This window comes from Ixodes scapularis, unplaced genomic scaffold (assembly GCF_016920785.2).
Source record: "Ixodes scapularis isolate PalLabHiFi unplaced genomic scaffold, ASM1692078v2 PGA_scaffold0__279_contigs__length_252992795, whole genome shotgun sequence".
NCBI lineage: Eukaryota > Metazoa > Arthropoda > Arachnida > Ixodida > Ixodidae > Ixodes > Ixodes scapularis.
In genome coordinates, this window is record NW_024609835.1 from 192,195,654 (window position 1) to 192,339,832 (window position 144,179).

At 45.7% G+C, this 144,179-nt stretch overlaps 1 protein-coding gene and 1 pseudogene across 1 annotated transcript; one reads left to right on the top strand and one right to left on the bottom strand.

The window, feature by feature from the left end:
* Window positions 1–5,049: 5,049 nt before the first annotated feature.
* LOC115328614 lies at window positions 5,050–115,356 on the top strand (annotated as a pseudogene).
* Window positions 115,357–115,927: 571 nt separating this feature from the next.
* Window positions 115,928–118,607, bottom strand: LOC120842923. Its single transcript, XM_040214140.1, has 4 exons — window positions 118,553–118,607; window positions 117,375–117,547; window positions 116,189–116,281; window positions 115,928–116,083 (listed from the first exon to the last, which is right to left on the bottom strand). The coding sequence occupies exons 1-4, from the start codon at window positions 118,605–118,607 to the stop codon at window positions 115,928–115,930; spliced, it is 477 nt and encodes a 158-aa protein (XP_040070074.1).
* Window positions 118,608–144,179: the final 25,572 nt, after the last annotated feature.

A 144,179-nucleotide genomic window follows, 5' to 3' on the forward strand; every position in this document is an offset into this window, starting at 1 on the left:
TTGACACCGCCCTATTCGGAGCACAAGTTTGTCTGCTTCTTGCACAGACATTACGGTGATGTCAGAAGGGTGACGATCTCTCATTGGCTTTGATTGGAAGGATATAGTGGGTAGACCACAATGCTAGACACCATGAGGTCTACGCACTATTTTTTTGTTCAATCAGCCAATAAGAGCTCGGCCTTCTGACATTACCGCAACCCCTGTGCAAGAAGCAGACAAACTTGTGCTCCGCATAGGATTACGGATACTCAAGAGTGCTTTCCGTAATATAAGTTACGGAAAGCCTACTCTGTTTGCCCTTTTACCGACAACGTTTAAGCACTTTTACGTATACTAGAGCGATTTCCGTAATAGGTTTTACGGAATACATGTTCCAGTCCGTTGTTTTATGGACAGCTCTTGAATAGCGTTAAGGATAGTAGAGCACTTTCCGTAATCTGTTTTGCGGAATGTCCTTTTATTTACGGATTGTGTATATGTTTAAAAGGATTTTTCCGTTATTAGAATTACGGGTGACCTTTCCGGCAGCATAGGTGCCAGAGAATTTCTCCGTAAAAGAGGCAAATTTTTTTACAGATGGGCTATTGGCATTACCGCTATGTCGCAGCTCATTATTATTGTTTCATGAAGAGTGCAGACAAAAAGCATCCGTGAGCATAGTTCAGATATGTCTGCTGCTCGTGTTCATCCGTGGAAGCAAGGGACTGCCTGTCGTAGCATGCATGCTTGCTCTCTAGCTTCAGCTGAGTCGCATACGTTTTGTGAATTAAAGTATACAGTCGTCCCGAAAGGTTCAGACATCGAGGGCGTTTCTCTGAAACATGCTTTGGGTGCACGTGGGCCCGTTTGTGAAGGAATGTCCCTGTTGCCTAAAAAATCAAATTTCAAAAGTGAAAGAAAAAAACAAGAAATAAGGACGGGTACACACTTATTCCCTTGTTCGTTTTCAATATGAGCAGCTGTCACCGTTGCTGAGAAACCCTCAGCTCCGGCATTAGGTTCCAAGTTGTTATAGCATTTTTGAACTTCTGCATTGGAAATGACGCAATAACATTGGTAAAATGTTTGCTCCAAAAGTGAGAATGTCTGCCCCAAAACCTGTTTTTGCCTGCTACAAGAGCTCCAAATCACCATTTGTCAGTTTCACCATTGCAGTTACCACTTGCTTTAACTTAATTTATTCTAACTGGGCTGTTTGTTTTACCTTTTCAGATTGAGCATCGCTCAAGGCAGGCGTTTTCTGTGACCTAATAAAGATACAACAGGTTTGATTTTGCATTTTACTTGTCATTTTATTGGCTGTTCTCCTTGAAGTTAACTTGCAGTGATCCTATGGCAGTCAAAAGTATGTAATAGTTTCTCTGGCAACGCTGCAATTTGGTTAGGCTATCCTATCAGCTCAGCAGTGATCACAATCACACCTTCCATCAAATATGTTCCATCAAAGATGACCGCAATACGTTCCATCAAAGATTACCACAATACGTTCCATCAAAGACCACCACAGTATGTTCCATCAAAGACCACCACATACGTAATTTGGGACATTCCATCAGTGGCAGTCAGACGTCATCTGATGGACCATCAGGGCACGTTCCACCAGGGCTGCTGACTGGCAGTCAGTGTCCCAAATTACGTACCTTGATGGAATTTTCAATAGGGATGTTAGGGAATCGGACATATATTGCTGGATATACATATGAGGGACATATATGTAACCTACATGCGTATCTGGTAATGTCTGCCGAATTTGTTATATGCTCATATCCGAATTCTTACTATAAGTCTAGATATGAACTTTTTGTAATGGGTGCAACATCACAGAACACTCCATTTTCTCGTGTTTATTTTAGTTTCATTAGGAAAAGATTTCGCCCAGTAATAATTTATTGCGAAGAATGCAAGCGAAAACATGAATGTTGACGTCAACATCGACTAGAAGTGGAGAAGAAAGCTATGAAAGGGAGTTTGGGAAAGATCTTGCACTTCAAGCGCCCAGCCGCTGAAGGTGGATATTATCTGCCGCCTTTCCAAGTAATCAGACAGATGCCTGATGTGTACGATGATATTTTATGTGAACTTTAATTTTAATGAAGCTGACTTTGATTCGGGCAGTATAAGTGAAGCATGGAAGGGAGCCGGACGGCTGCCAAACACATTCCACACCAAGTCCACCAGCTATGCAATGCTCTAAATAAAGAACACAGAAAAAAGCACAACAAAATTAAAAGAGTCAGGAGTCAGCCCTGAGATACTTCGAAAAGATATCCAAAACTTGAAAAACTTACAAAATTAAAATATAAACGGTGCAAAAGAAGTACATGTCTACGCTACGCACGGCAGCAGTTCCCTGAAAGGCAGACCTTGAGATAGCGTCTCATGCGTTGCTGCTATAACGCAATTCTGCATCTTGCTATTTGATCGGTAGAGACAAATACATTTTAATATTTCTTCTAAAAGGCATGCTGCATTTTATTTTTATTTTTACTTTTTTTTAAATATTGCTAATTTCACGTCTGCCTCACTTCCTGATGTAGCAATTCGTCAGTGTCATTGAAGGCGCTGGAACAGGCTTTATTTTATCACGCGTTGTGAAAGCATTACATTATAAACTGAAACAGGCAAACATATGAAGAAAATAAAAGAGAAGTTTTGTCTCTAGAGGTAGCAATGTTAACATTTTCTAGTGGCGTGGCAACAACATAAGATTGTTTCCCGGCATAACGATGTGCTCCTACTTAAAAAAGCCATGCAATCATATTTAAGCGTCTACCTTTTTTGCGCTTTCCACGTCTCTTGGGGTTCGGGCAAGCCAGCGGGCACGGAGAGAGTAACTAAATATCAGTGCGTCATATTTTAACCGGACCACGCGGAAACCTTTTCCTCCGGCGAGGGTGACCCGCGGTACTAAAAGCGGGCAAAATGTGACCTGATTGACCCAGGCCTTACTACAGGTCACAGCCGCTAAAAGCTTCTTTTTAGTCGAAATACAAAATATAGAGGCGCGAATCGTTTCAATTATTTAAAAAAAGTAATTTTTGTTAACTATTTTAGATCATAAAAGAAACAAATGCAGTTTATAAAGTACGGAAACAAGAAATGACCCGTCGACATAGTCGCCACCAAGCGGTGGAAAAGGCGGCACACACTAGAAAGGAGTAGTGGGATCAGGCGCCGACACGGAAAGGTACCGCATGTACGCGGCGGCGCTGCGGTCATATTAATGGGAGGATCCCACCGGCCCCAAGCGTTTCGAAAGCCTTTGGCGAGAAGCTTTGTCTTGCGGTTCGGCCGTTTCGCGGTATCACAGCGCGAAGTGGCTCCCATTCTGAATTGATCTTTGCCCCGTGTTTGCTGTTGTTTATAACCAATGAAATGTCATGCGGAATTAGTGTTGAATCGCGCAGCAAAGGCAATGACAGCCGCTCCGGCTGCCCGCTGCATACTGGCTGTCCAGAACACGCTTTAATGGCGCCCTCTCGCGCCGTCGACATAGAGTGCGCCAGCCGTGAGCGCTCGCTAAGCTCACTACCCCTCCTCTAGTTCACGGCCACTCAAGCAACCAAGGACGTCATGAGGGAGGTTAGTTTCTGCTTGTTTTTGTAATCTTAATTTGCCTTTAACTTTTAAAATAAAGCGAATTTCAAGAAAATAAAAGTTTCACCCAGTTGCCACGTTCAGTGCGCTCCGGTTCGGTGGAAATTAAAAACCAGTGAAAAAGTCATTGCATGGTCCCTTTAAGCAGGCGATAGTCACGTAGATAACTGAAGAGCGCGCGCTCGAAGCGTTCATAGGAATTGAAGTTACGAGAGCGTTCGTGCGCCCAATATTTTAGAAACATTGCACGGAAAGTTTTTACCAATGCACACAATTGCGGGCATGATATCGGCCCGCCACAGTCTTCCTTGTCGTGTAACTACGCGTATGCAATCGAGAGCCCGCGAAGGCTACATTCACGCGCGTAATGTACGAACATGCACGTTTGGAAACCAGCCGGGACGCCATGCTTACAATTCTGTTTAAGCAGAACTCCAAAAAGTGCCCTATTTTTCGAATTTCGACTCACCCAGAGGGTGTGGGCACCCTGGCGGCTCCCCAGTCCATTTTTCCGGCCACCGGGCACACGTGGCGAACTTTCCCACGTGGGGGCGGAGTCAAACCTACCAGGCGCACATAGCGAGCGCCGCCTAGATAAGGCGGATCACAGGCGGCGCACGAGCAGTCTTTGGCTTTACTAAAGTGACGCCGGTGCTCGTTTGTTTCCTCTTGGTGTTCTTCATCTTCTCGTCCATGTCCAATTGAATGTGGTTTCTTGTTCTTGGAACCACTGGTTCCGTGTTATTCCTCCGGGTCGAGTATGTGGCAAGGCAAAACGACCACAATGACGCCCAAGCGTGGTATCCCGCCCACTCGCAGGAATTTCACGGGGCTCGGTTCCTTTCTTTGGTTTGTTTTTTTCCCAGTCTCCGTGTTTTCTAACATCATTCCATGCTTCCGTCACGTCCGCGTTTGTTGTACTTGCATGTTTCTGGCTCTGTATTTCTTACCGCGGGAATTGTTTTACGCGATTCTATTTTGGTTTCTGGATGTGGATTTCTTTTTTTTTTGTGCTTGCAAGTTTTTTTGTGCTCACAAGGGAGCAAGAAGCCGAGATAGCTGAAGCGGCACAAGTAACCCTACTCACGAAGGTCACGGAGATGTGCCGTTCCGTGATGCAGCGCATTGCCCTCACGCCTGGCCAGCAGGAGACCTCACCGCGAGAGCACCGATCACACTTGACTATGCCAGTCTACACGAGGTACGGCAACATCAAGACCGTGGTAGACATCCTGGGCGAGTTACAGACTTACCACATGGGCTCAGGTGCCTCGGAAGCCTTCATCGTGGTCCGTACGTGTTGTCCCGCTAACGTTGCAAGCCAGCGCCAGGTGCTGAATCAGGTCGCAGACCCCCTCCACCAGCCTGGCGGACTTCCAGACAAGGCTTCGAGAAGAGTTCCTGCCTGCAGGCTACGCGACGCAGATTTTTCGAAAGCTCTTGGCAAGGACGCGGCACCTGGACGAAAGTCTAGCTCGGTACGTTCGGCCCATTTAAGAGTTTTTTTCAAGAGGGTGGACCCGAATTCACTGGAGTCGGACAGAACATAGCTCAGGTCAGAAGGCGTTGTCACCCACGTTACCACATGTACTTCATTAACCGCACCTTTGAGTTCCTTGAAGAGCTAGCCCGGGGCGCCCTCCTCGTCGAGGAAGCTCTTCATTCTGAGTGGAACTACGTGCCGCCGCCGCCAGCCCAGTACGCGCTCGAACGGGCATGCTCATGGCGGGGCTTCGACGCCTTCACGCGATTGGAGTGCCCGAGCGAGACCGCCATTCCCCACCCCGTCGACCAGGAGAGTTGGCGTAACATGCCTAACGTTCTCCCGTGCGGGATAAGCTGATGTTCCCCTACCGCTCATTGAGAGGTCCCCGGAGGTCACAGCCGGGCCCGTGGGGGTCTCGGGCAGGGGTCGCCCCTACAGGTGGGAGGTCGTTGGCGGCGCCTATCGCAAGCTGGGGCCCAACAGAGATCACCACCGAAGCGAAACATTTTCATCAGTCTGCTCCCGTAAGTGCTGGAGAAAACTGGAACGCTGCGGTCGAAATCACGTTGTTATGCAGCATTGACCCCTGCCGCAACGGAACGAGCCCTCCCCACAACAGCCGGTTGCAAGACTGGTGGAGGTCGTCCCATAGTGCTTTTTGTACGAGATCGCTGGAAGCGGTCTGGCGGACACCTCGTTGCGAGTGGCCTAAGCAGCTAACCGTCCTTCGATAGCTGCTACGAGTGCGAGCAGCCTGGGCCGCTTTGCTCATCTTGCGGCTGCGGCCGCGGCCGCGGTCAAGAGGGATTTTTACGTCACGTGACCAGCTCCATGGGGCCAAGGAAGTACCTAGCGTCCCTGCCTAATGGCGGAGAGATCGGCATCGCTTCAAGCACAAAAGCCTAATGTCACTCGCAAAAACTGATTGCAGGGGCTTTCAACTGGAGTCCAATTGACCGCCCCTTTATACTGTAGGAGCGGCAGGTAAAGTTACGGCCAGGGAGGGTAAATAGGAGCCAAAATAAAGAAAAAAACACACGAGATAAAAGCGGTAGCAGTATATTTATATACCTCCGCCGGCGCCGGCGGCTCGCGCTTTCTGCTATGGTCGAGAGGTTAAAGCGCCAGTACTTGTCGTCGCGGCGTGAAAGTTCCGGGATCAAATCGCGCTAGGGACTTCCTTTTTTTTTTTGTATTTTGCGCGTGTCTTACTTTTTAACTGTGATCCTTTTTAGGAAATCAGCCACTTGCACTACTGCGCCTTACACGGTTTTCACTGTTAGTCCCACCTGTTCAATCGAAACACCGGGAAGAAAAAAAAGATCAACACAAGTTAACGCGCTAATACAAGCATTTCATAATGTTCATTAAAAGGAAACAAGGTAACACCATCGGTATGGCTTTCACACAAACGGAGCCGAAACAAGCATCCTTTCCCCAGCATTTACAGTTTTATCTGTTTTTAAATAACGCTCTTGCTACGATTCCTTTCAACAACAAGAGACGCCTATTTAGGACTAATAAAAACTGCAGTTGTGAGAATTAAAAAAAAAGCTCCAAAAACAAGTAAAAAGAAAACAAGTCTCGCAACTGTGGATACATTGATTGAGCGAGATCATACAGGCAAGGCAGCAAGTCAAACGTTTGAGAAAGTAGTAAAACCGAAATAAAAGAGATCATACTTTTACGTGCACGGAATGTGATAAAAAGTACATTTATACTCTTTAAATTTTGTTGTGGCAATCGTTTTGTATTATTAACACATTACTTGTTGAATTTTATTTAGAATAGCAGACGATCACGAACGAGTGCAAAAATGAATCAGGCGTCGACCTCACAAACCCTGTCTCTAATGCAAACACCTAAAATGACTTTGGATCAAGAAATGGAATTAATTATAATTAATTTCATATGTTGATCCAAAGTCATTTTAGGTATTTTCATTAGAGAGAGGGTTTGCGACGTCGACGCCTGATTCATTTTTGCATTCGTTCGTGTTCGTCTGCTAATCTAACTAAAATTCAACAAGTAATGTGTTAATAATGCAAAACGATTGCCACAGCAAAATGTAGTGTATAAATATACTTTTTATCACATTCCATGGAAGTAAAAGTATGATCTCTTTTATTTCGGTTTTACTACATTCTCAGACGTTTGACTTGCTGACTTGCCTGTATGATCTCGCTCAATCAATGTATCCACAGTCGCTAGTCTTTTTTTCTTTTCGCTTATTTTTGGAGCTTTTCTTTTAATTGGCACAACTGCAGTTTTTATTAGTCCTAAATACGCGTCTCTTGTTGTTGAAAGGAATCGTAGCAAGAGCGTTATTTAAAAACAGATAAAACTGTAAATGCTGGGGAAAGGATGCTTGTTTCGGCTCCGTTTGTGTGAAAGCCATACCGATGCTGTTACCTTGTTTCCTTTTATTGAACATTATAAAATAATTGTTTAGCGCGTTAACTTGTGTTGATGTTTTTTTTTTCTTCCCGGTGTTTCGATTGAACACGTGGGACTAACAGTGAAAACCGTGTAAGGCGCAGTAGTGCAAGTGGATGATTTCCTAAAAAGGATCACAGTTAAAAAGTAAGAAACGCGCAAAATACATAAAAAAAAGTCCCTAGCGCGATTTGAACCCGGAACCTTTAAGCCGCGACGACAAGTACCGGCGCTTTAACCTCTCGACCATAGAAGATTTTTTTTTTCTTTATTGCCGGACGTCCCACTTCAGAAATACAATAACAAAGACGAAAATCATACATAAACGTCAACACAAGGAGCACAGTCTACGAGGGTTGGTGTCATATGAATTAAAAAGGTTTCATAGTCAGCAGTGCTTCAATCCGCGGGAGCCACTCAGGCACACACTTCTTTGCTTTTTGTACTTCCACGTACAAAGAAACACTTTCTCGGAAATATTTCCGCGCCTCTCGCGGATCACTTTCGGCGTGACGCACAGCCATTCGGGACTTCCAAATACCGTGCAGTCCCAGCAGCATAACCAAGTCAAACGGAAAGCCCTCCTCGTTTTTAATCGAAAGAAAACGTATTCCGTGCGCGTCTAGGGGGAGGTGCTTCTTCAACGTGCGTTGGAGCACGTCCCAGAAGGAGACCCCATCCCAGCACTCAAGGAACATGTGTTCGATCGTCTCAGGTTTTTTGCATAAAAAACAATGAACCCCCCACGGTACGAAAAGCCCCCTCTCGTCCAACCATGACTTGACGGGCAAGGTACCCGAATGCAATTTAAAGAAAAATGTCTTGATGCCTGCGGGCAACGCCATCTTCTTAACACGGGCTAAAACGTCTTGCCCTGGGCCTGCACGGTATAAGGATCTGTATAAAGGTACAGGAAAAACAAGATCACAAACATCCTTATTAAATCGTTTACGAGATACTTCACTCAAATATGCAGCTGAAAAATGCACCAACAAAAATCTACATGACTCAACTACTTCTTTAAGGTGGCCATGAATGCCACCTGGCAACGCAGCCGTGGAAACCATCAACACAGGCAGCCTGCCTGCAAGTCTCGCCTGACAAACAGTGCGCAGAAAAGGGTCCCGAACGTCCCTCCAATAAATAAAACGATTTACAATCTGGCGCAAAAACAAATGCGACAAACTAAGCACCCCATTGCGCACGCGCCGGAAAAGATTCGTTCTGCTAGACCGCTCCCAAGCGGAGCCCCAAATGAACACCGCGAACACACGATGTAGTTTCTGCACGTTTGCCCGTGAACAATGCAAAACTTGTAGCACATACCACAGTTTGCTAAGAAAAAATAAATTGCAAACGGTGGCACGCGCAAAAATAGACAAATCATTCCACCTTCTTTTCTCTACTTTTTCGCGAAGCTCTGCCGTCTGCCCTCGCCAATACGGCTCACTATCCCGGTAGTTTTCTAGTGGGACTCCTAAATATTTTGTTGGTGTGGTAACCCACTGCATGTTAGAAAAAAAACTCGGAGTAGAAGTCCACTTGCCGTGCCAAAACCCCAGGCACTTTTCCCAGTTAACCGAACTGCCGCTAACCTCACAAAAACGTTTAAGCGTGTTGACGATACTCTCCCGGGTAGTACAAAACACAGCAATGTCGTCCGCATACGCTAAAACTCTAACTTCGGCTGGGTGAAGCTTAAAACTATGGATTGAGCTATTCCTAATGACACTAGCGCAAAGAGATTCTATATAAATACAAAAAAGAAGAGGGGACAAAGGACACCCTTGGCGGACGGATCGATTTACTTCTCGACCATAGAAGAAGACGCGAGGCGCCGGAGCCGGCGGAGGTATATAAATATACTGCCGCCGCTTTTATCTCGCGTGTTTTTTTCTTTATTTTGGGTCATATTTACCCTCCCTGGCCATAACTTTACCTGCTGCTCCTACAGTGTAAAGGGGCGGCCAATTGGACTCCAGTTGAAAGTCCCTGCAGTCAGTTTCTGCTAGTGAAGTTAGGCTTTTGTGCTTGAAGCGATTCAGATTTCTCCGCCATTAGGCAGGGACGCTAGGTACTTCCTTGTTCCCGTGGAGCTGGTCACGTGACAGAAAAATCCCTCTTGGCCGCAGCCGCATCCGCGGCCGCAAGATGATCAAACCGGCCCTGGCCATCACCGAAAAAAGTGTCCAAGATTTCTGGCCACTGCAAACAAGAGCTGCCACGAGACGGTTTCAAAGGGTCGGAACCAGGGAAATTACCACGGCCGGCGGCGCTGAAACTAAAGAGCCACTCGCTGACGGCCGTTTACAGTTCCTGGGATCAGTGAGGCCGCAGCACAGATTCCATTCGTATGTCGAATCCAGCCCGAGCCTAGTAGCATTGAACGGCGCATGACGATTTCACTGCTTGATGTTCCCATTTTCTCACTTTTGGACTCCGGGGACGCTATCTCGCTTACAAGCGATTTTCTTTTCGAACACTGCAAAGCAAAAACGATAACCCCCGGGAAGTCCAAACGCGTTTGCAGGTAGCTTCTGGTTCATCGATAACAGCTAGAGGGGCCGTAATTCTGCAGACTCTTTTTAACGAAAACAAACGGCGTCATCAATTTCTTTGGCTGCCAGGACTCATACTACCCATGATCTTGGGCCGAAATTTTATTACAGGCGAAAGCATGACACTTGCTTTTTCTGGCACCGGAAACCGGGTAGGACCACAATGATAACTGCCTCGGTTTACCAGATACGGGGACTGCATTTGTAACCCGCCCACTGCAGCCCACTTCACCATGGTATCTGACGTCTTGCCCGCCGGCGTTCGATGCTCGTTGCGAAAGTACCCCGGAAGCAGCCAGCAGACACGGGAGCTGCAAGCCGTCTTGCAGGCTTTCTCACCGATGTTTTACGGAAACGCCGGGAAAGACTGACATCCTGCTGCACCGCTACGGAACCAGTGACGCACGGCCCCGGAACTGGCCGCAAAATTGCACTCGTAGTCAACGGTCACAAAAGGGCACCCCCGGATGCGGCACTCGAGGGGATGATAGTCGGTGGTTCGGTGCATGAGTCGAAGAGCCTTTCGGCGTTTCCTGTTGTTACTGCTCTGGATAAAGAAGGAAGAGCCAGACTCTGTGTGGATTACAGGTGGCTTAGCGATGTGTCCGTACGAGACTGCTACCCTTTCCGCAGTATTTTCGCTGTGATGTATGCGCTCGGTAACGCGGCCGTGTTTATAACTCTGGATTGCAGCCGTAGGTTATTGAGATCAAGATTTAACCATCACGCTTTCCAAAAACGGCTTTCATCTGCCAGAGAGAGGGTTGTTTCAGTTCACTCGACTGCTGTTTGGTTTGTCTGTCTCTCCACCCAGTTTTCAGCGCGTGATGGGTGTTTTTCTTGGTGATTCGAAGTATGAATTCGCCGTGGCATATATGCAAGATGTGTGTTTTTTTTTTGCTTTCTTTGAGAACTATCGAGGAGGATGTCGAACAGCTTCGGCATCGTACTTGAGCGAATTCCTAATGCTGGCCTCACGATTTACCGCAGAAAAGTTGTAAGCCGCGCCCAAGATTAACCTCCTTGGATTCGTTGTGGATAACGGCACGTTCCACCCCGACGAAGATAAGTTACACGCGCTTACAGAACACCCATGCCTACATGACGTAGCGAGCCTACAAAGATACCTCGGAATGATTGTGTTCTACAGAGATTTCATTCCCCACTGTTCCGTGATATTCCGACCCCTCAATCACCTTCTAATAAAGAGCATCAAGTGGTATTGGGTCGAACAACAACAGTGCGAATTCACAGCCCTTTCAAGATCAGTGTCTGACAATGCTTGTGCACAGCTTCGAGATTGAACAAGTCGTTCGTTCTGCAGACGGATGCAACCGACTGTTGTCTAGGTACTGTCATGCTGCAGGAGTATGACGGCGTACTTCGGCCAGTTGCTTTCACGAGCCACACGTTAACTCCAGCCGAGCGCAACTACAGTGTCACACAACTTTAATGTTTCGCCATTATTGATGCTTTGAAGCGCTACACACGTACCTCAATGGCGCAAAGTTCCAGATTCATTCTGATCACTTAGAGCTCTCATGGCTAAGGGGAATTAAGAATCCAGCTGGATGTCTTGATCGTTGGGCGCTTACTCTAAAACAGTACGCTTACTTCATCGTGTACCGCCGGGGTCAACCATCAATGTTGCTGACGGGCTCTCTCGTTCTCCACTTCTCGAGGAACACTTGAAATATTCCCATGGCTTGGTGACCGTCCCGGCTACAATATGAGGATCCCCAGGATAACAGTGAGGTAAATTGGGGAGCCGCAAGAAGCTTCGCAGGGCGCAGCTGGATGGCGGACTCTGCCAAAGCGTGCCCGATGGCTGGCGGCAAGAGGTTCCGTCGACGGCCCAAGTTACAGGGAGTTCGACTCCTACTTGATGAACGACGACGGACTCCTGCTGCGCTACATCCTTCAGGCCGACGACAATCCGGATGGGTCGGCGTTTCGGACTGTAATACGCCGCAAGGTGGCGGAAGCGTTTCATTCGATGCACGCGTTAGTTTGCCTTGGCAGAGCACAGCAGTTGAAGCAAAACTTTTAAAAACGCATCCCAAATCCCTACCTGGCCAGCCATGAGGCAATATTAGCTCCAATTTGCTCGTAGCAGCACGGTAAGCCAAATGGCAAAAAAAAAAAAAAACGTGCTGGACAGCTTTCCCCGGTCTCATGCAACCAATCGTGAGCCAGAGCCCATGGCAGGTTTGTTGCTGTGACATCATCGGCTTCCTCCTACGTAGTCGCCGTGATAATCAGTACTTGTTCGTGGTAAACCACCAATTCACAAAATGGGCTCAGTTATTTCCTTTACAAAAGCTAGATTCCCCGAAAATCTGGGAATGCCTGCTTCAAACATTCGCTAGGTTCGGCTTTTCAGCAAAGCTTGTTAGCTATAAGGCGTCCTACCTAAGAAGTGATGTTTTAGTGGAAGCATGCGCGGTGCTGGGAATTAAACACAAAAGAACCTCCCCATACCAACCACAAGCAAACATCACGGAAAGAGTAGATTGGAACCTTAAAGGGATACTGAACTAAAGAATTTAGTGCCCATAATAAGTGGCGCACGTTCTTTCCACGAGCCAGCAGCCGCCGGTGTGCGCGAGCACACGCAACGAAAATAACGTCAAAGACCTCCATTCGCGCTTAAGGGGTCAGTGAAATGCAAGGGCTTCGGGCCAAAGTAGAATAAAGACAGGTTTTTCATCTCTAGAAGTGAAAGCTACGTGCTTGTTAGACCAATTAATCGCTTACCTTTTACACCAGACACCACTGTGTAGATGAAAAACTTGTCTTTATTCTCCTTTAGCCCATACATTTCACTGTCATCTTAACCGTGAATGGAGGCCTTTGACGTCATTTTTGTTGCGTGTGTTCGCGCACACCGGCGGCTGCTGGCTCGTGGAAAGAACGTGCGCCACTTATTATGGACACTAAATTCCTTGGTTCAGTATCCCTTTAAGATGATGTTACTGAGCGCCACAAGGAGTGTGACGCGAAACTGCCGGGGCAGGCATTAGCCACCCGTACAACCTCTAATCTGTCAACGGGTCTCACTCCTGCCCAATTGAATTTCAGCAAAGCGCTGGCGTTTCTGCTTTTTAACAGTGCCCTCCTACAGAGTTTAGGGGAAGGCCTCGCCCCTACGTGAAGTTCGCAGAGGACCTGCGAAAGCGCTTCTCCGAAAACCTTCGAGAGGCCCGACAAAATCTCGACGTCGCCCGAGTGCAGCAGTCGGAACGGTACGACCAGAGGGGACGTGACCTGCAGTGCGAGGTGGGAAATTGTCTGCTCCGGCGTACTCACCCACTTAGTGAAGCCGCTCGAGGCTTTGCAGCCTACTCGCAAACAGGTGGAAAGGTCCGTTTCGCATGCATGAAAAGTGCTCACCATTCCCTTAAATCTAGGCCACTGTTAGTATAGTTAAGAAACCGGACCTGTCTATGTCAACGACCTCAAAATATTTTTTCAAGCGGAAGACGAAGATTTCTCACAGGACCACAACGACTCTCGCGGCACTCCCATTCCGGAAGACCCCTCGTCTCCACCAGGGCGGCGGCATAACCAGCAGCGTCGGTAAACCCAAAGAGAAAGGAACTATTTTTTTTTTTTTTGCTTCCTGCGCTTTTTCTTCTTTTTTGGCATTTTGAGGTAGTTTTCTACTTTCACGGATCTCCTCTAGTTTCAAGAGAGGAGGAAGAAGATTGTGTACATACCTCAGAACCGTTATTTCTAAATTTATGGAAAGAGTGCGAAGATAACGTCAAGCTCAACCCTCAGCTAAGCCCCCACGCCGTCTGCTTCCCTCGTTTGCCACAAAGGTGGCTCGTGGACAACACCGCCTCGACACTCCTCCATCGGAACGAGAAGGCGGCCGACCTCGTGGTGGGCACGGCCACCAAGGACGTGGGGGCATCCTGGAAGGCCCAGGGGACAGTGGACCGCGGCCACCCTCTACAGAACAGCCCTGCGGACCCGGCCTGTGCCGGCGGTGCAGCGGACGGCCACAACGAACTATCGCAATCTCGACCGAGTTCGAGGAGCACACCTCTCTCAGCTAGGCGCCCGACCAACGCTGGAGGGCCCAGCATCGACCAGAGCTGCGCGGCACACCAACAACCATCCCCGAGCCGTTCCGCGGCCGAATCTTAGAGGATCGTCACCAGACAGAGCAGGTCGCACTCTACACCGCAAAAGAGCTGCGCCTCCTCTGTCCGCTTCGTGGGATGCCCGAAGTCTGTCGGGCGGCACATCAAATCGGGCACATTCGTGGTGAGAGGGCGGATGCCGAACGCATCGCGCGCATTAACCAACTCTGCGAGCGCGAACTCGAACGGGCTATCGCGCTTGTCTAGCGGCGCCGAGAGAATCTCCTATAGGCCGGTGTTCGCAGTAGCACCTTTTACCCCCTGAGGCCCACAACAACGACACCATTATCGACATGCTGGAAGGCGTTTGATGAGGGGGGGGGGGGGGGTAGTATGGGTACCCCTGTGGCTCCCCCCAGTTGTCTGACTACGCGGCACTGGTAGCAAACTTTCCCGCGTGGCGGCGGAGTCAAAACCGACCACGCGCACACCCCGCGCGCCCCGCCTAGATGAGGCAGATCAGAGGCGGCGCACGGGCTGTCGCTCGCTGGACTCAAGCGCCGCCGGTGCTCGTTAGTTTCCTGTTAGTATTGTTCGCCGTCTCGTCCATGTCCAATTTAATGTAGTTTCTTTTTTTTCTTTTTTTTTTGGGGGGGGGGGGGGGGGGGCGACTGGCTGCATGTTATCCTTCCGGGTCGGGTATGCAGCTAGGCAAACCGACCACAAGGGTCATTGCTGATTTCAGTGGGAATATATTGGGGCTGTTCACTATTGACAATAGAAATACTCTCAGGTATGCTTACAGATTTGCATTTATTTTATTGAAATGTCTTCTGCCGAAATAAATAGAGTTTATTTTGAAAAGTGCAACTCCTCCATAACCAAATGATATGCTGTATGGACTTTCTGGAATCTTCCTGTCTTTTTAGAAGTACACTCTTCCTGCCGTCCTTGGAAAGCATCTCTGCGTTTTGTACCTATGATAGGACATACGAAAAGAAAGATAAACATATTTCACTATGCTGATAAATATTCATCGTTTCATCGCTTATATCTTTAACTCGGTAAATTTCTACTGTAGGCAGCATTGCGCAATGTTTCAGTAAAAAATAGAAATTGAACTAGTATATACTGGGCATTTTTTAGTTTTTAGAGGTTTCTAAAAAAACACACTTAAAATTGAGAGCTACACTTTTCCGGTTTGTTCATATGGGGTGTAGGTGAGAAGATCCAACTGTAGGAGGCGCAGCTTTAAAATCATCATCATCACCACAAACAATCGCTCTGTGGCAAACAACTCCGACGCTAGCACTCGCCTTGCGTACGCCCCAGAGTTTCCGCTCTCGCTGTATATTTGTAGGGATATCATGCGAACATGCTGCGCACCGCAGTATCCTAAGCATTTTTTGAACGGGGTATACGAAGCGCGGAAAGCTGTAGCATGTACACGATGATGAAAACAATGTTCGCCGTCGGCTCTGATGCAACGCTGCACTCGATGGCATGATCGCAGTTGAAGTTCCTCTCCTTCAACGAGATACCTCTTGCTTTCGCCGATGTCATCCATGATAGTCGCAAGAGATAGGCTAACAAAAGAGTGAATAGCGTGTTTTGTGAGTCCTTCAGGAAAAGACGGACAACACGCCGCTCACTTACGATCCACTCGTCGCGGCCGACACGGCGCGGCTAGCCCGGCACGCCCGCGCGTGACCGTACTTCCGCCTGTTTTGACATCCAGGAAGACATCGATGACATTGAACGCAGAAGGGGACAAGATTACTTTTATATAGATGCGTTTAAGAGAAAACAACAGTCTTGCATATTTTTCACGAGACTTGCGTTGACGTATTCCATGGCAGCGAATGCACTGATGACATCGGCCGGAGGGTTTGTATGCCATAGGGCGTTAGTTGTCGAGGTGGCCCCTAGAAAGCGCCACTTCTCAATGTCCTCTAAAATTTGGCCAGGAGGACGTAGTAGAGAGTGCTATTTATACCAAGTTGTCGAACAATTATTTAAAACTTGTCTTTTTTTAAATACCAAAAAATAATCATATGGTTCAAATTGAAATTTACTGAGCGTTACCAAAAACCACTAAATAGATAAATTAAAAAAATGGGAACGCGTTGGACGAGCAATAGTGAGCTAAATTTAGCCTGCGGGAAACGAGCGCCAAGCTGGCTTTGCGAAATTGAGGATGATAATATACTAAACAACCGCCTGGGTTCGTTTTGGAGGCCACACGATTGCATCTGCCACACCAGTGGTAACTTTAGCGCTAAAACGCGCTTTCCAAGCACAGAATTCTTTTTTCATATTGACTAATTTAGTATTTTGATTACGCTCAGCAAGTTTTTAAATAGTCGATTTTTTTTACTGATTGAAACCTTAATTCAGAATTTTTAGGTATTTACAAACTTCTCGCGAAAATTCACGCCCTATATTATGGGTCGGTCCTTATAACTCGAATGCACAAACTCTGTATTTTAGCTATGCCTTTTTTCTAACAGTTCATGAAAGAAGAAGAAACCTGCAGAAATATCGAATGTTTTGGAGAAATATTTATAATACCTAGAAAGACGTGGTTAGGGAAAAAACCATTTTAAGGAACGAACCTTAAGCATTTACGGACATCCAGAAATGCAAAAAGGAACACTACAATTAGGAAAATAATCAACAAATAGAAACGCACACATGTTTCATTGGTGGAAATAAACAACTGCAGCTCCTAGCAAAAAACTTCCCAGACATCATGGAAAGCCCCTAAAACATGACAACGTAGGAACACTCGTAACGCGTAATGAGCGCTGGAGTTCACTATCGTTGCCACAGGTGTAGCAGGCGCAAAGGTGACGCTTCAATAAATGAGATGTTAAAAACATATTCAGAGTTTTGTCATAGCCAGGTTTGTTGCCGCAGCACGAAAATAGTCTTTTTTGGGCACCTTCGCGCTCACCACAAACTTTAAGTCTTCCTAAAGTTCACATTGTTCCGAAAGAAAAATGATTACGCGGCGAATAAATAATACAATTAAGCGTTTAATGAGGCGAACTTTTGCCCAAAACCAAATAGAAGAACGCTAGCGTTGTAGGCGTGGATATCGGCGAAACAGCAGGATCGAACGCTGGGGCGACACTGACATCGGCTTGCCACGCGGAGCATTTTTTCGTAGCCGCGTGGGTTTCTGAAACATGTGGCCTAGAACATTCGGCGCGTCGAACATTCGTAACTCGATCAGAAGACAAGGTTCTCGAACTTAGGAGAATTTCAAGTTGAAAGAAAACCAAACAGTAGCTCAGCTCGGCTATGCCAGGATATACGTAGTGTAAGCTTAGGCTCAGCTGGTTATTCTTAGCTATCCTGGTTGTCTGAAATTTGATTGATTATCATGCTTACTGCTGCTTTAGTGACACACACACGGTATACGCATTATGTGACTACTTCGCGATCCGATGAGTTAAGCTTCTCCGCATTTCGTATTGCGGAGGAGCCGCCGTCTAACCGAGCTTTCGGTTGCGCGTCAAAAGATCCCCAGGTGGTCCAAATTAATCCTAAGTGCTCTGCCGGGGGGTGCCAGATGCCCGTCGTTGGTTTGGCCAGCTGTGCGCCGTGTTATGTATCAAGCAACCAAGCTGCCGCCCAGAACACCCGGACAGCGCGAACCATGATCTCGAGCGGGTGCATGCACGCGGCGCGTGCATCGGGGACGGACCTAGGAGCCATACCAGTCCTTCCCGTTCCGTCACTGCTCCTCGCGCATGCGCAGCGCGTCTCTCCGGGAGCCACGTGAAACTGCTCAAGTTCGGCCAGTGTAACGTACGCTGCAATGAATCAAACAGGAGTGCACTTCCTGAAATCGAATCCGGTGCTTCCGAGTTATAGCGAAGCGCGGTAACCATTCGGCCACGCCTCGCTCGGCAACGCGCGCGGCATTATTCCCCCCCCCCCCTCCCCCCCTTTTAAAAGCGCATCGTGTCGATGCGACGTGCCAGGCAACAAAACAACAAAACAAACACAAATAATGGCACACTACGGAGACGTGTAAAGCACAGTCCTATCGAGTGTATTACAAAAACACAGTTCATAGACCTTGTTAAGAATGGAACCTTCGGCGACCTTCTTCCGAGTTTCAACGCTGCGGAAACGAGTCAAGACGAGTCCGGGACCGTCGCCCGCTTGTCGGGGCCTGCGCGAAACGGGTCCCTATCATTTCGTCGAAACTCGTTTCGTGGAATTACGTTTCGTGGACAACTTTTCGTGGACACACGTTTCATGGACACACGTTTCGTCGACGGTGTGACGTTTCGTCGACAATCGTTTCGTCGACAGCACCACCGTAAAACGTTTCGTCGACAAACATTTTTTTTTTTTTGCGGTCCCGAAAGGAATGCCGGAAACTTAAGGTATATGCGCTTGTAACAGATGAAAAAGACGATGCCTAGCGCAGTTGCTCTCCAAGGTGAGCAACTGCGTTATCCTCTCGCTCTCATTCGTGTCAGATAGAAAAGCAAGACCGCGCAGGACTTCGCGCTGCCTATTTGGATATTTGCAAGTTCCGATGCCCGTTTATAGAACCGAAAGTTACTGGAAGAAGAAAAGCGGTGGAGAAAAATATGCGTAGGCACAAAGCAAAACTTCGATCCAATGGTGGGTTGCGGAAAAGGGCGTAAACACTGTTTCTTTTTTTCTTCTTCATATTGGTTATTTTTAAACAAAAATACGGCTTGCAGCCTTCCATTGCAACATTACAACCCTAATATTTCAATTGAAATTAAGCATGTTCATTACCCTCAATTATTCAAAAGGAGAAGTGATGCAGTGTTTTACTGGCTAATGCGACTTATACGCGAAAAAAAATTGTTTAGTCACACTCGTTTCATCGTCATTTAAGGGCCGATTAAAAAGACATTACACAATAAGGGGGCTGTAAACATTGTCAAATAAAAATAAATAACAAAAGCACGAAAACCAATAACACTCGCACTACCGGGCGCACGCTGCCCGCGAGTAAACCTAAAGAAAACTACATTGCAATGCAAAAAATAAATAAATAAACACGAGAATTGATGACAGATAAATAAAACAGTACACCAAGTTTAGTCGTATTACACAAAGTAAACCAAAGTTGATATCGAATGTGCATCCTAATACATTAATAGCTTCTCTCGAGCAGCCGCCACATGCAAGGCCTTGGAGGCGGTAGTAACACTAGACGAAATCTGTCGGCAGCAGCGGACTGGTCCTCACACGCGACATTAAATTGTTCTTTTATCGATGCAAGCAGGCAGATACCTCGGGCAAGTTCGTAGCTCTTTTTATAAAAGAGCGGCTTCTAAATCTAATGTTCTTTGCTCACATATTGGATTATCTGCATGCAAAATTTCAGTACAGGCATAACCTATGCAGAACTATTGTATTATTCATTATCCAGAAGCTAAATATGCTAAAGACTAAAAATCGTATATGGTCTGGTAAGTACAGTACGTTGAATACCCAGTGCTTGGAGGAGAAAACAACCGTGTTTTATCACCGTAAAAGTAAACCACGCGTAGGAAAATGCTTAGTCTCCTTCAAAGTTTATTGCTAGCGGCTAAGACCAGATGCCAATTAGCTTGAGAACTGATTTTATGTCATTTTGAACGGTAGGAAGGCTGTGTGCACCGCAAACAGGCCTCGTTTATTCTTTCAAATGTTCTTTAAAAGCTTCAGTGTTTTGACGTGTGGACTATCTATGCTATGTTCAGATGGCTCTTGAGCATTATGCCAAAAGACGCGACGCGCGGAAAGATACGCTTGCTCTGGTAATGACCCAGCCACGTTTTCAAGACAGTCAGAGTGCCGGCGGCCAGCCCGCGAAGGGTTGCATTCGATAACGTACAGACACCTCGATCACGTATGCTGCCGAAAGCGTAGCCCTCAAGAGCAGCGCATATTGTTGAATGTTTTAAAATGTAATTCGAGAAAGGACACTGGTCGATAACGAAACTTCCCGGCTTTGACAACGCTTCCCCAAAGGTTCGGGCAAAGACACGAGCGAAACCATTCAAATCGTAAGTTCCGAAATCAGTGCAATCGGCGAGCCCCCCCCCCCCCCCCCCCCAAACAAAGAAAAAAAGAAAAAAAAAAAAAAAAGACCGAGCAAAAAAAAAGTTAAACTTGAGGAAGAAAAAGGGAAAGGACGGACAAACACAAACTTCCTTTCTCGTTTTCTTCCTCAAGTTTAACTATCAATACCAACCCGCTCGTTCTGTCCCTGCAAAAAAAAAAAAAACAAAAAAAAAAATTGCGATAGTTTAAGTTGGTGAGGCAAGATGGCTGCGCACTGGTTCGGCATACTTGGCCCAGTCCACTGATCTCAATGACAATTGCTGGATCGCGCTTGCCGCTCCCGCAAGTGAAGCCACCGGGCCTCACTCGCTTGGGATACGATTTGCCGTTTTTGCTAGCCTTTGCTGCGGTTTTCCAGCGTGCTGACGACACGTTTTCTACTCGTTCGTCGTCATTCGCCGAAGAAGTTTTTTGAAGACTCTGAGTATTGTTGAGACTTGCCCTTGTGAACACGTGGAAAAGTTTACGAAAGTGCAGTGCCGCAGGAAAAAGGCACAACGCGTCGAAAGGAAGGGCTGGCGGCGTGTTCAAAGCATCCTTGGCACGCCGAAGTGCCGTGTCTCTGTGCCTTCGCGCGCGTGGATACCGACCAAGAACCGACGCCGAGTCAATGTGTTTAGCGAGTGCAATGTGCGTGAAGCCGTGTCAAAAGGTACAACTCGTCGAAAACGTGTCGCCGGTGTCGCGGCGTGATCAAAGATTCCTTGGCACGCCGAGTGATGCATCTTTGTGCCTTCGCACGCTTGGATACCGGTCAAGAATTGACGCCGCGCCAAAGTTCTGAACGTGTGTCGCGCGTAGATGCCTTTAGATCATTTATATATATCGGCCACGGAGTTCTGGATCGTCCAGCTGTTCCGGTGAGTTGCTATCAATAAAAGGGGGAGATCTGTACGTGTTCTTATGTGCTATATTAACCATGGCTATGTCCCAAATCTACTCTAATAGATTCCGTGGGAGCACGAATAGGGCAACGTTGTGGAGCCAGGGGGGTTTTCGAAAGCAAAAGTACAAGACGACGAGAATGAAAATCTTTGAAGCGCGGCCGATATGGTCGTGTGCAATCTGTTGACCAATTACAATTAGGCGAGCCGCGCTCAAACGTCAAGTGCAATTAAGTGGGTTGATAATAAGCCAGCACTGATCAGTGATGAGGAGCTGTTGTGCACGGTATTGTGGAAATCGTCTAAGGACGAAAAAAAGACGTACCTTCTCCCCATCTTCCGTCGCTAGTGGACGCTGGATTAAGCTCGTTCCTAAACCGCGAGAGGAAAAGACGCTGATCCAGAGGCACGAACAGCTTCACGCACATTGCACTCGCTGAACACATACACACGGCGTCGGTTCTTGGTCGGTATCCAAGCGTGCGAAGGCACAGAGACACGGCATTTCGGCGTGCCAAGGAAGCTTTGAACACGCCGCCAGCCCTTCCTTTCGACGCGTTGTGCCTTTTTCCTGCGACACTGCACTTTCGTAAAATTTTCCACGTGTTCACAACGGCAAGTCTCAACAATACACAGAGTCTTCAAAAAACTTCTTCGGCGAATGACGACGAACGAGTAGAAAACGTGTCGCCAGCACGCTGGAAAACCGCAGCAAAGGCTAGCAAAAACGGCAAATCGTATCCCAAGCGAGTGAAGCCCGGTGGCTTCACGTGCGCTGCAGCGAACAAGCGGGGAAGCGCGATCCAGCAATTGTCATAGAGATCAGTGGCCCAGTCGGCCAACTTTTGTCCATCCCTCCATCCAACACAAGGCCGCGCGCCGCGCAGGCGCAGAGGGCGCATAGGAGGAGCAGCTCGCAGAGCCAGGAGCTGGCAGGGCGAGCTGTCGACGAAACGTCGCAACATCTGTCGATGAAACGAGCGGGTGCTCGTTTCCACGAAACGATCTGTCCATGAAATATCGCAGTGTCGACGAAACGATTTGTCCATGAAACGTCGTTCGACGAACTGATTGCCACCGGCGCGAAACGAGTCCCGACGAGTCCGGGACCGTCGCCTGCGTGACGGGGCCTGCGGCAACAAGTCTCAACGCGCCCGTGACGTTAGCGCGACGTGTGTGTGTGCGTGGTGGTTGGTGCGCTCGGGAAAGGGAGAGAGGCATGGCCTAACTGCGGAGAACTTTGGCTACGTCACACTGGACGACGGGTTGCTGTATCGCACTGGCTGCCCTGGCTGAGAGTGAGGGAGAAACGGACCCTATATAAGGCGGAGCGCGAGGCTGCTCCGTTGTTCTCTCGGATTTGACGACTGTATCGCTACCATGTAATTAAACCGTTCGTTACGTTACCAAGTCTCCCACCTCCACTGAACCCCTGGGTTCTTCACTTCGGGGATTGGACGTCGTCACGAGACAGGAAACCTCCGGACGTGCGGCCTAAACCCCGCCTCGAACAACTGGTTGGCAGCGGTTGAAATCGGACCATGCGACATCGTGCTACATCTGTGGGTGAGCGTTTGGACTTTGCTTTGAGATTCGCCAGGCTTCAGATTATGGGTAATTAATTTTGAACTGCTGGGAATCCTTAGGTTTTGACTCGTGCGCTAGGTTTTTGTACAACCTCGCGACAAGTTTTAGAACAAAGCCAAAGCTAAAAAGCAGCGATCATGGATCTAATGAGGTTACTGAGAACAGATTTACTCTGTTTATGTGAAGAATTGGGTGTGGAGGTGGAGCAAAAGATGAAGAAATCTGAGATCAGTAAAGCAATTTCAAAGAGCGCGGAAGCAGAGGATATTAAAATTGCGTGGGAATTACTTCAGAACGCTAAAAGTGAGGCTGCAGCAAGAGAGGAACGAGCGCAGGCTGCATCAAGAGAGGAACGAGCGCAGGCTGCAGCGAAAGAGGAACGAGAACAGGAGCAGGCTGCAGCAAGAGAGGAACGAGCGCTAAAAAGGCTAGAGCTCGAAATTGAACAACAGCGATTAAACTCGCAGAACAGTAGAGTTGGGGCTCCGGTACGAGCAAGTGAGGCCGAGTCGTATCAAATGAAGAAGCTCCTGCAGCCGTTTAAAGTTGGGGAAGACGTGGGCCTATTCTTAGTTAACTTTGAGAGGACATGTGAGAAGTTGAGCTTCGCCCCAGAAACGTGGCCGCAACGGCTTTTGACTTTGTTGCCCTGTGTGGCTGCAGAGGTTGTCGCGCGCCTTAGTACTAGAGACGCGGACGACTACGGCAAGGTGAAGTCGAGCCTTTTGAAGCGGTATCGCCTTTCTGCCGATGCATTCCGTCAAAGGTTTAGAAACACATCCAAAAAGATCAGCGAGGGCTACTCGGAATTCGCGTACGGGCTTAAAACCAACTTGATAGAATGGTTGAAGAGCGAGGAAGTGTGCGAAGGCCGAGACAAGGTAGTCGAGTGTGTGTGCCTCGAACAGTTCTTTCGTAGCATACCGCAGTCAGTCAAGCTCTGGGTGCAGGATAGGGTAGGAGTCGACTCTGTCGAAAGGGCCGCTGAGCTAGCCGAAGAGTACGCAACGCGTAGAAAGCTGAGCGGAGAGGAAAGTGAACCCGGCCGGAGCGATCAGCGCAAGCCCTTCCAACAGGGAAACGGCTCGCGAAAAAAAAGGCCCGAGAAGCCAGAAACAGGACAAAAAGCCCCAGAAAAGAGCGGAGATCCCTCGAACGGAGATCCCTCGAACGAAGACGAGGCACGGAAAAGCCAAAAAGGGCTGTTCGAGGCAAGGAAGCCGTTCCTGTGCTACAACTGTCAGGAGCCGGGACACACAGCGGCCAGGTGTAACAAACCGCGGGTTGTGTTCTCGTACGTGAGCGGTAGTGACAGGGACCTGGAGCTTCTTCGTCCCTATCTTCACGAGCTCCAGGTAAACGGAAAGCCGTGCAGGGTGCTTCGTGACAGTGCAGCGACGATGGACGTTGTTCATCCGTCTTATGTGACGACATCCGACTTTACTGGAAAGGTAGTTTGGATCAAGCAGCTGCTCGAGAAGCACAGTGTATGTCTGCCTATGGCGAGAGTTAGCATAACTGGCCCGTTCGGAGAGCTATTGACAGAGGCGGCTGTCTCGCAAACAGTCCCGTTAGAGTATCCCTATTTGTTTTCTAACCGGTCAGATTTCCTGCTGCGCGAAAGGGGTCAACAACTGGGAGGAGGACTAGTTCAGTCATGTACGAGGTCCAAATCGCGTCAGCTCGCCCCTTTGTTAACGAGTGATCCAGAGCGAAAGGCAGCTGACGGGGAGCAAGCACTCCCAGAGTTGGAGGCAGAGAAACGGGATGAGGGGGTCCGTGTTGTAGAACAGCCCGACCTCGTAGCACTAGAAAGCTTACGCCGTCCCAACGCGCCGGCGAAAAAGGCGGAAAAAGACGGGATCATTAAAGGATCTCTCGTAGCTCCGGCGTCACGTAACTTTGGTCCTCTGTTACGAGTAGACAGAGCGTCTTTGACAGTCGAGCAGAAGAGCGACCCTAGGGTGTCAGGGTTTCGCGGTACATCTCAGGAGATTGCTAGGGCCAATGTAACGGTGCATGAAAAAGACGGATTGTTTTATCGGCGCTATAAGGACCGCATTTTCACGTCTAGAAATCACGTGAAAATCGATCACTATGACTTCAGCGTAAGAAAGAGGAAAGGCAAATTTAACAGCAATGCCGATGGGTTGAGCAGATTTTTCTGATATCACCAAAAAGAGTAGGGATGATCTCAGAGGTTTTAGTCATCCACGGGAATGAGGATCTAAGTGGGGGCACTTCGTTAAAACCCCAAAATGACCTCACAAATTGCGAAGAGTTTTTGTCTTTTTGTATTTTGTTCATAGTGACCTCTTTGCAAAAATGAGTTTTGCTTTGGCGACAGCGGGTCTCGATACCCGAAATTGTCCTAAGGTTTTAAATTGCATTGTTTTGGCAAATTTTGGTAATCCGTAATCCAGTCTGGCGGGTCTCTGGCGGATTACGAGCGTTTGACTGCGGTGTGGCGTGGTGTTGTGGGGGATGTTTCCGCTGATGCCTCCGTTGTGAGAGGTTTGGGAGTTTGCTTAGTGCTTGCAGCATCTTCTCAAGGCCTACTCCAAGCCCACCTCTTCAGGCCAGCGATAGTATCACCGGCCATTCGAGGTTTCCCTGGCCCCGGAGGGGCTGTTAAGAATGGAACCTTCGGCGACCTTCTTCCGAGTTTCAACGCTGCGGAAACGAGTCAAGACGAGTCCGGGACCGTCGCCCGCTTGTCGGGGCCTGCGCGAAACGAGTCCCGACGAGTCCGGGACCGTCGCCTGCGTGACGGGGCCTGCGGCAACAAGTCTCAACGCGCCCGTGACGTTAGCGCGACGTGTGTGTGTGCGTGGTGGTTGGTGCGCTCGGGAAAGGGAGAGAGGCATGGCCTAACTGCGGAGACCTTTGGCTACGTCACACTGGACGACGGGTTGCTGCATCGCACTGGCTGCCCTGGCTGGGAGTGAGGGAGAAACGGACCCTATATAAGGCGGAGCGCGAGGCTGCTCCGTTGTTCTCTCGGATTTGACGACTGTATCGCTACCATGTAATTAAACCGTTCGTTACGTTACCAAGTCTCCCACCTCCACTGAACCCCTGGGTTCTTCACTTCGGGGATTGGACGTCGTCACGAGACAGGAAACCTCCGGACGTGCGGCCTAAACCCCGCCTCGAGCAACCTATAGATCGTAGTGCAGCTTGAGGCGTAAGACGTGGACGACTTCCGGTCGTGGAAGGCGGCGTGATGAAGTCCGTGTTCCGTCGGGCATCAACTTGTAGTTCAGATCCCCGAGAAGACAAACAACTTTGTAGGGTCCGGAGTAGCATTTTAACAGCCACTCGCTGAGACGAATCGGTGTCCACATGCGCAGCCTGTCTCCGGGCTGAAAGTTGACCTCCCGACGACGATGGTTGTAGCGGCCAGTGTCGATATGAACGCGTGTTGGCGGTTCTGGGAGCTTGTGCCAGTAATACTTTTCACGAAAACTGGCCAATGTTCGACTGTAACCATGGTGTACTAACGTCGGGTCGTTGTGGCAGGCGTGAAAGATATACACTTGAAGGTCGGTTAGGATTACCACCAGCCACGGCAAGTTGTTGTCCCTAAAGTTCTCTTTGTAGAGTACACATTGTCGAATAGCGAAGGTCGGCAGGGCTCGTAAGAGAACACGTGGCATGGTACTGCTGCTTCCTTCCAGGTGTTATATTATTGCGCGCAGGTCAGGATCGTCTCGTTGACGTCGTGCCATGTCGTCTGTGTTCACTACGCCTAAGAAGCACTCGTCATCATCTTTGTCGTTGCTGTCGGAAGGTCTTTTGACGGGGACTCTGGACAGCCAGTCGGTGTCGCTTTGCTTGCGGCCTGACTTGTAGACCATATCAATGTTGAACTCTTGTAGTCGGAGATTCCATCGTTCGAGGCTTCCTTACGGGTTTTTGAGGTGCGCAAGACAGCAGAGTGGGTGGTGGCCCTAACAACGCGGAACGAGCTCTCGTGCGACTACGGACAAAACTTCGTGATTGCCTATGCAACCGCGAGGCATTCGTTCTCAGTAGTGGAGTAATTTCTCTCTTCCTTGTACAATGTCCGACTTGCGCAGGTGGTGACTCGCTCAGTGCCTTCTTAAACTTGAAGCAGTACTACGCCTTGTCCTACGTTACTTGCGTCCGTGTGAATTTCGGTTTCCGCATCCTGATCCAAATGTCCAAGAACAGGAGGAGTCTAGAGTCGTCGCTTCAGCTCGTTGAATGAATGATGATGCTGCTCGGCCCCTTCGAACTCCTCGGCGTACTACGTAAGGTTTCTGAGCGGTGAGAAGATTCGAAGCGCCGATAGCAGGCGCATAGTCGAAGGAACATTCCCGCGGCCTTCTTGCCTGTCGGCGGTGGAAATGCTGCGACGGCGCGACTCTTCTCTGGGTCTGGGTGAACGCCTTCGTTACTAACAACAAAACCTACACTCTAAGAAAAAATGGAGGAAAAAAGTAGCAACGGCGCGCCTTCCTCCCTTCTACCGACGCGCCGCCAAGCGGACACGAGAAAAGGGGAGGAACGAAATGTTTTTCTCCTTCTCCAGGCAGACGGGAGAAAGCTTTCGCCCTCCCGACTCTTCTTTCGGTTTCGTTTTTCGAGCAGGTCGCGCGCGTTGTTTAATAAATAGCTGTTGAGTTGATTGAGCTCCAGCAGCAGCGAAGGCCGCCTGTAATTCCATCTTCTAGTTTAAACGTCCAGAACATTTCGGTTGCATTGACGTTTTTATCACTAATTTTATCAAACGAGCAAACGAAGCCGCTAGAAACAGCGAAGTTCGGAGCAGTGCCAGCAGCGCCACGTACACTGGGGGATGGCCGTCTCCGGATTGCGTGACTCGCGCGGCACGGAACGACGGATTTACAGCCACTGCAGGCTGCAGCACTACAGACTACAGTAGCGAAAGCACGCGGAACTGTGTCGACGTTTTCGACGTTATGGAAACTGCAGGAACTGCGTCCAAGACAGGCAGGCTTTGCTGCCGGCTGCCTGGGTGCCTTCCCCCTGAGTTCGGTTCTGTTTTCCGATGCCGAGTGCAACCGGCGTTCAACGTGGTTTTGTGTTTGTGCGTGTCAGCAACATAGCTGCAACATCGTGATGACAGTGTTGGGTTGTGAACAGAAGACTGGAATTATCGCCGATGTGACCATGTGTTCGCGTATCAGTGGTGTAACACGAAGATGAGATCGTAAACTGTTGGGCATTGGTGCCTCTGGTCGGGTTGTGATCGGAGGGGGCGGGGTGTCGCAGGTTGACATTCCGCTTTACATTAAAAAGTTTAGTACCACTTGAGGGATTACGTGCAATCGATCAACGTGCGGATAGTCATGTTGGAACGCTGGTCTGAACAGTAGAAGCTCCTACCGTACAGTGGCCAATGTGACTGTCGGAATTGTCTCGTCCCCGACAGCGATTGCGCTCAGGGGCAAGGACTGAACAGTACGAAAGCGTGACGTAAGGTGCGTATATTTACAGTATGGAATTTCGGCATTAAAAACAATAGTAGGTAAAATCGAAAAAAAAGCTACCCTTTATTTTGCTGTTTAATTATACTACGGTTGCTGGAGAAACTGCCCTCCGTGGCGCGCTGGGATGAGCGCTAGAAGTTTTCGGGCTCGCCACGGCGTAGTTCCGTACACTTAACACCTGCCGCAAGTCGCGGCTTTGACTGCATTCAAGTTGATCGAAAAGCAATTTCTCAGTCCGTGAAGCATCACTTCCAGCTGACTGAATATCCACTCTACAGAGATTAATTCAAACGGCAATTGCAGCTTCGCGCGAACAGCACAAATAGAAAAACAAATAGAAATTCAAGCTACGACTTGCCGTGTGGGGAAACAAACTCATGGCTTCGAACCGCATTGGAGCGGCTTGATTTATTGGCTTTCAAATAATTACGGCATGATTGGGCGTTTACTTTTTAATAAGAGATTCAACCCCTGAGCCATTCAAAATACTCTCAGAGGTATGACATTGCAGGGAAAAAATCAACATGTTGGGAATATTTTTTATTGCTTAGGGAGTCACCGAAAAGTTCCGCACGTTCAAAACGACCAGTATAAAAGACGGAAACGCAGAGCACAGGTGTAGTGTTCGGGTTAGTGTGGTGTTCCGTTGTGTTGATATTTGTGTGTGCAGTGTATGTGCTTAATGTATGTTCACCTGATGCTTGTAATAAGTGTATGGGTGTCATGTGTGTATAGTAGAGGGTCCTCAAGCACAGTAGTGGCCTGAGAGAAGCAAATTATTTTTTGTAGAACATGAATTGGGCGGTACCTAGCGCTACCTAGCCTAGCTACTTGCAATTACTCTGCTTGACCCCGCCATCTGGTGGCTAGCGATTTAACCTTCTATCACGCTACGCGATAAACAGCGGCTTCGAGTTCGTTCTTTCGAGAGCGGCTTTTGGTTTCGCGGAGTGAGTTTGCCCTTCTCCGTGATGTGCGGTTGACGAAGGAATTGTGACTCGAGGAACACCAAAGGTAAGACGCAAAGTGCGGAAAGTAACTAGGTATCGGTTGTCTCCGTTTAACATCGCAGTGCTGTCGACGAGAAGACTGAGTAACTGCTTTCGAAACGCAAGTTTCTGTATTTGTGGGGGGAGTCTGGCTTCGGAAATAAACACAGTTTGCGGAAAGCTCGTGTTACGCTTTTATTTGCTGCTGCTCTCGTCCCGTACAAGAGACGTAGCGTCCTCGTTAAGCCTTATTGGGCTCGATTTTCTCGATTCGGGGCCGCCATATTGAGATGCAAGCGACGGTGGAACTTTGCTCCCCTGCTTCAGGGACGAAGGTTTCTCCCTTTCTAAAGGAACATAGGTTACAAGACCGTTCCTCCCGTAAGGGAGGACTATCCGTACCCTTTTTTCTAAGAGTGTAGGAGCTTCAGTTCGTCATTGACGAACCGACGTTTTGACGGCTTGAGGGTGAGTACCGCAGTCCGTATGTCTTGGACTACAGCTCGGAGTCGTCTCAAGTGCTCGTCAAAGTCGCCGGAAATCACTACACCGTCGTCGAGGTAAACCATACAGCTCTTCCACTTCCGTGCTGCCAGTACAAGGTCCTTGACACGCTGGAAAGTTGCTGGCGCCGTGCATAGTCCGAGGGGCATTCCTAGAACTCGTATAGTCCATCTGGCGTGACGAAAGCAGTCTTCTCTCGGTCCCGTTTGTCGACTTCTATCTGCCAGTAGTCGCTCTTTAGGACCATCGATGAAAGTAACGAGAGTGGCGCAGCCGGTCTAACGTTTCGTCTATGCGGGGGAGTGGATAGACGTCTTTTTTCGTCACCGCGTTGAGCTGCCGGTACACTCTAAGAAAAAATGGAGGAAAAAAGTAGCAACGGCGCGCCTTCCTCCCTTCTACCGACGCGCCCCCAAGTGGACACGAGACAAGGGGAGGAACGAAATATTTTTCTCCTTCTCCCGGCAGACGGGAGAAAGCTTTCGCCCTCCCGACTCGTCGTCTTTCGGTTTCGTTTTTCGAGCAGGTCGCGCACGTTGTTTAATAAATAGCTGTTGAGTTGATTGAGCTTCAGCGGCAGCGAAGGCCGCCTGTGAATCCGTCTTCTAGTCTAAACGTGCAGAACATTACGGTTGCATTGGCGTTTTTATCACTAATTTTATCAAACGAGCAAACGAAGCCGCTAGAAACAGCGAAGTTTCGGAGCAGTGCCAGCAGCGCCACGTACACTGGGGGATGGCCGTCTCCGGATTGCGGGACTCGCGCGGCACGGAACTACAGCAACTACAGCACTACAGCGACTACAGTCACTACAGTAGCGAAACCACGCGGAACTGTGTCGACGTTTTCGACGTTATGGAAACCGCAGGAACTGCGTCCAAGACAGGCAGGTTTTGCTGCGGGCTGCCTGGGTGCCTTCCCCTCTGAGTTCGGTTCTTTTTCCGATGCTGAGCACAACCGGCGTTCAACGTGGTTCTGTGTTTGTGCGTGTCAGCAACATAGCTGCAACATCGTGATGGCAGTGTTGTGGGTTGTGAACAGAAGACTGGAATTATCGCCGATGTGGCCGTTTGTTCGCGTATCAGTGGTGTAACAAGAAGATGAGATCGTAAACTGTTGGGCATTGATGCCGCTGGTCGGGCCGTGATCGGAGGGGGCGGGTGTCGCTGGTTGACATTCCGCTTTACATTAAAATGTTTAATACCACTTGAGGGATTACGTGCAATCGATCAACGTGCGGATAGTCATGTTGGAACGCTGGTCTGAACAGTAAAAGCTCCTATCGTACAGTGGCCAATGTGACTGTCGGAATTGTCTCGTCCCCGAGAGCGAGTGCGCTCTGGGACAAGGACTGAACAGTACGAAATCGTGACGGAAAGTACGTATATTTACAATATGGATTTTCGGCATTAAAAAACAATCGTAGGTAAAATGGAAAAAAAAGCGACCCTTTATATTGCTGTTTAAATATGTTACGGTTCCTGGAGAAACTGCCCTCCGTGGCGCGCTGGGATGAGCGCTAGAAGTTTTCGGGCTCGCCACGGCGTAGCTCCGTACACATAACACCTGCCGCAAGTCGCGGCTTTGACTGCATTCAAGTTGATCGAAAAGCGATTTCTCAGCCCGTGAAGCATCACTTCCAGCTGAGTGAATATCCGCTCTACAGAGATTGATTCAAGACGGGAATCGCAGCTTTGCACGAACAGCACAAATAGAAAAACCAATAGAAATACAGGCTACGACGTGCCGTGTGGGGAAACAAACTCATAGCTTCGAACCTCATTGGAGCGGCTTGATTTATTGGCTTTCAAATAATTACAGCATGATCGAGCGTTTACTTTTCAATAAGATATTCATCCTCTGAGCCATTCAAAATACTCTCAGAGGTATGACATTGCTGGGAAAAGATCAACATGCTGGGAATATTTTTTGACATCTTGTAAACCCTGAGATGGGGAACGATAAAAAAACGGACGAACACAACAAAATTTCAAAATCGTTCCTCATCTCAGGGTTTACAAGATGTCGATTGGTTACCAGCTCGCCTGCACTCTCTCACTGCTTACAAATATTGTTTATTGCTTAGGGAGTCACCAAAAAGTTCCGTATGTTCAAAACGACCAGTATAACAGACGGAAACGCAGAGCACGGGTGTAGTGTTCGGGTTAGTGTCGGTGTTCCGTTGTATTGATATTTGTGTGTGCTGTGTATGTGCTCAATGCATGTTCACATGATGCTTGCAATAAGCAAAATATGTGTATAGTAGAGGATAAACAAAATGCAATAATGGCCTGAGGGAAGCAAATTATTTTTTGTAGAACATGAATTGGGCGGTACCTAGCGCCACCTAGCCTAGCTACCTGCAATTACTCTGCTTGACCCCGCCATCTGGTGGCTAGCGATTTAACCTTTCACGCTACGCGATAAACAGCGGCTTCGAGTTTCCTCTTTCGAGAGCGGCTTTTGGTTTCGCGGATTGAGTTTGCCCTTCTCCGTGAAGTGCGGTTGACGAAGGAATTGTGACTCGATGAACACCAAAGGTAAGACGCAAAGTGCGCGAAGTAACCGGGTATCGGTTGTCTCCGTTTAACATCGCAGTGCTGTCGACGAGAAGACTGAGTAACTGCTTTCGAAACGCGTTTCTGTACCTGTAGGGGGAATCTGGCATCGAAAGTAAACACAGTTCGCGGAAAGCTCGTGTTACGCTTTTATTTGCTGCTCCTCTCGTCCCGTACAAGAGACGTAGCGTCCTCGTCAAGCCTTATTGGGCTCGATTCGCTCGATCCGGGGCCGCCATATTGAGATGCAGGCGACGGAGGAACTTTGCTCCCGCGCTGCAGGGACGAACGTTTCTCTCTTTCTAAAGGAACATAGGTTACAAGACCGTTCCTCCCCTAAGGGAGGACTATCCATACCCTTTTTTCTAAGAGTGTAGTTCACACAGAACTTAAGAGTACCGTCTTTCTTCTTAATAAGTACGGTTGGAGAGGCCCAGCGACTGCTTGAAGGCTGAATTATGTCGTCCTTCAACATCTCTTGAACTTGCTCCAGGATCACTTCCCTCCCCTAGTGAAAAATACACCAGCTCGAGGGCTGGTGTGACTTGATGTTACAATAGACTTTTTCACAGATGTGATTTGGGACGTTTTCTGGTGTGACACCAGAAACCTGGTGTTCTGTTGTGACACCAGAAACTGATGTGTGGGAATGACACCAGAAATCTGGTGTTCTGTTATTACACCAGAAATCTGGTGTTCTCGCGGGACATCAGGTTTTGTTGTAATATGATACCAGACCACCTGTTGACTGGCTGTTGCTTTACTCACAAAAAAGCGTACAATGATAAGTTTGACAACAACGCTGCTGCCATAATTACTTTATTCAAAAAAGCAAAAAAGCCCAACAGTAAAGCTTCTGAAGCTTTACTGTTGTAGGGAGTTGGCCGTGATCAACTGGAGTTTGTCCGGAGCGACTGCCCTGCGTCGAAGAACCGGACGCCCTGTCGTTCCGAATTTCTTGGCCTTTCAGCTTGCGGTTGACTCGTGTGTTTGTTACGCTGATCCGTTCCGCGTACCCCTCCGCACCAGAAATTTCCTCTTCTAAGGCATCATATTCGACAGATAGCTCGATTTCCTCGTCCAGCTCTTTCAGGGAAGCCTCCTTAAGTAGAAAAATATCAAATGTTTATTCGAGCTCACCGATGTCGGTTGGATCCGTGGCCAGCAGACGCCAGTCTCGTTGATGATCTTTGTTGTGGCGGCTCGCAGGGTAATCCTCTTTCGCTGCAGGCGGTCGACGCCCTCCTCGCTCGTAGTAGGCATTTCGGCCCCAAAAACTGTAATAATTACTAGCTTCCTTTGTTTCTTTGCGACAAAACCAAGCTCGTCGGAAGTAAGGAAAGCGCACCAACCCATCTTTTCGGCTTCGACTCACAAAGAAGACTTCTTTACTTTCTCAAACTTAAACAAGAATACCGGCGGAAAGGGAAAGAGAAAGCCTCGAAGAGGCGAGCCGGCGAGCGCCCCAAGCTGCTCAAGGCCGCCCGGGAAAGTGCTCGGGACGAGGGGGACACTTCTCGAGCACAAAGGAGCCCGCCGCGGGGTCTCCGGCGACCACCAAGACGGGAGGAAAGAAGGCACCCCGTCGGGGGAGGGAGCGGCACACAAACTAATAGAAAACATGCGCGCGGACCGGGGGGAGAAGTCAACAAAAACAAAACTCTGGTGTCACATCAAACTGCGTGGTGTGCACACCAGGCTGCCTGGTCGGCGCATGAGTCCTTATGGTGCGACACCAGACTCCCTTGGTGTACCCATCAGGCTGATGTGCGGGTACACCAGCATTTCTGGTGGGCACGCCAGGCTGGTGCGCTCGATACATCAGCATCGCTGGTGGGCACACCAGATATTCTGGTGTCACAACAGGATTCTTTGATGTCACACCAGGATCGGCTGGTGTATTTTTCATTAGGGTCTCGTTTCCAGAGACTGTAGGGTGATCGATGCGCAGTGCGCGCGTCGTCCTCGGTGATGATGCGGTGCTTCCCAACGGCGGTTTGGCGCACCTTCGACGACGTCGCACAGCGCTCGCGGTATTCTGCGAGGAGGTTATTCAGCTGCCGTCTTTTCGGACCCGTAAGTTTAGGGTCAATGTCGAGCTGCGCTGGCGACATCTTGTTTTGCTGATGTGATGAGGATTCTTCAGTAACCGCGGTGATTTCGGCGGAGTTTCGGAATTACTGGGCGTGACCCACGGCTGAATCTTACTTGAGGTGTTGCGTTTCTTTTTGAAAGCTCTTGATCAGAACCCCAGTGCGGTCATCCTGAAGTTCAGCTACTCCTCTTGCGACGCATATTCTTCTTCCTATGAGCAACTGACTGCGGAGAAGTTTTTATTCCAGAACAACTTCTCCGCAGGTAGCTGCATCGGGCACGACGGTTATGACAACACTTGATCGCGGCGGAAGGTTCACGTGGTCGGCAGCAACTCGGACGGCAGCCGCTGTTTGGGGTTTTTCTGAAACCCTAACTGAAGCCCACAGAGTCAATCTGTTCTCTCAAAGGTCTATGACGGTACCGTATTCATATAGAAAGTCCATGCCGAGAATGACGTCTCTGGCAGAAGTCTTGTACAACGACACATTTCACAGGACATGTCTATCCGCGAATTTCGACGCGAGCAGTGCAGCTTCGACAGCCATGATGAGGTGTCCTGCAGCGGTTTGTATCTGCGGCATATCCCACGGCGTCGCTACTTTTTGAAGGCGGCGAGAGAGCCTCCCACTTAAAACTGAGCTGTCTGCTCCGGAATCCACAAGTACTGAGGCGTCGTGGCCGTCGATAACAAAGTTGAAGTTGTTGGGGACCGTTGCAGGAGCGTCGTTGCGATGCGTGTTGGCGGGATAGTGGAAGTGCTCCAGCGTTCGTGGAGGCTATTTACGTTGTCCGTTTACGGAAACTTCACCTACGGGAGTCGCCACGCTTTGTTTTCCCGGCGCGTCAAGGGCGACAGGATGTCACGACGGCGTCTTTGCATCGGCGAAGCTGGGCGTCGGGGCGAAGGCGACCAGAACCCGTTAAGAGGATCAGGCGGGGAAAACTGAGGTCGTCGGAGATATTTTTGGATCTCCCGCGGTCGCGCATCGTAGCGTAGGTGTGGGTCGTTTGGGTGAAAGCCGCGCAGCTTTATTTGCCGGTATGGGCAGTGGCGGTAGATATGATCGGCTGCCCCGCAGTGGTAGCACAACGGTCTTCGATCGGCCTTCCTCCAGACGTCAGTCTCTCTTGGCGCAGCTTGTTCTGGGCGCACGCGCACTCTATCATCCTGTCGTCAGGAATACTGCGGCAGTGAAGCTTCATGTCGGGAAGGCGCCATGTACGGACACGGGGCAGGTGTAGCTCGTCGGATCATTGCGGCATAACTCAACGTCGGTTACTCCGGTGTCACCGTGTTGATGGAACCTTCAGGGTGCACCGCCCGTTGTAATTCATCACGAACAGCCTCGATGATGGAGAGTGTCTTTAAACGACTTGTGGCTGGCTGCAACCTCCGGAGTTCCTCGCGGACGACCTCCCGGATAATTTCGCGGATGTCTGTACCAAGAGCGTTTTGTCGCTAAGCAGCGCAGTTGCAGCGAAGGTTGGATGTCGCTGGCAGTGGGAAGCGCGTGCTTGGCTTGCGAAGCAATTGTAAAAATAGTTGAAAGATTCCGCTTAATGTGAACACATATGTCCACATACCAAACTGACTGACGTCACCACGGACTATGAATTTGTCGGTAACTGCGCGTCGACTCAAAGTTCTCTGTAGTTGTGTTTGGTAACGATGCCTCGTCGCTATGATTTGCAGGCCCAATGAAATGTAAAATGTGCCACCCCCTTATGTCTTGTGAAAGCGAAACGGTGCAGGGCTGCAATCGGGCAGCCTCACCGACTCTGTTATTTTCCATACAAGTTAACCTTTACCTTACGCTAAAACATAAAAGAAATCTGAAAAGTTAGTTCAACGAAAATCGTTTTGTCCATGAATGATGGATTTCAGTTCTGAATCCGGGAAGGTCGCGCTGTCGACGTTTTGACCGCCGATCTGTTGTCGCATCGTTGATGGGCGCACATCAACTGTGGTTTGTGTGCCTCGATGCTTTCCGGGCATTGTGAGTAACCTTCTTTAGGGAACGTCGACTCGAAAGACACTGGCACATTGTATCCGATTGTGTCTGACGTGACCGCAAAGCTGTTGAATAGCGTCCGGGTTTGGGAACTTGCCTTTCCCTCAGTCTATGAAATCCAAGGCTTGAAATTGGTGTGCTTTGCTGTCATTGCAAAAGAGATGACCGCCACTTTGTTTGCAGTCGCTGGCCAGACTCCACGTTGGGCGCCAGACGTGGGGTTTCCCTTTGGTAGTAGCAGTAGTAGATCGGCACTTTTTGATGCAAAATATCTCCTTTGATGGTGTTCCAGGTAGAAGGATGTGGTGCATCACTGAAGGAGTCTGTAGAATGTCGTATTTTATTGGCGTCTCTCATCCACGCTTTTAATGTCGGCCAACAAAGAAAAAAGGTCAACAGGCCCGTGCTCTTGTATTAGACAAATTCGCATGAAGAGACCCGCGCTACCGTAATAGGCAAATTCGTGTGAAGGAGGAAGCTGCAAAAAGAAAGACGCTACGTAGAACAGAGTCCCCTCCAGCGAAAGAGGCTCTGGCTCACCCCCTTCCCCCCCCCCCCCCCCCCCAACCTCCCTCGGGGGTTTGGGGCCAGCTTATATAGCTTGGGAGGAAAGGACACGCCCGGGGTAGGTGGTAAGGCTTAGCCCGCAGAAAAATCGCGCCCACGATCACTCCCAAAAGTGTGCCAGTGGCAGATTCACCCAAAATGAGGAAGGAAACTCCGCTCTCTTCGAAAACTCCGGCCTCCCCTCTTATCCCGGAATCCACCGCCATAGCGGTCCCCACAACCTGCATGTGCTAGGCCTAGATAAGAAGACGGGGAACGCCTTGTTTCTTTAACTTGTGCTGCTGATTGTACACATTGACACGATGCCTATAATTCTTCGAAAGCTTGAATATCTTGAATAATTCAAACTAATGTGAAGTCTCTAGCTTTTATATTCATTCACTTCCTCAGATTATTGCATCGAATGCAACAATGCATTAATTATACTTGCTTGGGATCGAGGCTTATCGACAAGAAAAAAACAAATTTATTAATTCAAAAGAATTTTACCACTGCAGCGCAGAGTTAGGGCTTCCAATCTCCCAACGTTTATTGACAGCGAAAGTGATTTTACAAAAGTGTAGGAGTTGATAGTTAAATACTCAGCTCCGAAACCCATTTTCTCATTTTCTAGTGGCAGCCATTGATACCAACTTACTAAATAATTAAAGACAACCATTAAGCTAATTCGCTTTTTTTTCTAAAAAAAATCTAGACTGATTGTATACAAAATCTGCACACACGGGTGTGGTGACTGTTGGGATGTCGATGCCAGGATAATGATAAAATTGCGCACCGACAAACCTTACGACCGGCCTGCCAGTCTATTTGCATGTATTGTATATTTTATGTCTGATATCTGTGTAATCCGGCCTGCATGGCATACTCTCAATACTTCAAGTTTACTGGCGTTTGCGTATCAGTCAATTAACTGTAGTACTGTAGCTAGAATAAACCTGACTGGCAAATAAGGTCAAAATAATTTCAAGCTTTCCTTTAATCTCGCCTCTTCCTTGTGAAGGCGAGACCATTGTCCGTCATTCTAGTGAAATGCGTTTACTGACTTTTTCCTTCATTCTGACTTTATATACAACACGGCGTGCATTGGTAATAAGGAAATTACCAATGCCATAACTGGAAGCTCAACGAGTTGTTACAATCTTGGTGAACTGCAGTTGCGAGCAATATAACATCATGTCTTACATTAGGCAGCCCTTCATTTGGTCATAATCGCAGCGAGAAAATTCAGGGCGTCCCGGCAAATACCGGCTGATTGACATTATGTTTCCCACATCCGAGCCGCAGGAAAGATCACGGTTGCCTGGAGTGAAGCACACTTTTGGTACTCCTGGGTGAACCATTCCAAATCTGCAATGTGGAAAACAAACTTTAGAGCAAGAGCACTACAAAAATACTATAAGCAAACTAAGTAACAGAAAAGATAGAAAGGAACATATACACAAAGAAGAAAACGATTAATGGTGTCTCAGTCATTTTCAGTGTGTCATTCAAAAGCACACGAATATACTACTTGGAATATATTATATAATAGAATAACCAACTATCTATACGGTTGTCTGTTTTTGTTTGTAGTGCAATACGTCGGGTGACGCCTTTTGTGTATCACACATCGCACTTTATGTTGGAGCGGCAGTCCGAAGTTATGGCCATAGTTAACTCGCTGGCGCTATGCGCGTTCTTGTAATAAGCTTCAGAAACATTTCCGCAACTGAATACTTGTGTCATCAAGAGTGTTAAGATGGAAAGAGCAATCAACTTTAGATACTAAATATGACGACGACTAAAAACCCAATAAAAGCGACATCACGCGTCCTGCATCCATACCTTATCTAAACTCATTAATGAGTGCACTCACTCAGCTCACTCACCCCCACCATTCAGGCGTGATGTGAAGGTGACTGAGTTCATAACCCTCAAAATCTTTCGAGATTGAGGTTGAGTGAGGGCCATGAGCTCAGTGAGGGGCATGAGTTCGGTGAGTTCGTGAGCTCAGTGAGCTCATAAGTGCAGTGAGTTTTTGCGCACAGTGAGCTCAGTGAGTTCATGAGTACAGTGAGTTTATGAGTCCGGTGAGTTTCTGAGCTTTGTGAATTTCTGTGTTTGGTGAGTTCATGAATTCAGTGAGTTTGTTCGGTGAGTACATAAGCTCTGTAAGGGGTGTGAGTTTATGAGGTGGGGGCGTTCATGAGTTTGGTCAGGCATAAGGTATCCGAGGGGCCTTGGGTTTGATGAGGGTTTGCGGGGTGACGTCAAGGAAGGGGGGGTCATGTAACTCGTCCGTACATTTCTAGGGAATTTGAGTTCAATCTCACTTCGGAATGGCGCTGTTAGCTTCTACGGCTGGTTGTCTACGAGTGATGGGAACGAAGGAAATTTGTGTATTAAATTATCTGCGCTCTGCGGCTCCGGCTCGCCTCGAGCCGGCTTGGCGTTGTCTTTTGCTGTCGGTCGCTGCTTCTAGACGGGGGGGACGAGAGCGGTGGCAGGGCTCTTCCGCTTGCCTCGGCCGCTCTTGTGTAGAGTGCGAGCCACCAATATACGCGTGGTGTTTTGTTGTTTCGCGAAGGAGGTAAATGGGCACTACGCCGGTACGCCTGAAGGCAGGCGTCGCTATTTAGAGTGCGCTCGTCTTATGCAAGGGCGTTAGCAAACTAAGCAATATTATGGAATGAATGGAAGTTTTGCGAAACCATCCAAACTAGAAAGAAACGGTGGAGCCAGGTTTTAAGCTTTGGGCCTCCCACTGTTCGGGAGGGTGTGTTAACCACTTCACCACTCCCTCTTGACTATCTGGCGTTGTCTTTCTTATTGTATGTGTTTAGTGGGGGAAACTTAATTCGTGTTAGGTCACGGGACGTCAGGTTACACACCAAGTTTAGTGGAAAATGCACGAACGAACAGGCAGAAGGGCAGAGCTTTTAGATTGGATGCAGGTTTACATAGCATTTTTTGCTTTAAAGAAAAACATACAATTGCAGTGAACCGGAGAGCTAACAAAACTGAAATAAAGACTGATTTGACACATTCTCTCTAACGTACGCCCAGACCGAGGAGGGGCTTTTCCATCACTCCAGGGGCAAACCGTTTTTTCTAAGTAGGCTTTATATAAAAAAGATCAGAAGGAATTACTTACTCATGACCTAATTCATGGGCTACGAGACGAGCAGATGCTTCCTCGTGCATTCCCTGAACCGACTGAACGGCAACTTTTATGTACTCGCAGATGCCACAGTAATTAGAACATTATGAAAAGAAATTTGTTTACTAGAAATACTGAATTTATTAGCATTATTAATTTATTTGTTTCACACATTGGGCCGAAGTAAACTTCGCGCAAGGGCTGGGCGCGCTCACGAATGCATGGCGCGGATGGTGTGCAGCCAAATGTAAGCAAGAAGTGGCACCGAATTGTGATTCTAATTGAATTCTATTTAACACTGAACACGGAACTAAGTTTATTGAGGAGGTTAAAAACTATATTTACTAATACATTCACTTATTACGAAGAAACTCGTTTATACGTAGTTACTGACCAGAAAGCGCAGCAGGACGTTTGTTCAGCCTTGAGCGCGAGTATAAAGCCTTCGATAACTCTTGGGCATTTCGGTTGCCTCCAGCGTGAACGCGCAGGCAAAGCACCAAAGAAGAGAACGGGCACGCGTCGGGGTTCTGGACGTTTAAAACAACGAAAAACATCCTGTTTTCTTTATTGTATCACTAAATATAGTCGCCCCTTTAACGCCACTTTTAGGTGACCTTGCAATACTGAGCACAGTCCTAGGTTCGCGCAATGAGTTATGAGGCTCCACTTGGCATAACACATAATGACACCAATGCTATGTAGACCATCTCTTAGGAATACACCCTTGTTTGTAAAGGTGGTTTGATTTTTTGAAGTCTCCAGATTTGGAACATGTCTTGATTTCCATTTAATTAGCCTCGATTTCTAATTATAAGCGACTGTGTTCCCAGTGTTATTTAGGCGTCATTAGAAAGACCCTGCAGTGTTGATCTAACTGGACGTATCTATTTATGTTTACCCGTTTTAAGTATTAATGGAACCCTAAATAAAAAGAAAAAAAGAAAAAAAAAACACAGACAATATTTTTATATGTAAATATGTCAGGTTTCAACATACCTACTGCTTTGTGTGCACGACTATATGGCAACCTGTATAAAAAAAAAGAGGGCGGGTTATTTATTCGCATTTGTAGTAACCAGAAGTACGGCGCGCAATGAAAAAATAATCCCCCTGTCTGCTCAAAAATATTGCAATGTGTTAAGTTCGCATGGGCGTTTAGGTAGCATCCACCATGCATCAATAATCACACGGATGAACGCCAGTTTCTTTTGCAACGGGTGATTTGTAGAAAATAAAATAATGTTTATGTCATGGTCACAAACACAAACTAGCATTGCCGGACGTTTAGTTTCGACCTCAAGAATACACCGTGGCAAGAACTAAAAAAAAACCTTTGTTGCCATGATATGCAGAGGTTTTAAATCTGGCTTGGGGTACTCAATGCCAAGGTTTGAAAACGCACGGTGATTTTATAGGTACAAATAACAAACATGAGGTTTGCTAATGTGTAATTAAAATTGGTTCATTTCTTTGTAGGAGACAACATTAGTATCTATAAATTTACAAATTACGCTGAACAAAGCTTTTCAATCAAAAACCTATAAAATATAAAATGAACAGGTTGAATCAGCTAAGTGTAAGGTCTGAAATGTTGGCATCTTATACAAACAACTAATGCTAGATTAGCTTGAAACTGAACGTGCGGGGATTAGTTTCTTAATATTCGGGTAAGAAAAAAGGCCCCATCTCTTTTCTAACACACGTCGTGCATTTCCATCATAATCAGATGCAGCAGGCATTGAACATGTGATACAAATGAATCCGTAGCAATGTTTCTTCTATATTTTTTGCCGTGCTGTACTTCACGCAACTACTAATACCTCTCGCCGTACCCCTTGGCTTTTAAGGGGTGCATTGCCAGTCATTCAGTGCACTCGAATTACAATAATTATTAAATACTCTGACTTTAGTCGCCACAGCAGATTAGTTTATCTTGGCAAATTTAGAAGGGGTCTCGATGAAACAGTAAATGAAGACAGTGCAGAAAAACAATCATTTAAATTTACACCCGTTTTACATTCTCCTGATGTCACTGAAAGGCAGCAAAGCACGCCGAGGAGTTACTCGAGAAAGCAGAGCAGGTCGTGCTGCTTTGTGCTACTCAGAGAGTGAACTGAGTTTTGAAAGCTTTAGTATCACCCTGTAAAATGAATAGCAATCAATTAGAAAGAAGTTCCACTTTCGGAAAACTGAACATGTTCACACAGTTTCGATCGGTTCACGACGAGTAATCTAACCGATTTCGGACGTGAAATTTATGCAGCTTGCGTCTTTCTTTAATGTTTCGAGTCAAAACCTTCATTAGCAGAAGTAAATTTAAACATTGTGCATCTGTTCCCAATGATTTACTAATTGAGAAAATAAAGAGTCAAATGAGCGCTCTGAAAATCAAAAGCCGATTGTGAGCGAACCAATTAACGTTAAAATTGTTAGCTGGAGCTCTAACATAGTACTCAAAAATATTGGCGCAGGTCTTCTTTATTTATCGCTGTGGCTATTAAGAAGTGCTTAGTTTGTCAACCACTTCGAATGCTCGCTACGGTCCCTGCAGAAATATCAGGGAATGTGACTGCCTTACTACTTGTGCAAAGGATACTAGAATCGAACGATTCTAGTATCCAAGACGATACCTGACTTTTGTTTTACACCGTAGTTCATCGCCATTATTCATTACAAAATTTAATGCCGTATCATCAACTTACTTTAGCGTTCAGACTACTTTAAACGCGATAAAAAATCAATAACGACAAAGAAAAACTTTTAGGCTCAGGGCCTTATTCGTGTGGCACCGCAATGAGGGGCAGAGATAAAAAGTTTTATTATTGCCTACTTTTTTGCTGAATTAAGTTGCTGAAAGTTCAAATTGTTATCCTCGATAGCCGTAATAATCTGTATCCTTCACTAGAATATTATGGTTAACTAAATTTCGGGCTTTAATTCTATCTAAATAAACAAATAAAGCCACACTATTAACAAGTGTAGCTTGATTTAGAAACTGTAATAACAACTGTGGAGGAAATCATTCTATTTGGCCTGAATTTGTGTTGGGGAATAATTCCTTTTTTAGATTGGAAGGAGTCTCTAGAAGGCACTTAAAACCGATATTAGACAATAACTGCACAGCAAAGTGTAGTTCCCATCTTTAAAGACTGAGGTCTCATTATATCTTCACTTCGTCGGTCTAAAACGCGGTGTCTAACAAATGGTTGAAAATATGAATAAGGTGAATGCCCAGAATATCTATGCTAAGTTTTAGTAATTTAACAAACATTCCGTCGGAACCAGCAGCGTTTATTACTTGCAAGTTTTAAACTCCTGATATATTATAGATGTTGCAATATCGTCCATGATAAAACTATTTATGTCAAAATTTAGGAACGTGGGGAAGCATAAATGCATTGCGGGTGAGCTGCTCAGAGAGGAACGGGTCCAGCACCGTCCAAAGCCGTCAAGCACGCGAATGGACGTGGGTTAACACTTTTTTGGAGACAGCGGTATTCTAGAGCGACATGGATTTCATCAAATGAACCTAGATTACACCCAAACTCTTGAGGAACCGTGAGATTTTGTTTAGGTGAACTGTCAGCATCATTAAGGAATACCAAATTTTGTTTCAACCCTCGGTGCTTTCATGAAAATTGTTATTCCTCAACCGCACACCTCGATGTTTCCAAGAATGTGCCCCTTTCGTGATGTTTATATTTTTTAATATTATTTTAATAAACTTACAAATGATTCTACGCACATGCATTGGCGTAATATAAGGCATCCGTTACATTTCCTTCTCCAAATCCTCCAGCTCAATTCTGGCTAGTTTAAGATTACGCAATGAGTAAGTACAACTAAATGAATTTATTTCCTTTATTTAAAAAAAATAGGATTTTATATTATTGGTCAGATGAAGGAGGCACAGCGTTCACCAAAACACATTCTATTAAGGTACGAGAAAACCAACTAAATTACTCCCACGGCCAGCGTTCTCGGACACGTTGTCTTAGTTCCAGATTGTCACGGCACGTGCCGCATGAACCTTGGGCAAGATGAACAGAGAATTGGAAGCAATCTCCTCTCCTATGCATCTCTCCGACCTCGACCCCCCGCCCCCCCAATTTTTTACCGTTTACTTCTGGATATCGCTTTCTGAGATTGACTGCTGCATCACCTATAACCGGCATTTAAGCACAAAAGAAACATTTCCTCGTTGCGACCAGTAACTGAGCTTTCCAATTATTCCCATAAAAAATGCGCGTAGCTCGTTTCCGATTTGTTACTAAGCTGAATATACAGAAATAAAAGCCTATGCTGTAAAACCCCAACAGTGGCCATGGCAGATAATAGTATATGCTTCATGAACACTATAGAAACAGTTTCACGCTTTTTCTTTTTCCCGCGCGCTTCTAAGTTCTAAACTTGTTCATGTTGTGATTATAATGCAATTAAATGCAAAGGTGAAAGCGAGCTAGACAGGAATAATGAAAATAATTCCTGGAGAAGGGGAACAAGAGGGACAAAGCTGTGTTTGTACTTTGTCCCCCTTGTTCCACTTCCCCGGGAATTATTTTCGTCATTGCTCATGTTGACAGACGAGAGCTCGAACTAAACGCTCATATCCCGATCTGCGCTATTTGCAAGGGTGAGAGTGTATTAGCCACAAGTATAGGAAGATAGTGGATTTAGTAACACCTTTCATATATCCCTCGATGGCACCCAAACTAGAGTAATGTGTAGCATCTCGCCATGTGCATCCCACGCTTCGAGAATTATCGGGTAAACAAACTCCTCCACAGGCGGTTCTGTGGGGAGGAAATTCGTCACATTTAGGGTTGTTCAACGTTGAACATCTACGCTCGATTATTTCTCGAATTTTGTAAAATTGGAAAACATCCAAAACGTTTTACTCCTGAATGCGTCTAGCCCTACTTCCACAAAAAAAAGCTTCTGCAGTTTTAACATATAATTGAAGTAACACTTTGATTTAGTGTTCAGGTAATATATCTCACAGTTAGTTTAATGTAAAAGTAAACATTCAAACGTTTTACATTTAGCATATTATTCGGAAAACAATATTAGCAAGAAATAATGCAGCTTTATTTGCAAAATGGCACCAGCAAAGTTTTAGCTATGCACCTCACGTTCAAACTTTGCCTTAGATTTTTGTAAACGTTTAATCTATTCGAACTCCAAATTCGACAGGTTTATGAAATTTTTAGTTATAGTTATTTGAAAAGAAACAATTAAATTCCTTGCGGCAGATTTTAGACTCATTTAGTAATCATGTAGTAGTCATATAAGTAGTCCAACATCGCAACGCTGTGTTCTACAAATCCCTTTCTAATGTCAATTCCTGTATTGACTATTGGTAACGTGGTCTCGGCAATAAAATAGGGTGCCCCCAAAAAGTCATGTGGGGAAGATGGGATCCCTGCCTTTATTTTTAAAGTGTGCTCTGACATCTTGGATCCCTACTGCGCTAAGTTTCCAGAACATCGTTAATAACAAGTACGTTTCCATCAGCCCGGAAAACTGCTTTGGTTGTGTCTGTACGCAAATCTGGAAGCTCTACTTGAATCGACAACTACAGACCGATTGAACTGCTTTCTGTCTTTGGAAGGTTTTTGAAAAAGTCATGTTTAAGCATGTAAGTTTTCATTTTAAGCAGATGCTCAGTCAAATCACCACGGTTTTTGTCATGGACGATCTGTTGAAACATATATTTTACCCTTTTTGGAGTTTGCGAAACCTATGGTGGGGTCCCGTAGTGAAGTTGATGTTATCTAGTTTGGCTGTTCGAAGGCGTTTGACCTCGTAGATCACAAATCATTGCTGTAGAAGCTGTTACATATGGATTTTTCTTCAGGTTTCCGCGTCTGGTTTGCTAGTTATCTTGGTGAACGCTCAAACACGGTTTTCTAAATTCCCTAATCTGGAACTCTGGGGTGCCTACCACAAGGGTCGAACCTTGGGCCTTTGTTTTTAATATTTTTGTAAATAATCTCGTAACTGCTGTGAGTGACTCAATGATACTTAAGTATGCTGATTACGTGAAACTTTATCGTAGTATCTACACGCCTGTGGAGTCTGAATCGTTACAAAATAGATTGATGCAATTCGTTTGTGGTGCTGTGCGAACTCGCTGATTTTAAACCGCACCAAAACTAAGGTTGTTTCTTTTTCCTGTAAGGCAAATGTTGTTGTACATCCTTACACATTAGACGGCTCTGAAATTTCAAGATCTTCTGTTGTGCGTGACCTTGGCATTTTGGTCGATTCACGCCTGAACCCTAACTATCATATTTCAAAAGTTATTAATGATTCCTTGCGGATCCTAGGCATAATTGAACGCATTACCCGTGACTTCCGGAGTTACAACTGTATATTCAACCTTTTTCGGACTTTTGTTCTATCACGGTTGGACTTTTGTTTTACGGTATGGAATTCTTGAGTGTCAGTCAGGCGCTCAGGTCGGAGTGCATACCGAGATTACATGTGAGAATTGTCTACGATCGCCACATTGGACGGAGTGTTTTTTAGGATTATGTTCTTATTTTGGGCACTCTTGGTCTTTAGTCTCTTTAAACTAGGTGACTAGTTCGCGACATGGTGTTTTTATATAAGTTGTTCAATTCTGTTTTTTATTCCCCAATGTTATTGAGTAGAAGCTCCAATTCATGCCCCCAGAGACAAAACAGATCTGCTCCTTTTATTACCCCTCTTATCTAGAGTCCAGTACTCCGCTGACACGTATGATGCTCATGTACAACAAGTATTTTAATCCTCACGTGGACTTTTTATACCTTTAAAAGGTTCAAGAGTAGCACAGTGGTTAGGATTGCGGTGTAATTTGTTTAGTTCAGTGCAGTTTTTATACTGTGAAGTTTAACCCTACAAGAGGCCCCTCATGCTGTTTGAGAAACACAATAAAACTCTGCTTTATTTATTTATGGATTGATTGATTGATTTTAACTTAATGTATAAGGTAGAATGAGCGAAAGTAAAATTTATTTTTTCACAGTCTTACCCTCACTTTGAAGGTGATTAGAGTTTGTACTTACATATACATCAATCTCTACAACATTTCACGAAACGCAAAGAACGTTTAAGTATTAACAAGGTTTGGGCTAAGTCAGGTTGGTTAGAGGCGGGCGGAAAGCACTGTGGAACAATTTTGTTTCCCATTTTATTGATCCTTTTCCATTTCTGGTTTACCCAATTTGTTACCCAATGCTATCTCAAATTCAGTACCGGAACTAACTAAAGGAATCAAGCATAAGAGTGAACTAAGTATAGGAGCAAACTACTTCCCGAATTAGCAAAATCTGTGATATTTATTTGTAAGCATTGAAATACCCTATTGAGGTTTTTTTTAATTTTCTTTAACGCACATACAAAATTACTTCCATGGTGTACCAATATCAAAATAATTATTCACATTGATTTCAGAAATGTTATTATCAGCCGGTAGTCGTCTAAAACAAAAGTGCCTGCAAGGGTAAAAATTAGGTGGCCGAAATAACCTACAAAATTTATGCTACATACGTAGAAACACACTCATGTCAAATTAGCACTCACCTCCCAAACATGCTGTTAGCATCACTGTGAGTGCAAAACACACGCCTTCAAACATTGTTCAGCGAAAGGCTACCTCTGGTAAAATATTTTGCGAGCTTTGCGGGTATTTATACAGTACTGAGATGTCTCCATAACCTGTAGAGGCTTTACTTTATTAAATTTAGAAAAGGCTACGCCAGCGCATAATTATTAGAAACTTGACTTATATTTCTGGTGTTTTTCTTGCACTGTGATATGCTTCCTTACGTCATATGTGTTAAGAGCGAGATGGTGACAAAACATATTCCATCTTATTTTCCAATAATGATCATAATACCCGGAACTTGTCGGCGCAACGCACTTGCCTGCTTATCACTAAAATTAATGTTCGCTATAATGCTACGACACGATGACGAAGAAAATCTATCTTACACTGGCCCAACGAAATGTTAAAGGAAGGCGCCCAACAACGTGCGAAACCGCCGAGTACACGTGAAAGGCCGAGGGATGCGATTTTATGAATGACTACGGTATGCTAAAGTGGCATAAGACTCTCCAACAGTGCGCACAGTAAACCTAAACTGTCAAGAAAACGTCACATTTTTAAGTTCAACTTTCAGTCTTAGGCAGTCGCAGCAAATGTCATTTCAACACAAGATACTCTCCGGGAATTCGAATGCCCCTATCACCACTCCTCCAAGACGGCAAGGACAAGGCTTTTGGCTTTTTTTTTTTCTTCGTTTATCATTATTTAAAAAAAAACGAAGACTTATTCTGCACTACTCAATTTTCATATAGGGCAGTTGTAAAATTTGTTCAAGCAAGATCTCAATACAAAAAAGCATACTTATGCAAGATCATCTTGAGTTGTCGCAATAAAGTTAATTTTGTTTTGAACGTTTTACTTCCGCTTTTATTACATCCCGAAGAAAAAATCCATTAGTGTAACCCTGTTTGGCAGTCAATGTTTTCTAGTGGACCGCTGACTGTGCCTGACTGTACGTCAAGCATGTCTGATTGGCCAACAAGTTACTCTGACTGACAGTCAAACTCCAGTCAAACTCCGCTTGTCGGCTTTCTGATGGTTTCCTGGTGGCAGTCGGCCGCCACGAAAGGCCATCAAGATGTCTTGGTGGCGATTCTGATTGTACATCGATTGTCTCTGACTGTACATCGAAAAGCTTTGACGTGCAGACAGACGTACGGTCAAAGGACGTGAAGTTCGTTCGCATACCACTATTTCGTCAAATATATGAATACAAAAAATGATCTATGTACGGGAAAACGATTTCGGGACGTGAGCCCATAAAACCGCTGATGTTAGAGATATGACACGCAACCGACCGGCAACCTTGATCAGAAGCCCGCCGAAACGCCGAACACGCCACTTTCGCTTCGCCCATAGAGGCTTCGCCGAGCTTCCATGAACGATCGCTCTCGACTCGTTTTGCTTGCCCGCTTGCTCCAACCTGTCGATCCTGCCCGGGCTCTACAATCCCTATTGAAAATTCCATCAAGATACGTAATTTGGGACACAGACTGCCAGTCAGCAACCTTGGTAGAACGTGATGGACCATCAGATGACATCTGATGGCCCCTCAGATGACATCTGACTGCCACTGCCAAGGGAATTTCATCAACAAGGGCAGCACTTATATAGGAGTAAAGCTATACGCACTCATAAATATCCCCAAATGCCTCGATAAAACAAAATGTCAGAAAAAAAAAAAGAAAAAAAAGCAGGACCACCGGGGATCGAACCCGCGACCACTCGCCTACAAATCGGACACCTTAACCCCTATGCTATTCCATCATTTTGGAAACTCCATTTGACCATTCGTTCTATACGAGATGCTTCGGCTGCAAGGGCAGTTAAGCCTTCAGCATGCTATGCAAAGCACTCGTACATCACTCGCCGCACTTCAGTTCTACTCACCTGCCATGTAGAGTACTTTCGCGTCGTCGAACGATCCTTTTGTTCGCGCGTCTCCAGCCCAGTAGACCTGGTACACCTTGTCGTCTTCAACTGCACCGCTGAAGTCCCTTACATCGTCGGAATTCACAACAGGCTGGGTCTTGTCGAGTAGAAATTCTACTAAAACATAAGACTATGTAGAGCCCGGGCAGGATCGACAGGTTGGAGCAAGCGGGCAAACAAAACGAGTCGAGAGCAATCGTTCATGAAAGCTCGGCGAAGCCTCTATGGGCGAAGCGAGGTGGCGTGTTCGGCGTTTCGGCGGGCGTCTGATCAAGGTTGTCGGTCGGCTGCGTGTCATATCGCTAACATCAGCGGTTTTATCGGCTCACGTCCCGAAATCGTTTTCTTGAGCATAGATTATTTTTAGAGCGCAGCTCTTAGGGGCCCGTTTCCGGCTTGAGCGGCGTCGGCGTCGCCGTCGCCGTCGGCGTTGCCGTCGGCGTCGCCGTCGGCGTAACCGCGCGGTGCATCATGGGAAATGTCCCATAATGCACCGGTGAGCCCTCCACCGGGGTCACGTGACCTCGTGGGGGGCACGTGACCCCCCGAGGTCACGTGACCCCGGTGCATCATGGGAAATGTCCCATAATGCACCGCGCGAGCCCCCCACCGGGGTCACGTGACCTCGTGGGGGGCACGTGACCCCCCCCCCCGAGGTCACGTGACCCCCCGAAGTCACGTGACTCCCCTGAGGTCACGTGACCCCCACCGATGTCGCGTGACACCCAATGACGTCATCGTCACTGATGACGTCACCGGCATCCGCATCGTCATCGTCATCATCACTGATGACGTTACCGGCATGCGCATCGTCATCGTCATCATCACTGATGACGTCATCAGTGACGTCACTGATGTCGTCACCGGCATCCACATCGTCATCGTCACTGATGACGTCACCGGCATTCGTATGGTCATCGTCATCATCACTGATGACGTCACCGGCATCCGCATCGTCATCGTCATCATCACTGATGACGATGCGATGACGTCATCGTCACTGACGACGTCATCAGTGATGTCACTGATGACGTCACCGGCATCCGCATCGTCATCATCGCTGATGACGTCATCAGTGACGTCACCGGCATCCGCATCGTCATCGTCATCATCACTGATGATGTCATCGGTATCCGCACCGCTATCGTCACTGATGACGTCACCAGTGACGTCACTGATGACGTCATCTCCATCGTCACGTGACCCCCAAGGTCACGTGACCCACCCCCCCAGTACCCTTCCCTCCCCCTCCTCAAGAGCTGCGCTCAAATTCGGCGTTACAGGGAGTTGTAAACGGCTTTCACTTTTTTTGTATTCATAGATTTGACGAAATAGTGGTATCCGAACGAACTTTACGACCTTTGACCGTACGTCTGTCTGCACGTCAAAGCTTCTTGACGTACAGTCAGAGACAATCGATGTACAATCAGAATCGCCACCAAGACATCTTGATGGCATTTCACGGCGGCCGACTGCCACCAGGAAACCATCAGAAAGCCGACAAGTGGAGTCTGACTGGAGTTTGACTGTCGGTCAGAGCAACTTGTTGGCCAATCAGGCATGCTTGACGTACAGTCAGGCCCAGTCAGCGGTCCACTAGGAAACATTGACTGCCAAACAGGGTTACATTGATGGATTTTTCCTTCGGGATGTCTTATGTTTTAGTAGCATTTCTACTCGACAAGACCCAACCTGTTGTGAGTTCCGACGATGTAAGGGTCTTTAGTGGTGTAGTTGAAGACGACAAGATGTACCAGTTCTACTGGGCCGGAGACGCGCGAACAAGAGGATGGTTTTACGACGCAAAAGTACTCTACATGGCAGGTGAGTAGAACTCAAGTACGGTGAGTGGCGTACGAGTGCTTTGCATAACATGCTGAAGGCTTAATTGCATATGCAGCCGAAGCGTTCTATAGAGCGATGTGCTCATTGTCGGAATCTCGCGCTGCAATACTAAAATGCTTCTGACTTGGTCCGAAAGGTTTGGGCTAGAAAGTTTATACCTTTCTATCTGGCATCGGCTATTGGCCTTATCGCTGTGCCGGGGCTGCTCGCGTTCGTCCGTGGAAGCCAGGGCTGTCTGTCGTAGCATGCATGCTTGCCCTCTAGCTTCAACGGAGTCGCATAGGTTTTGCGAATTAACGTGTATACGGTCGTTCAGAAAGGTTCAGACATCGAGGGCGTTTCTTTGAAACATGCTTACGGTGCATGTGGTCCCGTTTGTAAGCGAATGTCCCCTTTGCCCGAAAAACGCAAATTTCAAAAGGGGGAAAAAAAAAAAAGGACGGGTACACACGTTTCCTGATTGTCGTTGTCATGAATTGTATTCATTTTAAGGATCTGTGAACCGTTTCACAGCCATGCAAAATGGCCACCTCGGCTTGTGAACGGTTTCATAGCCATCCAAGATTGCCACCTCGGAATTTGAGCTTTATATAAAGAGTAAAGCTATTTGCACTCCGGAGTGCACTTCGGACGGAAATAGCTATACGCGCTCCGCTAAACTCGTTTAAAACGAATGGTCAAATCGAGTTTTCTGAGCGATGGCATAGCATAGGATTCCACTTCCGGCCTCCTCCGAGTATGGACGTGAGATGATGGGATCTGACAGAGCGGCGATAACGGCCATGGAAGGCCATGTTTTTCTGCTGCTGAAAGTGCTGACACGTACAAGATAATTTTGCCACCCGTGCCAACCGGATATCTTGCTAAAAACGTTGTTATTCTGCACTGTGACGTTCGAAACAGGCCCTGCAGGATTCAAGACTTTAAAGAAGAGCTGCAAAGACTGGACGTACTCCGAGAGCTAGCAGCGGCCGGAGCCCACCAAATGAACCACGTTTGGCTGCTCCGGCTGCATTCGCTCGCAGTAAAACAGAGACTCGTGGACGCCAAGGAGCTAGGCATCAAAGCAGGACGATGCCTCGTTTTCGACCCTGCCAATATGGAAGTTAAGGTCAAGCTTAATTGGGTACCCTACGATGTACCCAACTGCCAGGTACGTCGAGAACTAGAACGCTTCGGCAAGGTGACTGATATTAGCCTAGATCACTTTCGTGAGAAGGGTTTTGAAAGAGTGGAGTCTAACACGCGGCTCTTTCAGATGACCCTCAAGGAGGGGACAACAGTAGACGACGTCCCTCATGAGCTCAGACTGGAGGGCTGCAAAGTCCTCGGTGTAGTACCCGAAAGGGCACCTCTGTGCCTACGATGCCGAAAAACCGGGCACATACTTTGAGACTGTCGGGTTCCACGGTGCACAGAGTGCCATCGCTACCGTCAGGTGGGCGATGACTGTGCCAGGATGTTGGGAGCTATCGTCTGTGAGCGCACAACCGAAGAGCCGAACGACCTAATGATGAACGTGGGGGAAGCTGAAGACGCGGCGGCCAGCGGCGCACCTGCAACACAGACCGGCACGGAGCCAAGTCAGCCGGGCTCTCTCGCCGACCACGGCGAAACCGCAACGACATCCCTGGGGCTTCACGAGCCCACGACTGCTTCTGTCGTTACGATCGAGAAGCCTACCATTCAGCCTGGAGGGCACCGAGAGACGGCCGAGAGAGCAGCGACGGTTGTCCGGCAAGGTGAACGGCTCAAGCCCGAGGAGGAAGGCGCAGCCACGGATCAAACAGACACTGAAAGCACCACGGCGGGCCAGGCAGGAAAGCGGTCCGCGAACCAAGTGCCCCCGGTGGATTCAACAGACGACGCGCACGGCGAGACGGGGCACTGGGTGCGTGCAGGGCCCCAAGAAGAGCCGGACAACAGTTCAACCACGCACTTCCCCGAAAGAACGTAGGGGAAAAGACTCAATGTGAGTGCGCAGCTCTACGCTCCCAACTCTGGTTTAGAGAAGTTTTTCCCCCCTTTCGTAGCCTGGCAGCAAACTACCGAACGGTTGCGTGACTTAGCAACTTAAAAGTATGACAAAGCTACCTCACCTCTTTCGCGGAGGAACTCTTAACGTACGCGGTTTAAGTTCATGCAAGAAACAGTATCAACTGCAGCGGCTGATAAACGCATAAAACCTAGATACTATTTGCATACAAGAAACCAAAATGGAGAACGATAATGACATTGAACGAGCTCTGAGGTCATTTCTTCACCGATGCGAGGTGTGTGTGTGCCACGCGGTAGGCCATTCCGCGGGTTGTTTTTATTTCTCTCCAAGACTGTGCAATTCCAAGAATTAAGTATAGTAGCCGACAGTCAAGGGTGGTTTATAATGAGTGACTTCACCTTGCATAACTTTGAGTGGCGGGTACTGTGTTTATATGCCCCAAATCGGGTCGATGAAATAGTTTTTTTTTCTCGCTAGATTGCAGACATACTTGCAATGTGAGAAAGTCGTTGTGCTCGCAGGAGATTTGAACTGCGTATGTAGTAGCGAAGATAGTACTCCGCCCAGACTGCACACAGATAGGAGCGTGAAAGGTTTGAAGAATGTACTAAACGTGTGCAGCTTAGAAGATGTCGGGCAACTCATGTGTTCAAAAGTCAATTTTCGTTATACTCACTCTCAGTCATCATCTCACGCTCGTTTGGACCGCATTTACGTGTCAGTTGAAGCTGTCAGTAAGGTAACCGACTACAATGTGAAGCCAGTATTTTTCAGTGACCACAGCTTAGTGACAGTCACTTTGGGAAGCACCTCGCAACCTAGACAGAAGTTTAATTGGGAACTGAGGAAAATTAATGTTAAACTGCTCAAAGATGATAATTTTGTCGAGGATGTGACACAGGCCTTAGAAAGAGTATCAGCGAAGACACAGCTCAGGCTTTTAGAGAAATGGGAATACTTTAAACAATAAGTTAAAGAGCTCGCAATTGAAAGGTCCTCTCAGATTAATTTTTTGGCTAAGAAAGAGAAAAAAACAGCTGCACGGATACTGGCTCAACCTACTGCGAAGCGAAAGCGAGCACCCGGGGTCATGGGCCGCAGAATTAAAGCCAAGCTAGACAGTTTCCAGCAGGAACGTTATCGTGGAGCGGTCATACGTTTGCGATCTGAGAAGTTTCTTGTAGGGAACAGTCCACAAGGCGCGCTTCGGCCGATGAAAAAAGTTTGCGCTTGCGAAGGCATTTTTAGCCATCGAACACGAACGAGTTATCAGCAATGACAAGGCTGTAATTCAGGACACCTTTTTGAGGCATTATCAGAGTCTCTTTGGGGGCGATAGAGAGCCAAAAAGCCAAGCTGCTCTCGATAACTTGTTTCGTACCGCGCCAAAATTAACGCAAGAGGAGAAAGAATGGCTGGAAGGACCAATCACAGAAGGCGAGGTAGAGGGCGCGATTGATACTTTGCCTATGCACAAAACGCCAGGACCGGACGGACTCAGCGAAGAGTTTTACAAGAAATTTAAAAATTATTTGCGTCCTTTTTTGCTCGACGTAATTCGTGAAGCTTTCGAGAATAAAACGTTGCCACCTTCCTTTCTTCAAACGCACGTAGTACTGATTCCCAAGACAGACGACTTTGAGAAGCGAAAGCACGTTAGCGGATACCGCCCGATCACACTCTGCAACGTGGATTATAAAATATATGCGAGGATTTTAACCGAAAGACTTCAAAGCGTTATTTCTATATTGGTGGGAACACACCAAACATGCGGCATCAAAGGAACAACCATCCAAAGTAACATCCATGAAACCCGTACTATTCTCGACTTCTGTAAGTCGGAAAGGACCCAAGTTGCAGTTATTCAGATAGATCTAGACAAAGCATTCGACCGCGTACGTCACGATGTTCTTTGGAAATGTTAGCTCACGCGACTGTGGGAAAGATAGTACTCGAGGGGGTAAGAATGGCGTATACAGGATGTACGACGAAGTTGGAATGAACACTGTTTTAACACCCAATATACGAGTGCTCTCTTCAGTGCGGTAGGGCTGCCCCTTGTCTCCGCTCATGTTTGCCTTGTACCTGGAAACCTTGTGCCTAAGTATATTGCAGAGTGAACTAGTGCGCGGGTACGCCATGGGAAATACAGAAGTAAACATCCTCGCGTACGCGGGCGATGTAGCGGTCTTTTGTGCAGATAAGAGAAGCGTCGGGCATGCTTTAAATTGGTGCAGAGCATTTTGTGACGCTACTGGCGCTGTGGTTAACATGAACAAATGTAACGGCTTATGGCACGGCGAGTGGGCCACTACGCCCCGCCAATTTGAAGTCGTTCAGTGGAGCTGTACACCTGGCAGGTACATCGGTGCTCCCTTTCAGCACTTAAACAACCTTCAACCTGCTGGAATAATGTTACGGCCGAACTGAAGATTGCACATCAGAATGGAATTCACGTGACATGTCCATCTTTACGAGGTCCATAGTGTGCAATATGCTCTTGACTGCAAAAGTGTGGTTTGTGCTTCAAGTTTTGAACTGTTCGCGATTGAATATACAGCAAATTCACCGCGTTCTTGAATTGTTTGTGTGGAAGAGCGCAGGAAAGCCAATGCGAAGAGAGAATCTCTTTTGACGCATGTATAAGGGCGGTCTCGGACTGCCTCATCTGTTGCTCCGTCAGGTTGTCTCGTGTTTCCTTTTTCTACGAGACCAGAGTAATCCACTTATACATGTGATGCTTCAAAAAACGATGGTCGAACACATTCCTTCTTTTTTTGTGTCTTACCACATAGCCCTCCTGCTAAATTAGTGGGCTTCGTAAAAGAAGTGGTTGATTCTTTTAAATTTCTGACGGCGAGGTACTCGCTCGAATATTTATTCAATGTTTCGCGCAGAACATTATACCGCGACCTTACCGATAATTTGTTTTCGGCACCCCTGTACAGATCTCTTCATGCTGGAGAACCAGGGCAAGACGTCCTGGTTCGTGTGAAAAGAATGTGTATTCCTCCGTCAGCCAAAACCTTTTTTCTTTCGAGTCCATATTCACACCCTGCCTGTCGAGCTTTGGATGGGCAAACGAGGCATGATTGTCCCAGGGGGTGTTAACTGCCCACCGTGCAAAGTACCCGAAAGTATCGAACAAAGTTTTCTGTACTGCTGGGACGCATTGTTCTTTTGGGATATCCTGCAAGGAGCTTTAAAAAAATACCTGTGCTTAACACCCCATTCTATTCGCTTCCTACCAATTGGGGCTAACGAGAACCTCCCGCTGGACATGATTATGGTTCTTGGGTTGTTTAGCTTGTGGAAGTCGCTGATGACGGTGAGACACGCAGAGAAATTCCCTCTGTCAGCGCGTATTTTCTTTATTGATTATGTTGTACAGGTGCTTACGAACAGAACGAATACCCGCATGAGTGGATTGGAGTGTTTGATAGCCTCACACCCATGAAGGAATTGTAATCACCATCCGCCCATAAGCACTGGGTTTCCTCATTTTAAAAGTGTAAATAATGTGTAAATACATGTATGTATGTGTCTGTATTCCTGATTAAAGAGATAAAAAAGCGATGGCGTAACATAGGGGTTAAGTTGTCCGATTTGTACGCAAGTGGACGCGGGTTCGGTCCGCGGTGGACCTCCTTTTTATTTCTTTTTTTTTCGAACATTTTGTTTTGTCGAGGCATTTGGCAATATTTATGAGTGCGTATAGCTTTCCTCTTATATAAATGCTGCCCTTGTTGACGAAATTCCCTTGGCAGTGGCAGTCAGACGTCATATGATGGACCATCAGGGCACGTTCCACCAAGGCTGCTGACTGCCAGTCAGTGTCCTAAATTACGTATCTTGGTGGACTTTTCAATAGGGATTGCCCGCCTGACAGCAGTTCCGCCTGCACCAAAACTTTTTATTTTGGTTCAAAAGAAAGCCGTAACTACGCCACTTAAATTTCGCTCTAGTAACAAAAATAGTGCTTGCTAAAACCTGTTAACGTGTTACAGTTGCACAGCTTTTTAGAATGCAGACTATAACACACACACACACACACATATATATATATATATATATATATATGTGTGTGTGTGTGTGTGTGTGTGCGTGTGTGTGTGTGTTATAATCTGCATTTTAAAAAGCTGTGCAACTGTAACACGTTAACAGGATTTAGCAAGCACTACTTTTGCTACTAGAGCGAAATTTAAGTGGCGTAGTTACGGATTTATTTTGCACCAAAATAAAAAGTTTTGGGGCAGGCGGAATTGCTGTCAGGCAGGCAATCCCTATCGAAACTTCCACCAAGATACGTAATTTGGGACACTGACATATATATATATATATATATATATATATATATATATATATATATATATATATATATATATATATATATATATATATACACTTGCATGGTGGCGGGGTGCCGAAGGCATGGGCATAGAAGAAGAAAATAACTCTTAGTGAAAACAGCAACGGACGATTTAATCTTCGACGTTTCGGTCGGAGTCCGGCCTTCGTCAGGAAGAACTTTTACAGATGAACGCGGGTGGTATTTATACAATGCTACGGTCGAGTCCAAATTTCAACGGGGTGACGTGGAAGCTTTCGAGAGAGGGAAGCGTAGGGCAGTTGTTATCCGGGTGAAGAAGCTTGACAGTCGGCGCCAAGTTTCAAGGACGGCGGGATGACGGCTGTAGTTTCTTGAGAGGGGGCGCAGGGTGACTTTGTGTCCGGGCCTGGAGGGGCGATCTAGACGATAGCGTACAATAGACAAGTGACACGCGCAAACCAAAGTGCTGTCTCAAAAAAAAAAGAAAAAAAAAGGCGGCACGGTCTTTTGTGTGCATGCAGGCATGCATGAGTCAAACCTGGAAGGGAACAATGTTAAACCTAGAAGTAAAAAAAATAAATTCAATGAATATCAGAACCTGGAAATAAAAGAGAAAAGTTGATGGTCCAGTTCCGGCCACAAACACAGTACCACTGTTAACAACAAGGTCTAAAACTAAGGGAAAAAAAAGTGTCCTCTTATTGCTGTTGCTATTCGTCTGTTAGCATTTTAATCGATGCCAGAGTATCGGGGCTTTCATTTATTCCTTGTTTAATAGTGTTAAATCGGTAAATTAGGTAGGATTCACGCTGTTCACGTTCGCGATTTGATTTAAATCCAGATTCTAGGAGCGCACTGATAATTTGTCAAACGAGTGTTTTGGGAGAGCGAGATGTTTGGATAGAGGCAGTACCGGAAGATTTATGGCGTGAGATTTGTGATTATTAAAGCGCAGTCTAAATGCCGTTCCAGTCTGCCCTATGTATTGCATTTTGCATACCGTACACTCGAATAAGTAAACGACATGCGACGAGGCACATGTTAAGTTCCCTTTAATTTTGATCGAGAACTGCGAGTGCGTGCTGCTGGCCGTGCTTCTGTGCTGCATCTGTTTACAGATCAGACATCCTAGGTGCATGCAAGGCCTACATTCGTTAGGTGGGGGCGATGAATTTATCCGAGAGTTTACTAGCGCGTCTTTGAGGTTACGCGATCGTCTGTGGACTACCCCAGGGGCGGATTGAAGCGCGCTTTTAAGGCGCTCGCTTTGTTCGAGAATGTTATAATGTCGTCTTAAGACATTATTTACATTAGGATAGTTCATGCTATAAGTTAGACATAGATTTGTGCGTTATGCGTCGCTTTGCGTGGGGCGCGGGCTCATGAGGTCTGCGCGGTTCAGTTGCTTGGCTTTTCTGATTGCATCGTCGATGATACGGGGTTGATACTTTTGTTTCTCTAGCACTGACTTTAAATTTTGACTGCTCGCATCAAAATCTGCCTCTTTTGAACAAATTCTTTTGAAACGATGAGCTTGGCTATAGGGAATGCTGTTCTTGCAGTGGTGTGGGTGGTCGCTTTGATAATGAAGGTATTGCTGTCAATTTGTTGGCTCACGGTACAGGCTCGTGGCTAGTTTACTTTCGTCTATCATAACGTTGGCGTCTAGGAAGTTTATTTTGGTTTGCGAGTACGAATGTGTAAAGTGGATGCTCGGATGAGCAGCATTTTATCGGCCTATGAAGTCCACCAGCTCCTCCTCAGTGTGCGACCATACAATGAATATATCATCTATAACCCTTTTGTATATTAGCGGCTTTACGGGACATTCAGAAAGGAACTGAGATTCTAATTTTCCCATGAATACGTTTGCATAGTTCGGGGCCATTTTGGTGCCCATCGCTTTTCCGCTTACCTGCCTAAAGTATTTATTGTTAAATTCAAACGTGTTGAGTTCTAAGACAAGCCTCGCTAGAGTAGCGACGACGTGTCCATCTGGGGTATCCGGTTGTTTGTGGGGTTCGTACATATCAATTACAGAAATTATTCCATCATCGTGTGGGATATTCGTATACGGCTATGACACATCGAGTGTAACCAGATATGATCCTCTTGGTATGCATAAATTTGATATCTCCCTTAAGAAGTGAGTTGTGTCTTTAATGTACGAATTGAGACTTGTGGGTATATGTTTAATTAAACTGTCTACATATCCTGATATGGGTTCGGTTACTGTACCTATTCCGGATATGACTGGGCGCCCTGGGTTAGCAGGTTTGTGAATCTTAGGGAGCATGTAAAAGCGGCCCGGGAATGGCTGTACCGGTGTCATTAATTTATGTTCGTTAGCGGTTATTTTACCCTCGTCTAGGAGATTCTTAAGGACGGAGGTCAAAATCTGAGTGTGGTGCACCGTAGGGTCATCCGCAAGAGGTTCATAAAAGTTTGAGTCATTTAGTTGGCGGTTTCCTTCTCGGATGTATTCCGAAGTGCTAACACAATTGCCCCTCCTTTATCGGCTGGTTTTATTGTTATGTCTGTCCTATTGGTCAAGGTTTTTAAGCTAGCCCTTTCGGATTTAGTGAGGTTCTTGAAACTTGGCCCCGACCGTCAAGCTTCTTCACCCGGATAAGAACTGCCCTAGGCTTCTCTCTCACGAAAGATCGAACCGTCACCCCGCCGAAATTTGGACTCGACCGTAGCATTGTATAAATACCACCCGCGTTAATCTGTAAAAGTTTTTCCTGACGAAGGCCGGACTCCGACCGAGACGTCGAAGATTAAATCGTCCGTTGTTGCTGTTTTCACTAAGGGTTCTTTTCTTCTTCTATGCCCATGCCTTCGGCACCCCGCCACCATGCCCGTATATATATATATATATATATATATATATAAATTGGGGCTAAGCAGGCTGTAGGCGTATTTTTATAAAAGTAGGAGCCACCGAAGGTCAAACAAACTGGGAAGGTTTAATTCAACATGTATTAGTTATACAGAAACCGCGACGTTTCCAAGGAGGACCCTTCTTCCTCAAGCGAGAGTTGAAAAGAGAGAAAGAAGTCCCGCTTGGAGGAAGAAGGGTTCCCCTTCGAAACGTCTCGGTGTCTGTATAACTTATACATGTTGAATTAAACATTACAAGTTTGTTTGACCCTCGGTGGCCCCTACTTTTATAAAAATACGCCTACAGCCTGCTTAGCCCCAATATATTTATATATGTGTGTGTGTTTGGTGATGCGAAATGTCCAATGAACGTTTATTTGGATCTGGACATTTTTAATACACTTATTTCATAAATCGCGCATATTGAATAGCAATAAATCTAACTTCATATGAATCGTGAAAGGTTGCTATCGAAAGGTAGAGCAAACTAAACACCATAAATATGCTGCTAGACATTTTCTGTGGGCGCATGTATCAGAATCGGTAACACTATACCGAAGTTGTTTTGGGCTGCATCAAATTGAAAACAAAAATGAGAGTTGCATTTGTATATTCTACTTTTTTGTATTAGATTACCCGACTTGGCGACCACTAGAAACGATGTTTTTGTTCAATTAGGTGGCCAATTAATGAATATATTTTCATAACTGTTTACAAAATGACTTCAGAGGGCATATTGCAGTTGTAAAATTCATGTCCAACCTCCACGCTGTATGATGCAACTGCAAGCTGTAATAAACTGGTAAGCATTCGGGCGCTCCGGTCCAAATCATATTAGTTGTTTAAGCTTCCCTAAACCTAAACAAATTAAAAAAAAGAGCGACAGTGACGCCACATTCTCTTCTCTCGCCTAGCGTCAGAGTAGCGATGTCGCATACAATGTGGGTGGCAGCTTTCGGTGTCATCTGTAAATCTTGGCGTCTGCCGTCGGCGCCGTCTGTGCTTTGTCTCCACAGACAGAAGCTGCGTATCACTTTACGGTTATCGATTCATAACGCTTTCTGCACAACTTTGCAGAACAGCCTTTTTCGTATCAATGAAAAGGCAAGAGTCACAACGCGCTGCCGGCGTCATAAGACGATAAGGACGAAACGAAAGGTTGACAACAGGTGCCAAAATTTATACCTCACAACAAAAGCAAAGACAAAAGGTAAACACACTACTATAGTACCGGCGGGGGTACCTTTATCACTGGAGACGTCGTTACTTTCAGGCTACGTGGGGGCAGAGAACTTTTTTTTTTCTAAACTAGTTTCGTTTAGAAAAACGAAACTAGTTTCGTTTTTCTAAACGGAACTAGTTTCGAATCGGATCTAAAATAATTTGGCCGGTAGCGCCCAAATGCTTGCATCTTTATTATAACTTGGGTTTGGAGCATACAGCCTGGAGCATGGATATAAATTTGTAAATGCAATATGCCCGCTAAACTTTTTGATTAAAAAGTTAATTAAAACATATATGTTAATTGGCCGCTCGTTTGCGCGACAAACTTCTGTCCTGTAGAAAAATAAATGCGTCAATTCAATTCTCCTTTTTAGGAAAGTGGGTGCGGTTAATAAAACACCTCGTATAGTATCTTACCTTTAGACTCCTAATTGGCAGAGAATGAGGGACATAATAATCTACTTTTCTTTTCAAAAGCAGAATCTGTCCTTGTCTCTTGATGGGTTGTCACATCAGTCCAGGTGACCATGTTCCTCTGCAGCCTGTTGGGCCCTGTTCATCAGCTCGGTCATTCACAAGGGTCCACGATGGTTAGCCGGCTGCCCCAGTTCTCTCTGGTGAGCCTCATTATGGGTCGTATCGCCGCGCTGCCCAGGCCTCCTAACTCCGTGGGGTAAATGTTGTTCAGCACCTTGCATGACTTGAAGTTATATTCGTAGCAAGGTGGATGTCTCAGGGGTTTAAAGTGTACCATGGGCATAGGTGTTGTTTTCAAGCCACCTCCAACAGACTGCTTCCTCCTTGGCTAGCTTGTGTGAGGTTGTAGGTAGACCTTTCTTCCCAGTTTACGGTTTTTGAAGAACGCCTTTATCAGGGAGCAACGTGGCTCGTGCCGGGCTGGGGGCGCGGTCTGTATAATCTCGAGCCAAGGCCTGGGACTCCTTATTCCCTGCCAGGTCGTCGTGCCCACGGGCCCAGGATATTTGGAATTTCGGAAGCTCTCTGTTTTCTGTGAGGACCTTCTGGATGGCGATTGTCTTTCCTGTCTTGGGCATCATCTTTACACCTGCATGTTTCCAGACGGACAGATTCCTCCCAGTATCGCATCAAGGAAAGTCTTGTCTTGAATTTGATGTCTCCCTGGTTCTGTTTTTCTCGTCAGCCGTCCTAGAGCAGCTTCCCCCTCAACTCTGATGAACGGGTTCTCCAGCTCTGGGTTGTCTTCTCGCTCGTAAATCCTGTAGTAGGTTGCTTTCTCCGCTGCCATTATCTCCTCACACTTATCCGGGGAGTTGTTGATGCATTTATGCATCTGCTGTCGCAGGTTTGCCTTGGGCTACGCTTTGTTCAGGAGGGCTCTGAGAATTTTCCAGGTTCTTGTGTTGCTCAAGGTTCCCAGCAGCTGATTGCACACTTGGATACAGTTTTGCTTCCCATTTTTCGGCGTACTCCTCCGCCTGCCTTGTGATATGCGCGGTATTGTCCTTGAGTTTCGATTTGTTTTCTGAAGCAACCACCTTCCTAGCAGTCATTGTCATGCCTCCTACTGGTGAAGCATATGTTTATCCACCTCTGGGTGGTCAGTAGTGAGCAAGATTGGAGAAAAAAATAGGTGATTTGATAGGTATTTCAGCTCTTCACCTGATTTCTCTAATGGCAAACTTGATGCACAAATTACTAGATGCGAAACATGGACCTAATTTGACTACAAGCTGTATCACCTAATAAAATAAACATTTGTTTCCGCTGATATTTATTTCCCGCAGTAGTACCCATTACACAAACAATTTGCTTCCCTATTGGGCGATTAACAAGGTGTCTTGCGCCTTTCAGCGCAAAACAATATTTACATTTGGTTTTATAGCGAATGCCAGATAGGCACATAAAGAGCGGGCACCGAATAGACTGTCTTAGTGCTATCAAGTGGCCTGAATATTTTTCTAGGAATTCCATAACTACATACAATGTAGGACAGTACAGTCAAAATATCATTTTCCGCCGCCTTATCCGCATTCCCTTCCTAATTGTGTATAATTAAAAATTTCACCACTTTCAACAACTAAAAGTTGCTGTTTAGGTGCATGTGCCCAATCTTAGCTCTGCAAGGAAATTACAGACATAACTACCAGTTTTACACGCACGGTGCCAAGTCCTCTGTGTATGTCGACTCTGGTGTTTATTCAAATTTGTTTACCCAAGTTATTCGACGTAACAATGTTGCCAACTTTTTTACCGCCAAACTTTAGGGTCTTCTGGCAGCACTTGACTACATAGTGAGGTGCAAAGTAATGAAAGCCATTCTTTTTGTAGAGTCTTCAATAGTTCTTAGTGCAGCATGGTACGTTACACCAACCACAAATAAGTTAACTCAACCTGTACGGGCCAAAGCTCCACCGGAACTCGCTGGTGGGTGTAACATTAAGTTTTGCTGGATCCTGAGCCATGTGGGAAACGCAGGAAACGAGGCTAGACATAAACAAGCCGCCTTTTCAAATAGACTTTTATCATCGTATATCTGCAAGCCTTACCAAGACCTTAAAATGTCCGCTAGATTTTCACTTTCATGATTATGGCAATCTGAATGGAAGTTAGCCGATAATAATAAGCTTCATGCCATCAAACCAAAACTTGGTACATGGGAAACCTCATATAATAAAATCGTTTCCATGAAATCCTCCTATGCCGCTTGAGAATTGGACACTCGCTCATCACTCATCAATACCTGATATAGGGGAGGAGTCGCCATTATATGAGAACTGCGGAGAAACGTTATCTGTTCTGCGTGATTTATCTTTCTTTGCCGTGGTTTTTTACAATACATGACCTTTTCATTAATTTTTCAAGTACAACTTCCCATTTCACCCTGTCTTGGTTCTAAGGAGCAGCCTCCAATATCATCTGAACGTTTTTTAGCTTTTCTAAACTACAAGTATTTTACTCAAACTACAACCAAGCTGTAGTAGAGTAGACAGTTGGGCGGGTTGGTAGATATTGAACATATATCTACCAACGTCGTCTACGTGTTCCTAGTCTCTGTCCTTGTACTTGTGTGCGCAACTTGTGGGATTTCCCTTGCTGCAACCCGTCTCGGAGAATGACACAGCACACCGGTTCAACAACAGGTAAACATTTAATGACCGCTATCGCCTGCGCCGCGATCCCAACAGCCCCCGCGCATCCGCTGCGACGGCTTTTTATCAGCGGCGGAGCGCCGCTCGCGTGGCCAGTTGCCCTTGGCCCCCTCGTGGTCAAGATGACCACTTATGATTGTCGGAGGGGCAGCCTGGGCCAACCGCTTGGAATCGCTAGGTTGCCCACACATCTCCCCCCTTCCAAAAACGAAACAGAGGGCGTCTTGGATGGTCTTCGGGGGGGCCTTCCTTCTTGGTCAGCAAGGGTCTTCTCAGATGAGCGAGCACGGGTCCGACGTCAATACTTCCGGACAGTACCGATGCAGCCATGGGGGGGTGGTCTGATGATGGGAGCTGCGTCGCCGCTGTCTGGCACGAGGAACTAGAAATTAAAAACAACATGAGGCCATGGCGCGGTAGGAAAAAGTAGCCGCGCACACGAAAGATGCCTGTCCCACTGTGCATGCGGGAGCGCGGACCATTTCTCTTCTCCCCCCCCCCCCCCCCCCCAAAACACCGAAGAGGGCATGAAGATAATACACTTAGAACTCGTGCTACTCCCGGTCGTCTTCACCGCCGTCTCAAGTTGTACCGCGGTAGAGACGGTGTGGAATCTTCCGAGAGGTGGTCCGGATAGTCGTCTTCTGGAACCTGCGACACATCTACCTCCTCGGGTTCATAGAAAGCTTTTAGGTCGGCGACATAAATAGACCCGCACACTTCACCAGATTCACAATGCACCAGCTCATAAGACAGGTTGGAGAGCTTGCTACTAACACGGTAGGGGCCATCCCACCTCTTTGCTAAAGAGGCCGTGAAACCTCTAGCAGCATCACTCAGCGGATGAGTTCGCCTCAGTACCAGATCTCCTACCTTGAACTGCAGATTTCGCCTCCCCTTGTTGTACTGGTTTGCCTGCTGCAGTCTCGAGACGTCGAGGCTCTCTCGAGCTTCACGCACGTTCTCCGTGAAACGCTTCCGGAGATCTTCTGCGAACTGCGTGGTTGTGCGCTGCATGCTTGCAGGATCTGTGCAAAGGAGGCCGTTTCCCAGGGGAAACACGAGCTCTTTTCCAAAGTTAAGTTGGGCCGGAGTAAAACCCGTGGACCGGTTGATTGTTGTGCGGGTAGCGAATGCCATTTCTGCTAATTTCGCGTCCCAGTCTTTGTGTCGCTCTGTATGCGATACAAGCATCTGCTTCAGGTTACGGTTCACTCTTTCCGTGATATTCGCCTGTGGATGGTATGGCGAAGTCCGTTTGTGCCGTATGCCTAGCGCCTTACACGCATCCACGAATACCTCGCTAACAAAATAAGAAGCGTTGTCTGTAATAAGCGTTGCGGCAAAGCCAAAGCGCGCGAACGTCTCGAGAAGACAGTCCCAGATTTTCTTAGAGTCTAGTTTGCGCAAAGGAAGCATTTCGACCCATTTTGTGAAATGGTCGGTCACTACTAGCAAATACTGATTGCCGCGTGGACTACGGGGAAAGGGACCGACAACGTCGCAGGCAACACACTCCCAGAGGTACTTGCTTTCGTCCGACTGCATTAAACCTGGTGGTTGGCCACCTCGGGGTTTTGCCTTCTGACAAACCGGGCAGCTACGAGCGTACCTCATCACATCCTGCCTCATACCTGGCCACGTTGCAATTTGGGACAACTTTTCGTAGGTTTTGCTCCCACTGCTGTGGCCTGCCAAGGCGGGATCATGCATATATCTTATAAATGACTTACGCAGTTTACGTGGTATTACAGACCGGAATGGCGGGCCGCTGGACCCATCGTCCGCCTGGGGGATGCATCGCAGCAGGATGCCGTCGCTGCTGAGCAGGTATGAGTCCATGTCTCTGGGATTCCCAGCGTCGGCTGAGTTTTCTTCTGCCAGCTGGTGCATCACATTCTGACAAAGTCCATCGGACAGCTGGGCCGCTCGGAGCTCCTCTCTGCTCATTAGGATTCCCCACCGCGACTCTGGTGTGATGGGCGCCGCATTGGCCAGTGCCACCAAGTCGGGATCCACCTGCATTTCCTGCCCGAGAAGTGGAGCACGGGACAACGCATCTGCAACGTGGTTAGCCACTCCACGCTTGTACTCGATTGTGTATTTGTAGCGCTGGAGCGAAAGGGCCCATCGAGCGAGTCGTCCTGCGGAATTTTGAAGCCCTTTGAGCCACGAGAGAGCCATGTGGTCAGTTTGAATGCTAAACGAAGCGCCGTCAAGGTACATGTCAAACTTCTTAAGCGCAAAAATAATTGCCAGGCACTCTTTTTCGGTTGTTGAGTAGTTTCGCTCCGCTCCGGTTAACGTATGATTGGCGAAAGCTACGGGACGAAGAACGCTGCCATGTTCCTGCAGAAGGACTGCTCCTAATCCGTAATCGCTTGCGTCGGTCTGCAAAACGAACGGACAATTCAAGTCGGGCAGGTTTAAACACGCGTTTTCAGTCACAGCCCTTAAAAGACACACGAATGCGGTTTGCTGCTCTTGCCCCCAGCACCATTTCGTTCTTTTGTGGAGCAATCGGTTCAGAGGTTCAGTTATCTCAGCGCATTGCGGAATAAAATCTCTATAAAACGCAATCATCCCGAGATATCTCTGTAGGCTTTTGACGTTATAAGGGGGTGGGTACTCCGTTATTGCGCGCAACTTATCTTCATTCGGCCGCAGCGTTCCGTTATCCACAACAAATCCGAGAAGGTTGATTACAGGCGATGCCAACTGGACTTTATCTGGATGAATCGTAAGGCCGGCTTGACGCATTCGTTCGAGTATGATCTGAAGGTGCACGAGATGCTCCTCGAATGTTCGTGAAAAGACCACTACGTCATCCATGTACGCCATCGAAAACTCGTACTTCGCGTCACCGAGGACAACGTCCATTAGGCGTTGAAAGCTGGCGGGAGAGTTGGACAAACCAAAGGGAAGGCGAGTGAATTCGAACAACCCCCTATGGCAAATGAATTCGGTCTTCTTTACATCAGCCGGATGAACTTCGATTTGAAGAAATCCGCGCCTGCAATCGAGGGTTGTGAAAACAGTCGCGTTTCCAAGGGCATACATTACTGAGGAAATACTAGGAAACGGGTAACTGTCTCTGACTGACACTTCATTTAGGCGCCTGTAATCAACACAAAGCCTTGCTGTGCCGTCCTTTTTTGGAGCAAGGACTACCGGGGAAGCCCACGGGCTTTTTGACTGACGTACTGCGCCTGTGTCGATCATTTCCAATAGCGCCGCTTCAAGAAGTTCGCGCTTGTGAGCACTTATGGGTCTCGGATTGCACCTCCGGGGAGGTGCATCCTTGGTTTCGATGCGGTGCTGTAGGAGATCGGTTTTCCCAGGTCTTTCCGTGAACATCGGCGAGAACGGTTCCAGCAGTTGCTGGAGCTGCTTCTCTTTGTCTTCACCGGAACACTTTTGCACGGCTTTGAGCACGCTGTCTGGAAGTAAAGGCATCTGCCCGGCAAAGTTTAACCGGAACGCTTGGCCGCGAATACAATCCTGCCGTCTGGTAAACCGCGTTAATTTCATTTCGCCACCCAACCAATATCCAGCTTGGGCGAAGTCGAGCAAAACCCGCTCCGCTGCAATAAAATCTCTACCCAGGATCATGGGCACCGGCAGTTCTGGGAGGTATACGAACCGTTGTCTTCGTTTCTACCATGAAAGAAAATTCGTAACCTGACTGCGCCGGCAGCAGGCAGTACGGACCCCGATGCTACTTGCAATATCACATTTGCTGACCGAGGATGTATCTTTCTCTTGTTACATTCCGCAAATACTGCATCCCCAATAAGCGATATGTTTGCTCCAGTATCTACAAGAGCGGCTACTGGTATACCTAGTACATTCACAGTCATACGAGGTTCAAGAGACTTGGGTGTAGATTCGATTCTACTCACTGCTGGGATGAGTACTGTCGGTTCCTCGTTTAGTGAGGGTGTTCCTACCCCCGTCGACTGGTGCGAGTCCATTAGCGGCCGGCCATCCAGCGCGACCATCCTTGGTGTTGAGAACTTCAAAGCGGCTCTGACGCTGGGGATCGTGCCGGCCTTGGGCTGAAAGGGAATCGCATTAGGGTCCAACTCAAATACAGTTGCTTCGGGTAGCGTAGGACCGGGAACAGTGGAAGCTGTACGCCGGGGGATCAGTGCAAAGGCAGACGCGCCGGGAGTCTCATGACCGAGAATGTTGTTAGCTGGCCGCCCGGGTGTCACTGCAACAGCAGGCACGCCGGGAGTCTCAAGACCGCGAACGGTGTGAGCTGGGCGCCCGGGTGTCGGTGTGAAAGCCGACACACCGGGAGTCTCACGGCGAAGAGTGTTATGAGCTAGCCGCCCGGGTGTCACTGCAACAGCAGGCACGCCGGGAGTCTCAAGACCGCGAACGGTGTGAGCTGGACGCCCGGGTGTCGGTGTGAAAGCCGACACGCCGGGAGTCTCATGACGGGGAGTATTGTGAGCTGGCCGCCCGGGTGTCACTGCAACAGCAGGCACGCCGGGAGTCTCAAGACAGCGAACGGTGTGAGCTGGGCGTCCGGGTGTCGGTGTGAAAGCCGACACGCCGGGAGTCTCACGGCGAAGAGTGTTATGAGCTAGCCGCCCGGGTGTCTGTGCAAAAGTAGACACGCCGGGAGTCTCAAGACCGGGAACGGTGTGAGCTGGGCGCCCGGGTGTCGGTGTGAAAGCCGACACGCCGGGAGTCTCATGACGGAGAGTGTTGTGAGCTGGCCGCCCGGGTGTCACTGCAACAGCAGGCACGCCGGGAGTCTCTAGACCGCGAACGGTGTGAGCTGGGCGCCCAGGTGTCGGTGTGAAAGCCGACACGACGGGAGTCTCACGACGAAGAGTGTTATGAGCTAGCCGCCCGGATGTCTGTGTAAAAGGAGACACGCCGGGAGTCTCAAGACCGCGAACGGTGTGAGCTGGGCGCCCGGATGTCGCTGTGAAAGCCGACACGCCGGGAGTCTCACGGCGAAGAGCGTTATGAGCTAGCCGCCCGGATGTCTGTGCAAAAGGAGACACGCCGGGAGTCTCAAGACCGCGAACGGTGTGAGCTGGGCGCCCGGGTGTCGGTGTGAAAGCCGACACGCCGGGAGTCTCATGACGGAGAGTGTTGTGAGCTGGCCGCCCGGGTGTCACTGCAACAGCAGGCACGCCGGGAGTCTCAAGACCGCGAACGGTGGGAGCTGGGCGCCCGGGTGTCGGTGTGAAAGCCGACACGACGGGAGTCTCACGACGAAGAGTGTTATGAGCTAGCCGCCCGGATGTCTGTGTAAAAGGAGACACGCCGGGAGTCTCAAGACCGCGAACGGTGTGAGCTGGGCGCCCGGATGTCGCTTTGAAAGCCGACACGCCGGGAGTCTCACGGCGAAGAGCGTTATGAGCTAGCCGCCCGGATGTCTGTGCAAAAGGAGACACGCTGGGAGTCTCAAGACCGCGAACGGTGTGAGCTGGGCGCCCGGGTGTCGGTGTGAAAGCCGACACGCCGGGAGTCTCATGACGGAGAGTGTTGTGAGCTGGCCGCCCGGGTGTCACTGCAACAGCAGGCACGCCGGGAGTCTCAAGACCGCGAACGGTGTGAGCTGGGCGCCCGGGTGTCGGTGTGAAAGCCGACACGCCGGGAGTCTCATGACGGAGAGTGTTGTGAGCTGGCCGCCCGGGTGTCACTGCAACAGCAGGCACGCCGGGAGTCTCAAGACCGCGAACGGTGTGAGCTGGGCGCCCGGGTGTCGGTGTGAAAGCCGACACGCCGGGAGTCTCACGACGAAGAGTGTTATGAGCTAGCCGCCCGGATGTCTGTGTAAAAGGAGACACGCCGGGAGTCTCAAGACCGCGAACGGTGTGAGCTGGGTGCCCGGATGTCGCTGTGAAAGCCGACACGCCGGGAGTCTCACGGCGAAGAGCGTTATGAGCTAGCCGCCCGGATGTCTGTGCAAAAGGAGACACGCCGGGAGTCTCAAGACCGCGAACGGTGTGAGCTGGGCGCCCGGGTGTCGATGTGAAAGCCGACACGCCGGGAGTCTCATGACGGAGAGTGTTGTGAGCTGGCCGCCCGGGTGTCACTGCAACAGCAGGCACGCCGGGAGTCTCAAGACCGCGAACGGTGTGAGCTGGGCGCCCGGGTGTCGGTGTGAAAGCCGACACGCCGGGAGTCTCATGACGGAGAGTGTTGTGAGCTGGCCGCCCGGGTGTCACTGCAACAGCAGGCACGCCGGGGGTCTCAAGACCGCGAACGGTGTGAGCTGGGCGCCCGGGTGTCGGTGTGAAAGCCGACACGCCGGGAGTCTCACGACGAAGAGTGTTATGAGCTAGCCGCCCGGTTGTCTGTGTAAAAGGAGACACGCCGGGAGTCTCAAGACCGCGAACGGTGTGAGCTGGGCGCCCGGATGTCGCTGTGAAAGCCGACACGCCGGGAGTCTCACGGCGAAGAGCGTTATGAGCTAGCCGCCCGGATGTCTGTGCAAAAGGAGACACGCCGGGAGTCTCAAGACCGCGAACGGTGTGAGCTGGGCGCCCGGGTGTCGTTGTGAAAGCCGACACGCCGGGAGTCTCATGACGGAGAGTGTTGTGAGCTGGCCGCCCGGGTGTCACTGCAACAGCAGGCACGCCGGGAGTCTCAAGACCGCGAACGGTGTGAGCTCGGCGCCCGGGTGTCGGTGTGAAAGCCGACACGCCGGGAGTCTCACGACGAAGAGTGGAAGTGTTATGAGCTGGCCGCCCGGTTGTCGATGCGAGAGCAGACACGCCGGGAGTCTCAAGACCGCGAACGGTGTGAGCTGGGCGCCCGGTTGTTGACGCGAACGCGGACACGCCGGGAGTCTCATGACGGAAAGTGTTGTGAGCTGGCCGCCCGGTTGTCGATGCACGAGCAGACACGCCGGGAGTCTCAACACCGCGAACGGTGTGAGCTGGGCGCCCGGGTGTCTATGTAAAATCGGACACGCCGGGAGTCTCACAACGAGGAGTGTTATGAGGAAGAAAAAGTGATGGAGGGCCACCGAGGGTCGATAGAAAAGCGTCAGTCCCCGGAGCCCGTGTGAGCCTCCGGGAGGCCCGTAGGCGGCTGCGGCGACTCGATCTCGTGGATTGTGTTTTTGACGCGGCCGGCGGAGAGTAGAAATTTCTTACCACCGCCGGCCGTAGCCGTTTCCCTTTGTCTGAGGCGGCCGCTGCCGTTCGCTGCAGTCCCGGTGTATGTGTCCTGGCTGGTCGCATCGAAAACAACTGAGCGTGACCCGCCCGTCGGCTTCGTGCGGTGTCCCGCTCTCTTTTGCCTCTCCCAAGCTCCGCGTTACCGGTCCAGAGGACAAGAACTCATCTTGACCAATGGAGGGGCTGTAGCGTTGTGATTGCGTGCCTTCGTAACCGCTGCACCTCCGTGATTCGTATGCACGAGGATCTAGGGTTCGTGATTCGTATGCACAAGGATCTGGGGTTCGGGGGACGGGCGCCTGATTGGAATCGTCTTGTTCTCTCTCGACTCTATGTGCACGTGCGTTTCCAGACCACGCAAATGATGGTTCCAGAGTCATGTTCTGCGGTGGAGGGGGTCGTTATCTTAGTTCCGCGAGGATGTCGGCCTGGATGGTGATCGCCTCCCGTGCCATCTCGTCTAAATTCGTAAAGGTACGTCCCCTGAGATGGGGATGGAAACGCGGGTGGCTTTGGCGGATGGCGCGTTGTACTTTCTCCGCGTCCGGTGCCGCGGCGTCGGCAATATCGTACAGGCCCTGGAGAGCCCTTACAAACTCAATAAGTGACTCTTCCGGGTGCTGTGTGCGCGCGCGCAGCTCGTCCTTAATCCGCACGCTGTAATCCGGAGGCAGGAACTCCATCCTAAATCGTGCCTCAAAATCTGACATACTTGTGAATTTAGTTTGTCTTTGCCTCCACAGTGCTGCACTGTCTGTCAGTGCAACCGGCAAAAGGCGGGTGAGGACGGATTCGTCGTCGATTCCCGACGCAGCTTGGTAGTCCCGCAGTTCCGAGACGAACATCGCAACTGACTTTCTATCTGCGTACACCGAAAAAACCGGAACGCTAAGCGAGAGCCTTAGGAAGTCTCTGGGGGGCGTACTTCCAGCAGGAGTGGGTCTTGAGCGCATCATCTGCTCTCGTTGTATGTTAAGAAGCATGGTCATGGCCACTCTTAGTTCTGCTAGACCACCCTCTAATGATACGTCTACCGGGACTGAGACTGCAGGCTTAGCGTCTGGTTTTATGTCACTGGCGGCGTTATCCGCGAGTGCACCAAGCGTCAAAAGGTCGTCCTCACTCACGTTTCTGTCGGCGTCCTCTGTAGACGGCATCGTGTTGTAGTAGAGACTTGCGCAGGCCGATGAACGTGGGCTTCCGAAGAAACGCCCCCTCAACTTTGGGCAAACTCAGGAACGCAAAATTGACTATGTAAAACGTAAGAACGAACCCAGTTTGCTGCCATCCTCCCAGACGAGCAGCATATCACGTCTGGGCGCCAGTGTGGGATTACCCTTGCTGCTACCCGTCTCGGAGAATGACACAGCACACCGGTTCAACAACAGGTAAACATTTAATGACCGCTATCGCCTGCGCCGCGATCCCAACAGCCCCCGCGCATCCGCTGCGACGGCTTTTTATCAGCGGCGGAGCGCGGCTCGCGTGGCCAGTTGCCCTTGGCCCCCTCGTGGTCAAGATGACCACTTATGATTGTCGGAGGGGCAGCCTGGGCCAACCGCTTGGAATCGCTAGGTTGCCCACAAACTATAACTATGTTTATAGCCAAGCTCTAGTGTAGTCCTAGTGTACTTTTATCAATGTATTCTTAGCTTACCTAGTTTGGCGCAGTATGGACGTGGGAGCTCTTCCGTCATAAAACCCGCAAAAAACAGCAATACATGTGCCTAACATCTCCTAATATACAGCCCACCGGTCTCAATCAGGTTTGATGAAGCTCCAACTGCCCAGGTAGCACGGAAACCTGGGGCAAATTGTGTATTTTGTGTGAGACTACTGGACCTTGCCAAGCCCCTATGAGCCAAAGTACATCCAAATCAAACCTTGTTTGGCAAGTGTCTGGTTAGTTTAGTCCTAGTTCGCAACGGATGTGTAACGACTGGGCATCACCGCCTAGTTAGGCTGTCGTTTTGCCTCCTTGTCAAAAAATCGCCAAACAAGTGCCATAGTTAAACCTACTGCTCCGTAGTTCGGCTCTCATCTGGCACCTTTAGCCCAAATCGCTAAGCAAGTGCCAAAGTTAGCCTCAACTTCCAGATAACTGGGCTTTAATCTACTAGCTCTGTGACGAAGTCGCCAAGCAAGTGCCAAAGTGAGACTTACTGCCTGTGAAGTAAGGTCCCATCTCCCATTTTTAAACCCTAATTTTCAATGAACGGACTAAAATTGGCTTCATATATTTATTGTTCGGCTGTCATGACGACATTTCTGGGCCTAAATTGCCCAAAAAGTGCTAGAATTAGGCCTTTTGCGTCAAAATTTGATGGTCATCAGGCGTCTTCGGTCCCAAATCACCAATCACGCGTGAGTGTTAGGCTTCAGTGTGGGGTAGTTTGGTTAACAGCAGCCAACTTTGGACTTTAATGGACCCTTTTCAAACTTTCTATCAATGCCTGTCCCTCATTGCAAGCTCACATACTCTGTGCATTTGAGCAATGAAACGAGGCCTACCGATCGGCGTCAATTCGGCTCAGTTGTCATATAAAGAAAGAGCGCTCTGTCAGCGTTCGGGTAGGTTTTGGATTCAATCACGGGCTTTGTGAGCGAGAAAAGGTGTCCGCTAATGTTGCTTGATGGATTTTTAAAAAAAGGTCTAATCTAGCAAATGCGAGAGTTCCGTAATCAGGGCAGGTCCCGTTGGCGCTTGTTTATTTATATTTGCTGATAGATGACCGATAAAATATTAGTAAAGCGCAGGTGAACTGCGACTTAATTAAATAAAAATTACGTTTATGTGTGCCCTTAACTATTTATTTTATTTTGAGCGTCTCTTGATTTTACCAGCACAAAGGTTGGTGAATGCCTTGCCGCGGCTGGACGAGACATTGGTGATTATGAAAATGCAGATCACGCCGGTTTGTTTTACTTGCGAGTAGATACACGCACCTATATCAGGTCGGAGAATTACATACTCTTCAGAAAACGCGCCGTGAGGCTGGTTCGAAGTTACCACTCCTGTTGCCATCAGGACCCCTCTTATGTGCGCGGGTGTACTCAACACATGCCATTATTGACCCCTTTCAAAAGACACGTGCCGATGATTGGAAAGTCGGAACCACTGAACAATGGCGGAAATTGAAAGTTTCCATCGTGGAACGTTCAATTTCATAACATAGAGAACTCGGGTGCGCAACTAACGCAGGAGACGGCGAGCCAATCAAACATCTTTGAAAATGTAACTTCGCTGCGCTGATGAGCGACTTTTGTGAGTGTGATTTTTCTTTTAATCCAACCAAATGCATAAAGTGTGTCGTGGCATTGAGGACCCATTCCGTGATTGTGCAGAGACTCCACGGCTGCCAAAAGAGGACATCATTTCGAAAGCACCATGACAGAACAGCACACGACATAACAGCACGCAACAAAACAGCACGGTCAAAACGGCACGCGTCAAAACAGCACAGCGTCAAAACAGCACGGCGACAAAACAGCACGCGTCAAAATAGCACGCGACAAAACAGCACAGCTTCAAAACGGCGCAGAGACAGAAGAGCACGTGCCAAAACAGCACGGCGTCAAAACAGCACAGCGTCAGAACAGCCCAGGAACAAAATAGCAGAGCGTCAAAAGCATGACATTGACAATATTCAGCGTTGTAGGTTTGTATTATTTGAAATTCCGCGCACTTTCTTTAGGTTTTTATTCCAAACAAATGTTTTCGGTTTATTTCGGTGCATATTTGTAGACTCATAAACTTCTCAGTTATATTAGGTTTATTGACGAAATTCAGTGAACTAACGAATGTGCAATAATTAAAAGCGTTTGTGCAAAATGTATATTGAGTACCAGGTACTGGTCTTCTTATTTTTTGCCGTCTTTGGCAGCCGACGCGACCTGTTCTATAAAATGCACTGGGGCCTTATTGTGTCTGACATCGTCGTGTGCTCGTATTTGTACACAGGACGAGCATGAGCTTCAGTACCACTTCAGTCGGAGAGGCAAATATCAAAATGGAGAAATTAGCAAGCATTGTACTCGGTGCGTCTTCCCCCATTTTCACAACTACGAGAGCTGATAAATTCGCGCCGACGGCAAAAATGACAATAAGACACTCGTATTTATGCCCTCCTCTAGTAGACGGAAGCTAGGGGTGTTACACAATGCGCGGCATTTACGGACGCTCTTGATTTCCGTTGTTTGATTTTACGATTAAACTCTCTTCTTTTAACAATGAATTCGGCACAAATCTCTATCAGGCGAAAAACCCAGATTTCGTCCTGAAGACCCCAGCGCCCCCGGAGCTTATGTTGAAAGTTGAACCGATCTCGCAGACAAGCTGAAAAGTGCGAAAGGAAGTGGTCATATGGTCAGTAATGAGTAGGGTTCTGTGTTTTCGGAGTTTTTTCGTCAAGTGCGGAGGGTGTTTCTCTGAGTTTATTTTTCGCCGAAAATTTGAAGTTTATCGGAGTTTATTTTTGTTTGATTCCGAATTCTCCGAAATTTGAAGCTCAAATTCGCAGTGTTTCTTATTAATAATGAACAAATAATATCAAAATGTAACATATTCTGGGCAAAAATAAAACGCGATTGCATCAATTGATATTTTCCTCAGTTAGATTTGGCGTTGGTGCCATTACTACTGGCAATACTAATTTGTCCTAGAACAAAAGTGGCACACAAGCGTTATTTCGATAAACGTGAATTGCTTAAAATGAATAACCTACTGGAGGTAGTCGCTGGGAAGCCTGTATTTATTCCATGCTATTCCATCAACCGACCGCGCGGCTGCAAGAGATAGAGTGGAAAAGGATGTAATAGAGAAGTTTCAAGTTTCCTCTTTTCCACTTTATGTAATATCTATGGCCCATAACTTTCGCGGTTACAAAAACACAACCTCTCCTTCCTCTCAGGCACTAATAGTATGGCCGAAACCGGAAACATAAACAGTGACTTTTGTCTTGACCCGATAGTACAATGACCTGTTGTCTTGACCAAAATTCGACAAATATGTGTGGTGGCATTTTGCCGGGACATTTACTCTACGCGCTGATTAAATTATTAATTGTAAAATATATTTGTGTGCGTGTTTGTGGGCGGGGAGGGGGGGCGGGGCGGAGATTGGCACATCGAAATTCAGAGTTTATCAGATAAATCGGAATAGACGAAACTTTTACCGGCGGGTGTTTTCCGAATTTGTCCGACAACTCGAAACCGTAGTTCCGAGTCACAGCCCCCCCCCCCCCCCCCCCGGCCACACAAACACAGCACTCCAAACGCCCTCGAAAATACTGAACTTTTTCAGTTAAGACCGATTGTGGAAAAATGAATTCGGCGTACTTTTACCGGTTATATTCGGTTTAACCCGAAAACGCTGAACCCTAAATATAGCGTTTGAAGTAAAAAAAAAAGAAAAGCATTTCTCAAATAAGGCACCGTAAAGGAATTGAGGTTCTAGGCCAATTCGTTGAAAGCCAACTCGTCGACGGCCAATTTTTTTAATCTGTTCTTTTGGAAGCAAGTTCGGAGTGGGGAGTATACTCGATGCGCGCATGACAATTCCCTGGGGAGTACCGAAGCCCCCGCTGGTCCGTATTCTGGCTTTTTGTGGCGTGACACGGCGAACCACGCGAAACCAGCCGTTTCGCGTGGTTCGCATAATGAGCCGTGCTCCGTGCTGCGCATGCGCGAGGAGTAGTGACGTCACACGGCGCACAGGTGGCGCGCCGGAGCCGCCGCCTCCGCGCCCGCCTCGTGGGTCTGCGCTTTCCAGAGGAGTGACGTCATAGCCGCGGCAGACGCACTGGCGCCACCGCGTGCCCAGCTGTGCGCCTCCGTTGCGCAGTAGCCAAGTCTGACGCTGCACCGGAGCCGCTTGATAGCGCCTCTCATTTTGTACGCATAAGCTCACGCTACGTATGTCCAGGCATAGCCGAGTTAAGCCACCGCAATTTTTTTTAGCAGTTTTGCTCATTTTGGCGCGCAAGTTTGCTTGTGATATCGTCTACAATAAATAATTCAATCGCACGGCAATGTTCTTTCGTTAGTTGTTAAAAAAAAGAAACAGAAGGCGTGTGCAAAACGCTGCGTTCACCCATGCTGCAGTGTAAGGCCACAGCATTGAGGCTACGGCATGTTACTGCTTCACTGGTTTCTACTCGTTCAAGGCCTTCGTCGGCAATAATCTGTGAATTTAACTCAAAACGTATAACTTCTCGCCTGCAAACCCTAGCTGCGTGTTTCCAGGAGATTTTATCCACAGCGAATGCACCCCGCAGAATCGGTGCCCATGGTAACACCTTAAATACGCTCCACATTAAAGTCACCTTATCATACTGGTCCTATCAATGCATCTGTAATCGGCGCATCTGCCGCTTTTTTTTTTTTTTGGTGGGGGGGGGGGGGGGGGGAAGGGGACGTTTTACGCTTAGGTGGTAATTACAAAACAACAAGTACTACGGAACCTCACCGGACCGCCACAAACCAGGCAGTTCATAACTTGAACTTATAGATAAATTTTTCCGAATAACTTTCTCTGATACTTAGTAAAAGATCCAGACAACGCAGCCAACTCTAACTACCCAGCAGGGTTGTAAAAGTTACTTCAAAAATGTACCTAAGATACAGTTACAGTTACTCATGCGAAAATGTACCTAGGTGCGTATCTAGCTACTCGCTTAAAAATGTACCTAGGTACAGGTACAGTTACTTCAAAGATACTTTTTTATTTTCACGTCAAGTATTGCTCTCAAATTTGTCACATTATTATTGGAAGTAAATCCTTTGTATGCTGGGATGCACACAAAAACAAGTTTGATAAACGTGCTTCATTGATGTCAATGTTTTAAGGAAGGAAGATAATATTTTAACGCGAGCGCGTTTAGGAGCTCGTGTCACAGAAAATCCGTCGGATGTCGGTGGCGTCGGTGGCGTGACGGGAAATTCCTGAATGGTCGATAGGGTTGTGACGTCACAGCCACTTGACTTCGCGCAAGAATTTCAAACAACCCACAACGCTCATGTGAAACGTGACGTTACGCGTGGAATGAAGGTGGTTAAAGACACACAAATTAATTTTATCTATTTCTTTTTATTTATTTGTTTATTTAATTTACCTCAAAGCGCCCTTTCGGGCATTGTATGAGGAGGGAGTACAAGGTTTTCGACAAAAATATTGAAACGATACATATCGTACATATTTGCTTAATAAACAAGAAACAATGCAATACACCCACTCCAAAGGAATACACTCTTACACAACTAGGAAACAACGTGCCAACCAGGCTACAAAAAGAGAGAGAAAAGACCATCTTTGCACATGAAAAACAAGAAAGTCACCATCCCGCGATTCATTCCATGGAAAAGTGAAACAAACGTTCACATGATGATTTGAATTCATTTTTATCTATGATATCTACAACGTGGTGGGGCAAAGAGTCCCATTCTGCAATGGCAAGCTGTAATGGCGAGTTGCGAAACTGGTTAGTGCGACAATTTGATAAACGAATTTTGTGAGGGTGATCATGTCTGGGAAAGATGCGATGAGGGGGAGGTAATAAGAGTTCCTTAAGGCTAACATTATAGTAATAAATATTGTAAATGAAGGTAAGACGGGAGACTTTGCGCCTGACTTTTAATAAAGGTAAATTAGCCCTTTTGTTTCAGTGCCGAAACGCTCGTGTAAGGTGAATAGTCACTAAATATGAAGCGCGCGGCTTTGTTTTGAATTCTTTCAATTTGGTCAATCAGGTAGTCCTGGTGGGGAGACCATATGATGCTGGCGTATTCGAGCCGCGACCTGACAAAGGACTTAAAAGCTAGCAAACGAGTTTCATCAGTTTAGGATTCATCAGGCTTCCGCCTGATGAATCCTAAAGAACGATTTGCTTTCCCAACTAAGTAGTTAATATGGTCATGCCAATTAAGACTTTCGGAAATAAAAACCCGCAGATACTTATATTTATTTACCTTTTCCAGAGGGACACCGTTGACAGAGTAGCTGCAATTAATTTATGTTTTCTTTGTTGTCACGGTCATATATTTGGTTTTATCTATGTTAATTCACATTTGCCACTTGTCGCACCACGAAGCAATAGAGCTCAGATCGGTTTGAAGTGTCGAGGTGTCTTCTATATGTACTATCTTTTTATACAATACACAATCGTCTGCGATTGGAACATGCGGCGAATGGTCGCCGCATGTTCCAAATGATCCCACTTCATAAACTAATTCATTTGCCTTAAAGAAAATTTTGAAGAATTTACGCAGGAACGCACCCACGACCCTTCGGTTGCGAGCCAGACATGCTACCGACTAGGCAACGGAGGGCTTGGGAATGGCACTGCGATCCTGCCGTCATTGGAGTGCCTCGACCTCTGTCTGTCAGGGTAAAGGCATTATGGCATCGAGTGTTGTCTGCGCGTGCCGACCAAACACATAAATATACCTTGCGGGGTAAATTGGCACCAAAGCACTGGCAAAAGCTCCTCGATCGCACCGGGAGTGTTGTATCATAAGAACTAGGTCGTTGTGTTACTTTAAGAGCATGAGAAGCGATTGAGAAGGCCATGCGAACGGGGCCCGATAACTCTATCGCGTTCAACTCTTAAAGCTAAAGGTTAATCGTCCTCCCAGTTTTTTTTTTTCTTCACAAACATTTTCAGTTTTGTAAAGTGCAAAATTTCAGTTCGATTTATTGCATGGAAAAACTACGTGATGTTAAATTGCTTTACGACTGTAATTATAATTTACTTTGTTACATGTTATATTGTATTTCTATGATTTTGACGAAGTGAATAGAAAAGTACCTGTAAAAAGTAACTTCACTTAGTTACAAGTTACTGGAAAATGTACCTAAGATACAGATACAGATACTGAGAAATGAAAGTACCTAGGTTTGTACCTCAGGTACAACAAAAGTACCGAGATACCGATTTACAGTTACTTGTACCTAGGTACTTTACAACCCTGCTACCCAGTCTATGCAGAGTTTAGCGTAGTTAAGTAGTAGTAATTACTGCTAACTTTATTTGTTTTTAGTAATCACACAGCAGCAGCACTCGGGACACTGACTTGAGTGCGATCCCGCCGCCGCCAGCGTTCATTTTTTTTTTATTGTTTCTCCACCAGCTGTTAAATAATGCCACGCAATGTCCAACCCGTTTTCTTTACGCTCTGTTTTGTTTTCATTAAACGCTACCTATAACAGCCTTTTTACATGCGTGCTGTTTCGTCGTTGTGCTGTTTTGACGCCGTGCTGTTTTGGCACGTGCTCTTCTGTCGCTGTGCCGTTTTGACGCCGTGCTGTTTTGTCGCGTGCTATTTGACGCGTGCTGTTTTGTCGCCGTGCTGTTTTGACGCTGTGCTCTTTTGACGCGTGCTGTTTTGACCGGGCTGCTTTGTCGCGTGCTGTTTTGTCGTGTCCTGTTCTGTCGCGTTCCGGATTTCGAAAGGGGTGCCTTAAGCGATGCATTGCGAAAGCGAGCGTAGCTTTGTGCTCGTCTTTCACTGTGATGGACCACTCTCAAATTCTTTCATTAAAGAAAAGCAGAAGGAGCCGTTGCTCTTTTTTCGGCCTCTTGAAGCGATAGCGACCGGTCGTGTGGTGGTTTGTTCTTCAGAGAGTGTGATAACGTATTCGGTCAGCCGTGGTAAAGCTGTTCGCGGCGATATACTGTCGTAATCAATCTTAACTGGAACGCTCAACCCCGCGTCTTTTACAGCGGGGAGCTAGCCTGGCGGAATCTGTTCGTACACATTTGTCACGTGGCTGCGGGCCCATCTCTAAGTGCGGGGGGGGGGGGGGGGGGCGGTAGATTTTAATATCAAATCCCTAAAAGAAATACCTCCCACCGCTCGTTTTGTTTTCGTCTTCTAGCCTTATTCTGCACAAACTACCCCATTCATTTCATGACAGAAAAATAAGCAAACATAAATTAATATCTTTTCGAATATTGAGTATTTTACATCTTGTTGAACATTATCCGGTGGGATACCCAGACGTACTCGGAGTATACCGTGCCTCCCCCCCGTCTTTCCGACGCGCTCCGGAATTGGCCCGGAGTTACTCCTGCAATATATACCATCACCTGCCGCCAGGCTAGCGCCCCGCGGATAAATGAGCTCTCCCTCGAAAGTTCCACGTAAGATTTAATGAGACTCCACCAAGGGAATACGCTGTCATCCTGCCAACTATTCCATCAGACGAAGCGACTATACTCAGCCGTGTACCACACGCCGACACCTGGGGCGACTGTACTCAATCGAAAGTTTAATCGGGCCTCTACGACAGGTGGGTATCCGGAATGACGTGGCAAGCCTAGTCGCGTTCCCAATGGGGCACGTTTTGTTGCTGAACTCCATAGTTCTGCAGTCAGGCAGAAGCACCTGAACGCAGGAAACCTACAGGTAAAATGCGGCCTCTGTCTTCTAATGGACCGCAACAACGGCAGTTCAAGGTCATGATCCATTGGCCCTTACTACTAGAGACCAGGCCTTACTATTATATGATGAACCGCTCATCCCACACAGCTGTGTTTTACCGTTGGCGGTCTAAACCAACTGTGGTTTTTAGATTCTATTCAAAGCACAATGGTCTTTTTACATTTATACACATTCATGTTCATTCATTTTCACATTTTTCGCTACTCGATCTACTTCCTCTTAACCCTATATTGCAAAAGTTGAAACTTGGCGAAACACAAACTTAAATGCTGATGCGACATAAACCCCCAATAAATTAATCAAGATACATTTTGGAGAGATGCGTCTTTCACAGGAAATCACTATTATAATTTGAAAAGATGCAGATTATGTTTTTTCAGTAGCTGTGTATGCGGTGTTCTGAGATCACAGATAGCATTTTTTTGTCTTATAATTTATTTTGTTTGTATTTTTGTAAACAGTTTCTTTCGTAGGAACATGAAAATTTGTGATCTGGAGATTAAGACCCGTACACGTTTTTGGCAGGTTTCCATTTCAGAAGAACCCTCAATTATCAGTTGAGAAGATATGGATGATGTCTATGATGTAGCTTGGTGCGCTTTGTCCTGTAATCTGAAACGGCATTTTAACGTCCGGGAAATACTTCATTCCGTGATTTTTTTAAAACAATTCCACATCTCGGAACATGTATATATTTTTCCTGGGGACTGACACCCGAAAACGTGTTTCGACTGATGCGCCTTTCACAGCAAGCCACACTTTACACTCGAGAAGATACAGATGCCAAGAGTTCTTAAGCTTCGTATGCCTTGTACTGTATGTACTACGAGACAAGAATTGTGATATTAGGCTCTTTTAATGATTCTATACGTAAACGTCCCTTTGATTTTTTTGGGCAGTTTCCCTTCGCCTATAGTCATGCATAGCATAAAAAAGGCATGGGTGTCCTTTTCTAGTCCCGCCTCTTGTGTAAGGCTTTACCGTTAGTTAACAAGGTGGCGTTTCGGGAGCTTTGAGCGTGCTCGCGGATCAACAGTACCGGAGGACATAGCTACAGTTGCGCACACAGGGACAAGGACAGAGAAGAGGAACACGTAGACGACAGACAAGCGCACACTCACAACTCATGTGTTAACGAAAGCGGAAAAGAAAGTGGTACAGAACGCGGAATCCGCTCAAGCGTTGGCCACACCGGCAAGAGGGACTACAGGCCCGGGAGCTCGAGGGAGACACGTAAAATTACCCACACGAAAAAGATGTGGCCAACGCTCGAGCGGATTCCGCGTTCTGTACCACTTTCCTTTCCTCTTTCGTTAATACATGAGTTCTGAGTGTGCGCTTGTCTGTTGTCTACGTGTTCCTCTTCCCTGTCCGCGTCCCTGTGTGCGCAACTGTAACTATGTTCAATAACTACCAACTCGCCCAACTGTCTACTCTACTACCGGAGGACAACTGAGTACGTGCCGAAGCCTGTAATTCGAAGGAGACACCACTGAACTCCGATGCACGCCTCTGAGGTCACATCACAAAAGTGGCGCTGCTGACGACCAGCGCATACACAGACGCTTTTTTCAATCGAAGCTGGTTTCTGAGCACGTGCGATGTCAGCAGTTACTGTTGAGAAACCCTGCCGTTTTTGTAAACAGCGTGCTGATGTTTACGTTATTGTAGGCGGGGCATTCTGGCTGGTGTCGCACATGCGCATTCGCTCACAGTTAAATTAAAGCGAATGAGGCTAACGCCTGATTCAATTCCTGGCATTGAAGGGAACCACGTGAAGCCTGATTGGAGTGCGCCATCTGGGATCAGTTCAGTTTCCGACGCGCCTTACAACCAGTGGGATATTTAGTTGTATATGTTTTGCAGGTTCTAATCTTCTGTTTTTTTGTGTTTTGTGATATCGAAGAAATATGAAATAAGTAAGAAATAACCACAACAGATTACAGAGCAATGAGTACGACTGTTACGCGAGCGCAATATTGAGGACGCTCTTAAATTTTCGTCCGTACCCACCTCGTCGTTTCAATTGTTGCTGAGTGATCCCCTCTTATGGGTTGATGTCAAATTAATTTTGCTGCTCGCGGCTGAAAAAAAAAATCATGAGCGAGCACTATGTATCTATGTATACAATTGGGACGCCTATAGTTCATTTCACTTTAATCCCAGACGCAGCTAATTCTTTGACTTGACGAGATCAAGCGCAGAACATGAAAAGCGACCCATCATGATGTCCGTTATGTTTCCGTGGTTGTTCTATCTCTGTTGGAGCAATCATGAACAAAAAAGTCCAATTGACTTCCGCTTTTTTAGCTACTTGATTGGTCCTATCAACTGCTAGCGTGGGCTGCCTGTGGATTAAAGGGGTAGTCCTGCGGCTCTTCTAGAGTTACACCAACTAACTATATATTTGGGATCCCTTGTCTTTACACTGTCCAGTGTAGTAATATATGGTATCGCGAAAGTCGGAATATGTATTGTGGAATCGGCTAGTAAAATGATGCCAAAATCCAGATTTAATTATACCCGCTCTTCACGGCTGTGACGTCAGGGGAAGAGAGGCATGCAGGTCGAGCGGTTAGTGTAGAAATGGACTATGCCTTGGATTTGTTCTGTGCTGCTACGTGAGTGCATCAGCGAGCTTCCAGAGCATTCATATGACAGCATAAAACTGTTTTAAATGACTTGGGAAAAAAGCCTACACTCCAAAGGGTGAGCCTCTGTCTTCCGTTGACGTCACTTGTTAATAGGTGCCAATATATTTCCACTTAAAAAAAAAAAACACGAAGAGGACTATAATTGTAAATTCAAAAACTTCGGAAAAATATCGCTTTTGCTCAATATTGCAGTTGTCGTTCCAGCGATGATTGTTAGTGTGTTACTAAATTTTAGAGTAGATCGGGGACTATGAAGAGAACGCCGAAGTACCACTTTTAACTGAAGCGAGCAATAGTTTAGCATTTAAAGTTTCAAGGTTCCATAATAATAACGCAGAATAATATAGGAGAACCAGTTTTTGACCACTTCAAGATTCTCGATAAATAAAAATTTAGACACGGACGATGCGATATGTCAACCATGTGACTAAAACACTGAAGTGCAGTTACTTCAATTCTTATTGAGTACCACCACTGTAGAATATTTTAATTATCTCTCGTACTAGGGACCACAGTAACTAAGTGAAATGCAAAGTTGGCTCAAAAAAATCTTCCGACCATGCGTGGCGTGATTACAAAACGACACTGACAAGTTACTACTTTGTAAAGAAACGTCCTTTGTCTTAATTTTTTTAAGCATCCACCCCTCAGCTGAAAGTGTGGTGGATGCTAGTCGCTCACCCTACCAATGAACCGCATCCTGTTCATTTCTTGACCGCACCTTCTTCTTGTGGGCATAAGCAGGATAGCGTGAGTACGTCGTTAAAGATAGGCGTATGACTGGCTAAAGAGTACGTAGCTTCCATTGCACTTTAAGCATAGGGGTGAAGTTACCATGGCTGGGGATTCCGAGTATCGTCACAATCTATAGTCTCAACAAATAGCTAATTTTTATTTATCCATGTATTTTTAATAAGATCACTGGTATGATTGTTCATTTCATACTTACTTTTCATGCCGGGAAACCAAGTATAGCGTCGTTTCATTATATGGATTATGGAAATGAACAAGGAACTGGCATTTGTTTTCGGAAATATATAACCAAGAATGCAGACACAGGAGTAATTTCTAAAAACCTGAAATTACGATAAAATCCAGATAGGTTTGCAGTTAAATAATCCAGATGGTGAAACGTTATACGGTTTCGTGTATTCGGTAGGGTTGATGCTTTTTCTCTCAACCTCCGATAGACTACAGCCTCAGTGCCGTCAGAGGTCAGTTAGGAAACCATTTGCTATTGATCTGATATCCGCCTAAAAGGTGAGCATTCATATAATGACGCCAGGGCAATATACCGCGGGGCATCGCTCGTGATGGGAAATCTCGGCTCGTATTTTTAAGAATAGTTCACCACAAGGTGATAATATATATGAATAATTCCTGTATCCCAGTGCACAATGAAATATATAAAACAAAACCGCTTGGTTAATTTTTACATACATTGATAACTTAATTTCATAACATTTACTAAAGTAGAGTAACCAGCCTGGTAAATAATATATAGTGGCGGAAAATAACTACTGCTACTAACAACAACAAGAGTACGTGTGATCGCAATATTAGTACTATAGCTAATAACATAATATTATTCAACATTTATTATGATAGACATTATTTGTGCAAACAAAAATTGACAGTTTTCACTAAAAGTTGTAAAATGTCTTATGACAAGTGGTCGGCCATATATACTTTCGAAATATTTGAAACAAATATGCAAATATGGCCATTTGTCTACGCTCAGACGTCCAATAGCAAACAGAGACGTTCAAGAGGTCACACGTACGCGTACTAAAGAAGTCAAATTTATACTTTCCTCACTCTGCAGTCAGGCGCTCCTTAACCTGTTTTATTAATATTAAACGTTGATTATACCAATATAACAGTAATCACTGTGCTTAAAATTTGCAGTTTGCTTGTATTTGTAATTATTTGTGCGCGTTCACTGGCGCAGATTCAGCCAGTACAAAGGGTTTTCATATACTGTTACGCCACTGCGGAGTGAAAAACTGCTACTGACTGCCTCCTGCCCAGAAGGGATCACTGCCCGCTGCGACAGCTTACAAAGTAACGTTCAACATAATTCCTTTTCATGCTCATGCAAGCCTGCCGCCGAATGGCCCATGAGCCTATTCGCATGCACTCGTCCACGAGGGAGCCGATGATAACGTTTCGCATGTAGCTGTTGCTTCTTCCTCGCGAAACCCAACTGCCTGGATAATTGGAAATAAAATAAAAATCGATTGAAGTATTGTTTTGCGGTTCGATCGACTGAGTTATCTGCATACTCATGTGGGCGCAGTCCGAATATTTGTGAAAAAGTTCGTTAAACATTCCAGTGAGCCTGCGAGGAGTTATGACTGGTTCGCACTGTCGCAACTGTTTACGACCGAGTGCACCAAAAGGGGGTGTTCAGCCGTTTACAACTGCCATTGCCGCTGGACGGCACGGTCGTATGCCGTCACAAGAGGTTTAAAAACAGGTAATGTCACACTCGGTCGTAGCCGGCTGCAACACAAAAAGCATCATACCAAAGAGCGTCAACATTTCCTCTGTTTTATTACCAAATATATTGAAAGGGAGGTTTGTTCTTAGAGCGCTGGTCTTAGGCTCTCGTTTCCGGCTTGAGCAGCGTCGACGTCGGTGCAATCCCACGTTGCATTATGAGACGTTTTTCACAATAAAGTCACTCGTGATGACACGTGGGCCGTCACGAGGGAAAAATTCCCTTTCTAAAATTGGAAAAAAATTTTCCCTCACAATTTAGCAAAAAAGTTTACCCTAGTGTCGTCACACGTGATGTCAACATGTGACGTCACCTGAGGTCAGACGTGACGTCACTAAAGCCGGGAAAATCTTCAGCTAAATGTAGCGGGAAACGGTTTTTACTAAATTTAGCGGAAAAATTTTACCTTCGTGGCGTCACACGTGACGCTCCATTTCGTGCCCCCCCATTCTCCTCCTCGACAGCTGCGCTCTAATTGGGTATTACTGAGAATGGTAAATGTGAATATTTCTTTTTTTTAGATCGTTGTGAAAGTATATTTTTGATTGCGCTCCTACCGGAGAACAGCCTACAGCAATGAATCGGGACACGGCAGTATTTTCGGTGTTCACATAATTTAACCAAGAACGATTGAATAATTCTGTTTCGATTGTTTTCTATCAGCAAAAACCTCGACTAACATTTCTGAGTATACCCAAACGTCGTAAGCATTCTGACAACTTAAAAATGTGTTTATTTTAAGATCAAATGTAAATGATATGAGTGCATTCTTAGTAAATGTGTCTGAATTACTGCTTTGGTCGACAGAGCAGGTCGCTCAGAAAAGCTAGTGGGAAATCGAACGGCTCAAACCAAGCACAGGCAATTTAAACAATTACACATGCAGGGTACAAATACAGCTGCGTGACGTAGTTTTTCTTTAATATAAATATAATACATTGCCAAATTACGTAAACAAAATTAACATTATACTTTTTTTTGGGGGGGGGGGGGTTGAGGGGCTGGAGGGGAAGGTATATAAAAAAAAGTATGTACACCTTTAGCGTCTTGGTGTAAACAATATAAACTGGAAGCCTCGGAGATAGCCCGTATCTCTTCACATTCAGCGAACACCACCTCCCCCTCCCCCCCCCCCCCCCCCCCTCGATTCCAACCGATGCATGGTGAAGCATTTTTGCCTCAAACATCGGCAGCCAGACCAAAACCGTGAAAGAATGGAGGCCGGAAAGGTGCAAAGAAAAGGACGTTAAGATATCGGCAAGCCCTCTCTACCCGTGCGTTCACATCTCGCTTAAGGCTAATATGACACGCGGCGTAAAAACATGAAACTAGGCCGCCTTCTTCAGGAGTCTTGGTCATGCATATTGGGGACGTTCTCGATTGACGAAACAGACACTCGCACTTATACTGTGATAATTAATATTTATTGTTTTGATTGCATTGCGGCAAAAATAATTATAGATTTTTTGCTATTGCAAGTTATACGTAATTGAAGATGTTCCGTGTGGACTTTCTCTGATATTTCTTCTATGATACCTTTTTTGCCGTCAGTGCAAGACACCTTTGGTCTTTCGCCCTGTAACAAGAAAATTGATAATAAAAACAAAAATGCTCAGTTTAATGTGGCGATAGTTCAGCAACATCAGAGTAGATAAAACATAAACTCGGCAAATGTATCAAATAGGCTACATTATGATAAGCGACAATAAAATTAAAAGCTACAAAGTGAATACTGGCTGTTTTTAGTGATTAAATGCATGTTTTAAAGCCATTAAATCTACATTAATATGGTTTGTGCACGTGGTTTTTATAGACAAAAGGACATAATATGGAGGGATAGTCGTATTTAAGAGTGGGATAATTAAGTTAAATTTCATAAGTAGGTTTTTAGTTATTAGAAATAATCATATGGTTCAATGTAGAAATTTTCTAAGCGCCATTCAAAAAAACTAACTCATCAAATGAAAAAAAAATTGCCAGTGACCTTCGTTTTTAAAGTCCTGTTACGCACAAAAACTTTATAGATAATTGGTGAGAAAATCGTAGTGTCACGTGATGTATATTTTGCCACTAAATTTTCGGAAGAATGGAATGGTTGTAAAGGCCACGTGACCTCAGGTCACGTGATGTGGACTTCCTCCGCCAAATTTAGATTATAAACGGGTTCCGTGTCTGGGACACAAGACGTGAATTTTCGCGGTAAATTTTACGGGTAATTGAAATGATAAAATGGTCACGTGCCATCAATTTGCCCAAGGTGTATAAGTCGCGTGACCTCAGGTGAGGCAATATTTCCCGCTATATGTAGCGGAAAATGCTCGGACGGATGGCCAAACTTTAGGGAATGTGGGGTAGCGTTAAAAAGCATGTCATGCTTTAAAATGATATTCGGATCGCGTGTAAAGCACGCTAGTGCGCTAAACTTACCCCTCGTGCAACCAGCGCTGATAAAACAATGTGAAATGACGACTAATAGATATATAACGATCCTTGCGGGAGCGTTTTCGAGCTTATAGCCTTGCTTGTCTTCCGCAGGTGGTAACTTGGCGCACGACCGCGCTTCCCACGCCCTACGATTGTTTTATAATGTTGACTGGTTTAGAAGTTTTCGATGACACTCTGCAAGTTTGTCAATACAATTCTGTAATATTTTTAGAAATTAAAATTTTATTTAACGAATTTTAGCGAACTTCTATACAGGAATATCCTTTATAGTATGTCCTGGGTCTTTATAGCTCATTAGTACCAACTGCATCATTCTAGCTATGACGGCTTTTTTATGTCTCTAAGGCAAATAATTTTTTTGTAAAATTGTCGAGTGTTGCCAGGAAGACCAAAAATTACCGGAAATAGGTGGTTCAGGAAGAAAAACATTTCGGGAACAAACAGACAGTTATAGCGGAAATCAAGGAATGTAAAAAGGAATATAGTAACTAGAAAACTAAATATCTATCAGGCACTAATAAAGCCACCGCTACTAGCAAATCCTTGGCAAACGTTATGCGAAGTAAAGAAATCAGCAAACACCAGATCATGGGAAACGAGGAGGTATACTACCGTTACCACTCCTTCAGCAGGCGCAACACTAACAGTCCTATAATCCTGATTATAAGAATATTGTCCTTGTTTTGACACAGCCAGTTTTTTTTTTGCTTTATTTTTTGTGCTACACAAGTAGAAACCTTAGCGCACCTTCGGTCTCCCCAAGAGTTTTTAGAATTTCTAAAATTCAAATGGCGATAACGATTGCATACTACAACACTTTGAATACCAATTAAGTGGACTGGTGCCCTTTTTCAAAACATCTTTAGATTGAAATCGTCTGCTTCTGTAGTACAGAGTGTTTACTCTAGATTTTTTTTTTTAATTTGCTAACGTTCGATTTATGTTAACATGTGTGGCCCCGAATATCCAAAGCGTGAGATGCCCATAAATGTAAACGCCCAACAAACACACAATATAAAAAATACGCAAAACAATATTTTTTCTCGACAGCGAACAAACAATTAGGGAGCTGGACTGATGTCGACTATTTAGAAAGGGCGCATACACATGGACAAATCACTCTGGCGCATACACAAATGAACAAAACGCTTAAAGAATGCGTTGCCGTTCATGCTCAGTGTGCTCTAAGCGAATGGTGGTGTTCTTCACCCTATGTTTGAATAAAAACAGTGGGTTGGCTAGAGCACTCGCTATAGCGGGTTACTTCATATGATGCCTTGCACCATTCAATGTGTCTCTTTTCCTAAAATAAGGTACCTGTATTTTTGTGCTGTGAAAATACTCTTGCATCTATTTATCATTCAGCCAGTTTTATATTCAAACACATGAAGGGAAGAGAAACTATTTTTGTCACAAGTACTTGATAAATGCTTCCAAATCCTTTTGTGCCTCTCTACAGCCGAATTCAATCTCCTTCCTCTTTCAAACGCAACAATTGCTGATGAAAGTTCGCCTGGTATGAGAATAGAGTATTGAATGCGCCAATAACTTGAACTAAACAAACACAAGACTTGAATTCTCGTGGTTCAGTGTAGTTTCTATTCTTATATTCATAACGTAAACATCAAGTTTAGGGCACAAGATGGCCTTAAAAATCCCAAAACACATGATAAAGACCCAAGAGTCTAACGAACACGGAAAGGCGGTGCGTATAGTGACGTCCGAACTGCGCTATGTCCGGAGAAGTTAACCTTTGCAATAATTTATTTCAGTATAGTTACCCGTTTTATTTGTTTTTAACCTTTTTTAGTACAACAATTAAATTACTAATCGTTGTTTCGCGATTTTTTGTTTCGTCCGCTTCTGTTTCTAAGTTTTTCGTGTCGGTATATGTCTTAGTGTCTGCAGCAGGTTGCGAAAGAGAATGTCAGCAACGATTGTCCACCAAACTATACCAGACTGTAACGCGACGTTCACGAGGACACTTCAACTTAAAACAAGTGTCCTACACTTAAACAATGCCCCGTCACTGTCGGTCTCGTGATTGACTAGGACTTAGACAACATGTTGTCCCGAGTTCACAAACATGGTAAAATTTCATAACTACTTTGCTCTATGCAGAAGATATTAGAGGCTATTTTAACTTTTTATAGGTGCACCACTGTAAAAGATTTTTAAAAACAATTTTGCATTGTACTTTAGACTGTATTGATCGGAATAAATTAGCAAATACGTTAAAATACCAAACATTCAGCCCTTTAATTCTTCAAGCAAAAATCATTTTAAAAGTTTCCCGTGTCCAAAACGTGTCCTCATTTTATGGTCAAAAGATTAAAAATTTAAACCAGAAGGTAGATATTTGCTTTTCCTTACATTTACTTCCACAAAGTTTAACTTTAAATGCTACAAAGAATTCCAATGGGCTAAACCCGAGGCCGACCACAAAAAAAAAAAAGAAAAAAGAAAACACGCAATTGTATGAATGCGCGGTCAACGCTAGGAGCGTACGAGCCAATCAGACAGCATCGAACGTGCAATGCCACAGCGCTCAAAGCCATTTTCTGTAAGTGCTTTTGCCTACTTATCCAACGCAACTCAAAAACTGTGCCGTAACATTGAGGGTTTAATCCGCAATTGAACAGGAATGGCGCAGCTCCCAACAGAGGGCAGTCTTTCGAAAGGAGTCCACCAGACTTTACGGCTAAACTATGAAGGTGCAAACAGTAGATCCCCCACACTTACAAATATCTGAATGTGTAAATTACACATAATATTAATCATTTATAGTTAAGTTGCCAGCTGCTAATTTATTTCGTCCTTTTCTAAGTGGCCACAATAAAAACTAAGTTACTACATGGCTTAACACAACACTAAAACTACATCGCTTTTTTGAAAAAAAAATCTTGACTGTGAAAAAATAAAACGTACATACACGAATGCAAGATTTGTTAGAATCTCGACGCCAGGGAGACAATGGTATGATACACTGACAGACCTTACGCAGGATTGCGGCTAGATTTGCATCTGGTGTTTGTTTCCTGTTTGAATTCTGAGTACCTTGACGTACATAACGCACTATCATTACTTTCAAATTTACTTATGCTTGCAAATCTGTTAATCACAAACACTACTGCAGAGAAAGAAAACCTAACTTGCCAATAAGACAATGATAATCACAACCCATCAACGTCGCTCGCCTTATTCCCTTTTTTCACATTTTTATTCTGACATTCTGTAAAAAACAGAGCAGCATTGTTTTTAAGAAAAGTAAGCTTATAACCGGATGCTCAGCGAGTATTCACTATCTTGGAGAATCGTAACTGCGAGCAATATATCATATCTTACATTAAGCAGTTCTTCATCTCTTCATGGGCACAGTGAGAAAATGCAGAGCGTCCTGCCATATTCAATCTTGGGGCCATCACATATCCTGAACCCAGGCCGCAGTCAAGACCAGCGTTTCCACCATGTTCTCCTTCGTGTTTCATTCCCACTCTGCATGTTGTAAAAAAGAAAGAGCGAAGCAAAGACATTAACAGCATATCACCTAAAACGATAAGTCTCTGTACGGTACTTTTTTAACTATAATCTCAAACCGAACCGGCACCCGATTCGAGACCCATGTCAGGGAGCGGAACTGTGTCGACCTGGAACAAGATCGATACCGTAGTCGAACATCGCGCTCCCGAAGACCAATTGACCGTTTTGCTCTTTCTGAACAGTCGATGGATTTGAAGGATTCTAGGCATTTTTTTCAATTGAATGTCATCTTACTGTTACTCGTCCTTTGAGAGTGGCACTAGGATGAGCATGTGCGTAGTCTAGACGTTCGCAGCGCTGGGCTGCAGGGATGGCTCAGAGCGGTCCCCGGAGTTTATTGCCCGGCTAAACATAGCAAGGTTTTAAACACTCTATGAAAAGTTTGTTTGTATATATATTTTTGTTAAGATACAGCCTTCAAACATTTTTTATGTTTATTGAAAGGTTAAGTTTGGACAGCTTTTCGCTTTTGTGAGTTCAACTGGGTGACGCTGTTTTTTGAAACAGTCACTTCGAGTAGGGTGACTGTAGGGTGCGCTCAGGCCTCGCCTGCGACTACTGTACTTGGTTTCTCTTTTGAAATAGGACATGGAGGTCACCGAACAAAGAAAAGCGCATTATTTTATTGTAGTCCTGTTTTCAAAACCAGAATCTGGTTAATATATTTTTTCTTCAAATTTTAAAGCGCGTGATGCCGGGTAGAAAGCACTTTTTATGACTGCAAAAAAAGCTATGACCCATCGCTTTTTTTTTATCGCCACGATTGTGTAATGGTTACTATTTAGCGACCAGGTTGAGGAATTAACAGATGATGTCACATTCACCCTGAGCAAGTACGAAAAATTCAGTTTGAAATTTTATGCATTGCGATTATGCACTATTGTTTTATTTTTACAATTAGTATGTACTAACCGATACCATAACATAGGAGCAAATAAAACACTGAGTCGTTGGTGTCGAAGGCCATCCCAGTCTAGGCGTCTCGTGTGGCCTTGAGCGTATTACAAATATTCTGGAAACGGTGGATTTCAACGTTAGTTGGTTGTTAAACAACATTACTAAAAATATCGCAATAGGTCAGGACAGAACTAGGAGCACACAACGTCTCTCCTGCATCTGTCCTGTCCCCTCCGTCTAATTTTGTAGAATCCTTTTGCGCCATTTTTAATAATCTCGTATAACCTTAAGTAGCTCCAGAGTTTTCATCACTGCGACTCTTAGACACTGTCAAGTTCGTAAATAAAAGGATGAACGTTCAGTTCACGCTTTAATTCGGTTGAGTTGAGGCTGGGCAATGTTTTTTTGTTTTCACTTAAAACCGATCATTCTACGTTCATAAGTAATACGCGTTCTTACTTTTTGCAATATTTGAAAAATACATTTTATGTCGGGCTGTTTTCTTCTGGTCCGTTTTTTTTAGACACAAAGACACATTCATAATGTTGTGAAGCGCACGAATAAATATCTAGAAAACGGATCTGCTCACCGGGGTTACACCTTTAGTGCTACTTGTTTTTCTTCATTGTTTCACAAGAAGGCAAGGTATTTAAACTCATGCAATGAAGGAAGTGAAAAAATGAAGATGACTAAAGTCATATTTCACCCTTCACTTAAAAATTAGCATATTCATTGTGTCCTTGTGATAAAAGCATTTTCTAATAAATAAATAAATAAATAAAACATCTGTGGGCATAAATATACCTATATTTTGAATTTGTTTGAAAGATAATTTTATTAAACAGGCTGTTTTTAAGCACGAGGTAGTGTGGAAACGTTACACTAATGATTGGCATTCACAAGAACATATATATACAGGGTGTCAGAAAAGAAAATTTACACGGTCTTTTTTACCGCAAAAATAAACTAGGCATAAACTAGGTCAGGCTGCATTTTCACAAATTATAGAAAATCCTCTGTTTCTTGGACCAACAAACATAGCTGTAGAAATTGGACGACAAAACTTCCACGCTTCGGTGGACGCTGGAGCAGCGAAATCCTGCATTCCTAAGCATGTTGAAAGGCGCTTGCACAAAGTTTTTACTCCCCCTTCTGGGGGGCAGTTGTTGCGTATGAGAAAAGGCGAAATGGTGCAGCCGCTCGGATGTTGTACCGCATCATTGCAGGTGGGTCGCAACCCATATGTGGTAATGTTCACCGTGCTCTCGATCTGCATCGCAGACGTCATCCTTTAATGGAATTTTTTATCTTCAACCGCCGCTTTCATTGACTGCGCCAATCGTGAAATTCACCCTAAATCCACGGACGACCCCAGTCCCAATTCTGATGCATCACTTGCCGCTCTCCACACCGACGATGATTTACTCCTACCACCTCAGTCGCCCGTCGCTGCTACACTGGTCATGACAAAACCAGTTCAAGGAACTGTGGGCCTAATTGAACCTATCGATACCGTTTTAATATGAGAGGAATCGTCATTCCCTGTAGTCTTACCACAACCACAGACGACAGATGTCACATCTGGATAGCGAACACTTCGATGCAGCGCCAGATCCTTCCCCGAGGTAGCCGCGTTTCCACTCTTTAAATGCATATCGATGACGACTTTGCTGCACTTTCCCCCGCAATCCCCTGTACCAAACCACTGAACGAAAATAATTCCAGCGAGGCAGTAGAGAAGGTGATGGGTTCAACGCTCGTCGAAGCCGAGCGTCACCAGGCGCGCTCCCTCCTAACTTTATACAGAGATCTTTTTGATTTCGGGGGCCATGTGTTAACCCGTACCACACTTGTTGAGCATCACATTGATACTGGCGACCCCCCTCCACTCCGAAGCAGACCACACACAGTATCTGCCCCAGAACGTAGAGTGATTCAAGATCACATCACGGACATGCTAGAATAAACAGTGATTGAACCTTCATCTAGCCCCTGGTCCTCCTCCGTGGTGCTTGCCAAAAAAAAAAAGAAGGCACCTGGCGCCTCTGTGTGCACTATCGCCGCCTCAACAAAGTGACACAAAAAGACGTCTACCCACTGCCCGGAATAGATGATACCCTCAACACGCTACAACGGTCGTCCTACTTTCGATTCATGGACCTTCGAAGCGGGTATCGGCAAGTTCCTCTTGCGTCCGCTGACAGGCGTAAAACAACGTTCATAGCACCTGATTGCCTTTACCATTTCAACGTCATGCCGTTCGGCCTCTGCAACGCGCCTGCGACATTTGAGCGCAAGATGGACGCCCTCCTCCATGGCCTTACCTCGAACATTTGCCTTTGTTACCTCGACAGTATTGTTGTCTTCTCTTCTACCTTTGACAAACACTTATCTCGGCTCCGTAGAGTCCTTGACCGCATGCGTACTGCTGGCCTGCTATTAAATTCCAAGAAATGTACTTTTGGTGTCCATAAATCAAAGTCCTCGGCCACTTGGACACCGCAAACGTTATACGGCGGGACACAGAAGAACTGCGGGCGGTATCGCGAATCCCTGCCCCACAAAACATCGAGCACTTACGGACATTTCTGGGTTTGTGCACCTACTTGAGAAATTTTTTTCTGGAATTTCCCGATATCGCTGAGCCTGTCAATCACCTCCTACGGAATGGCATCGCTTTCACGTGGGGTCCGAACCAACAAACCTCCTTTGAACGCCTCAAGACGACCTTAACCTCGGCTCCCGTTCTTGGCCACTTCGCCGAAGGTCAAGACACCGAATTCCGAACTGACGCCAGTGGCCATGGAATAGGCGCTGTTCTCGCCCAAGCTCACAACGGCCAGCAGCACGTCATAGCATACGCTAGTCGAACCCTAACCAAAGCTGAACGCAACTTTTCTACCACCTAGAAAGAATGCTCAGCCGTCATATGGGCTGTATCCAAGTTTCGCCATTACTTATATGGCTGCGCATTCCGTATTGTAACTGACCACCACGCCCTTTGTTAGGTGGCTAGTTTGAAAGATCCCTCCGGATGTCTCGGCCGCTAGTCATTAAAGCTCCAGGACTACATCGTCATGGCCGTCTACAAGTCAGGGAATCGGCACCTGGACGCCGACAGCTTATCTCGATGTCCGCTTCCAAACGACGCGCACCTTCCTCTTCATGCACAAGGACCAGATGACACAGCAACTCTAGACAACACCGATATGGCTACAGCGCAACTCTCAGACGATTCCCAGCAACCACTGATTCATAATTTGCAAGGCCAATCAACATCGTGCCCTCAACGCACCAAACGACGCGCCCGTCTATTTCCTCTTCGTAGTGACATGGTTTATAGACGTAACTACGAGCCCCAAGGACGACCATGGCTCCTTGTGGTTCCAAGAAACTTACAAAAGAAAGTAATAGCGGAAAATCACGACGACCTCACAGCGGGACACCTTGGATTTTCTAAAACTTGTTTCAGAATCTGTGAAACATCTTTCTGGACCGGCATGCACCGTACTATTAATAAGTATGAGCGCGCATGCCATTTCTGTAAGGCAAAAAAAAACAACCAACAACTGCACCTCCTGGACCACTCCGGCCACTTTCTCCACCAAGCAACCCGTGTCAGCGCATAGGACTCGACTTCGTCGGTCCGTTCCCTCAGTCACAAGAAAAGAGTCGATGGATAATTGTAGCTATCGACAGCCTAACCCGCTATGGCAAAACGCAAGCTCTCTCCGCTGCCACAGCTCTTCATACAGCCTTTTTTTTTTCTTCATTCCGTCCTCCTTCGATATGAAGCCACCCAATCTATTATCACGGACCGCGGCACACCGTTTGTAGCAAACCTTCTTCGAGAAGCCTGCCGCCTTGCAAACACAATTTATAGCGTCACCACTGCTGATAATTCACAAACAAATCCCTTGGCGGAGCGCTTCAACCACACCCTGACCGACGTGATCTCCATCTATAACATAGATGACCAAGACACCTGGGATTTAATTTTACCATACGTTACATACGCCCACAATATTAGCCGTCAAGCCACCCCGGTTGCTCTCCGCATCTCCTCTTGTATGCATGCGAGCCATTGCCTACAATCGACACGCTTCTGCCATAAATAGACGACTCTTCTCTGAACGTTTACACCCAAGCGATCCTCTACCGCACGGAAGAAGTTCGTCAACTCTCCCGCATACGAACATTAGAATTACAACAGCAACAAATTATTCGTCACGCCGAGCACCGCACTCCGGTTACCTACAACATTGGTGACGAGGCTCTCATTTGGACGCCCTCTCGCAAGCCCGGAAAATGCAAAAAGTTCCTAAAACAATTCAGAGACCCCTTTCGTATCTCTCGCTATCTCTCGCCAGCTGTCCCCAGCGAACTATGAAGTGACTCCAGTCATTTCGCCCCGGGACAACCACTCTAAACCTACTGACGTCGTCCACGTCAACCAACTGAAACGCTACCACCGCCAAGTCCCCTGGCAGCATGGCCGGCGGACCGGCTCTTTTCCAACGGCGAGATAGCTGTTGGGAAGGAAGAGGTAGTGAGGCTAAACCAAAAAGGCCCGCGCATCTCGGGCAGCACCGGAAAGCTCCAACGAGTCTCCTGGCGACACGATCATAGTCAAATCTCTCTTCATTGTATTCAACTCAAGTATTCACCTATAGCCTGACAAAATATATATTATATATATATTGTTTTCCTCCAATGCCAGCACTTCGAAGCGTGTTACCTGTGTGTGTGATGGGAGCGGTAACCTAAAGGCATGCAGTTAGCGAGTGTTGAGTAAACAACTATACATGTGTTTCTGGTTCTATGATGTTATAATATTTCCAAAAATAAAGCTTTCTTTGATGTGCTGAAAGCATCACAATCCTCGCCAAAAGCCGCCGAAAATGCACGGGCGGCAGGAGTCTAGCTTAAAGACATGACCGGATATGAACCAGTTCGCATATGATGTAAACAGTAATCCAACCGATTAATCGTATGCCTGACTCTGCGGAAACGAAAGAGATATTCTTTGCTAGAAATTTTGATCTTCCAGAGCTAAAATGACATGTAGATAACATCATTGTACCAAATGTGACTGTTTATGCTAAATTTTATGATATATTGACAACTTATGGTTTCGAGCAATTTGTTCCGGTCCCAACAAGAGGCGAAAATGTACTGGATCAACTGTTTTGTAAAAGTTGCATCGTTTATGATGTAGCCGTCTGCCCAGGAATTAGCGACCACAAGATAATCACTGCTAGTTTGACGTTCCGCCCTCTTGACGTTCCGTCAGTAGACAAATATGTGCCCGTTAAACAAAACTGCACCCATTCATAACGACAGCCCCAGAGCTCAATAATATCAATGTTACCTGCAAGTAAGCTATTACCACTGCGAAATACGAGTATTTTGTTAAACTGTCTGATGGCATGCAACTTAGTAGCAAAGATTTGTGAAAATACCTCAAAAAGACGCGAAAGGAGAATATGGGTGTTTCAAATATATTACATCTTGGGCAAGAAATTGAAGAAAGTTACAAAAAGTAAATCATTTCTAATACATACTTCCAGTCTATTTAGGCCTATAACGTCAGAACTAATTCTTACCCCCTCTCAATGAAAAAAAAAGTTAATCAAAATGTTCCTGTTATCGACAGTGTACAGGGGATAAAACAGAGCCTAGATGAGCTTGATATTAAAAAGGCTGCAGGTCCTGATGGTTTGTTGCCCAGAGCTTTAAAAGAGTGCTCATTTGTTGTGCTTCGCTAATTAGAGATTTTTTTTAATCACTAGAACAAGGTGTGCTCCCGGGTCAGCGAAAAGTGATATGCGTTACGCCAATCATTCAACAGGGATCAAACACGAAGTGGAAAATTATCGGCCCATGTCAGAGAGCTGCGAATATTGTAAGATTTTAGAGCATATTATTTACGGCAATGTTGTGAGGCATTTCTATAAAAATCATTTCTCGTCTACATAACATGGTTTTAAAAACGACCACTCATGCGCAACACAGCTCGGAGAACTTTATCATGACTTGGTTTCAGCGGCTGAGGGGAGAGGAGAAACGTACCCCGTCTATTTTGATTTGAGCAACGCTTTTGATAAAGTGTCTCACTTTTGCTGCTACACGAATTGAGCTCCCTTACCCTTGTTGGACACGTACAACGTTGGACACAAAATGACTTCGATGCAAGCGCAGACTTTGTTGATGAAACTTCTGGCGTGCCGCAGGGTCAATGCTGGGACCATTTTTTTTATTGTGCTTAATAATGATATAGCATCGACCATTAACTCGCCTAAAAGCTGTTTGCGGATGATTTTGTTTTGTACAGCAGTGTTGACAGTGTTAGTGGTCCGTCATTTTTAGCGTTGTATCTGAATAGAATATGGGATTGGTGCAGGATTTAGGAGTTAGGTTTGAAGGTGTATAAATGTCTGCAAGTCATTTTTGGAAGGAAACGCAACCCGGTCCCATCACGTTATTTTATTGATAATCATAAATTATGTAAAAACACTGATGTAAATAATTGAAGGTTACCTTGTCAAGCACCTTTTTGTAATGTCCATGTCATTGAAACTGCTGCGCAGGCCAGCCGAACTATAAATTTTCTTATTCAAATGTTCGTGTTGCTTCACATAAAGTAAGTGAGACAGCCTACTGCTGTTTGGTTAGACCAGCACTGGAGTCCGCATCTGTTTTGCTTGATCCCCACCAAACGTACCTTCCAGATAAGTTAGAGAAACTCCAAAACCGTGCGGCGAGATTTGTAACAGAAAATTACAGTAGAAACAATAGCCTTACCAAGATTAAAAATTTACTTTGTTGGGAAACTTTTTTCTTAAAACGAAGAGACTGAATTGAGGTTACTGCTCGCTATTTTTATCCATCTGACAGGTATTGATAAAAGCAAATACACAGAATAACGTATTATTCAAATTGTGTGGATCATCCAAAACAGATAAGGGACATTTTCTGTAGAAAAGAATATAAGAAGGTTTTTTTTTTTTTTCCACATGCCATCGTTCAGTGGAACCAGTTACCCGGGTCTTTTTAGTAATGACGAAGTTGGACCATATAACTCAGGAAATGGTCTATTTTTAATGTTGCTGTTTATTTTTTATTGTTTATATATTCTCTTTCGCGCGAGACGGGATGTGTATTCACATGTTCTGTCTTTTTAGTTTTTTATTAAACGCATTAATTCATGAACTGTACCTGATATTTTGACAAAGTTTTGGCGCTGCAGGTTTTCTTTTGTAAATAAATAAATAAAAAAAATACAAATCTTCAAAAGCGGAAACTCAACAAAATCGAAATAAAAGCCGGATTGATATAAAGTATTTAACGTAAAATATTGCTCTGGTCTTTCTTCCTGTGTGTTAATACGCTATACAGCGTATATGATACTAATATGCAAAGAATGAAAAGAGTATTAAAATTAGTCCAAAGGCGAGATGTTATTTGTCTAGGGTTGAAATGAGGCATTCGAAACGAAATACTCACTGGTGACCCAGTTCATGGGCTATAAGTCGTGCAGATGATTCATCACTGAATCCTTGAACCGATTGAACGGTTACTTTGTTTTTTTTCGAGCAGATACCACAAATATTAGTGCATCCTGAAAATATATTTCCTTATATCAAACACTTTAGCTGTTTTGATGTTTTGAGAATCGCGGAAGTCAACTTAATGCGAAGTTCGGGTGAGCTCAAGAATGCGTCGCGGGGATGGTGGCGTATTCAAATCCAAAAAAGGGGTGGTTAATAGGTATGCTCATTGAATCATATTTAGAGTTGAACACAGTACTGTCTATAGCATGTACAATGGAGTATATGCGTATACATACACAGGGTGTTTCAAGAAATATGGACGAATTCGATATTGCGAAAACTACGCGTCGCAACAAAAGAAGGCTTGGGTTGTTTTGGTCCTGGGCCAGGGGCCTATTAGGAAAATTATTAAAGTCCGGTATAATTAAATTGTTAATTATTTTCGCGTAATTAACCTTTTAATATTATGTTTATGGGCATGGTTTCAATAAGAAAATTTCTCAGAATCATGGAAAAACACTAACTCAACAAGCTGCAAACGATAGAAGGCACGCGAAGCATTTTACGGTTTTCTGAAAAACCACACAACTTCGACAGGTTTTTAAGTTTCGATTTTCAATCAGAGCATATCTCGGCCCCGGCGGCACCGCGCCCCGTGGACAAATAATGCAACCGGCCTCTTCTGCGTCGTGCGATGACAGCGCAGCAGAGGTTGGTCTCACTATCTTTCCACGGGCCGCGGTGCCGCCGAGGCCGAGATGCGCTCCGATAGAAAACCGAAACTTAAGAAACCCGTCGAATTTGTGCGGTTTTTCAGAAAGCCGTTAAATGCTTCGCGTGCCTTCTATTGTTCTGCAACTTGTTGATTTTGTGTTTTTCTTACGATACTGAGCAATTTTCTAATGGAAACTACGCCCTTAAACACAATATTAAAAAAGTTAATTGCGCAAAAATAGGTAACAACGTAATTATCCCGGAATTTAGCAATTTCCTAAATAGGCCTTTGGCCCAGGATTAAAAGGACACCAGCCTTTTTTTGCGACGCGTAGTTTTTGCAATATTGAATTGGTCCACTTTTCGTGAAACACCCTGTATATATATCTATATATATATAATGAAAAGATATGAAGATGCATTAACTGCATTGGCAGGAATGACCCAAAAGTTTACTAAACCGCCGCATGTCAAAATAAACGCCGGTGCCAGTATTTCAACTCTGGGCCTCTCACAGTCCGGGTGGGTGTGCTAACAAAAAACACGGCCATCGAAATTCTAACTGCAAATATGGCAGGATTTAACGTACCTACTACATCATCGTGTTCCCGACCAGGTGGTATCCTGAGAAAAAATAAAGAACGAGAGAGTTGGCTAGTTAAACTTTTTCTTGAAACGAGAAATACCGTTGGCTGGGAAATGATAATCACACATGGCTGGTCAATGTTACGGCTGTTTGCTAATTTCCTATAGGGGCTAATGTAATGTATATTATGCAGCAATATTTGCACCCATTAACACTCGTTGTTGGCACTGGGCTTTTTGACGAAGAGAAAGTTCAGTTTAGGGCATAGTCCATAAATAACCTACGCATTTTTGTAGGCTTAGTTTCTGTCCAAATATACCAGACGCCAAGAATCCAAACATTGACGCTGGTACGGGATGCAAAGAATTTAAGCCTGGCCGTTGGGATCCAATGCCTAGGTTTGGAAGCGCACAGTTATTTTACACAATAACATACATGAGATTTGCAAATATAAAAATAAATGCGAGCCCAGCTTTTGATGGCAGAGGACATTACTTTCTATGTGTCTTAAATTCCGATGGAGACAATTCCTATTTTTTTAAACCCCAGAAATAATTATATTTTGTTTAAGTGGTTAAATTAAGGATTGAAAATTTGCCATCTCATCCAAACACCTAGAAGCACATTAGTATGAAAAAGCAGCTAGGCTAGGCGTTGAATAAATTTTCAATAAAAACCCCGCTGTTTCTTTCAAAAACTTCGCATATTTATATTAAAACCGGAAAAATACACGCGCTAAATACGTAATTCCAGAGGTTCTGCTCGAATTTCTTCTCTAAATTTGGTGCCGTGCAGTGCTGCCCTAACCCACTCGTTTGTCCGAAGACCACTCATGCAGCCTATTTCAACGAGTGCAGTAACAATATTTCGACCTAATCAAGCAACAAACATATTTAAATATTTCGGATTTATGCGTCCAAGCAGATTTGTTTATCTTCATTAATTTTAAAAAAGCTCTTAACAAATAGGTAAAAAGGATGATGCCATAACTAACATTCGAATTTCCACCCGTTTTGCAAATTCGTGGCGTCAGAGGAAGGCAGCATTGAACGTCGAGTAGTCACTTTATAAAACAGGGCATCTAGCGTACATCTGTGCTACTCAGTGAGTGACCAACTGAGTTTTGACAGAATTCTTTCACGCCATAAAATATTTTGTAATCAGTTAGGAAAGGGGTTTGCTACCCGAACACTGAAGATTTGCCTAGGATTGACGTCAGTTTGAGTTACGAGTCAAAACGTTACTTAGAATTAAAGAAAAAAAGTTAAGCCTTGTGCATTTAAGTGTTCAGACCATCTGGAGGCCTATGAGCCTACAGGAAAACAATTGGCGAAAGTGTGAGAGGATGATTTAACGGTAGAGTGATTAGGTTTATCTGTAACAGAGCACTCAAAAAAATTGGCAGAGCTTTCGTCTAATAATGGTGAATAAACTGAAGAAATGCCGAACTTTTATTCAAGCTTAATACTGCCTGCTGTACTGGCTGAGGCACGCAGAATGTGACTGTCTCTAATATTCGTGTTGATTTCCTTCATCCCCCCCCCCGCCCTTAAGGTAGTAACTGACTGGTGCTGGGGTTCTTCTTTCTCTAAATTATTTTCACTACTAAACGGTTCAGTAAACAAAAGAGGACGAGTGGATATATTGTCTCAGAATGTTGGATTGAGACACGCTTGAACACTAGACATAAAACGTTATTTCTGAGGGTTTTCTTGCGTCACTTTTCAGAACGCACGACATTGAAAGGCACCTGGTTCCACATGGATTCTTGTCCATACTTATTATTTCAAGGTGCTTTTAAGCATAATCAAAACTTTTAAACACGGCTTTTCTTTTCTGAAAAGGTATCTTTCTATTCCTCGCTCATTTTCTTTATCAAAAGCACTATTCTTTTTGACGTATAAAAGCTGCAGGAGGGGCTAAGACCTGGAAGTTATCTAATTGTATTTTACACGTAATGAATAAACTCGGAAGAAACAAAACATGGACCCTGTATTAAGCTGGCACTTGGAGTTTTAGTTTTTGTGTGTTCCCAAAGCGGATGTCAAGGTGACCACCACCACATTGGGAGCACGTATATGCATTACAATTTCGCGCAAAAAAGTTACCGGTGTAAACATAAGCAAGCAATTATGTTTTCTTCAATTTTATTATATAAACAATCCTGCTATACCTTGAGGGACATGACCCTCGTAAACTAAGCGCAATCAAGTCTCGTTATCTATTTCGTAGATTAAAAAAAATGATCGGATCAGCTTCTTCTCTCTTTCCATAATGTAAGAACAGTAGTATGGCTGTGTTGAATGACAGGCCGTTTCATTGTGGAAAATACGCCGAAAAGGTACTCCTGCGGTCATTTTAAAAATAACTTTTCAATGTGGAGGAAAAAATAAATCCGAAATGTCGTCCAGCAAAGAACAACGCCTCTCACAATTCTTGCATGCTGGTTGGATATGATGCTGAGAAAGGTTGAGAACATGGCGTTACCTGAGTCCTAAAATAGATCAGAGAATAAAGCAGTACTTATGATGACATATCCACTTATGTCTAACATCAAGAATCTAGAACTGGCTGGTAAATATGACAAACTGAACATATATAAAGAAAGCCAGATTCAATTTAATGCTGACTCAAATTGCTCAGCCAAAACCCGACATCAGAAATGGCATTGTAGATGCCTGTCCCTGTTAATTCAGCAAAGAATATTTGTCACGCAAAATTCATCCCTTACTTTTTAATTAAGGCAACAGGAGCCTCACATTATTTGTCTTGATTTTAATTTAAAGCAACTTGTACAAGAGCCTACACGATGTTCATCTCATTCTTCCAATGTATTAGACCTCATTCTCACTACGAACCCTGAGCTTGTGTATCCCTTAACGTATTTACCACGTTTAATTGACCATTGTGTTTTTTTGTTTGACCTGCAGGCATCTGCTTCCTCATGTAAATCATTTAAGAACATTCGCGACTACAAAAATGCCGATTTTGTTTCAATTAATAATGAATTAGACGCGTTTCTACCCAAGCACATCTCACCTTTTCATACGAGAATGGCTGAAGAAAATTGGTCTCTCCTTAAACAAAAAGTTAGTGAGCTAACTGACCAGTACAGCCCTCTGAAACAATCCACTCTAACTCACAGGAACCTTGGTTTAACGCACCCCCCAAGCCTCTGCGAAATAAAAAGAAACGGTTATTTCGCCGCGCAAAATTAACAAAATGTGCTGACCGTTGGCATGCTTATGAAGCTGCTGATACGGAGTATAAAAAAGCTGTCGCACAATCAAAGCAGAAGTTTTATGAATGTACACTTTTCTCTGTTTTAAAAGATAACTGACGAAAGCTTCGGAGCGTGGTCAGCGGCGGTAGATCCTGTGCAGTTGAGCTTTGTGATGCGAATAATACTCCTGTAGATCTAAACGATTGTTGCAATGTCCTGAACAATGTGTTTGCTTCTTACTTTTCCCACACGACTCCTATCTATTATCCAACTGTTTTACGCCCTAATTTTAGTCCCATGTTTCCTGTTAGTATTGATTCAATTGGTGTCGACGGTATAATCCAGAAGCATATCATTTACGTGTGCGCTGGGATTGACAGCATTAATTCAGAGTTCCTGAGAAGGACCGCCACCTATTCATTTTTATTCTTTCCTATCTTTTTTTAGTATTTGCAGTGTTGAACGTTTCCCAACGATTGGAAGGTAGGGAAGGTGGTTCCTTTGCATAAATCAGGTACTGCCCAATCCCCATTCAACTACAGGCCCATATCATTGACTAGTGTGCCGTGTAAGTTACTTGAACATATAATTTACTTTCACCTTGCTCCCTTTCTCGAGTCGAACTCTTCTTTTCTAAATGCCAACATGGCTTCCGAGAGTAGTTCTCTTGTGAAACACAGCTCGTATTGTTTACTAATGATTTGTTAGCTGCTATCGATGCCGGGCCAATAGTTGACCGCATTTTCTTAGATTTTGCTACGGCTTTCGACTTTCTCGCATGACCTCTTTCCTTTGAAACTGAGTAAGCTTAATATTGATCCTAACATCATGGGCTAGATTAAATGTTTCTATCTAACCGCTGATATTATGTTTCTGCCAATGGGCGAAATTCTTCCACTACTCCTTTAAAGTCCGGGGCACCATAGGGATCTGTCTTGGGGCCTCTGTTGTTTACACTCTACATGAACGACCTCCCATCGCAAATTGTGTCCTCTATTAAATATTTCGAGGCTGATTGTGCACTCTATCACGTAATAACTGATGCCCAAGATTGTTTTATACTGCAGTCAGATCTTGTAGTTTATTACTGGTGCGCTGAATCACTAATGAAGCTTAATGTTAGTATATATAAAAGCATGCGTGCTTCCCGACTCTCAAGAAACCTTGTCCCTGCCATATACGTGCTCAAGAATATACCATTAGATGCAGTTGCTTTATACAAGTATCTTGGAATTGATATCCCTCATACCCTATCCTCGAACGTGCACTTCGACTATGTCATAAATAATGCTAATCTTTTGCTAGGGTTTTCGCGCTGCCGCTTTGGTTTCACTAATCTCACGGTCAACCTACAATTAGATAAGTCCTTAGTAAGGCCAAAACTCGAATACGCCTGTTCCGTTTGGGATCCGGGACATGTAACATTATCACACATTCTCGAATCTGTCCAGAACCGAGCAGCCCGTTTTACCCTTTCTAATTATTTTCGTACTGGTAGTGTTTCATCAATGTAGACAACTTTAAACTTGCCTCACCTCGCTTTACGCTGTAAATTCTTTCGTCTTTGTCTTTTCTATAAAATCTATTATAATAACCCAATTCTAAAAGATCAACTGCTTTTTCTTCCGTTATAAGTGTCACCTTGCAATGACTTCAGTGTAAGGTTGGTAGTCCGAGGACATCTAACGATTGGAACAACCTCCCTGCCTTCATCGTGCCCATCCAGGACACCACATACATCAAGAAGCTTGCCAACAATTGCATCGATATCGCCCACTCCACTCTGCAGAGCCTCCGGGTCTTGAGAGTATGAAAATAAATTAATAAATAAATTTGAAATCTCCAATTTCCTGCGATCCGGGGTTACATTAAACAAGCCAAAAATGAAGTTTTTATACTCGTTCTTGAAACACGGGCGTTGGGAAATTCAGATAATCATTTTCATGAAGGTAAATTGACTAATGTCGACGTTATCGCGCTCAGTTTTATTTTCTTACCCTGAGACAAATGCCACCACATCGTGAGCATCACGCCGCCATGATTGGGCGACAAACTTGTTAAGGGGCTCTATAGAGTTGCAAACCTTCAACAGTCTGCGAGGAGTTAATTTTAAGTGTGATTCACTCTGAAACGCAATGAAAGGCATTTAAAATTAGTATTTTAACGACCGTTGAATATTTCAACAATATATTGCGTACCGGTAATTTATGAATGCCAACAATGACAAAATGAGGCCTTGGGGTTCGAAGCGCAGTGTACAACACGTTAACCTGTAAAAGAGAGAATAATGCTGATCATATTAAAAACATAATAAGCAGAAAATATTTATATTGGCGAATGGGTCAATGTAGTAAGGCTATGTTGAGTCGATGAATCCAGGAATATCAAATAGTCAGTGGAAGTGTTGGGACGCGCCGTTCCGCCTTAGGCGAAACGCGAGAACACAGCTCTTCATACACATACTTGTCATTCGTTCACATTTTGAATCAGTAAAACAACATCAAATGAAAGAGAAAAACAAAATTTTATGCCCATAATTAAAACTTCACACGGAATATTAAATTTTTTTTTCTGGAAAGTTTATTTGAAACTGATTTGCAAATCCTGTGCAGTTGATTTAATGAACGCCGACGAAATCATTTGTTTTGAAAACTTCCATTGTATAAAAATAAGTTTGATTCGTATCCGTAACGCTGTGTCTCGTTAATTTTAGCGATAATATAGTATAACTTTCTTAAAGAGGCAGTAAATTTAAGAGGTGTCATGCTGTGAAAACGTTAAAATCGCTGAGAGGCAAGGTTAGCCGATGAGTATTCGGTAAATTAAAATATTTCGCAGCTGTCTCACGTTTCGTCCGTGCCTTTGCTTCAAGTCGTAAGTTTCCCTGAACAAAAATGTTTCCTTAGTACACTCTTCATTTATCCTGTGATTCATAAGAGTACTGCGGGTTGTATTGGATGGTAAGTAATCTGTAATGCTAATGAAAATGTTATGGAGCTGATGCATCTGCATTGTGTTTGTTCACAACTTGGTGAGTTTTCTTTAAAAAGAAATGCATCATTTATAGGTATGAATAACACTGTTTTTTTATAACATAGGTTGATAAACCAGACTTTGATAATCTTTTATGATCAATTCTGCCCTGACCAAATGCTCTCCATCAATCCCTTCTGCCTAATGTAGTAAGACGAGGATTTAATGCAGAAATCTGAGCCGGTCATGACTCAGTATGTAGTTTAATATAAACCACAAAGAAACATTTCGAGTAACAATAGATTTTGAGCAAACAAATCAAAATGTAAACGATAACCCTACTGAAAAAAACCATTTGAAAATCAAACGGGTGGCAAACTGGTCGCCCGTTTGAATCAAACCTGTCGATCCGTTTGGATCAAACGTGATTATGGGATACGGGTACCCGTTTGGAAACGGTACCCGTTCGAAACGGTACCCGTTTGATACAGGTGCCCGTTTGATACGGGTGCCGTATGGTACGAGTACCCGTTCGACATGGCACGGGACCACACGTTTGAACGTGCCCTTCGAAATGGCAAATTATGCGCTAGCCCTAAATGGGTATCGTCTGGGAGGTTGGTTATCTTAAACATATTTAAGACGTCCCGAAACTCATAAACGTATTTATAACATGGAGAAAACACGTAGAACAAATGCACTCGCGTAGGTGCTTGTAAGTGGACAGGAAAACCGACACAAAAGATTGTTTTCAATTCTCCTCGAAGTTTATTACCTCTTCTGTAGACAAGTACAAACGTGCAAGCGATCTGTGAACACTATACAGGTAGACTTTCGGGGAAATTATTCTCCTGGCTGCCGCGCGAATAGGCGCTGCATAATTCTTTAGATAATTTAGAAGAGTACGCGTAGAAGAACGGTCAATCGTTGCCAACACGTAGGTTGCAGTGCACTTACCATAACAATAGCGGACTTGAAAGAGGTAATCCGTGATATTTGTCGACACGGTCAAAGCAGGACAGCCACACAAACACAAACGCGAGGGAACGGCTCCTTGGAAGTTTCAACACGATGTGGCGCACAAGCTATCATTTGCCGAACCCAACCAAACCGCGAGAATTTGCGACTTCTTTGAAGAATCGCTCGTTGCCGACATACACGTGGGTCTTTTCGAACACTGATAGCTTTGGTGCACATCCAATACGTTGTCGAGAGACATCCCAATAAGACCGCAGGGTTAGGCGACAGATTGAAGCAGGTAGGACGAGCGAACTTCGAGCAGCAACTGACTGACAACAAGCAGACAAAGAAAAAAGCGGCTGCAAGGCGCGCCCTTCCGGATCTCGATGCTTATCAGCGTGTAGCTCGCGCGCTGCTGTGGGTCACGTGACAGGGGTGACAAGAGAGGAGGGAGGGGGCGAGGTCAAGGCGCTGGGACCACCGGGACAGCCCCTCTGCCTCTCCCCAGGCATTCCAGGGAGATGCGTTTTTGTAGTCCTGAAGAACAAACGCGCGCGCGCGCGCGCTTGAACTTTGGAAATGGCGGCGGGGCTGCCAGAAGCTCGGCTTGCGCCCGAGCGAAGAAAGAACTCAGCGCAAGCTCGTAGTTTGACTGCTGCAACGGCGGGCGTGCTCTCGCAATGCTCGATGTTCTTGCAGCCGCGTGTACGCGTGCTACTTTCGCTGCGTCTTTAATTAAAGTGAAACGGAGTCTAGACGTATGCATTCTTTCACGCGGTCGCGTCTTCTGCGAGAGAGATTCGAGCTGAATAAGTAAATTGAGGCAACAAAGATGGACAAAGTATTAAAGGTCTGTCAAAAATATCGGCTCACCAACGTCGCGCGTTTACGTAAAAAAAAAAAAAAAAAAAGTGTTAGTTTTAGTTGCAGTATAATCGAAAATCAGCGCAATTGAAATATAAATATAATTACTTGCATTACGCGGACGATCTGAAATCGATGAACCGGCACTCCCAGCCTTCCGGAAAACATTGGCTGCCACGGCTGAAACGCTAGGCGTGCCCAAGCCGCCGATCTGTACGTTCAATATCAAACGGGCTCCGGAGAGCCGTTTGATTAAACCGGTGCGGTTTGCAACATGGTCGCCGGTTTGAGCAAACGTGCGACAACTTTGCCCGAACGAGTCGCCCATTTGCCCAGACGAGCGACCCGTTTGCCAAATAGGTGACCGTTATGGCTCATACGGGGGACCCCTTTGAGCCATACGGGCGACCCCTTTGACAAACTGGTGACCAGTATGGTTAAACGGTTACCGGTATGGACCCGTTTATTTTCATATGGGCGCCAAATGGTTTTTTTCAGTAGGGAACCCACTCTCAGCCGATAATAATTGCACATACCATTCGAAATTATAAATGCATGGTGCTGGTGTTGTCTCATTTTACTTTTATATATATTACAGCGGGCGATAAGTGCAAAAAGTAAATGGCTAGTTTCTTGTTTGTCTTTTCATGGCGTGCTGTGGAGATAAACAATACGAGGAGGCTGAATCTCGCCCCATCAGGGGGTGTAAGCGCTGGTCTGGAGCAAATTTAATCGACTGCTCTGAGAAGGGAGCACCTCTTTCAGTCTTTCTGCAGGACAATAAACGCTTTCTGAACAACCCCTGGCTGCCGAGGTGTTGTCGTGCAGCAATGCATAACACTAGCCTAGATAATGTATTTGTGCGAAAACCCCAAGGCAAACCCAATGACAGAGTGTTAACTTTGAGACAACCCTTTTTTTTCTATTTGAGCATAAAATAAGTGAGGTTACAACAGTCGTTCCTTGCCAAGCTAAACCCGTCAAAAGGTTGATTTGTGTAAAGATGATCTCGAAGGACTACATATTTTTCAGGAATCGTTTCTTGAATTGTTGAAAACTTTAACTTTTTATGAACAAAAAATGCGCGCATCAATTTACTGTAGTGAGCTAAAGGACGCCAGCACACATGGAAGCTACAAATAGAGTTCAGCACTTTGGAGCGTTTTAGACGTAGAATTTTTTCTTAATTTCTGTCTTATACAACAATGATTCTTAACTGCAGTTTGTTATCTTATAAAACTGACCTGAGCTGTGCAAGCGGAAGGCCAAATCAACATGTGCCAAAAAGGTAGAAGGACAGAACAACTGCCGATTGAATTTTTTATGTCGGTCACAAACGCTCCCACGACAGCCGGCATGGGCCCGTGGCTGCAGAAATTGCGGCCGCATTCCTTTGCAGCACTTAGCAACTCTTTGTGGTTATCAAATGTCTGACCTTTACATGTCATTTTATTTGTCACAAGCAGGTATTTTTTAGGAGTGCAAGCATGCGTGTGCAGCATTTACCGTATGGGGCTCGGCTGACAAGTGATAAGGCGATAATCATCATGTCTAGGTCGCTAAGCAAATAAAATTCATCAATTGATATTTTATTGATAGGCTTTAAGAGCCGTGTTAAAAAACCCAGTATTGACTGAAATTACAATTAGTGTTAAAATGAAATGAACAATTCTTCCAGAAATGTAGCAGTTTGTTAGATCTTTCTTAATCAGTCGCCAGTTTTCGCAGCACAATTTTAAGATTTTAATGGCCAACTTCTGGGGGCATTCAGTGGAAAATGTGTTCAGAAGAAAATTAAAATTCCCAATAATTTTTGTTTATCATTCAATGGTACTTACAGTCCCGGGTATTGGGAAACATTACGATACATCGTAAAGAAAAGAAAATTTACTAATTTGGTGAACATAATCCATACGACCCAATGCACAAAAGTTGTGGAGCCCAGAAAGAAAGCTTTGTATGCGTCGTAAAATTTAATTACAGTTTACATAAATTTTATGACTGTCATATAAAACATTGCCGTGGAACATTGCGATATTTGTGTATGTTCAGGAAAATTTAAATTTAGAGCGTGCGCCATGGCATAGATGTCCAAGGTTGGGGATTGCTCAGAAGGGGAGCCGTAAGCCCTCACCACAATTGCACCGACGACGCAAATGACGACGTAATTCAAACCATTACGCCCGGAACTTTGTTTTATAACATCTATAACGTCCAAAGTTTCATTACATAAAGGCTTACCTTATTCATTACAATTCCCAAATATTGGTTGAGATTACTTCCTTTCTGTTTTTGAAGAGCATCGTCGTAGAGTATTCTCGTTTCAATCAAAACTGTTTGTCGCAAGCGTTGTCTTCCCTCTAATATAAAATTTTAAATTGCAAAGTTGTAATAACAAGCTTGATTGTAATCATTTTATTTTTATTTTTAATAAACCTTACGTGTTCCTGTACATCTAAACAATTATTGGGGGATCCACAGTGTATTATAATAAAAATCAAGATTCTACTCCGGTATGACGAAAAACAAAAAACGCCTAGCTTGGTAGAAGTATAGGAAGCATAGGGGCCTAACTTATGCCTTGTAAGGTTTCGCTCTATGGCGCTTGTCTGTGGCAAAGTACTTTGCCTGACTATAGCGCTAGTTCGGCGATCCTGGGGTATGTCAAGGTTTGACTTCTCTCTGGACCGCCACAAGAGTGAAAATGTAAGTAATACACTTGAGTCATAACTGCAAAATGACTCTTAATTGACGAATTTAGAAGAGTGCCACCGATTGACCTTTCTCTTATGAGCCACTGGAGTGCTGAATTAGTCTGGCACTTTTGCGGCGATTGGGCCCCAAAAATGGCCAGACGAACTGTGAAGAGATAGAGCCCAATTTTGACAATTGCTTAGCTATCTAGGGCCAAAGGTCACAAATAATATCCGAACAACCAGGAAGAAAGCTTAACTTGTTTGGTTATTTTGGCCTACAGCGGCCAGACGACCGCATAACTTTCGAGAAGTGAAACCTCACTTTGGAAGTTATTTGGATATTTTGGCCCAACGTTGCTAGATGAGAGTTGAATAACGTGGCAGTGAGCATAACTCTGGCACTTAACTGGTGATTTTGGACCAAAGATTTCAGATGACATCCAAACAACCACAGTGTGAATCTTAACTATGGCATTTTTTTGGTGAATTAGGGCCAAGATGCTGACTGTTCCTGAAAAATGGTAACGTTTAGCTCGAGTTTGGCTAGCTCAGCTTCTCAAGGCCTTTAACAATCAGACAGTAGTTCAATCTGTGCCTAGACCTATGCATATTTTTGTTATTCCGGATTTGATTTTGGAAATAAAGTGTCGGTTGAAAAGCAAAGAACTAATATTACGTTAAAAAAATTTCGTACAGTTTACACAGTCCTGACCCACAGGCCTTAAAGAAACAAAAAAAATCGTACTTGTGTTTTTTAAAACTTCAGTGAAGAAGTGAATACACTTCGCAATGCCAAAAGCATAAATTGTGACTTATAAATATTCAGAACGATGACTCCCATACTGCACCGCACAAACGGAAGATGACTTTACATACTGGAATTAAACGTAAAGCAAACGGTCTCATAGCGTTCCTTGTGAAGCATAAGCTCCGTTTTTTAATAACATGTTCGGCATAGCATGAGCATAAGAACTCGAGACATTGTTATTGAACTTTGCGATTGAAAATGCGCCGAATAAACAATATCGTAATTATCTATACTGTAGAGTTAAAAGCAAATATTTTAATCAATGTTCGTAATAATTTTTAGGTTGCTATAAATATTAATTATTTCTAATCCTGCTTAAGATTCCGTGCAAAGTTTGTGCGTTATCTCACGTCAATGCTCAATTAAAATTGTTTCAATTTTACTCACCTCTCTGGATATCGCCCCAAAGTTGTTGTTGTGTTACGTTTGTATAATCAACTGTAAAATAAAACCAAAATTGCATTTGTCTGACGAGTCATTTTCTGCCTTATGTTTTGTTCAGAACGGAATGAAAACAAAGTAGCATGTTTCCGCTTGGTAGGAACATTTCACTACAAAAATATTTAACATCTTGCAATCATTTACTCGATTTACAAAATATATTAATATCGTTATATATTTTATATGGAATCATAATACCAAAGTCAGGTTCACGTAAACAAAAATTTAAGTATAGAACATTCGAACGATGATTGACCTGAGTTGTAAGCTTTCGGAACATAGGATTCGACAACAAGAAGAAATTACTGCGCGGCACCGAAGAGTTCACACAATAAACAAACATTATATTTATCTTGATAATATTCGGATCTTTAAAAAAAACAATCAGGGCTTTGTTCACCTGGTAGAAAACATTGCGCCTAATTCTTGTAGCTAACATTTATGAATAGAGTGTGAAGTGGGTCTTACCATAATCAGCATACATTGGGATGGACGTATCATTAAACGTTGATATCAAGTGAGCAACGATTCCGTCTTTTGATCGGGTATTAGATAATACTGGCTCGATTGATAAGGTGTCAGTGAGTATACCCATCTGCAAAGGAAAATCAAGAATAAAACATATTAAAACATTTATGGCATGCAGTGTAATAACGTCTTACTAGCAAATTTCATGAGTAATGACACGAGCATATCATACCACTTGGACATATCCATTCGATTCTTGGACCACAAGAGAGGAGCCGTATTTTCTGTCCTGGTACAAATTGTCTTCAATTTCCTTGACATTCATCTGGCAAAAACGCGAGAGTATTAATTGCAGCGCTGCAGACGCCATTAGAAACAATCTTTTATTAACTAATAACCGCATCATGAGCTATTTTGATATCAAATATAGCCCAAATAGATTTCGTTATAAGTGTACGGAAGGCTATATAAGTCTACGGAAGGCTTACGATATCGTTATAAGTGTACGGAAGGCTATATGTACGAATCGAATTTTATAAAAATTATCGCCTCTAAATATTTGGTCGCTACATATATATTTCAAAAAAGTCCTGTTTGAATTTAAAATATAATATAAACACTGACAGAGAAATCCTATTAACATGAATGAGCGCGCACAGCTTGCACCCTTCAGGAGACGTCACTCCCATTGTCTTTAAAATCTCAGACAACGAACTAAACCATTACTTATCAATCGTCATTCTCCGTTCAGCAACACGGTGATCGTATTTCTGCGACACGGCGAAAGCCATCTGTACAAGCAGCTGTGGTGATCAGAGATCAAATCTTAAGTTTCTACCATCAAATTTTGATTTTTGTACAGGCTGAAGGGGCAGTGCTATATGGTATCGACATTAATGCCGCAAAAGCCAGCAGATGGTTGTACAGATCATTCCAATAATGTCCTTCTCCCCGTAGAGTTATTTTGTCTAATGGAAGGTTGCAAGCCTTCTTAGCATTTGCAGAAACTCTGTTGTTCGAAATATCTAATAACTCCTCTGTATTTAAGGTCGAGTAACCCGGAACTAATTGCCCGTGAGTTAAGTGCTGGAAAATTGTACATAACCGTATCCCCCCAAGAACATGACCTGGGTGGAAATTGTATTTTCCGTGAACGCCAATGTTTCTTTTATGTGCAAAATATAATCTCGGACGCCTTATGAAATTGGAGGGTGGCGCCAACGAATTCTCATGAAGAAACATAGGTATATGTAACGAATGACATTCATAACGTGAAATCGCCAAATACAGAGAAGCATAGAGCGAGGAGGGGAGTTGTACCAGGTTAAGTGTGTCATTGACAGTTTCACCGACTGCATATAACGCCGTAACCCGAGTTTATTTTTACATATAAACCCATTGGATGCATGAGCACTTACCGAACTGCTGGGGTAGTTCACATCATCCGCCATGGAGAAAACAATGTTTTCCGAAAACAATTTGCTCTTCTTTAAGCTCAGAGTCAGCCCATCTCGAATATGGAGCATCTTCTCCCCATTTGCACCCCTCGCTTCGAGAATCCTTGGGAAAACAAACTCCTCTAGAGGTGGTTCTGCGAGTAGCGGTTTCGTCCTAGTTAGCGATGTTCAACCTTGAACCTCAAGGCTGGAATGATATCTCATTTTTTTAACCTGTGGCTAACTTCCAAATATTTTGTCTCCTAAATGTATGCTTCCCAGCTGCTACAAATAAAATTGTACGTCTCAAAAACAATTGAAATACAATTTCAAATTGATGTTTAGATAATCGATATCAGATAATAGATATCCATCACCAGGCCCCTAACGGACAAATTTAGCTTTAAAAGTTTGTAAACGTTTAATCTATTAGAACTCCAACCTCGACAGGTTTACGAAATCATTAGTCATAATGACTTGAAAACAAACAAAATAGAATTGCTCGAAGCAAACTTTTAGACTCAATTAGTAATCATTACTTAATGAAAAAGACTGAATGAACAAAAGTAAAACAGATTTTTTCACAGTTTATCCCTCATTTTGATCGTGATCACAATTTGTGCAAATATATAAATCTCGACGAAATTTCACGCCACAAAAAACAACGTCCAAGTATTCCCAAGTTTTCGATTAACTCCTGCTTCTAAGAGGCGGGCGGAAAGCACTGTAGAAATATTTCGTTTCACTTTAATCAATAAAGGGTGCCTTTTCTATTTCTGGTTTACATAAATCGCTACCTAATACTCTAACAAATTCAGTACAAGAGGTAAATAAATATAAAGCTTTGAGGTGAATGTAGTATCGGAGGAAATTACGTCCAAAATTAGCAAAGTGCTTGAGATTTATTCACAAACATTGAAATAAAACTGAAGCTTTTTTTATTTAAAGCATATACAAGATCACTTTCATGGTTTACCACAATGAAAAGGCTTAAGATCATTGAGTACAAATATGTTATTAGGAGCAGATAGTCCTCTTAAAACAGAGTGCCTCCAAGGACAAACATTAGGATGCACGTAAGCTGTAATTAAACCGTCGACATCGTATATTAAATTTATTCTATATCTGAACATCCACACTCATGTAACATTGGCACTCACCTCCAAAGCACGCTGTTAGCATTACTGTGAGTACAAACCACACGCCTTCAGACATTATGAAGCGAACAGCTGCTGCGAGTAAAATATTCTGCGATCTTTGCGGATATTTATACAGTTCTGAAATGTCTTAATAACCTGTGGAGTCTTTCCTTCATTAAAGTTGGAAAAGGCTACGCCACCTCAGAATTATTTAAATCTTGACGTACTCACTTATTGTTTTGTTTTTATTTTGCACTGGGATTTGCCTTCCTGCGTCATATGTCTGCAGAGGGAAATGCTGAAGATAGCCCCTTCCTTCTTATTTGCCCATATTAATCATAACACCAGAAAATTGTCGGCGCAAGGAACCTGCCTGCTTGTCACTGAAATGAATTTTCAATATAAAGATGCGACACGACGATAAGAAAATCAATCTTACACTGACGCAACGAGGCGCCAAACTACGTGCAAAACCACCGACCACATGCTTAAGGTCGCGGGATGCGGTTTTATGAATGACTCCGGTATGTTAAAGTGGCATAAGATTCTCCAAATGTACGCGCGGTTATCCTAAACTGTCAACAAAACGTCATATGTTTAAGTTCAACTGTCAGTTTGAGGCAGTACCAGGGAATATCGCTTCAACACAAGGTGCTTTCCGTGACATTAAATGCCCTTATCTCCGCTCCTCCAAGACGGCAAGGATATGGCTCTTCCAGTATTTATCTCCGTTTCCTTCCTCATTATCTTCATAAAATTGAAACTGGTTCTGCACGAATGCAATTATATATAATGCATTTGTTTAACGTTTTCAAGAAAGATCTCATTCTGAAAAAAGGATAACTTAAGCAAGGTTATGGCGAGTAGTTCCATTAAAGTTAATTTTGTTTTGAATTCTTAATTCAGTTTTTCTTACATTGGCTGACTGGCAGTGGTTCAGCCTTCACCGAAAAAAACATTTAATTTTCTTTCAAAAGAAAGACCAAATCTACGACACTTAAATATTGCTCTAGGGACAAAAATATTACTCGTTAAAACTTCTTACCATCGTGACGTTGCTCACCTTTTTTTAAAGGTTTAGACTACATAAATTATTTATGTTTGGTTGCGCGAACTGCCATATGAACGTTTTACTTTGAATCAGGACACATATCAATCCACTTTTTACATAAATCGTGCAACTAAAAACAAATTACACTAACTTTATATAAATCGTGAGAAGTTGCTATCGGAATGGCTCGCAATGCACTACATTATTAACGGGCTGCTGCATATTTGCTGTGTAAATATGTGTCAGAATTACTTTGACATTACAGATATTGTTTATTAGCTGCACCAAATTATAAACAAAGAGATATGAATTTATACACATTTACTTTTTCGGAGTAGATTGCCTGACATGCCGACCACTAGAAACGACGTTGTTTCTGCAATTACGCGGGTAATTAACGAATATATTTTGATAACTGTTTATTTAAGGCCCTTAGACGGAATATTGCAGGTACAAAAATGTTGTCCCAGCTTCAGGTTGTATGCTGCAACCTCAAGCCGTAATAACCTTGTAAGCATTTAGGCGCCACTGGGCAAATTGCTTCAGTTGTTTACGTTTCTTTAAGCGTGAACAAATTTAGACAAAAGATAAAGTCCCTACCTCTCCTTGCGTAGCGTCAGAGTAACGATGTTACATGTGATGTGGGTGCCAGTATTCGGTGTAATCCGTAAATCTTGGCATTGATGTTGGCGCTCTCTGTCAGCGCCGACTGTACTGTGTTTTCTTGGGCAGAACCTGCAGAACCTTGGGCAGAACCTGCTATTGGCGCAATTTTGTCGAACAGCTTTTATCATATCGGTAACAACGCTAGGGACGCAACATGGTGCCTGCGTGATGAGGCGACGAATACAAAATGTAAGGCCAACAGCAGGCGCCAAACGTTAAACCTTACACAAAACGCCAAAAAAAAAACGATAAACATACTCCGATAGTCGTTATTCTAATGCTACGCTAGAGCAGAAATATTGACATCGCTGTCACTGTTTTCTACATTATTTTCAGGTTTAAGGAAGCCTGTGGAACTAATATAGTTTGGCCGGTAGCGCTCAAAAGGTTGTGTTTATTACCCCTTGCGGTTAGAGTTTATAGCCTGGAGCTTGGGCAATAATTTTGTAAATGCAATATGCTCCCTAAAATTAGTTATTAAAAAGTAGATTAAAATGTATAGGCTCATTAGCCATTTTTTGACAGGAACAACTTGTTTCTGGTCGTCGACAAGTCGGGCAAACTAATAAAAAATAAAGGTGTCCTAACGCCACTCTTTTTTTTTTCAGAAATTGGGGGCGGCTGAAAAAACACGGTGTATATTATCCACAGATGTAGAAGTTACTAAAAAAAGTAGTGAAGTTAAGCTACTGAATATTGACGTCAAAAGTACTTTGAGTAGAGTAGAAACTACTCAAATAGAAAGTACTTGAGAAAATTACTAATTACCATCAAAGTAGCGAATCACTTTTGAAGTTACTTTTGAAGTTACTTTTATATGTTTTTGTGCTAAAAAAAAGTACAGAGGTTTTGATCTGTTAGCCAAGTTGTGCTAGCCAAATATGAATCGGCTTGTTTTTTTTTAACAGAAATGCTTTGATAGCTGGTTCTGCTGTTGCGTGCTAATTGTTTTATACTCTTTTGTTTGTTTGGTCAATGGTGTACTGCAAATGTGTAACTTCTACTTTTAGGTTTAGCCATGTCTCAGGTTAATTTTTTAGACAGTGTTTTCTTGTTTACAGTGTTGCTTAAATTAACTCTAAAAGTACTTGAAGTAAAGTACAAAGTAAATCAGAGGTTACGTACTTCAAGTAAAGTATTAAGTACACCGGGTGTAATGTACTTGGAGTAACATATATATTAAAATATATTTCAAAGTTATGCAAGCACTTTTAGAACGATCTTTCGTGATGCCCTTCCATTCCCTATACAGTGCTTTTTTAACTGATATGCTTTGCTCCAGGGGCAATCGGAGGTGCATCAGTTTTTTACGGAAATGACGGCAAATATCGCATAAGGTCAAGTCGCCACAGGGTTGTTGTTTTACTCCCGCTGACGAGCTATTTGGCATAATCAACATATAAGGCACTTATTTGTGTCGGTCTTCTAGAAGCCTTTACTTCACTCAGTGAAATGACAAGACGACGTCGCGAAACAGAGCGTTTTTACACGACCATATGCCATTTTTCGTTTTGAAATTCGGGGATTGTACATTATAGTCGGGAGTTTTACTTTCCTCGAAAAGTGCAAGTACTTCTTCAGAGAAGTAAAGTACAAGTTTTCTAAACAGTAGTGCTTTAAGTATCACGTATATAGAGTAATTTTTTATATAAAAATGTTTGGGGAATTATTAAGGTTTCTCGAACGATCTTTGAATCTTTGAAGACCTGCATAATCTGAGTTTTGCGAAAAAAGGCAAGGCAAAAAGGTCATATTGGCATTGCCCTTTAACACGCAATTCTTCGAGTACAGCGGAAATTACGGCAGGTACTGCATTTTGTTGTCTCCCTTGAGTGAGGATGCAGTGTGTACACCTCCTGTAGTGGGCGAAAGTTTCTACGTTGTGGAGATTCGGGGACCAGCCCTTTCTTCAAATGGGACGTCTCCTTGAATTTCGGGAAACAGAAAAACGCCAGTCTTGAGCCCAAATCTCGCAGTCTCTCGGCCTCTTTGCGTCGTGTCTATTCGCTACCCACGCCTCGTAGCAGTGCGGTTGCAGGGGGGGGGGGGGTCCGGAATATCCACACCATTTCCCCGTCCCATTCCTACGCCGTATGCTTTTCCCTATTTCCAAATATCAGCCTACCTTTCAACAACTTATATATTTGTGCAGTAATGTTTGTTGATTGGCAACCATATACTAAAATTCGAAAGTAATTTGTAATTTAAATAGGAGTTACTCCGAAAAAGTAATTAAAGTAAACTACTAATTACCGAAATAAAAGTGTAATTGAAAGTTACTAAACTACTCAAAAAGCAGCTTAACAACAGTAAGTTGAGTAGAGTGGTTGAAGTATGTACAAGTCTGGTATTATTTCACATTTAGACTTCTAATTGGGGTCTAGAGGGGGAGAGAATAATCTCGATTAATAAAAGAACAGAAGCTGTCTTCGTCCGGAGCCACTGCCCTGCGCCGAAGAAACAGACGCCCTGTCACTCCAAAATCCATGGCCATTCAGCTTGAGGTTGACTCGTGCCTTAGTTACGCTGATCCTTTCCGCGGACCCCTCCCCGCCAGTTATCCCCTCTTTTAAGGCATCATGTTTGACAGATGACTCGATTTTCTTGTCCAGCTTTTTCGGGGAAGCCTCCTTAAGTATAAGAATATCAAATCTTTCTTCGAGCTCACCGATGTCGGTTGGATCTGTGGCCAGCAGGACGCCAATGTCGTTGAAGATCTTTGTTGTGGCGGCTCGCAGGGTAGTCCTCCTTCGCATCACGCAGTCGACCCCTCTTGACTCGTAGTAGGCATGATCCGACCGTTGATTATTGGGTTTCGGCACCAAAATCTGTAATAATTACTACCTTTCTTTGTTGTTTTTCTACCAGACTATGTCTAACTATCTTCGGCTCGTCGTACGTCAGGAAAGCACACTCAGACGCATCGTTTCGGCTTGGACTCACAGGGAAGACTCCTTCATTCTCTCAAACTTCAACAAGAATACTGCCGGAAAGGGAAAGGGAAACCACCGAAGAGGCGAGCGCCCGAAGCAGCTCAAGGCCATCCGCGGTAGTGCTGGCGACGAGGAGGCACCTCTTGAGCAAAAAGGAGCCCGCCACGGGGTCTTTGGTGACCACCAAGACGGGGGGGGGGGGGGGGGGGGAACGAGGCACCACGTCGGGGGAAGGGGCGTCACACAAACTAACCAAAACACGCTCGCGGACGGGGGGAAAAGTCAGCAAAAATACAACACACCCATTGAAACATCCACCAGACCGGTTTGGTGTGGGCTAGTGTTTTCTGGTGTAAACATCAGACCGGAATGGTGTGTTCTGGTGCGCACATCAAACCCGCCTGACTTCTTCCGGTGTGCCCACTAGAACGCGTTAGGCTGGTTTGGTGTGCCCATCACACATCCTAATGTGGTCTGATGTTACCACCGAAACACACTAGGCTGGTCTGATGTGCACACCCCAGCACAATAAGATAGCTTGTTGTGCACACTACGCCACACCAGACCAGTCTAATGTGCACACCACGGCACACTAAACTGTCCTGACGTGCAGACCAGGGTGCCTCTGGTGTGCACACATTACGGTTATTGTCACGAATGACAAGTGATGGGGCTGCGAATAACTGAGTAAACTAAACGTTTAATGGGGCGAACTTGTGCCCAAGAAAAAATAAAAAGGAGACAGAAGATAACAGCTTAGCGTCGCGAGCGTTGAAGTCGGCGTAAGAGCAAACTCGAACGTAGGGGCGAGACTGACTCCGCTCGCCTTTCGGAATCTCTTATGTACACTGGTGGGTTTCTGAATTTTTTGGCGTAGAACTTTCGGTGTATAGAACATTCGGAACTCGATAAGATGAGAATGTTCTCGAACTTACGAGAAGGCCAAATTTAAAGAATTAATAAAAGGACAGTCCGGTAATTGGAATCGCACCTACACCTTCCGCGCGACAGTCAGGCGCGGTAACCACTCGGCCACGCACGCGCTTCCTCGCAAACGCGCGTGGCATTACTCCCCCCTTTAAAATCGAATCGTCTCGATGCGACGTGCCGGAAAACAAAAACGGCAAAACAAAAAAAAATTACCGCAAACTATGTAGACTTGTGCAACGCAATCCTATCGAGCGTATTACAAAACATAATTCCCAGTCCTATCGATCGTAGTACGGCCTGAGGCGCATGACGTGGACGACTTCCGGTCATGGAGGGCGGAGTGGTGAAGTCCATGTTCCGTCGGGCATCACCTCGTAGTTCAGATCCCCAAATCGACCAAGCACTTTGTAGGTACCAAAGTAGCGCTTCGGGAGTTTCTCGCTGAGACCCCGGAGCGAATCGGCGTCCAGACGCACACACTGCTCCCGGGTTGGGTGTGGACGTCCGGACGACGAAGGTTGTAGCGGCCCGCGTCGCCGCGTTGCTGGTCTTGATTCAGGAGTCGGGCAAGCTGTCGGACTACTTCGCCCTGTTGCGGAACCACCTGGGCGTCGTCGCTCTAATTGTCAGATGGCTCATTGGGCAGCATGGCGTCCAGCATGGTCATTACTTTCCGGCCATGTACCAGCTGGAAAGGTGTGAATCCAGTGGTCTCTTGAACCGAACAACTGTAGGCGAAGTGACGTAGGTCAACACTTCGTCCCACGTCTTGTGCTCTACGTGGACGTACATAGATATAATGTCGGTGATTGTCTTGTTGAGTCGCTCCGTCAGCCCGTTGGTCTCCGGTTGGTACGCTGTGGTACGACGATAGCTGGGGTGACTGAGCCGGAGGGTTTCTCGGGTCATCTGTGCCATGAACGATGATCCACGATCCGCAATCAGAACTTCAAGAGCGCCGTGCCGGAGGACGATAGACTCGATGAACAATCTGGCGACTTCCACAACAGTCAATGAAGGAAGGGCTTTTGTTTCGGCGTACCGCGTGAGATAATCTATGAGACGATTCTCCAGCGGTTTCCCGACGTTGACGTCGGAAGTGGGCCAAGTGGATCCATTCCGACCTGCTAGAACGGTGCGGTCGGGGGAGCAATCGGCTGCAGGAGACCTGCCGGCTTCGTCGGCGGTTCCTTACGTCGCTGGCGCGATTGGGTGTAGAGGTCGACGGATTTGGGAAGCTTTGGCCAGTAATACTTTTCACAAATACTGTTTTTCACAAATAGTGTTCGGCAGCAACCGAGGTGCCCAAACGTCGTGTCGTCGTGACATGTTTGAAAGATCTCCTATTGAAGGTCGGCAGGGATTACCAACAACCACGGTGTGTTGTTGTCCCCGAAGTTCTCATTTTAGAGTACACCTTGTCGAATGGCGAAGGTCGTCAGTACTCGTGAGAAGACACGTGGCACGGTACCCTTGCCCCCTTCCAGGTGCTCGATTGATGCGTGCAGCTCAGGATCATCCCGTTGACGTCGTGCCATGTTGTCGGTGCTCACTGGTCCTAGGACGCACTCGTCATCATTATCGTCGCTGCAGCTGGAAGGGGTTTCGACGGGGGATCTGGACAGGCAGTCGGCATCGCTGTGCTTGCGGCCTGACTTGTGGGCCACAGTCTTGTTGAACTCTTGTAGTCGGAGACTTCATCGAGCGAAGCGTCCTGACGGGTCCTTAAGGTTCGCAAGCCAGCAAAGCGAGTGGTGGTCTGTCACCACGCGGAATGGGCTCTCGTACAAGTACGGACGAAACTTCGTGATTGCCCAGACGTTCGCAAGGCATTCTTTCTCAGTCGTGGAGTAATTTTTCTCCGCCTTGTACAATGTCCGAGTTCCGTAGGTGATGACTTGCTCGATGCTTTCCTGCACTTGGACCAGTTCTGCGCCCTGTCCCGCGTTACTTGCGTCGGTGTGAATCTTGGTTTGCACATCCTGATCGAAATGTACAAGCACAGGAGGAGTTTGGAGTCGTTTTTTCACCTCGTCGAATGCCTGCCAGGGTTGTAAAGTACCTAGGTACAAGTAACTGTAAATCGGTATCTAGATACATTTGTTGTACCTTAGGTACAAACCTTGGTACTTCCATTTCTCAGTATCTGTATCTGTATCTTAGGTACATTTTTTCAGTAACTTGTGACTAAGTGAAATTACTTTTTGAAGGTACTTTTCTATTCACTTCGACAAAATAGTAAAAAAAACCAATATAACATATAACTGAAAATAAATTATAATTACAGTCGTAAAGCTATTTAACATCACATAGTGTTTCCACGCAATAAATCGAACTCAAATTTTGCACTTTACAAAACTGAAAATGTAAAGAAAAAAAACTGGGAGGACGATTAACCTTCGCCTTTAAGAGTTGAACACGATAGGGTTATTGGGCCCCGTTCGCAGGGCCTTCTCAATCGCCTCTCATGTTCTTGAGTCACACAACGACCTAGTTTTTATGATACAACACTCCCGGCGCGATCGAGGAGCTTTTGCCAGTGCTTTGATGCCATTTCACCCCGCAAGGTTTATTTATGTTTGCTAGGCACGCGCTAACAACACTCGATGCGATAATACCTTTACCCTGACACATACAGATATCGAGGCACTCTAATGAAGGCAAGATCGCAGTGCCATTGCCAAGCCCTCCGTTGGCTAGTCGGTAGCATGTCTGGCTCGCAACCGAAGGGTCATGGATGCGATCCTGCGTAAATTCTTCAATTTTTTCTTTACGGAAAATGAGTTAGTTCACGAAGTGGCATCATTTGAAATATTCGGCGACCATTAATTTGTATGTCTTTAACCTTCTTCATTCCACGCGTGACGTCACGTTTCGGATGAGCGTTGTTGGTTGTTTGAAATTCCCGCGCGAAGTCATGCGGCTGTGATGTCACGACCCTATCGACCATTCAGGAATTTGCCGTCACGCCACCGACGCCACCGAGATCCGACAAATTTATTGTGGCGCGAGCTCCTAAACGCGCTCGCGTTAAAATATTATCTTCCTTCCTAAAAACGAAAGAAAAAATGTGAAAGCTTGAAGGCTTTCGCTCGTCGTTGCGTTTGCGAAGGTTAGGTGCGTGTGCACTCGACTGTTCGTTTCTTTGTGCGGCCGACGTCTTCTGGGCATGCCGATGGCTTCGATGCCAGCGCTGACGCTGAAGGGCAAGCCACGTCAACAAGCGAGTTTGAGCGCGACGTCGTAAACAGTGGAAGCTGTGTCTTCGCTGAGCCAATTGGAGCGTGAGAGTAAGGCACGTGAGCACTCAACTCCGATGTGGACATCTGTGAAGCGCCGTCACGTGCCTTGCTCCAGCGACCTTATTGGCTCCCCGGGTGCTTCTGTTTTGCCATTTGCAAACTTCTACTGAGTTGGAGGCTCCTCCGACTCAGCTCCTCCGACAGGCCGGAGCCGACTGGCTCCGGCCTGTCGGGACTCTCGGGCGCAACTATCAGGGCCCGGGCGCCCGGGCAACTCGGGCTCTATGCTAAGCGTGCCGCAGTGGCGAAGAAGAGCAGAAGGAAAGAAAGAGGCCTCTCGAAACAACACCAACGAAGGCTACGTGGCCACGTGGCTAGGCTACGTTTCGTACTGCCTTCCCTGGTTGAGTGTTGAGGCAGTTGAGTCAGCCCCATTGTCTTTGGTTGCCTGGTTGACTTGCGGACGCAATTTGCCTTCATCGTCATGTCTTCGATCATCAATGAGACGGCCATCGTCAGTAGCATAAAAGAAGGCGAATCATACGTACCATGGCCCTTTTATAGGGATTATTTTAAACTAGTGAAAACGAAAGAGAATGGGAACTTCGATGTTAGGTGTCTGAAGTGCGCCCCGGAAATCAAGATCATCTCGGCGTCCGTTACTAGCACGTCTGATGTCAGAAAGCATCTGATGGTAAGTGGTTCATATTATATGAGCGAATGACGTTTTAGCGAATGACACTTTAGCGAACAGGAATCACCTGACCAAATGGACGTTTTCGCGAATGACATTTGAGCGAATAGGCTGTTTGTAGCCTTTAGGTACATTGGGACGTTTCGTCGCGGTGTGTCACTGGGTCGCGTGTTAACACATGAGTATCACCTGCTTACGACGCTTCGCGGCGACAGGCAAGGTGTTTCATTACAAAAAAATGCTAATCCGAGCTGTCGATGTAACTGCTCACTGCTGTTCGTTTGCGGCGGCAAGCTGTGGGGACGCTTCGTCGCGCATGTATCACTGGGACGCGTGCTAACATACTCGAACCCCTTGTTTACGCCGCTTCGCGGCGGCAGACAAGGCGCCACCTTGCAAAAAGAAGCTAATCCGAGCTGTCGATGTAACTAGACTCATTCCCTATATGAACGGCGCTATTCGTTAAAGTGTGACTCGATGAAACGTCGTGGTTCCGTTTTCATTCGTTGAAACTTAGTTCGATCAAGTGAACGAGCTTGGCCTCGTGGCAAGCGCAGCAACTTCTGAGCACTGAATTTGTGTTCCTAAATGAAGTGTTTCTACTCCTTCTACCGAAAGGACTCCATGCAAGAAGAGATGGGCACGTTCTTGGCCACTTTTGGATAGAGGCCCGAAATAAGGCCTAGTAATTTCAAAACTCGCTTTCCATCCTAATCCCGGGATATTGTCTTTTCACTCGTCTAGCAAATGTAAGTGACGTAATCAAAACGACATCAATCAAATGTCGGAATAAGCTTATTTTACGCATTAATCTTGAGGAAGTATGCCTATAATGTAGCAACGATGTCGCATCACTTAAAGGACCCATCTAATATTTTTTGTTACTTGCGCTGAGACTGACCCGAAACAACGTAGGAACACGGAGAGAAAATTGTCGTGGCAAAATTCGGGTTATTTCGCCGTTTATAAACAAATTAAAATCACTAAAACCGGCGATGCACATGGCACAGACATTGCTAGGCGCGAAGCGAGCTGGCGCGCTCCGAAGACCGACCAGTACCGTGCCTCTATGGTGGCTCTAGCTTTGACAAGTCTTACAGGCCTCCCCCGTCTTGAAGAGGGAGAAGGGGCTCACAGCCGAACCCGTTTTCAAAATGCCACAGCCGTAGGATGCAGAACTGGTGTTGCGCCGCTACTGGCCTCTACGCTAGATGGCGGGCTCAATGAGGCGTTCTTTTACTTTTCGAATTTAATTTCTTTAGTTTCTAGCCCTCAACCCTCAATCAAATCTAGTTTTATTATGAATTAAGATGGTGAACACAATCGTGCTTATTATTTCTCGGTCAGAGAGCTGTGTTTGCCGGTTCTAGCTAATTCCGTTAATCACCAATCGCGCGCTTAGCACTCGCAGCGCCGCATACCTCTTGAAGGACGTCCATTATATGCTTCAACGTGTGTAGGTTTGTTATGCTCCATACTATGTGCGTTTACGTCCGTCAGTCGGCCAAGAGGTTGACGTTGTGTCGCACGTCAGGGTAACAATGTTTCGTGCGTACAATACGCCTGCTACTGATTTCTCCTTCTCAACTGCGGGTGTTCGGTAACTGGGACTTAGAACTTTGCAGGACCCCCACGATACAGTTGTTTAAAGCCTGACCCTGCGTCAACTCACTCTTCGTTTTCGACGTGTTTCGACCCATTCACCATTCTGACTTCACCTATATATTATATATGACGAAGTAGAGGTCCCTCGGTAGAACAACGAAAGCTTTATTTTCAACGTTTCAACCGGAGTCCGGTCTTCGTCAGGAATGGGTAACAAAAAAAGGTTTGGTCATATTTATCCAAAATTACGGTGCAGGTCCACTTTTCAGGGCGAATGCAACGACGGTAAGAAGTCGTTACAAAGATGTCCGGGTGCGCTAGGTAAACTGAGCTTCCGAGAAAATGAACCGACCCACAACAGTTATTTGTAAGCTGCCTTGCCATTGTTCATTCAGATATCGTCTCCATTTTAGTTTTACTGAAAGCAACCACTCTTTCGTTTTAAATGCCCGCACGTCCGGCATTTTCCGCCGCTGTTGACCATCTTTGGCCTCTGGCAGAAATATCGTTTTCGTCTCAAGTGCTGCTGCTGAAACCTGGTTGGACTAGTGTCATGCGCCGGTGAGCTGTTCTGATACGGTGCAATAAGTATTAACTAGTCATGCTTTGCTTATTTCAGAGGTCTGACAAGGAAGCACTAAAGAGTGTCGACAAGAGCAAAACAAATGTCGCCGGGGTAAAACGGAAAGCCGCGGCACCCAAGGAAAGACCCGATAGTAGCTCAGGGCCTCCACAATACAGAATAGCAGCAGTCCAGCCATCAGTGGCAGACTGCATCAGGAGCTCGAAGTCCCTGTTCGGCGAGAGTACGAGTACTTAGATTATCTGCCCTTGATATTTGTATCCTTCTTTTCCTGTATTAAGTTTTGACATCAAAGCCTAACAGTTTTGTTGTGCTTAATTATGTGAAATAAATATTTACATATCTAAGGTCTCCCAATACTATTTTCCGCACGTAATTATAACTGTGAATCTGGAAGTAGTATTTGTAGGGGGTGTTTTAGAAACCAGGAGGGAGTTTTTTCAGGTGTAGCCAGGGGGTTGCCCCACCCCTCAAATCTTGTTTTGCTGGGACCTCCTTTCTCCCTCCCCCACCTATAGCATCTTGTCAAAGTCGCCCCCCCCCCCCCCTTACCCCGCCCGCAACAAGATCCTGGCTACGTGCCGGAGTTCTTTAACATAATTGAGTGTTGACAGACGGAAAGTTGTGTACAATAGGTTCTAAGATACATTCGTACTCCTACCGAAGAGCAGCCTTGCATTTATTGAATGAACTTATATTTGGTTTTCAGATGCAATAAACAAAATGGTTCAGCAACTGGTTGTAATGCCAACCTGCCGTTCTCCTTCGTGGAACAAAGGAGTTTTAGGCATCTGATGCAGTGCGGCTTCCCTGGCCGTCACGTGATTAGTTGACCCAAGGTGATGAGCGAAATCAGTAAGGATGCGGCTGAGACAAAGGAAGTGATAAGAAAAAAAGCTTGGCGATCTTCAGTATGTTTCTTCTACTGCGGACTGCTGGTTACTTCATAAGAGGTAACTGTCGTGGTTTCTCTTCATTATGGGGTATTCTCAGTGCCATAATTTATTTTGGTGTCCCAAGGAGTTAGCTTGGGGTGAAAGCCAATGGGATCGACCCAGACACGCTGGGAAAGTGTTCTTTTGTGCTGGGCTGTCGTCGCATTCGAGGAAGGCACACATTCGATGTTCTTGCATCTACGTTAGGAGGCGTATACACATAGTACGATATCCTCGACAAACTAGGCTGTACCACAACAGACAGCGGCTCCGATTTCATAAGCGGTTTCAGGTGAAAATGAAATCTTTGATATTTCTTACTGGAAAATTCAAACAGTTTTGCGAGAATAGATGTTTATTTTTTTATTTTATACAGCCATTTTGGGCGGCAGCATTGAGACTACACAGACACATTCTCGGAGAGTGAGATAGAGGAGGAAATCTGTGTAACTGTTCTAATCTATAACGTCCTCGAAGCTTGTGAGCAATCTGATGGGGTCTACTCACTTCCTTACCACCAGCGCTGTGTGTGCCATATGCTGATCTGATCGCAACGAGGATAAATACGCAAACTCTTACACCGGCAGTCGGTTGATGTTACTTCTAATTCTGCAGGACGCGGAGAACGCTGAAACATCGTCGCCGCAGCTGAAGAAGCAAATAAGGCAGACTTTCAGCAAGTGCTCGGCATTATCGAAGAAGCAAGCGAGGTGTAATGTGGTTGCTGACGCCATCTCTTCAAGCTGGGAAGGATATTTGCCCACGCCTGTCCTCACGCGGTGGAACTCTACATACGATTGCCTCAAATCGCTTCGCGGAATGCTTGCTCAAAGTGAGGGAAAGTTGAAAGAAGTTTGTGAGAATGTTAAAATTCCGCGATTCACGAAGTCAGACATTGAGTTTATTGATGAGTATGTTCAGGTGTTTACACCCTCTCGCTGAAGCTATAACTTTTCTCCAGCGCGAAAACAGCATGTTCATGGCATATCTCCTGCCTACAGTGGCTTCACTTCGCAAAAAAATATCCACGTTGCTAACGGAGAACTTGAGGTACTGCCGCCTCGTAGTCGAGGGCTTAATCACGGCGATCAATAAGAGGTTTGCAGGTATGGAGGAAGAAAAACCTTTGATAATATTTGCCGTACGCCATCAAAAATTTAAGGTTCCAAGAATAGACAACGAAGTGAACGGAAGCCGGCCTGGGATTATCTAAAGAACGAACTTATGCGAACATCAATTATAGAAAAAGCGCCGTCAGGCGAACAAAGTGGTGAGAATGAAGAAGACTGTGAGCACTTCTTTAACTTCGAAACATCGTCCTCATCTTCTTCATGGGAGCAGGAGCTTGTACAGTACATCGAACGTGCTCCGACAAGAAGTCTGGACTGTCTCAAGACATGCCACTGCTGAAAACCGTGTTCTTAAAATTTAACAGAGGGATTCCAAGCAGTGCGGTGGTGTAGCGCGTTTTTAGCATAAGAGGAACAATTGCTACGAAACTGGGATCGAAGGTGACCGATGAACATTTCGAAGAAGTCCTGATTCTGAGGTCAAATCGATCACTCAAGTCAAAAATAGAAAGTCTTCGAATGCTCTGGTGAGAGCGTTTTGCCTTATTTCTCCCACTGACACCAATAAAGCACGTTAATCAAAATTGTTTTTGTGTACATCCCAGTATACAAAGGATTTACTTCCAATAATAATGTGACGAATTGGAGAAAAATACTAGACGTGAAAATGAAAAGTACCTTTGAAGTAACTGTACCGGTACCTGGGTACATTTTTAAGCGGGTAGCTAGATAACGCACCTAGGTAGATTTTCGTATGGGTAACTGTAACTGTATCTTATGTACATTTTTGAAGTAACTTTTACAACCCTAATGCCTGCTGCTCCTTCTCGGCCCATTCGAACTTCTTGGCGTCCTTCGTGAGGTTTGTGAGCGGGGCGCAAATTTTTGCGAAATTCCGAACGAAGCATCGATAGTAGGCGCAAAGTCTAAGGAATTTTCGCACGGCCTTTTTGTCTGTCCGCGCTCGAAATGCCGCGACGACGCGAGTCATTTCGGGGTCTGGGCGGGCGCCTTTGTTACTAACTACGTGGCCTAGGAACTTCAGTTCGTCATAGGTGAACCAGCACTTTGACGGATTGAGTGTGAGCCCGGCGGTCTGAAAGGCTTGGAGAACAACTTGGAGTCGACGCAAGTGCTCGTCGAGGTCATTTGAAAACACTACGACGTCGTCAAGTTAGACGAGACAGTTCTGCCACTTCAGCCCTGCCAGCACCGTGTCCATGACACGCTGGAAAGTTACCGGCGCCGTGCATAAGCGGAAAGGCCTCACCTTGAACTCGTTCAGGCCATCCGGCGTGACGAAAGCTGTCTTGTCTCGGTGCCGTTCTTCGACTTCAATCTGGCAGTAGTCGCTCTTCAGGTTCATCGATGAAAAGTATCGAGAGTGACGCAGGTGGTCTAATGTGTCATCGATTCGGGGGAGTAGATAGACGTCTTTCTTTGTTACCGCGTTCAGCTGCCTGTAGCCTGTAGTCGACGCAGAACCTATGCGTTCCGTCCTTCTTCCTAACCAGCATGACTGGAGAGGCCCACAGACTGCTTGAAGGCTGTATTATGTCGTCGTTCAGCATATCTTATACTTGCTGTTGGATGACCTGTTCTTTTATGGAGACTCGGTACGGCGATCGGTGCACAGGGAGCGCGTCATCCTCGATGACGATGCGATGCTTCGCTACGGTGGTTTGGCGCACCTTCGGCGACGTTGTGAAGTAATCGCTGTATTCGGCAACGAGGTCAGTCAGCTGCCGTTGTTTCAGGCCTGGAAGCTTGGGGTCAATGTCAAGCTGCGCTGGCGGCGTAATGTCTTGCTGAGGTGGTGATGATTCCTTAACAATCGCGGCGATTTCGGCGGAGCTCCGACGTTCCTCGACGTGGCCCACAGCGTCACCTTTCGTGAGGTGTTGCGTTTCTGGTCGGAAATTTATCACGAGGGCCATGGTGCGCCCATCCTGAAGTTTAGTCACTCCTGTTGCGACGCCTATTCCTCTACCCAGGAGGAATTGAAGGTTGCGTTCCAGAACAACGGCACCGCAGGTAGATACATCGGTCACGAGGGGTACGACAACACTTGATCGCGGCGGCAGGTTCACGTGGTCGGCAGCGACTCGGACGGCGGCTGACGCTGTTTGGGGTTTCTATGAAGGTGGAACAGGCGTCTTCAGATTCAATCTGTTTTCATCAAGGTCGATGACGGCACCGTATTCACACAGAAAGTCCATGCTGAGATTGATGTCTCTGGCACAATCTCGTAGAATGACGAATTTCACAGAGCACGTCTCACCGTGGATCTTGACACGAGCGGCGCATATCCCGACTGGTGTAATGAGATGCCCTCCGGCGGTTCGTATTTGAGGTCCATCCCACAGCGTTGTTACTTTTCGCAGGCGGCGAGAGAGCCTCCCACTCAAGACTGAGTAGTCTGCTCCCGTGTCCACGAGTGCCGATGCGTCGAGACCGTCGATAAAAACTTTTAGGTTCTCAGACACCGTTGCAGGGGCGTCGATGTGATGCGGGGCATCGGGAGAGTGGGAGCGCTCCGACCTTCTTGGAATATGTTTTTTCCGTCTTTTTCGGAGACGTCACCTCCAGGCGTTGCCGCACTTAGTTTTCCCGGCGACGCAGGGGAGACAGACTCTCTCGGTGGGGTCGTGGCGCTGGGGACGCTGAACGTCGTGGCGATGGGGAGCGGGCCTCACGGCGGAGAGACGACACTGGCGAGAGCGAGCGTCAAAGGTACTCCTCGATGTCGCGAGGGTGTACGTCATACCTTGGGCGCGGCTCCTTCAGGTGAAACCCGTGCAGCCGCAGTGACGCCGGGAAGCCGCTGGTAATAGGAGGCCCGTGCTTGACAGGCACGTTCAATGTTTCTGGCTTCCTTGACGAAATCTTTGACGCTGGCTGGGGGGTTGCGGACAAGGCGACTGAAGATGTCATCCTTTATGCCTCACATCAGGATCCGAAGCTCCTTTTCGTCGGTGGCTTGAAGGTCGGCGCGAGCGACCAGGCGCAGGACATCTTCCACAAATCTGGTGATTGTTTTGTTTGTGCCCTGAGTCCTCATTCGTAGAAGGTCCTCGGCCCTCTCCCGCCGATATTGGTTGGTGAAAGTCCGTCTCAGAGCATCCTTGCAAGCGGTCCACGAGGTCAGAGAAGTTTCGCGTTTCTCTAACCAATGCCTGGCATTTCCTTCGAGGGCGAACTAAAGACTCTCTAGGCGCTGTTCTTCCGTCCATCGGTTGTGATGGGCCACTCGCTCGTACTGCTGTAGCCAGTCCTCGACGTCTTTATATGGCTCGCCATGGAAGGACACAGGCGTACCGGCAGCGACAATTAGGACAACGCCGAGTAGAGCGGTAATCCTCACGGTCTTCTTCTTCTGTTTGTTTCTGCGGCAGGGGTCCCAGTTCCGGGGATTGGCCTTTGGTACGGCGGCTTGCTCGGGCGACGGCTTCTGCGCGGGATAGCCTTCCTGTGCTGAGCACCTCATTTGGCCGGGAGGTCTTCGGGGGTGTACGCTCAACGGGCATAGAAATCTGTACCCCGCACATCTGCCAAAATCTCACGAATGGCAGGTGATGAGGCTCCGAACAACTGAGTAAACTGAACGTTTAATGGAGCGAATTTGTGCCTAAACGAAAATAAAAAAATAGACAGACGACAACAGCTTGGCGTCGTGAGCGTCGAAGTAGGCGTAAGAGCAGAGTCAAACGCTGGGGCGAGACTGACTCGTCTCGCCTTTTGGAATATCTTATGTACCCTCGTGGGTTTCTGGATCGGTCGGAGTAGAACTTCCGGTGCGTAGAACGTTCGGAACTCGATCAGACGAGAATGTTCCAAAAATTACGAGAAGGCCAAGTTGAAAGAATAAATAAAAGGACAGCCCGCTAACTGGGAATCGAACGGACACCTTCCGCGCGACAGTCAGGCGCGGTAACCACTCGGCCACGCACATACTTGCTCGCCAACGCGCGTCGCGATATATGTCTGGTGTTGAATGAAAAAAATGCATTCTTGTAAAATAAACAGGATGTATACAGCTCAGACACCACATTTAATTCTATAAGGTGCTTAATTGAAGGGGCGTTCCAACGATTCATTTCGAATGATATGTACAGGATGTCACAAAAAAAATACAGGATTTGTTTTACTGGAAAGATAAACTAGGCATCGCCAAACGGTCATTCTCCGCCCAAAAGTAGCGCTAGAGGTCACAAACAGATGCCAAAGATTCAGCCCGATTCGGTAATTTAATCAAAAGTTATGAGTGATTTTATGAAAATTTCAATGAAAAAAATGGTGCTGATTTTTGCCAGTTTTCGGCTTCTGGTGCCTTAGAATTCCATGTATTCGAAAACTGCGCGGGCCGCCATTTTCCCAATGAAATGTTCAGAAAATCACTTATAACTTATGATTAAGGTATCGGATCGGGCTGATACTTTGGCATCTGGTTGTGACCTCTAGCGCTACCTTTGGCCGGTAAATGAGCGTTTGGCAATGCCTAGTTTTATGTCGCGGTAAAAAAAAAAAACGTGTAATTTTTTTGTTTTGTGAAACCCAGTAATTTCGTTATCATGCTGACACGGTGTAACAAACGTTTACCCGTACGCTTCAGCCTGATGCACAAAACAGAGGTTTGTCTCGTCAGCAATCGTCAGTAGCTTGTCATCAATGAAAACTTGAACATATTTCAGTGGGTTTTTGACATCACCAAAGTTCGTAAACACGGGTCCCGCAGGCTCACCGAAAAACTGGTCTTCCTTTCGCCACTTGAAAACTTGTTTCTGTGACTTTTGTTTTTTCTTGATGTTGACAAAACTGGAAGGCTAGTGTTCCGCCTTCAGTTTAGTTATCGCATGGAAGTTCTGTTGTTAGGCCCTTCGTTGGCAAGTTCTCTTCCTCACCGTCACTCACTTCACTATCACTAGACCCGCATCGGATACTGTTCCACTTTCCCGAATTAAAACACCACAGAGACGATCGCGACTCCGCGTCTGGTAGAAATATCGCGATGGAATTTCCATCGGGCTGCAGTAGAATACTACACTTAAATGAAAAGAGCACAACGTCGAATTCTATCAGTAAACAGGTCGACATAGGGATGCACTAAACCACGCCAAACAGGAAGCTTCCTCCCGATAATTAGAACTGATTCATCGTGCATACGTATGTAAAATTCTGAGCGAACGCCCGCCCCTAAACTATCGCCCAATCTATTTACTTGGCTAAAATTTTAGGCTTAAAACTACCACAACACTTCCAAATGTAAACCCGGAAGGGAACACCACAGGAATCAGAGCTACCATGCGACTCTTCTCTTAAGCAGGTAGCGACTGTGCGAAAAACAAAAATCGTTGCGACAGCTGACGCAGCAAGTGCAATCGCAATGTTTGCTTTCACATGCTCCAACAACCGCGCGATTTCTGTCGGAGCGGCCGGCGCTTCGCACATAGACGCGACGAATTTGATTTTGTCTAAAATAAAACAAAAACGTCTTAATAAGCACAAATGTTTTGGGAATGCAATATGTAACTAGACTTTTTTAATAATTAAACATTAAACCAGAAGCTTTTATGTGTCTACATTTATTTTCCTCTCGCGAATGAAACCTGGCTAATGAACGGCTGGTTGACGAGAAAGCGATCGCACTGACTAGCGGCAAAATACCAACTCGTTGGAAACCAGTCGCAGAGCCGCTGCGACAGTCCGACTGCGATATTACTTATACATTTTACTGGAAATCGCACCGATTTCGGGCGAGAATTGCAGCATGTGAAACAGCCTTTTACGCGATACGTATATCTACTAAGTATTTCTTTCCCGACTTCCATACGTTTCAGTGTAAACACCGTCTGCGCTATGGAATCCATGAGTTCTAAATAGGCGAAATTAACATATTTCAGAACACAGTACTGCTTACCTCAAGGACAGCAGGTCGAAGTGCGTAGCACGGCGTGAACGCTACGCCACCCTATTGAAAAATCCACCAGCCCGGGTCTGATGTGTTTCTGACGTTTACACCAGAGCAGAAATTCAGACACGGGTCTTGGCGTGTTCCGGTGTTATGGCGTGTTCTAGTGTCTTGGCGTGTTCTAGTGTCCTGGCGTGTTTTAGTGTCTTGGCATGTTCTAGTGTCTTGACGTGTTCTAGTGTCTTGGCGTGTTCTGATATGACTCGGCCGACCTAGTGTCTTCCGGGGTGACCTGGTCATGCATGCACAATATAATTTAGATGCAGAAAGGACTGCTGATGACAACAGCTAGCCAATTGTGCAAAAATAATGCTAACTTTTGAAGGTATAGGTGTTTATTCTGCCACGAAAAAAAACTACAAAGACAAAGAGAATTAAACTATTTTATTTTTTTCCAACACGCACTACTCGCAGACATTCTCATGCAGACAGGGCTGTCCATGGCTCTTTTCTTCCATGCCGCTTTTGCCAGCACATCTGGATCGCTAAGATAATGGCTTCGGCAGGTTGGCATTGCATGATAAAACGTGCAGTGCATAAAAAGAAATACGCGAGCAGTTATTCATAAAAGAGACCTTGAAATAATAAAATCACAACTACAACAGTAAACAAGAAGGTTATGTCGTGTCGAGCCTGATAATCAGTCCATTTATCACTCGGCCCACCCTCCCACGTTCAATCTGATTTCGCCTACCTGTGGGCAACATAATACAGTCACACCCGACTATATCAAACTCTCAAAAAACTGTCTACCACTTCGATATAGCGGGCAAATCTCCATAAAAGTTTTAATGAATTTGACAACGAACAAGCACGCGACATATAGAAAAGTAGTTCACGCTCGAAGGGGCCTCTGTACATCATGAGGAACGCTGACTGCAGTTATTTAGTGGCCGCTTCTTCGTTTACCGGCTCACCCTCTCCCCCCGCAAGAGATTTTTTTCTCCTGGGCGGTCGACGCGGCTGCTAAAAAAAAAAGGCAGCTTTCTCTGCAAGCTGGCTCTCCCCCAAGGATTATTGCGAGGCTGGGGGAAAGCAAGCTTGCAGAGCTAAACAGCGCTCTTGGCAGATCGGTCCATTGGGACACGTTGCAATTTTCGTTCGATGTAATTGCATTTTTCGCTATGCAATTTTATTGCAGCTACCAGTCCATTTACAAATAGTTTAAATTAACCGGGTTCGATAACATCAGGTTTAACTGTAGATCGAACATCATGGCCTCGCTCCCAGTGTGCAAAGAAAGTGCTGCACCCCAAGTGGCATTTCTCCTGCTCTGCCCACATTCACCTTGCCTGACCTCTTTGTGCCCCTGATTGTACATGTGTGCTGCACAAGGCACAATCAACAATAGGTTCACAAAAATCTCAAGTCATAGTAAATCATAACTCACACTATACAAATATTATGTTCAGAGTTAAGCACAGTAGCCACAACAGATGCTGTGCCCTTCCAGGTTGATCAGAAATACCCACCTGGTGTGGTAGGGGCTGTTTTCCCACCACACCCTCCTAGAGGAGACCCTGCAGGCTTGCCCTGACACACTCCTGTTGAAGAGCTCCGCTAGCTCCCATAGTGATCAACTGACCATTCTGAGAAAGCGGCCAGGAGTGGCAGCCTTTTCCACGGCGTGTGTAAATGCTGCCAATCGCATTTTGATGCCAGGTCCAAGATAATCCTTTGTGAGTAACACTGTCAAGAAAATTCACAAAAAGTGGAGAAATATAGGCAACACAAATGGACTCTCCACTTTCTTCTGCAGTCACGCTCCTGCTTTGTTTCACTGAAATGCTGAACTGTAAATATATTAAAAAAAATTAAAGGGGCACTCTCCAGTATTCCAGGATGGCCTTATTTATGTTAAAACTCAACCTATGCGCTCTAACCATCCCAAAAGTCCAAAACTTACAATCATGTACGGCTTATTTCAATATTAAAAATGTGATCAAAGATAGCGAATGTAGTTGAACCGAATCAAGACGAATAGGGTGGAACGGCGAAAGACACTTGTCAGTCAATTGCAAGCGAGGGCTTCTCGTGCAGACGATCAGGTCCGGTCGGCTGCTTGTCCGGACGTGAAGCTATCGCTTGTGATTGTCTGATGAGCCCCGTTCGTTGCTCACCTACATTCGGCCGGGTTCAGTGGCGCCATTTTTATGTCTGAGATTGAGTATCTTTTATCACATTTTTATTAGTGAACTAAGCTGCACATGTTTGAAACTTAAATATTTGGGATATTTAGAGCAATAGAATGTGTTACGGCAATAAATAGTCCGCCTTAGAAAGCTCCCGAGCGCCCCTTTAAGAGAAGTAATTTCAGCTTTGAAATATGCATTAAGAAAGGAGTTTCATTATTGCTGTACACATCAAATACTAATAATGATATAAAAAATTGTTTCGTGAAAGCTTGGCTTTTCACATACATGATATTTTAGGTACACTTTAATCAACCACTGGACAATTTTTAAATTCGACATCGCAAAGTATGAAGGAAGTATACTGCTGTGCACTCCCATGTTTTGTACAAATATTTGCAGTCTCGGGCAGCCGAGCAATGTGAAAAAAAAACACCTTTGGCTCCACTCCATGACAAGACGTGAAAAGAAAAACACGAATGAGTGTGCTATCACCATAGATTACTACCCTCCCTTTCTGTGTTCAGAAATATGCATCAATATGTCTCACCAGTCAGCTGCTCGTCAGCTGACAAAGAGGACGTGTTTTCCAGAGCTCCTGCGAAGCTAAGCAATATTTGGTGTATTTAGTTTAGTTGCGGGTGTGTTTATAAGGTAGTAGGAAGCACTTTTTTAAAGTAGTGATGGGATGGCTATCTTTTTGGATCTGCTTCATTGGTGCTGTTACGCGCTAAAGGCAAGAGGCACACCCTATTGGGGTTGATCCTCCAGGTTTAGCACCCTGCTGTAAAGCATTTTTGCTCTAACTCTGGTGGTTTTATGAGGTAGCAGAAAGCAGTTTTTAAAGTAGCGATAGAATAGTTGGGTTACAGCAGGCTTTTTAGGTAGGGTCACGAGACCGAACCACCTGCACGTTTGAAACGTTTGGCGGGCTAGTATGTTGCATGGGCAGAGACGTACCCAGGCTTTCTTGGTTTTGGTGGGACATTTTCGTGGGGTCGAGCTGTGTGTCGGTAGGCAATGGTGAATATGCGACGGAAAAAGGATGCGCAGCCTAAAGTAAAAGAAGGACCCGATGTAGAATGGGAGGAGTGTGGCCGTTGGTGCTGCATAATAACGACGGATTTCAGAACTGTACCAGAAGCTGAGGAGAGCAACTTTACCTGCCGGAGTTGCGAGAAGCTAGAACTTGGTTTTAGAAGAATAGGAAGGGAATGGGCGGATACGGTTCAGGATTTGAGCGGGAGGTACGGGTAGAGCGGGAGAAGCGGGTTCAGCTCGGAGGCGCAGGTCGGAGATTTGATTATGAGGGCTGAAGCGGATGTGGAGGAGCTGACCAGGGAATGGGAAAGTAGGGTAGAGAGCGTGGCGGGACAGCTGAGACGAGAACGGGAACAGAGAGCCGAGCGTGAGCGAGAGGTAGAGGAACTTAGACAGGAGGGAAGAGTGGAAGGCGGAGTTGGAGGAGCATAAGGAGACGTGTGAGGAGATGGTGCAGCAACTGACAGGAGTAGTTAATAAGAAAGAGGGTGATGTGGCAGAGACGACGGCGGTGGGGGTGGCAGACAAAAGGGGCCAGGCAAATAGTGACGAGGTGGATGACTCTGTAGGAAAGGAGCCTGCACAGCTGTATAGTACTGCAGTACAACAGGGCTTTAGAAAGGCAGCAGAAGTTGAGGCAGAGAAAGCACAGAAAGCTGGAGGGGGTGAAGACAGGCAGTCGGGGGTTAAGAGGGCGCAGGTTGTAGGAGACTCAAACATAACAAGGGTTAAGGAGGGGCTGCTGGACAGGGTGAAAGGGGATGGGAGGGGAACCGTAATGGCTCAGTAAGGAAAGTGCATGGTAGACGCTATGGCCAAAGGGAAGGTGGAGGTGTGGTAAAACAAGGAAGGAGAGAACCTATTGTTTTTACACACAGGACTAAATGATGTGTTAAAGGGACTGAGCCAGAACCTCGCCAGGCAGATAGAGTTGGGGTTACGCAGGCTGAGGGAGGTCTCTGAGACTGTGCATGTGCAAATATGCACCTTCCCAGAGGTCTGGGGACAGTCTTTGCAGATAGAGAAGCGGGCGGTGGAGGCTAACCGGGTGATAAGGGGGTTGAGCCAACGATTTGAGTTTGGAGTAATGGAAGTAAACAGGGTGTTGTACGAGGCTCGCTCCGACCTTTTTACAATGGGCATCCACTACAGTGGAACCACTGGGAGCACGGTAGGCGATAGGATTGGATGTCACATTACACATTTTTTTGCGGAGCCCCGGAGCCCTGAAGGCGCCGGTGTAAATGAGGGCCAAACTGTAGATACAGGGGGAGGGTTTGGGAGGGTGAGAGGGAGCCTCGCAGGACTAGGAAAAAGAAACAACTTTCATAAACATGCAGGGGGGCAGGAACAGAATAAAGTGAGAGGAGATTGAGAAGCGATTAGAAAGCGACAACTTTGCAGTGTATGGATTGGCAGAAACACATCTAAGGGATATGGAAGAACCACCATACATACTAGGATATCATTGTATGGGATGCAACCGGGCGAATTGGGAACGAAAGGGAGGGGGATTAGGGGTGTTAGTGAAGGGTCAGGAATGGGAAAGGGAACGAGAGGGTTGCAGGGAACACATCTGAGTCAAAGGCAATATTGGGGGTTTAGACACAATCCTGGGTTTTGTGTATCTAAAAACAGGGAGTGATGCAGGAGAGGAAAATGCAGAACTCTTGACATGTATATCATGAGATGTTAGGGAAATTGCCACTAGCAAGGAAATAATTATCTTGGGGGACGTGCATGCATATTTGGAAGACTTTGATGGACATACGGATACAACAGGGAGGATGTTAGAGGCGTTCTGCGAAGAGGCGTTCTGTGATGGAGGCGTTAGAGGCGTTCTGTGATGGAAAAATAGCATGGAAAAAAAGAACTCGCACTCGACTATTGACTACTGTTTAATGTCGCGTAAGATATACAACAGATTAGGAGATATGCAGGTCTAAGGTCTGGGGAGCGACCATAAGAGAATCAAGATCAGATTTGCCACACCAGAAATGCAAAATCAAAAAAAAGAGGGTAGGAATAACTTAAATGTTAAACGCTTACAGGAGGCATCTAAGCGGATCGAGAACATAGTATCCAAGCAACCGGAAAGAGATTGGACATATGAAGACTAAGTGTTTTCAAAAGAGAGTTAGAGAAATATTGAATCAAACAAGGACGAAGAAAACTAAAACGCAAGCCCCAAAGCTGGTCGGATAAAGAGGTTAAGGCAGCAATATCGAGATGCCAAGAGCATCTAAAGAAGACAGATGGGCAAAGAAAAAGGGGGCCACATTAGCCGAAGTAGCGTCAAAATGGGAGGAATTTTAGGAAAGAAAGCCGGAGGCATCAGCATTAATACAGGCCAAAATTGGGAGAGCAGGGGTCCATTGGAGGATAGAGATAAGCCAAAAGAATAGGAATGTGGCAAAAAGGTTCTGGGAACACATTAGTGCAAAGAGAAAAACGACCGACGGGCACCAGCAGGCATTGACAACACAGGAAGGGACAAAGGTAGAAGGGGATGAGGCAGGAGAATACATTAGACATACAATCGGAGCAGTATTTTCGGAGTTAGAATCAGATCAGGTCGTAGGGAATGGTAGCGTCTACACAACGCAAGCGTAGGATCATAGTGAGGAAGAGGAAAGGACCACAGAGGAATGGGAAAAAAGCAGAAGGAAAGGTTCTAGCTGGCACTGAAACAATTTCAGACGTCATACGAATGGATTGATAAACGTTCTAGGCAAAACGAGCAATTTGAAACTAAGGCAGGTGATTGACCAGATACTTATGGGAGGGAGGTACCCAGC

Coding starts and splice junctions, on each gene's coding strand:
- LOC120842923 (XM_040214140.1), bottom strand. CDS start 118,607: ATGTCTGAAGGCGTGTGGTTTGTACTCACAGTAATGCTAACAGCGTGC. Junction 116,282..117,374: donor TGAACTACCCCAGCAGTTCG/GTAAGTGCTCAT, acceptor CGTTTTTGCCAG/ATGAATGTCAAGGAAATTGA. Junction 116,084..116,188: donor CGAATGGATATGTCCAAGTG/GTATGATATGCT, acceptor TTTCCTTTGCAG/ATGGGTATACTCACTGACAC.